Here is a 144,179-nt window from a genome sequence, read left to right as displayed (position 1 = left end):
GATAACTGGAAATGTTTGAGTTTTCGGACCACATACCTGATGATGAAACAAGCTCTATTCACAATTAACGATCCCTCCATTTTTGAGTCGGTTGCTCGTCATAACCTTTAGGGGTGATTTTCTCAAAAACGCGGAAGTGTTGACCAAAAGTATCTTAGATTCCTTCGTTTTAGGTTGTTCACAGGCGACCTGCCAGATCTGAGCCGAATCGGTAGGCCGTGTCTGAGGCCTTCCCCTTGTCACCTCTCGACACGCAGCGGAGACCTCCGAGGCGAGGGCCGCAAGTTCGGACGCCGGATAGCGGGCGCTTGTTCGTCACCGAGTTCTCAGCCATGCCAGCGAGGAGAGGCACGCAGCTGGCCGCCTGCAGCTCACTCCTGAAATCATTGGAACTCAGTGGGCCGACCAAGGCTGGCACGACAGAGCATTGTGTTGCCTCCTCAGTCTTGCGGGGCCTTGTGATGCAGACCGAGGTGGACGGAGCACTGTACTGGAAGCAAATAAATAATTTGGAAAGCTCTCGGCAAGTTCTAATATGGCACCTCCTGGCTCCACCCACTACATTTGGTGTCTTCCAGGCCACATTTGGCGTCTGATACCGCAACATTTGGTGCCAGAATAGCGGACATCGTCTGTCTAGTACGACGTTCGAGCCCACCGCCTGTAGTACAGTCACAAGACGTAGTGAATGCTGTCAAAATTGTTCTTTTGAGTGTTGGAAGTTTTCTTTCTTTTTTGTTTGTGTTTTGAGTATGAACTGTCAAAGGCCACATTGTATATGTTTTGCGTGGGCATAGTATTTTTTTTTTGGTCAGAGTAAGTGTTAGTACGTTTAGAGAGTAAGATTGTTTTTGTGGCAATTAATTACTTTTGTATTGGTTTAGGATGATATTGAGTGTGATGATGCAGAGCTGTAGGAAGTCAGAGTATTCTTGTACTTATACCCGAAACAAAACGACTAACTGGGAACGAAAGCAACACAATGACAGAGTCAAGGATGCAAGGTGTGTCGGAACCAGAAGCGGTGCGGCTTTTGATGGAAAGATAGCACAATTGATAGCGGACAGTACGCAGTTGAGAAATGAATTAACATCTAGAAGTAAGGGGGGAAACTGCATCTGATCAGTCGTTGTTGCCCAGGGTGCAGGAGACTATTCCGTTTTCTGGCAAGGCATCTAAGGATGTGCGTTCGTTTGTGGAGGACTTGGAGACTTCACCGGTGATGAATGGTTGGTCTGATGAGCAGTTATTACATATATCGAAGATTAGATTAACGGGTGAAGCGAAAACACATATAAGGTGTTCTGAGGCCTTAAGGAAGGCAGGACAGTTTAAGCAGTTAAGGGAAGTGCTTTTACAAAGGTACAAGAAACAGAGTAGCGTTTCTACTGTAGGGACAGGTTAAGTACAATGACAAAGAGACAGGGGGAGACGGTGGAGAGATTTGCGGACAGGATAAGGGAAATTAATGAGTATACTTACGAGTTGGCTCCGAACGATGAACCGAATTGTGATCTCTTGCAGGAGGCCGATCAAAGGGCACTTGATGTATTTTTGAGAGGGTTACCGGCGCATATGTCACGGAAAGTGCGTTAAGAGAATCTAAAAGATTTGTATTCGGCCATTCAGCTAGCAATTCAAAGTGAGGAAATAGACGTGGCAACAGGGGTACACGAGAGGCAAACAGTATTTGCAGCTGGTATAAAATGTTATAAGTGTGGTCGTACGGGACATCTCCAGCGGCAATGTACCCAGTCACTGAGGAATAGAGGAACGGGTAGAAATCAGCAGCGTGGAGGATGGAGAAGTGGAGATAGGAGAGGTGGACAAGCGTTAAACGGAAGAGGAGGCCCTAGACCTACCTAAGGGAGCTCCCGTCTAATTTCAGTGTTACGAATATGTATGCATAGATGGAATGTTCAGTGGTAGTGTCCATAGGAACTAAAAAGTTAAAGATTTTGTTGGACACACGGGCGCAAGTGCCAGTGGCTACTAAGAATATAATGGGACGAAAGAAGTTAGAACCACCATGTTACAGGTTGCGTGGAGTGGGGGATAAGGAGCCACTTTAGAGTTTTTGCAAAGGTGGAATATGACCTTGGTAAATCAAACTCCGGAGCCAGCTCTGTTGAGATCTGTAAACCAGTTCACTATAGAGCAAGAGGGGCGCATATCAGCCGAATGGCTTGTTCAACATGTTGCTCAGTACAGGGAGAGGCAACAGCAAATAGCGATCATTTTGAGCACCTCTGTGCCAAGTGTCATCGCACCGTTAACTTTGTTATGTGTTGTTTCCTTTCTGATCAGGTGGAGAGCCAATTCCCAGAGGGATCCGGGGGTAGTCCAAGTCCCAGCAGATCGGAAAACGAGGGCGTAGTTTAAGAGTTAGTTAAAGGACAACCCAGGGACTTGATCTTTCAGTGATGGGAATAATGTAGCGGCACCTCCGTTTAGGTTAGTGAAAGTTAGTTTTATGCGATATTCGGAGCACGAGTTCCAGCCAGGTGCAGGCCGGATTGCAGTAAGTTACGCATACCAGCAGTTTCAAAGGCAAATAGAGGGCACAGGGGCGTAGAACTGCTAGAGAAGGCGCAGTTTCCATGGCGCACGTCACAGGCAGAACGGGGCCACTGCCCAACATAAGTGTTATGCGTATGCGACGCGAACCGGCTTGCTTGGCAAAACAGAGGCACACAGTCGAGTACAAATAGGTGTCGTTTTCTAATGAGATTCCATTCAATGCGGCAGCCCTCCTGGATAGCACGGCGTGTCACACCGCCGTGCTAACAGATGGCGCCCCAGCGTCCCAGTCCATGGCGGGTCAGTGGTTCGACCCTATGAGGCCAACACAGCGACCGCAGCCAGCCAGATTGGGCCACTCCTCAGCTCGCTACCGGGGGCAGCCGTCTCCGCTCCCGACACACCCCACAGAATTCCGAGGCGAGAGCCACAAATTAGGACCCCGGATAGCGGGTGCTTGTTTGTCACCACATTCTTAGCCACGCCAGCGGGGAGAAGGATGCAGCTGTCTGCCCGTGACTCTCACACCGAGCAGCGCTGAGTCGGATGCTGGTTCAGCCATCCTGACATCATCAGAACTGAGCAGGCTAGCCAAGGCCAGCACGACAGAGCGTTGTGTTGCACAGGCAGCTGGGGTGCTTCCTCAGCATTGCGGGGCCTTGTGATGCAGACCGAGGTGAATGGAGCACTGTAGTGGAAGCCAATATATCATCTGGAAACCTCTCGCCGAGTTTTAATACGGCACCTCTCTAAACATTCATGGTGGTGTCTGTTTGTTCTATATCGTGTCTCCCTACCACTTTCGCGCAACGACGCTCTGAGCGTGTTTTTTAGGGAATTGACTAGTTTGTTTAAGTTTGTTATCGAAAGTGAGGAGTCTTTCATATCGATTTTCTTAGAAATATTGCTTTTATAAATGTAGTAATGAAGTAAAATCTATTCCTAACACATTTTCTAAATATCATGTGCAAGTAAAATGTTTTTGTTTCTAGACACTCATTTCAACATTGTTACACTAACAAATAAGAATTATTTCCAAGAATTGCTTTGACTAAGAAATATACATACAAGTATTGAGATATTATCCTACTAAATGGTACAAATGTTAAAAAAAAGGAAAACATCCAACAAGAACATTTTTATTCTTTCTTTTTATAAGGAGAAACTAAGTAAAATATAGTTATTCTTTCATGTTTATGAGGAGAAAATAAGTGGCATATTGTTCTTTATATACTGTCCATTTCAGAACTAATGACTTATATTAATCGATAGTCTATTTTTTATTTAAGTCCATAGTCAATGACCGTTATTTTTTTTAGTTTGTTAGCTGTCTGGTGTGCTTAACTTATTTAGTTTCTCAGACGTTTCTTTTGCACAATTCCTACATCACATAATTTGATTTCATACATTCACACAATCCTATGAATGTTTAAGCATGAGGTTGGCGAATGTTTTTGCACGAAGGTGATGGACTTGAGCGAGATGGATGTGGGCAAGTATTTGATGTACAGCTTCGTTCGCCGTTCCTTGGCTTTGCAAGTGTGTGTTGCTGTTGTGGAGGTCCCATAATGGAATGGCGCTGAGAGTCCAGAATCTCGTGTTTTACTGGCTTTGTATGCGTGAAAGTCATCGTTATGTGTCGCTGAATGCGGTCGTTTTTCGTTGTAATACTTCGCAGACGACTAGTTTACAATAGGATAGGGATTTGGGAAGGTATGTCGTCTATTCTTCACCCATCTTCTTTCTTGGTCTCAATCTTGCGAATCTTCAACTTCTGTTCTTCCCGCTTTTTCTCTGATTCTTACTTGCTTCTTGGTTCTTCTCTGGACAGGATATGGAAATATTTATTAATAACTAGTCGCTTTGAAGTTCTCCTCCTAGTAACAGTTTGATAAATTGTTTGGGCGCGTCATTTTTACTTTGTGGAAGTTCTTCTTCAGTTTCATGCATCATTGTGCTGTTTAATAGCAGTAGTGTGACTTTTACACATATTTTTTGCCAGTGGTGGCAAAATTTCCAAGAATTGCTTTGACTAAGAAATATACATACAAGTATTGAGATATTATCCTACTAAATGGTACAAATGTTAAAAAAAAGGAAAACATCCAACAAGAACATTTTTATTCTTTCTTTTTATAAGGAGAAACTAAGTAAAATATAGTTATTCTTTCATGTTTATGAGGAGAAAATAAGTGGCATATTGTTCTTTATATACTGTCCATTTCAGAACTAATGACTTATATTAATCGATAGTCTATTTTTTATTTAAGTCCATAGTCAATGACCGTTATTTTTTTTAGTTTGTTAGCTGTCTGGTGTGCTTAACTTATTTAGTTTCTCAGACGTTTCTTTTGCACAATTCCTACATCACATAATTTGATTTCATACATTCACACAATCCTATGAATGTTTAAGCATGAGGTTGGCGAATGTTTTTGCACGAAGGTGATGGACTTGAGCGAGATGGATGTGGGCAAGTATTTGATGTACAGCTTCGTTCGCCGTTCCTTGGCTTTGCAAGTGTGTGTTGCTGTTGTGGAGGTCCCATAATGGAATGGCGCTGAGAGTCCAGAATCTCGTGTTTTACTGGCTTTGTATGCGTGAAAGTCATCGTTATGTGTCGCTGAATGCGGTCGTTTTTCGTTGTAATACTTCGCAGACGACTAGTTTACAATAGGATAGGGATTTGGGAAGGTATGTCGTCTATTCTTCACCCATCTTCTTTCTTGGTCTCAATCTTGCGAATCTTCAACTTCTGTTCTTCCCGCTTTTTCTCTGATTCTTACTTGCTTCTTGGTTCTTCTCTGGACAGGATATGGAAATATTTATTAATAACTAGTCGCTTTGAAGTTCTCCTCCTAGTAACAGTTTGATAAATTGTTTGGGCGCGTCATTTTTACTTTGTGGAAGTTCTTCTTCAGTTTCATGCATCATTGTGCTGTTTAATAGCAGTAGTGTGACTTTTACACATATTTTTTGCCAGTGGTGGCTTGCCCAAGCCGTCTTCTCGTCGGGCCGTTTTTTGCTCGCTCCGCTGAGTGGGGGGCGCCCCGGGGTTTACGAGCGGCTAAAGTCGGGGGTCTGCTGGTCTGTCCGTGCAATATTTTGACTTTCGGCGTCCCGTCGTTCGGAGTCTCTGCAGGGCTCTGTCACTGTCCATCCCAGCAGGGATCCACCTAGTAGGCAAATTTATTGTCCACTTTCGCTACAAGGGCCTTCTGTTAGTTTCGCTGTCCATTCCCTTCTCTCGACGCTCCTGCTATGTAGGAATCGTGTCTTGCTAATTACGTCCTTTTCTTTCTTGATACATCTCGCATTGCAACTTGTGGGTCATTGCATCTCTTCCTTGCTGAAGTTTTTACAATGGTTCTTACAAAAGTTTTACTTATAATCATGTAACATATATCTAGTACCTACTTGTTATACACCTTCTTAAAAAGCTTTACAAATTTCGCGCCCTTTGCATGTTATAATTCTAAGATATTTGGAGTCTTAACGTCTACTCAAGAATCCTCAAATTGGTTTTTTATTTTTGTATAGTGTCGTGGTGTATGGCATTTTAGTATTTCATGCTGTTAGACTATCTATGCTTTATCCCTTCACCTTAATCTATGGTACTAATAGTGTTATTATTGAAACTACTTTCTTTTTCCCACCTTCCTCTCTCTTCATTCTACTTTCACCTGACGATCTTATCTGCAACATAATCTTGAAATATTGTGCTGATTATTCACCAATAATAAAATTAATCTTCAAACTTGTACTGAAAGTGTTTAATACTGCCAGTCTTAGGTAAATGTACCTCTGCTTTATCTCGTAAAATACCCTCTGATTCTCTTTTACTGTGTTCCGAAATACCTTGAACTTCTTGCAATTTTTCGTCGATTTCTTTATGGACTTCTAACATGAGTTGAGGCGATTCCCTCTTTTGTGCATACCATTCTAATTCTTCATACTCTTTATCTCGCGTCATTCTTAATTGTTTGTTTATAATTGGTATTTCTTCTAATTTTAGCTTTTGCTCAAAGAGAAGTTTGACAATCCCGAATGTTACGCTACCTTTCCCCATATCTACACTCCTAGAAATTGAAATAAGAACACCATGAATTCATTGTCCCAGGAAGGGGAAACTTTATTGACACATTCCTGGGGTCAGATACATCACATGATCACATTTACAGAACCACAGGCACATAGACACAGGCAACACAGCATGCACAATGTCGGCAATAGTACAGTGTATATCCACCTTTCGCAGCAATGCAGGCTGCTATTCTCCCATGGAGACGATAGTAGAGATGCTGGATGTAGTCCTGTGGAATGGCTTGCCATGCCATTTCCACCTGGCGCCTCAGTTGGACCAGCGTTCGTGCTGGATGTGCAGACCACGTGAGACGACGCTTCATCCAGTCCCAAACATGCTCAATGGGGGACAGATCCGGAGATCTTGCTGGCCAGGGTAGTTGACTTTCCCCTTTGGCACCAAGGCAGAAGCGACTCTCATCGCTGAAGACGACACGTCTCCATTCGTCCCTTCGTCACGCCTGTCGAGACACCACTGGAGGCGGGCTGCACGATGTTGGGGCGTGAGCGGAAGATGGCCTAATGGTGTGTGGGACCGTAGCCCAGCTTCATGGAGACGGTAGCGAATGGTCCTCGCCGATACCCCAGGAGCAACATGGTCCCTAATTTGCTGGGAAGTGGCGGTGCGGTCCCCTACGGCACTGCGTAGGATCCTACGGTCTTGGCGCGCATTCGTGCGTCGCTGCGGTCCGTTGCCAGGTCGACGGGCACGTGCACCTGCCGCCGACTACTGGCGACAACATCGATGTACTGTGGAGACCTCACGCCCCACGTGTTGAGCAATTCGGCGGTACGTCCACCCGGCCTCCCGGATGCCCACTATACGCCCTCGCCCAAAGTCCGTCAACTGCACATACGGTTCACGTCCACGCTATCGTGGCATGCTACCAGTGTTAAAGACTGCGATGGAGCTCCGTATGCCATGGCAAACTGGCTGACACTGACGGCGGCGGTGCGCAAATGCTGCGCAGCTAGCGCCGTTCGACGGCCAACACCGCGGTGGGTCTGACACACCGGTGTCAATGTGTTCTTTTTTCCATTTCCAGGAGTGTATTATCGATCGTCTCTCATTTAAAAAATCTGCACCTATAATCAAATCTACAGTTAGTTTAGGTATAATCACGAAGTTGGCTTCGGTCTTTTGACCTTGGCACGAAAGAGTTAACTTTGTTTGTCTCGTAACTTCCGCAGCATTGTTTCTAATAGGACCTCTTACTTTAATCTTACGTGTTTTCGGAACTGGCAATTCCTCATTGGCATTACACTGCATGAATAAATTTTTTGAGATCGCAGTCAGTTCACTTCCGCTATCAATTACAATATTGACTGGGATATGCTTTACCATGGCCTTCACAATTGGTTGAATTTGAAAGGGTTGGTTCTGTTCTTCTTCTTCTTGCATCAACGAATCCTCCACTGAATCAGACATGAGTCTTTTTAGGAATTTCCCTTGTGAATTCGAACTTTCTGTAGGATAAGCTTCGACTACTACTTCTCTCTCTTTTATTTGCTCTTCCCTATTTCTTCCTTCATTTACGCTTTCTTCTACATCCTCTACTTTTTCCTCATCCTCGTCTATCTTCTCCTTCTCCGTCGCTACTTCCACATAATCGCATCTAAATGCACCAATTATCGCTTCATAACTTCCTTCATTATATACGTTGGGTTGTGTGCCCACTTGTAACTTATTTTCAACTTCTGTCGACTGCGCATTATCCTCATTGAATTCGCTTTCCCTGGTTTCCATCTCTAATAGCTCTGCAATACTCATTACTTCGTCCTTTCCTCCTACATTCGTTGTGCATGCCTCTGGTAATTCATCTTTCTCGTCAGTATTCTCCCAATTAATTTCGTCCCAACACGATATTCTTATTTTCTTGTCTTCGTTTTCATCTGGTCCCTACGGATTTGTTTCTTCCTTCTTCTCTTCTCGTGATAAGATTTTTATTTCTCTGTTCAAGGTGTTGAAATTGTCCTGGGTCGGTGCGTCATTCTCTTTGCCATGGGCACTTAGCTGTTAATTCGAACGTTTATTGGGGTTTGTTGGGCTTACCTCCACCTCTTCTGTCTGTATTCGCTTTTCTTGTTCAGCTGGTTGATAGTGGTTTCTTGGTTGATAATTTGTCGGTCTGTTGGTTCTCCAGTACCCGTTCCGGTTGTCGTTATTCCCTCTGTAATAGTTGTTGCCGTTCCTGGGTGAATTATAGTTATTGCCATATTCACTTCTAAATCTATAACCGGTTCTTTGTTGAAATCTATTGTCGTTTCTTAGTGTGAAGTTGTCACGTGGTTCGTAATTATTGTTTCTTCGTACTGTGTCTTGTGGATTCCACTGCTTTTTGCTTTCGTTTTCACTTGCGCTTCATCTTTTTCTTGCGTCATCTTCCGAAAATATGAACTCTAGTTCCCTTAGAATACCTTTAAATGCTTCGACGTCATCGCCTCCGCGACCTAGAAATGATTGCTGGTATTTCAATGGTAGCTTCATCGCGCATAATTTAATCAACTCTCCGTCACTGTATGGTACATTTAAGCATTGATTTTTCTTTGCCATTACTTCGAAAAATTTCACGGGACTCTTCTCTCCTGAATTTTCAAAATATGGGTTCTGCAATAATTCATACTACACTCTGTTCTGTGCTTCGCTGGACCAATATCGTGAGAGAAACTTCTTTCTGAAATCTTCGTACGATCGGCACGTCGCTGCAACATTCTGCATGGTTTCTGCGACTGTTCCTGACATGTGTGCACATATAAAGTATAATTTGTGTGCTAGCGTCCAGTGTTCTGGTAATCCTACACGGAATTGATCAATAAAAGTTCGTGGATGTAATGAGTTTCCTTCTCGAAAGTGTTGAAATTTTCTGACTGTGAGGAAATGATCGTTGTCGTTCTTCGTCATAGTTCCATATGAAATTCGCGATTCTTCGCCACTTTTGTTTCTGATCATTTCTCTCGTCGTTCTTTCCTGTTGTGGTAGATCTATTGGACATTGTCCACTGTAACTTTCGCGTACCCACGGTGCAGGCTGTCTGATTTCACGTATGTTACTTTCCGCCTGTGATTGGAATCGCAAATGCGTAATATCTTCGTTAGTTGCTTGCTTTTCCGGTGCTGTTACAGACTCTGTGCTTGTTCGATCCTGTTCACTACGCTCTTCAATGGTTTGCAACAACTCTGTTCGCAATTTCTCAAATTGTCGCTTCCTTTGCGCTTCCATTTTGACTATGCGGTTATCATATCTTTTCAGCGCTGCTCTTGTGAAACGTTTTGTGCAACACACTTTTTTCAACAATTTCACGCGCTGTACCTGCTGCTTGTCTAGTAATTACGTTTATCTGTTTCTTTAGTTTCTTGACTTCTCACTGGGTGTTGTTACGTAATGTTTTGATCTCGTCCTCAGTGTCACTACGCAATGTTTGTACGTCCGCTTGTACCTTGTCAATGTCTGTTCTCAATTGATTGTGACCTATTATTAAGTTTCCTATCACTTCTCGAGATTCTTTTGCTTCGTCTTTAATGTGACTTAGGTGTAACTGAATTTTTCTGTTTTGTTCTTTAATCTCACGCATTTGTCTCGTGGTTTCTGCATTCTGAATTTGAATTTGGTTCGCTATGTCTTTATTTTGCCTTGTCATCGTTTCCGTAATTTGTTGTAATAATTTTGCCAGATTGGTGGGTCCTATTGCGTTTTCTTCCGACGTCCTACGCTCTTTGTTTTCGCCCAATTGTTGATTCGCAACCGATTGCAGTGGTCTCTGCTGTGACGCGTTTCTGCTCGCATTCCTTGTACTCTGTGGTGAGGGAGCTCTGATTACTTGTACTATGGGTTCTATGTATTCAAGACGCAAGTTAGAATCCTCACCGACTGTCTCACTACTTTGCTGCTCCTCTGTCGTATGCTGACCTAGGTTTTCTGTGCCTTGGCGTACATTATCCTATTTCTCGCGATACTGCATCGTCTGTTGTACTGTCCTCTATTCTCTGTCCATTTTCATGCTGGGTCTCTACCTCAATTCGGTCAAGGCCTCGATCTGCCATTGCTAATCTTTCTGAATCCCTTATATTCTGTTTTAAAAGCAATTCACGCGCCCTACTTCACGTCAACATGCGCTCATACGATCTCACGCGATTCATAAACTTTTTGTTCACACGACTTGACACTACCAAGACTGACAATCCATTCACTTACTTGTTGGGTCAGAACCAACTTGTCAACGATGTATCCGCCACCTGTGCGCTTGCATTGGAGAGAAAACTTAATTCTGACAATTTTCAAAATTCGTAACTTAATTATGCTATTGCCACTGTTACAATGTTTCACTATATGTTGAATACTTTATTACTATCTATCGCTGCAGCTACTGTTTTCGACTATGTATAAATTCAGAAAAAAATTTCTACTACGAAAATTTTTCAGCAGGTATTTTTTTTTTTGACCTAGTTAGGCATGTGGTCGACCTTCAATTATGGTATTTTACCATCCTGGCAGGGTCGCCATTTTCTAAACATTCATGGTGGCGTCTGTTTGTTCTATATCGTGTATCCGTACCACTTTCGCGAAACGACGCTCTGAGCGTGTTTTTTAGGCAATTGACTAGTTTGAACCTGGGACCTGTTGCTGGTAAGGAGACGCCAGACCACACATGACATGTAGAATTCAGAAGAGTTCAGTGAGACTAGCGATGATATAACCAAGTACTATATGATCTCAGCGTCAGCTCCACTGCACTCCCTGTAATAGAATCTTAATACTAACTAAATTTAGTGGAAAGGGTTTAACGCTTTCCTATTTTTAGTTGTTGTTGTTGTTGTCTTCAGTCCTGAGACTGGTTTGATGCAGCTCTCCATGCTACTCTATCCTGTGCAAGCTGCTTCATCTCCCAGTACCTACTGCAACCTACATCCTTCTGAATCTGCTTAGTGTACTCATCTCTCGGTCTCCCTCTACGATTTTTACCCTCCACGCTACCCTCCAATGCTAAATTTGTGATCCCTTGATGCCTCAAAACATGTCCTACCAACCGATCCCTTCTTCTAGTCAAGTTGTGCCACAAACTTCTCTTCTCCCCAATCCTATTCAATACCTCCTCATTAGTTACGTGCTCTATCCACCTTATCTTCAGTATTCTTCTGTAGCACCACATTTCGAAAGCTTCTATTCTCTTCTTGTCCAAACTAGTTATCGTCCATGTTTCACTTCCATACATGGCTACACTCCAAACAAATACTTTCAGAAACGACTTCCTGATACATAAATCTATATTCGATGTTAACAAATTTCTCTTCTTCAGAAACGCTTTCCTTGCCATTGCCAGTCTACATTTTATATCCTCTCTACTTCGACCATCATCAGTTATTTTACTTCCTAAATAGCAAAACTCCTTTACTACTTTAAGTGTCTCATTTCCTAGTCTAATTCCCTCAGCATCACCCGATTTAATTTGACTACATTCCATTATCCTCGTTTTGCTTTTGTTAATGTTCATCTTATATCCTCCTTTCAAGACACTGTCCATTCCGTTCAACTGCTCTTCCAAGTCCTTTGCCGTCTCTGACAGAATTACAATGTCATCGGCGAACCTCAAAGTTTTTACTTCGTCTCCATGAATTTTAATACCTACTCCAAATTTTTCTTTTGTTTCCTTTACTGCTTGCTCAATATACAGATTGAATAACATCGGGGAGAGGCTACAACCCTGTCTCACTCCTTTCCCAACCACTGCTTCCCTTTCATGCCCCTCGACTCTTATGACTGCCATCTGATTTCTGTACAAATTATAAATAGCCTTTCGCTCCCTGTATTTTACCCCTGCCACCTTTAGAATTTGAAAAAGAGCATTCCAGTCAACATTGTCAAAAGCTTTCTCTAAGTCTACAAATGCTAGAAACGTAGGTTTGCCTTTTCTTAATCTTTCTTCTAAGATAAGTCGTAAGGTCAGTATTGCCTCACGTGTTCCAACATTTCGACGGAACCCAAACTGATCCTCCCCGAGGTCTGCATCTACCAGTTTTTCCATTCGTCTGTAAAGAATTCGCGTTAGTATTTTGCAGCCGTGGCTTATTAAACTGATAGTTCGGTAATTTTCACATCTGTCAGCACCTGCTTTCTTTGGGATTGGAATTATTATATTCTTCTTGAAGTCTGAGGGTATTTCGCCTGTCTCATACATCTTGCTCACCAGCTGGTAGAGTTTTGTCAGGACTGGTTGTCCCAAGGCCGTCAGTAGTTCTAATGGAATGTTGTCTACTCCGGGGGCCTTGTTTCGACTCAGGTCTTTCAGTGCTCTGTCAAACTCTTCACGCAGTATCGTATCTCCCATTTCGTCTTCATCTACATCCTCTTCCATTTCCATAATATTGTCCTCAAGTACATCGCCCTTGTATAAACCTTCTATATACTCCTTCCACCTTTCTGCCTTCCCTTCTTTGCTTAGAACTGGGCTGCCATCTGAGCTCTTGATATTCATACACGTGGTTCTCCTTTCTCCAAAGGTCTCTTTAATTTTCCTGTAGGCAGTATCTATCTTACCCCTAGTGAGATAAGCTTCTACATCCTTACATTTGTCCTCTAGCCATCCCTGTTTAGCCATTTTGCACTTCCTGTCGATCTCATTTTTGAGACGTTTGTATTCCTTTTTGCCTGCTTCATTTACTGCATTTTTATATTTTCTCCTTTCATCAATTAAATTCAATATTTCTTCTGTTACCCAAGGATTTCTAGCAGCCCTCGTCTTTTTACCTACTTTATCCTCTGCTGCCTTCACTACTACATCCCTCAGAGCTACCCATTCTTCTTCTACTGTATTTCTTTCCCCTATTCCTGTCAATTGTTCCCTTATGCTCTCCCTGAAACTCTGTACAACCTCTGGTTCTTTCAGTTTATCCAGGTCCCATCTCCTTAATTTGCCACATTTTTGCAGTTTCTTCAGTTTTAATCTACAGGTCATAACCAATAGATTGTGGTCAGAGTCCACATCTGCCCCTGGAAATGTCTTACAATTTAAAACCTGGTTCCTAAATCTCTGTCTTACCATTATATAATCTATCTGATACCTTTTAGTATCTCCAGGGTTCTTCCACGTATACAACCTCCTTTCATGATTCTTAAACCAAGTGTTAGCTATGATTAAGTTGTGCTCTGTGCAAAATTCTACTAGGCGGCTTCCTCTTTCATTTCTTAGCCCCAATCCATATTCACCTACTATGTTTCCTTCTCTCCCTTTTCCTACACTCGAATTCCAGTCACCCATTACTATTAAATTTTCGTCTCCCTTCACTATCTGAATAATTTCTTTTATTTCATCGTACATTTCTTCAATTTCTTCATCATCTGCAGAGCTAGTTGGCATATAAACTTGTACTACTGTAGTAGGTGTGGGCTTCGTATCTATCTTGGCCACAATAATGCGTTCACTATGCTGTTTGTAGTAGCTTACCCGCATTCCTATTTTCCTATTCATTATTAAACCTACTCCTGCATTACCCCTATTTGATTTTGTGTTTATAACCCTGTAGTCACCTGACCAGAAGTCTTGTTCCTCCTGCCACCGAACTTCACTAATTCCCACTATATCTAACTTTAACCTATCCATTTCCCTTTTTAAATTTTCTAACCTACCTGCCCGATTAAGGGATCTGACATTCCACGCTCCGATCCGTAGAACGCCAGTTTTCTTTCTCCTGATAACGACATCCTCCTGAGTAGTCCCCGCCCGGAGATCCGAATGGGGGACTATTTTACCTCCGGAATATTTTACCCAAGAGGATGCCATCATCATTTAATCATACAGTAAAGCTGCATGTCCTCGGGAAAAATTACGGCTGTAGTTTCCCGTTGCTTTCAGCCGTTCGCAGTACCAGCACAGCAAGGCCGTTTTGGTTAATGTTGCAAGGCCAGATCAGTCAATCATCCAGACTGTTGCCCCTGCAACTACTGAAAAGGCTGCTGCCCCTCTTCAGGAACCACACGTTTGTCTGGCCTCTCAACAGATACCCCTCCGGTGTGGTTGCACCTACGGTACGGCCATCTGTATCGCTGAGGCACGCAAGCCTCCCCACCAACGGCAAGGTCCATGGTTCATGGGGGGAGGTATTTTTAGTTAGCTGGTAAAATAACGTCGAAAAAGCAGTTAAGTTTACCATTGGAAATTTTATTATACTCACAAAACATTGCTTATAAATTGCACTATTGATAAAAGGAGATGTTTTAATACAGGATGGTAAAAACCAACTGCGTTCAACAAAAATGTGAACGAATATTCCATGAATGGGTTTCCAAGTTTTACAATCGATCGAAGGATGACCTATGCCATATCACATCTATAATCTAGGTTTAGTTTAAGTTTCAAAAAAGAGAAAACTATCAAAATGGTCTACAGTGACCCTCAATTATCCTTAATTACTTATCTAACCTGTCGTAAATTACAGTGGCTGATGTGGCTTCTCAATAACTATATAACCGAAAAATCATTGCGTTTCAGATTTTTACTTCAAGTGGCAAATGTGAACACTATGATATTTAATTGACGATCGATACTAGTATTATGTAAAAAGAGGATGTAACAGATGAGACCTCTGCAGATCTGAGTGAAGCTTTATGCGCTGTTATGCGGCATCGCGTGCGTTCATTACATTGTCGATGTTCGTTAGGGGGGCGGCGACCGGCGCAGCTCCGCTCACCTCGCCGTTTCTCAAGCAAGTCTGTCCTAACTTCTCCTTACTACAATTTACCGAAGTTGGTTTAAAAAAACTATTTGGATGTGTTTTCATCTGACAAATCAGGGTCTCAATGTTAACCTTAAGCTCCGCCTACAAAAATTCTGTCTATCCAATGAGAAACGTTATACTTTTCGTGGTGGGGCAATGTTTTTAAAGTTTGCAACGTAACAGAGCCGCTAAAAAGTCTCACGCTAAAACCTGCAGCTGGTGTGGTCCTTTTAGCGTTATCGTAAGATCTATACTGTTCTTCTGGAGGGCTCTATCTTTTAAAATGGGCTGGGGGGTGGTCCGTGACGTACCTGAGACGCGAAAAAGTCTCACGCTAAAACGTGCTAGTGGTAGTCTTACAGGTAGGCTGCCGACGTGGGTGTTCAGTCCGTCCGTTATCGTAGGGCCTTCTAGCTAAACACGGTTCTGCTCTCGGTTTCTGTCCTCGTTTCTCCCCTCAGAACTGCGTCTGCCTCACAGTGGGAAGGTACGACATGCTTTTAGGCATTCTTGTGTAAGTCTGTGGCATTCCATTTGCTCACTCGTTACTTGTATTACTTTGGTTAATTTAATGTCACGATTTATTCGGAGCTATGTGACATACTACTGGATTTGCTTATCATGTCAGGGTTTTCATGGAAGGTGTTGTATTTGCCTGACACCTTACACCTCCTTGCTCCACCCCCTACATTTCGTGTCTTCCACGCCACATTTGGCATCTGGCGCCACAACAATGGCAATAGGGGACAGGCGTGAAACACAGCTGGAAGGAATGTGCAGGGGCACAACAGCAACAGGACCTCTCTGCCAGCAGTCACCGAAATGCCGAAACCCTACACAGATGAGGTATAGAATACAGAAACACAAATTACGTGAACAAAAAAGGCAATCTTCTTAAGAGAGCACAGCTGCAAGCCCAAAAATAAATCATTAAATAATCTAGCAAATATTACTCGCATAAAAAGTGCATACAGGAAATACATATTAGATCACTCTTAAGAGTGAGTAAAAACATAATAAATAATGTGTCCCCAAATAATTTAGGTAAACTCAACACTAAATTAATGGCAAAGTGCCTACTTGAATAAAAACAGACAGAAGAGATAAATGATTAAGCTTATCCCTCCATGAGTATCATCAGCAACTATTTATTACAGACGGTATTTCTCGAAGGAGCCCTCTGGCTCAACAACCAACTAGAACTTAATTTCAAAACATATTGTCAATACAGGGCATTCCTCCCAGAATAGTTAAAAGGTAAATTACAAATTTCACAAAATGTAAAAAAAAACCTTAAAGCCGGTGAACAGGAATTAGGCCACACGACCCATGACCAAGTTAATAAAACTGAGTAATCAACTTCATTACATATTTAAGTTCAAACAGCTAACTTCCATACACACGAGGTGAAAGTTAAGTTTCGCTAGTAATCCAGTGAATTTAAAAGTGCTGCACGGGTCGTGGCCTTCATGATCCACATCAAATAGACGCCTCAGTGGAAAACTTTATCGCCAGCGCAGGGATAGTCACTAATTTACATCCAAAATTTCCCACCAATGAAATAAATGCAAAGGTACAATATCGTTGCGGCTAAGAGTAATCGCTATAAATCAAAATATTCCAGTGAGGCATAAGGCATCAACTGCAGAGGCACAGGTATCAGAGTGCGAGCAATACTGATCTCCAAATTTTCCGTAATGGTCCTTGTATACATGGAAACAACGAGGGCAAAACTGCAAGCGTCCAGGTCTGTGCAGTGTGGGTAAACAGGTAAGTGCAAATCTACTAAGGGCACCACTGATACGGGCATGTGATGGCCAATACCCAGTGTAGTGACAAGTCGATCTCAGCACAAACAGAACTAGCCGACGGAGAAACCGCCGGGCGCGAAAACCCAGGGGCGATACCCTTACACTACCCTCCTCTTGCCCCTTCTCACTTCACAACCCACTGGGGCCTATTTCTCTCTCTGAGCCAGCTATCATCTGCCAACAATCGGACTGAGACTTCCTGGCCAACAATGCCATAGGAACATCTCATTTTGTTTTTCATACTGTAAGGTAAATTCGTGTCGCCTGTCGGGAGAGCAGTGAAAGAAGGCACCGGGAATACAGAGAAGAAAAGAGCTGGAGCCGTCACGGCTTAGGCAGGAAACACCATTATGAAGACACCACCGGTTTGCTCAGTGTCTTGTTGACAACATGGAGCCACGGATTCGTCGTGTCTGCGCCGTATTCGAACAGTAACAAATGAAATCGGGAGACGGTTTTCTAGGCACCTCGGCTCTAACCGATATTGTCACGAGTCCAGGAGAGGCGCTGCAGGCAATGTCACACTTAGCAAAGGCACTCACGTCGGTTGTCTGCTCCCACAACCCATTAACACCGTTTTCAGCCGCAGTTTCCTAACGGATACGTTAGTCGTTCATCTCAAACTGCTCGCTGTGGTTACTTCAATCAGTGTTGCTTGTCTGTTATCACTGACAACTCTACGCAAATGCCGCTACTATCGGTCGTGCTCTCGCACAGATTTGGTCCAGGATAGGCCGACTGCTTTCGCTTCTAAGTTAATGACCAAAATTCTCTGTAACTAATCCCAGGTCGAGAAGGAAGCGCTACCTGATATCTATGGCGTGATAAAGTTTCACCATTATCTGTTTGGTCAGATGTTTTACCTAGTGGCAGACAATACGCCACTTCACTCTTTGTTTCATCCGTCCAAACCTGTTCGGCCACGCACGACTCAGAAGCTGGAACGTTGAGCTTTGTCATTGTCGCAGTATCCGTACGACACATTGTATCGGTGTACGCCAAAGAACGCAAATAGTGACGCCTTTTCTCCCCTTTCGGTTGGTCCTGCTTCTGAATGCAATGATACTGCCGCACCTTGTTGTCAGATCGATGAGGAGGACACAGGTCACTGAAGCGGACAGTGACTTGAACCTTTTGTGGTACTATGACCGTACTGTTTGGCCTCGTTCAGTGAAAAATATTTTCAGAATTCTTTTTTGCGCTGATGATTTGTTCATCAGCGTACCCTCTCCGCCCAGCACGGTGTAATTCTATTGTAGAATGACTCTGGACAATCGCGTGTGCTTATTCGTAAAGTGTTGCAAGAAGATGTGTTACGATTGCTCCATAAAAAACAATGGAGAATTGCAAGCACAAAACAGTTAGCGCATGGGCTCTATACTCGGACGGGGCTGAACGCCCACATTGAACAGATGACGTTACAGTGCCGCGCTTGTGCTGACAATCTATCGATCCCGCCGCACACGTCTTCAGCTTGGCCAGAGTCTCAACTGCCGTGGCAAAGAGTGCACATTAACTTTACTGGTCCCTTAGCAACACTCTTTGGCTTATGGTTGTGGACTCTATTAGCAAATATCCGTTTGCAATGGCCACGAACTCGAGTACGTAGCGTAGTACCGTTCAGGCTTTGTCATCTATTTTTTGCTTGAAAGGTTTGTCAGAAATCTTGCTAACAGACAATGAACAATGTTAACGGCAGGCCTTTGAACAGTTTCGCACACCTAATGGCATCACTCACCCTACCAGCGCTTCTTTTCATCCTCAGTCGAACGGAGAAGCTGGACGATTTGCGCGTATGTTCAAATAACAACTGAGCACAGTACCTGCTTCCCACACACTGGAGCAAGCGCTGCTGCTCTTTCTTGCAACGCACCGCTTCGAGACCCACGACGGTCCGTCGCCGGCGGAGGTGCTATCTGACCAGCGGCACCACTCGCTGCTCCGGTTGCTGCATCCACCGCAGCGCACCGCGCCTCCCTGCAAGTATCTCTTTGTGCCTGCTCATGTTGATAACCACCAGTCGTCTCACAGAAAAGGCGTCTGGAGTTTAATAAACAACATTAAAATGTAGCCTCGAATATGAAATAAGTGAGAGAGTGACTTGTTCTCTCTCACTCCGGTTGATTTTCACACGGGCAGTGTCTCACTTCAAACTGGTGTAGTGTGATACCGAACAGAGGAAATTATCAGGCGTTATTTAGATTTCACAATTACGACATCTGTGATAGGTGCGACTTTGCCATGCAAGACTACACATGAGAAAAGCTTCCTAACTTGACCTCATTCAGTAGAGGGGGCACTCACTCCCTCATAGCTGCATGCCTGCAACAACACTAGAACATTGCTGCCTGTAGTGAGATTCATGTGGACTCTAGAGTCGTTGCTACACCATACCCTTCAGATGAGCAATTAATAAACGGTTAAAAAGGTCTTGAAGCAGTATTTTTTAATCGCTCAATCAATTTCTGAAGTCCGAGATGATTAATGTCCCTAATCAATATACAGTTTTGTGGAGGTCGAGCTATTCTCTGCCTCAGTTGTTTACCTCTGCTCACTCGTCCACAAGGTTTTAGTCATCCGCAATATATAAACAGACAATAATTATACTTTCAGAAACACAATTCTCAAAATCTAAGCCCGCAACCCGTGGTCGTGCGGTAGCGTTCTCGCTTCCCACGCCCGGGTTCCCGGGTTCGATTCCCGGCGGGGTCAGGGATTTTCTCTGCCTCGTGATGGCTGGGTGTTGTGTGATGTCCTTAGCTTAGTTATCTTTAAGTAGTTCTAAGTTCTAGGGGGCTGATGACCTAAGATGTTAAGTCCCATAGTCCTAAGAGCCATTTTCTTGAACCAAAATCTAAACAAATAAGTAACATGCGTCATGTGTTGTGGTTATTTCTTAGGGCAATGTAATATTGTTTCTTCTATCTACATTTGCATCTCACACTTTTCAAATAGAAGTTACATATACACTCCTGGAAATTGAAAAAAGAACACCGTGAATTCATTGTCCCAGGAAGGGGAAACTTTATTGACACATTCCTGGGGTCAGATACATCACATGATCACACTGACAGAACCACAGGCACATAGACACAGGCAACAGAGCATGCACAATGTAGGCACTAGTACAGTGTATATCCACCTTCCGCAGCAATGCAGGCTGCTATTCTCCCATGGAGACGATCGTAGAGATGCTGGATGTAGTCCTGTGGAACGGCTTGCCATGCCATTTCCACCTGGCGCCTCAGTTGGACCAGCGTTCGTGCTGGACGTGCAGACCGCGTGAGACGACGCTTCATCCAGTCCCAAACATGCTCAATGTGGGACAGATCCGGAGATCTTGCTGGCCAGGGTAGTTGACTTACACCTTCTAGAGCACGTTGGGTGGCACGGGATACATGCGGACGTGCATTGTCCTGTTGGAAAAGCAAGTTCCCTTGATGGTCTACGAATGGTAGAACGATGGGTTCTATGACGGTTTGGATGTACCGTGCACTATTCAGTGTCCCCTCGACGATCACCAGAGGTGTACGGCCAGTGTAGGAGATCGCTCCCCACCCCATGATGCCGGGTGTTGGCCCTGTGTGCCTCGGTCGTATGCAGTCCTGATTGTGGCGCTCACCTGCACGGCGCCAAACACGCATACGACCATCATTGGCACCAAGGCAGAAGCGACTCTCATCGCTGAAGACGACACGTCTCCATTCGTCCCTCCATTCACGCCTGTCGCGACACCACTGGGGCGTGAGCGGAAGACGGCCTAACGGTGTGCGGGACCGTAGCCCAGCTTCATGGAGACGGTTGCGAATGGTCCTCGCCGATACCCCAGGAGCAACATGGTCCCTAATTTGCTGGGAAGTAGCGGTGCGGTCCCCTACGGCACTGCGTAGGATCCTACGGTCTTGGCGTGCATCCGTCCGTCGCTGCGGTCCGGTCCCAGGTCGACGGGCACGTGCACCTTCCGCCGACCACTGGCGACAACATCGATGTACTGTGGAGACCTCACGCCCCACGTGTTGAGCAATTCGGCGGTACGTCCACCCGGCCTCCCGCATGCCCACTATACGCCCTCGCTCAAAGTCCGTCAACTGCACATACGGTTCACGTCCACGCTGTCATGGCATGCTACCAGTGTTAAAGACTGCGATGGAGCTCCGTATGCCACGACAAACTGGCTGACACTGACGGCGGCGGTGCACAAATGCTGCGCAGCTAGCGCCATTCGACGGCCAACACCGCGGTTCCTGGTGTGTCCGCTGTGCCGTGCGTGTGATCATTGCTTGTACAGCCCTGTCGCAGTGTCCGGGTCTGACACACCGGTGTCAATGTGTTCTTTTTTCCATTTCCAGGAGTGTATGTCTGACAAATTATCTTTACGACTATAGCTGCATAAAAAATTAAATCAGTTTCACAGGAAAATATACAGTATTACATGAAATCAAGAGTTACGTGAAACATCCTATCACTCCCTCTGAAAAGGTGCCTCAACTTACCTTTACAAAGTCACACAGATAAATTACAGCACTAGGCACATGCACAAATTGTCTGGGTTGTCTTGAGCATCTAATTGCGGCGAGGTTGCGCCAGAGTGTGGGCGTGCTTCACTCAGTGCCTATTGTAGGAGCAGCAGCAGATGGCTTTGGTATTCCAAGTTGTCCTGGCAGCATCAAGATGGCAACTGGGCAGTTGGCACCATCTAACCCGGCAGCAATCGGCAGCCTGAGACGCTGTCGCTTGTGATGACTTCTGGTAGAAGCAAATGAGACACTGATTCTGATGGACGGCGCCCTGCATCTCCACCTCAGGAAGTCATGTCTCTGCCCAATCTTTTCTTTCGACCCTGTAGCTGAAGGGGTGGAGTCTTCTCTCAGATTACATGGTGAGATAGCGTTGCACTTGGTGCACAACCCCTCTCTTGATGATGAGTTCTTGTCTCTCAATGTGCCTGTGGGTAGCATGTGATGTTTCCATAACCGCCAATGCTCGCCTGTGTTGTAGTGTATGACTTCAGAAACAACTCGTCCAGATCATGGCCATCAGACTCTGTACACCATCTATAGAGGTGTGTGCCTGTCTGGGGGATTCCTCTGGAATGTGTTGTGGCTCTGGTTAGTCTGCAGGTCCTTCAAGGGTGTGGCCTGACATCAGGGACGAGCCCTGTCTAGCGGGTCCCTTTCACAACTACCCCAGTGGGCGGTTGCTGCCAGTTGTCAGTTACTCGGCGTCACGCCAGTTGCAAGGCTCTTGGGGGAGTGGTGTGATGTCAATGGCAGGCTGTTGTCTGTAGTGTGGTGTCAATGGCAGGCCACCCTTGTCTGGAGGGTCGCCTCCATTGATTGCCACCAGGGGTGGGCTGGTTCATGCCAGTGACAGCACACTGCAAAGCTCATCCTCTGCCAGCACTCCCATTCGGCTGCCACCCCGCCCTACTCGACGGCGTTCTGGGCCATACGCGCGGCAGGTATCCTCCTTCAAGCTGCCTCGTGGTCATCACTGCCGGCCGCAGGATGTTGTCACATAGGATACGCTGATACTGGGTTTGACAGCTCCCAAGATCTGCACAGTCCTCACAGTATGCTTCAGTGCCATGTCTCTACATCGATTTTCTTACAAATAGTTTCTTATGAGTAGCACAGCCACAGAAAATGAGCTCTTTGAATAAATATAGTAAGAACCAATATATTATTATTTGATTGATTGTAATAAACTGAAAGGAAGAAATAAGTGTTATAATATTGATTAAACATGATATCCTTAACAGTTTGTCTTTAAATATGGTGTGAAGAGTCACTGTTCTATGTGTGAGAGTTGTGTTAGTACCATTTCTCTTCATGCATACCCTATGTTAGGATGGCATTGCATCTCCTCATCACTCAAACTGGCTTATTCCACACCACAGTTAGCATTAACTTAGTTTCTGTATCCAACATCTGTAAACTTTACCCTAAACCCCCTCCACTCTTAGATAATTCTACATATACTCATCTTGTTCTTATTAAACCACGCAGAGTTGCAGCGCGGTCTCAGGCTCCATGTGACGAATTTCGCGGCGCCTCCCACTGGAGATTCGAGTTCTCTCTGTCGGGCATGGGTGTGTGTGTTGTCCTTAGCTTAAGTTAATTTACGTAGTGTGTAAGTCTAGGGACGATGACCTCAGCAGTTTGGCCCCTTAGTAATTGATACACATTTGAGCATTTTGTTCTCAGTATTTCCAGTGGTATTGTCACCCAGTGCAGGGTGTTCTGAAACTGCGCATTAGTTACTCTGCAATAGATGCTCTGTCTTATGGCAACTGATCCTGGATTCGCACATCTGAAACTTATAAATCTCATTAGTTCCTGTGTATGTGTTTCTTCTTCCAAAATTCCTCCAGTCTTCCTCTTGTTGGATCGCCACTGTAATAAAATAGAAAAAGTTAAATTAGCTCTGCAATGCAGGCTGATCCTCATCCTCGCCACTGGTCCCCCTCTTACTACTGCCTACCTCTTCCTGGGCCTGAGGTGTGCCACATTACCGTGACTGTACGTGCACACCCATTATAACATTCATTTCGCTCACGGCGCTCTAATGCCGCTGGTAAAGTACAAAGACGTCGAGAAAAGCTTCATCTACGACCGGTCATGGCCCAGAATCCCAGAAGAACTGGCGTCTCCATACATTTAACACGTAGGCAGCTACACACAAGAAAACCGAGACAAACATGCGCAGTGGCATGGTCGTAATTTCGTCACTGCGAAACAGCTGAAAGCAACGTACACTTGCCTCTTGGGCTGTGTACAAGATACCGCGGTAAAGGACACAAATAATTTCACAGACCATTATAAAAGAGAATACTACGAGAATTAAACAACTTAATTAGGCGTTCATAATGCGGTCGTTTCTTGACCAACTTTCTGGTCTCCTTGGGGCATGATAACGGACAACGGAAGTGTGTCTGGTTGGACAAAGGGCTTAGTTCATCAACATGCATGGGTTGTCATACCACAAGCGTCAGTTTATAAGAGGAGCTGTATGAATGCATTGATACAATGATGTAACAACCACGCAACTAATTTGGCCACATTACAGGAGTCAAACGGTAAGCTAGTAAATGACAATTACGAATACTTCAAATACAGAAATTCATTAAACGGGTAATCTAGACTACGCTACACAATATCACCTAGAATTTGCTAATCCTATGGAGTTCCATGTACAAATTGATTCTTTACTCTGACCTAAATGAACTGCTACGAGTATATATACCTATTCTACAAATGGTTCCACAAGACAGGTATGGTGAATATCATGAGATCTGCTTGCTTTCAAGGTCGCGAGATCCAGTGTGTTCATGTGAGCAATGTTGTAGACTCGGACAGGTCCATTACAGATAGGGTAGACTTTGTGGCACAGCCGTATCTGTTTGTTAGACAGATGGGAACTTGTAACCAACACCTTTTGGCCAATGAGGAATTCTCTTAGGCGTGTCTGTCTATCGCAGATCTATTTCCGTTTCACCCCCACCTCGTACAATCTTCTGAGTGCCAGGTTAACAATTTGTTTGTGTTGCACTCTGGTTCGTGGAGGAAAGTGTATACCTTCACAGATGACATATAGAGGAAACTGTGGAATGCAGAGGTGTCTGCATTGTCAAGATAACATGCTTTGATTTTTGACAGGTTTTATACACCGCCGTCCGAGTTCAGCTGCCCATATCTTTAAAGTGGCACACTTTGCGTAATTTCAGCTGGCATTTCCTGTCTTAAAAATGAGAGTAGCTAACGTGAGTGTGCCAGATTATGTTGTTCACAACCTCATCTAGAATGCAAATATGCCAGAGCGCTCCTCCCCCTTCACTGGAATGAGCTAAATTCCCTTTCGCAATACGGAGAATTGCCTGAGCTTAGTTTCCGTCCTGTCCTTTAACCTCTTCTTTAAAGCAGGTAGGACTAGGTCCTTGTTCTCTGCTGATCTCCTCAACGCCATCTTTTTAATATAATACAAGCTGTAGTGCTCTTCTTCTAAAGGGTTTGCGCTACATGTTTCCAATTCCACGGGCGAATGTAACAGCACATCCGCCATTTTGTTCTCCTCCCTTGGTACGTGCATAATTGTCAAATCGTACTCCTGTAGCGTGAGTGCCGTTCTCATCAGTCTCTTATTGGGGAGCATTACCGTGAGTAAGAACTCCAAGGTTTTGTTATCGGTGAAGACTCATGTTCTTCTCCCATAGAAGAAAAATCGAAGTTTTTCGAAGCCAAATAGGGCTACAGAGCTTCCAACTCGGTTACAGAGTAGTTTCTCTCGCATTTACTGAGAACACGGCTGCTAAATGTTATGGTTTGTGCTCCATGTTCCCTCTTGCTGATATCTCTGAAAGATCACTTAGCAAAGCTCAGAGTATGAGTTGTCCATCGCCATGCAAAATTCTTTCTTCAGGTTCGCGGTTTTGAGGGTCTGGAATTCATTTTCCACCACTTCATCACAGTCCCATGGCATCTTCTTCCCTGTGAGATGGCATGACTGCGGTGTAACTAGTTTCTTCGTGTAAATGAATTTCTTGTAGCAGATTGACACGCTGAGAAAGCCACGTAACTGTTTCTTAATTGTTGCGCCGCAAATTTGGCTGTTGTCCCGATCTTGTCTGGGTTTGATGAGATTCCTTCCACGGTGATAATATGACCGTGGATCTCTACTCGTGAGGACTCAACGCATGACTTCGTAATGTTGGCAGTTACGTCACATTCACTGAATGTCTGTAGTATTTCCCTTCACGCTGTATGTTCTTCACGTCGGTTATACAAACAAGAGATTGTTTACGTAAGTGGTGACTCTTTGTTTTATGAAATCAGTTAAGATACGGTCGCGCCCCCAATGAAGGCAGCTGAAGGTCACGTTTAATCCAACTGGTAGCTGCTTGAATCGGTAACAACTACCGAAGGCGAGGAATGAGGTATATTTCCTGCAGTCTCGGTGGAGTTCAGTTTGCCAGAAACTGGACTGCAAGTCGACGGGCGAGAATACTGTTACACCATGAAAGTTTTCTACGAGTTCCTCCAGCTGCAAAGGACATCTGTTTCTAGTTATGTGATGGATTGAGCCGTCGGACGTTTCTACTACCGCGAGGAGCTCGCTGTACATGGAGGATGCAGGTTCAATGATGTCGTCGTCTAGCATCCTCTTGACCTCTGAGAAAATTTTGTGACCGTAGGTGAGCGCAATCTGGTAATGCAGCACGTAGTATTTTGTGCGCTCCCAAACTCGGAAAGCGTTCTCTAAATTTCGGCAGAAATACATCCGCGTTTCCAAGTAGTATTTCTTCCAGAGCCTCCTTGTCATGCGTTGGAATGATTTTTAGGTACCCGAACATGTTATCTATAGCATAGACCGCCTCCCGTCGAATTTGTTCATCTTCTTGAGGAGTGAGACTACACTCATGACGCCGCGATTGCCTTCTGTCTTTTTCCCGTTTTGTGATATAATTTAGTTTGAGGGATTCGGCAGGAATTTGAGCACGTATTTCGTGATCAGCAGATGTAATTTTTATGAGGTCATCTTTTCGCAGTGTGAGCCTCTCCTCGTCCCAAGTGCAGCATGGCCTGATGTTTGTTCAGGAAATTTATGCCGAATATTATTTCACTTGCTAGCGATGAGACGACCAGAAAGTTTGTTTTCAAGGTGTGCCCATGACAGCCGACCATTAACTAGGTTTGTAGCTGCACCTCCGTGTGCTTTCCTCTCAGTGAGCCAGTGATTTTGGTTTCCTTCACCGTGAGTGCTGGCCAGATTCGGAATATCTCTTGCATGTAGATTCAGATGTCGCAGTAACGCGGTTTCCACTGTCCATAATCCCGGTCAGATTAACGCTGCCCATGGTGACGGGAGTAATAGGATAAAGATCCGGTCGTAACATGACTTCTTTTTTCTCACGCAAAAGCTCTCTTGTGTCTTCATATTCTAACATGTTGACATTGCTCGTTCCGATAGTTCCTGCGGCCTTGTTTAAAGCTGTGTCCTTAGAAGGCGAGCGTCAGTTCTTTATTAGATTTCTGCTACGTTTTCCCTGTGACGTGTTAGGTCTTGTTGGTTATTTTGCTGAGATTGACTGTTTGTTTCCTAATTGATTCTTTGCTGCAGTGGTTCTTATCCCGCTGTATGTGGTTTGGATTTTATGATTCTCTTCATTTTCCGTTTTGTCGATAGTTGTAACTATTGTTGTAATATTCCCATCTACCTCCATTCTCCCACCACGGCTGGTTATTCCCTCTTTAGTTCGCGTTGCTGTTTCCCTGTGATCGATATTGTCTCCTATTTCGTGTGTCGTCGTTCCTTTCTGGCGAACTTTGCCAATTGCGGTCATTGTTTATTTTCCTGTCTCTTGCGATTTGTGTATCGCTCACATTAATTCGCGTAGCGCGCTCTTGCATGATGCAGTGGAATTGTTGCGACGGGCGATAAGGACTTTGTAGCGCAGAGGTAACGTGACGTAACAGTACCCCATAATTTTGTTGGGACTGTACGGCTCTGCCAAAATCGGTTCCTTCTTAACTAGCGACTCAAAGAACTTCACCTGAATTCAGAATCCTGACGCTTCCAGGTCTTTTCCCCGCATTATCTCCTGCTCGACTTATTCTTGCGTGTCCAGTGATCAACATGTGTTAAGGAACGCCTCCTTGAGCTCTTGATTTGAGTGACAACACTCTGCAACGGTCCGCGTATGTTCACGGTATCGACTCCTCTAAAAACTGCGGATAAATTTCAGTTTGCATTCTAATGGTTACAATTCTGGTAGTACTTCATCATACCGAGCTATCCTACTTTTTGCATGTAATGCATTGTTGTTCTCTTTGTACACTTGCAAATTTTGAACGGAAGAGAAATGCATGTGGTCAAATGGTTCAACATTTCCTGAGAACAAATCTTCCCCCGTTTCTGCAGCACGCGTCTGATAAATCGGCGTCCAAACGATCCTTGTGCACTGTTAAGGCCTCCTTTTGCGTCGTCAGATTCACTGAGTAAGGTTTCCGGCCGCCGAAGACCTACACAATTGTGTTTTGGTTCGGTTTCTGTCATACCGTGTATCACCGACGCGGCGTATGTCCGCAGCTCCTGGTCGTGCGGTAGCACTCTCGCGTCCCACGCCCGGGTTCCCGAGTTCGATTCCCGGCGGAGTCAGGGATTTTCTCTGCCTCGTGATAACTGGGTGTTGTGTGATGTCCTTAGGTTAGTTAGGTTTAAGTAGTTCTAAGTTCTAGAGGACTGATGACCATAGATGTTAAGTCCCATAGTGCTCAGAGCCATTTGAACCGACGCGGCGCGCTCTGTGGTGTGCCCTACGGCGACTCGTGTGTTCTCCTGCGGCATTCGCCTTTGTGCGGGTGATGTAGCCTCATATTGCGTATCGAAATGTCGTAACACCTGCTCTTCTCCCTTAACATGAACACAAGGGCGTGCGGGACGTCTTTTGCTAGCTCGTTTTGATGCAATGTTATCCAGGTCTGTTCGTTTTTGATCTTTGATAATTCTACCTTTTTGTTTTCGATCTCTTCGACACGCTTTAAGTTCTCTTTGATTTTTTCCTGCGTTTTCTGGGTGACCTTTCTTCCCCATTTTTGAAGCGAGGCAAGAACCTTTTTGGTTTGGCACATTACGGTTATGACCTATTTTACTTTTTCTTTGTCTACCTTGAGTGCATCTTGGGCTTCTAGCCTTGCCGCAAATGGCAACGCGTTTTGCCTCGTCCGCGACGTCTCTCGTCTCTGTTGTTGTTTCTTGACGTTTTCTTACTCTACCTCAACAGTCGCGACTTGTTTCTTAATCTGCTATATAGTTTCAACAAGCTGTTCAGCTACCATTCATACCTCATTCTTCTCCTTAGTAACTAATTCCTTCATCTACTTTGAGGTTAATTTATTCATCTTCTCTGTCTCTCCTGCAACTTCCTCTCTTCTTCCTCTCTCTTCCTCTCCGCTTCCTTCATGAATCATATGAAGACCTCAAATTGAGATCCTCTGCTAATACCTCCAGGACCAGACAAAAGTCATTAATTCGTTCTGTTATGTTTCGTTCGCGAGTCTGTTCCGCTACTTCCACTAACTGTACGTCTTGCCATGCCAGCAAATTTTACATGGCGCTCCGCTGCGGTTTTACCTTTGCGCTCGCTGTCTGTCTGAATTTCCTCGTCGTAATCAGAGAATTCCGCATTCGACATAACCGCAAGGTAAGCTACTACATACGACTGAAAATTCTCCGCAACTTTCTCATGATCAATGCTACCGGTCTGACGTCGACCTATTAGTGACGAGTTTCGAATACTCTCACTACGTTGGAGCAAACATGCCCTGGTTTTAGTAAGCATGCAATCAGATTCATACTCCCAAGAGGTTTCAATTGCTACTCAAGGCAAAGTCACACAATTGTACCGTGAAATTTGCTCTAGCGAGTAAGTAATTCTGAATCCCTGGGAACGCGTATCAAATAAAAAGAATCCTCGAATAATCTACCACCCCACAAGTTAACACAACGCCGTTCTCCGTAACAAATAATTAGCAATTGACACAGAAGTCACAATAAGAAATGAATGAAAATGCAGACAAACAACATACAAAACTTTACAAATCAACAACGTATTTAGCACCAGAAATTCTCATGGTTACTAGAATCTAATTTACCTCAGTGCACCAAATGAATTTCAACATGGTAATAATGGTACCTTGTAATGGGAATCACACCTGGCGGCCATATAAGATGTCATCAATCCAGGAACCTAGTCAGCATTCGCCAGATCTTGCGGTATGACGTAAAAGACTACAGGTGACTACAAGTTTACAGCCTGACAGCAACCAGTTTAACCTGTAAGCATTCCACTTCTCTCTCTGGCAATGCATCTGGTACATTAAATCTGCCCTCTTACAGCGGTCACTATTGCTAGCCTGCATTATAAGTTGTCACTTTATCAAAATCTTGACTAAAAATGGAATACTGAGAAAAATTAAAAATTGGTGGCCCAGTTATTATTGTAGGATGGGTGCTTAATATACCAGCATCGGTTTAATATTTTATAAAAATGGCAAGCGCTTATTAATCATAAAATAGAATAAACGACACAAGTCAAGCGATATGTCAAACCAATCATGAACTGTTGGCAACACAAATAGAAGCAGCAAATAATTAGCACTCCACCGAGTGGCGTTTGGTTGGCGAAGACTAAGATTTACCTGTGTAACCTATTTACCCTGGTTCAAAACCTGAATAACGCAGTCTGAAATTATCTAACGTCGAGTAGTCCTTGATGGATTTTTTCTACACAGAAGTTACACCACGTGGCTTTACCTAAGGCTGAATAGACTTTCACAGATTTATTCTGCGTTGATGCTGCTGAGAACAAGTGGCGACACTGTGATTCTGTTCCCCCTGCCGAGCTGGAGGAGCAGTACTATACCACTTTTTCGCAATGAACCGCTGTCTTAGCTGACGGCCGTGGTGCAAGCGTTGGCAGAGTAGCGGTGTGTGGCGTCTGTAATTTGTTACCAAGGGCGAAAAATATGCAAAGTCGCTGGCGGGCGATCTGTCTGACAGGTTGGAACTACTCTCTAATGGAGCCCAGAAGTCTCGGCAGATTCCAGAAGTGTGAAGTCATGCTCAGTGCGAGTGACCAAGTGCCACCCATCCATAATAAGAATTAAGACCAGAATTCCCTCTCCAGACTTGTGTCTGAACTAAAAGACCCGTTTCTCTACTCATAACCTTTCACACGTCCCCTTAGAAAAGTTACTGTGCTCATGAACCTCTTATATTATTTGATTTTCGAACAGCTTAGCAGAACTGAACGTACTCAGACATTTCGCTCTTTACCTATTCTGGTCAACACTAAACTGACACACAATATTTTTAGCACAACGGAATCTGGCTATGAAAAATCCCTACAAAGGAATGGCCCTGACTAACAATAACCTATACTTTTCATAAATCACTTACCTCACAAAAATCTTCGTTAATCGAACTACTGCAATACAGCGAGCGCCACTACTGCCAGCTAAATAAAAGATTCTAACTACTGAAGTCACTAACTACTGATAGGCATAGTTAGCAAATGAAAGATTTTGATAGAGAACAATCAATGTATTTACCTTACTAGTGTTCAAATGTCATTATATATATATATATATATATATATATATATATATATATATATATATATATATATATATATATCTGATGGACACACGTCCAGATCATTCGCTCTCAAAAATGCGCCATCTCACTTCCCCACATCCACCACTGCTGGCGGCTCACCTCCAACTGCGCAACGCTACGCGCTGTTAACAGCCAACTGCCAAAGCTACAAATCGACTATTGCAACAATGCCGACCACCTCAGACTGCACTCAGCACAGCCAGTGATTTTCATACAGAGCGCTATGTGCCGTTACCAAGATAAAAACCTAAGCAGCCTACTTACACCTTTCCCTCAATACTCGGCAAATTCTAAAAGCAACCATCCCCAAATCAGTTTCAAGCCAATCACAAGACTTCACGAGCACCATGTCTCCTCTAGCCCATCTGCTCAACCTCCTAACCAATACAAACCAAAGTTAACGCTTTACGCAGCGTGTTTTGAGGGTTTTCGTTGAGCCCCAAAGTAAACAACACCTTTACCTCAAAGATCATTATCTTTATGGGCCCAACATTTCAATACGTTCAGCCAGCGGCCTTGGCTCAACCAAGATAAGTGCTTTTGTGTCCCAAAATAGACCGCTTCAGAGACATCATAATGTTGTGCTCCATCCCAAAACTTTTCCGAAGGTCCAAGACTTCCCAAAGAAGTCGGTGGGCAGAGGGACGATACCACGTGATGCCTCCATCTATAGCGTCTGGTCCATGGCAATCATGGAAACCTGCGGATTTTTTAGACGGTAGCTCTATATGCAATGGGCATTTATGACACTGTCGCAACACCTTGGCTGGGAGATCTTCCTGCTCTTCACCCCAGTAACTGCTGTGGCTAGAAACACCCAATAGGTAAATCCCGAGAAGCTGTTTACCGCCTCTTTGAGTAACGGCATTGTCTCCACACTGGTGACTAGCATTCTTTCTCCAGTAAGTGCTTCGAGATGTTCTTTTCCCTAGCACCTGCATGTGACTTTCTAGCCCCAAATATCCACTTCAAGATTTGCTGCTAAATAACCGCCTGCTTCTTGACAACTCCAGAATACTATTCGAAGGAGTGCTGCCATAAAGATCCAACGTGCATTAACAATGTACATGCTCTCCTCGCTTCTTCTCAAATTGATAACTTCCTGTCATCTCACAGAAACGATGTCTGGAGTGTAATAACGACATTAAGGACTAGCCTTGAATATGAAAATACGTCAGAGAGTGACTTGTCCTCTCTCAATATTTATCACAAGGACAGTTTAGTCACCAATGGTGGTGGCGTATTTCTTGCAGTAAGAAATTTGGTAATGTCTAGCGAGGTTATCACGAATTCCGAATGATAATTAATCTGGATAAAGTTTAGCATCGAAGCTCGATCAAATGGTAATCAGATGTTTTAATAGGCCGAATGGGTCAGCGGTTGCAGTGGTACAGCACTTCAGAGAGTAGTAGTAGAATATTGTTAATGACCTTCCTGATTATATAGCTGTAATAGGGAGTGACTTCAATTTGCCACTTAGAGACTGGGAGTGTCATGCTACCAAAACTGCTGTCAGAGACAGGGATTCATATGTCAACAATGTGAATGTGTTGTCCGATATTTCTTTGAGCAGATAACTACGGAAACGCCTTCAGAATGAAACATCTTAGACCTCCTAGTTACAAACAGACCTGAACTTACCGGATCGGTTAACGCAAAGGAAGGTGTCGCTCATCATAAGGCTGTGATAGCAACTATGAGTATGAGGATTACAAGGAATGTTAAGAAAGGTAGCAAAATATTTTTGCTTAGCAAGAGTGAGAGGACACAAACTGCTGATTATCTGAGTAGTCAACAACCAATATTCAATGCTAAGGACGAAGATGTGGAGGACAAATGAAAAAATATTCGAAAGCATTGTTGCGTATTCCTTAGAAAAATAAGTTTCAAGCAAGGTCTTAAAGGAAGGGAAAGACTCATTGTGGTTTAATATCCCCTTCAGAAATCTGCAAAGAGAGTTTCGTCACAGACTCAGCAGAAGTCAAAACCTAACAGATAAACAGAAGCCGAAAGAGGCAAAAAGGGCGTAGGAATTCAATGAGAGAAACATTCAGTGACTTTGAAAGTTAAATTATGTCAACAGATCTGGATTAAAACGCAAAGAGGTTTTGTTGTTACTTTAAACCATTAAGCGGGCGGAAATTATCTATTCATTCACTGACACTGAAACGAAAACTAACAGACAGAAAGCCGAAATACTGAATTCGGTCATCCGAAATACTTTCACAGCAGAAAAACCTTCTCTCCTTTCAATCATCGCCCTCATCTCGTGGTCGTGCGATAGCGTTCTCGCTTCCCACGCCCAGGTTCCCGGGTTCGATTCCCGGCGGGGTCAGGGATTTTCTCTGCCTCGTGATGGCTGGGTGTTGTGTGATGTCCTTAGGTTAGTTAGGTTTAAGTAGTTCTAAGCTCTAGGGGACTGATGACCATAGCTGTTAAGTCCCATAGTGCTCAGAGCCATTTTTTTTCAATCATCGTACAAACTTCTAAATGGCAGATTTAGAAATAACCGACTGCGGAATAGAAAGGCAATCGCGTAGTTTTGGGAAGGTATCAGGACCAGATGATGTACCTGTAAGATTCTTCAAACATTATACGAAAGAACTTTCTCCCTTTGCAGGAGCAATGTATTGAAGTTCAATGGAGCAACAAAGGGTACCTGGCGATTGGAAGAAAAGTATAGGTTGTTTCCGTTTTCAAGAAGAGTCGTAAGTCAGATGCCCATAATTATAGACCTACATTGTTGAGGAGGAGGAGGAGGAGGAGGAGGAAATTAGTGTTTAACGTCCCGTCGACAACTAGGTCATTAGAGACGGAGCACAAGCTCGGGTGAGGGAAGGATGGGGAAGGAAATCGGCCGTGCCCTTTCAAAGGAACCATCCCGGCATTTGCCTGAAGCGATTTAGGGAAATCACGGAAAACCTAAATCAGGATGGCCGGGACGGGATTGAACCGTCGTCCTCCCGAATGCGAGTCCAGTGTGCTAACCACTGCGCCACCTCGCTCGGTCAATTATAGACCTACATTGTTGACATTAATCTGTTGTAGAATTATGTTGTAGGGTTATATTGGTTGCCGAAAAGGGAAATCCCTCCTTGAACAGTGATCTTCCAAACTAGCTTCGGTCTGCTGTTCCATGAGATCCATAATGCTACAGACAACGGCACTCAGGTTGAATGTGTGTTCTATGACTTTGCTATGCTTCGCGGAAAGGTTTACTATTGGAATTTTGAGAAAGTACTTCCCAGGAAATCTGGAAAACATATTAATTCCACCCATATACATCTCGCCCAAATGACCACGGCGAGAAAATTTCAGAAATTGTAGGTAATACAGAGTCTTACCGACAATCATTGTTAGTGGTACCAGAAGCACCCTCCGCCACACACTGTCAGTTGGCTAGCGGAGTACTGATGGAGACAAAGATATGGAGGTGGATTTGGAGAGAGGATAGGGAGGATGTTCATAAACGCTCATGACGCAGACACAGACGGGAAAAAACTGTGTTACTGTGGTAACGTGCTCCACAAATGTTACTGTCTCCGGCCGCCGCGCTACGAGCTGGCGCTCGCTAACTATCGTCAGAGTTAGCAAACATAGGCAAGCAGATCTGACCTGAAGATGAAACGTATATCTGTTTCGTTCGCGCTCGACACTTTAAAAAAGAAAATAAAGGAACAAATAAATAAAACGGGAAAATTGAAATTATTCCGTATCGATGGCTACCCCTTTTGTGCACACACATTTATTCACAATCCCCACTCGTTGATGTGAGCTGTAATTAGTACTAACTGCGTACTGAATCAACTAATGTACTGAATCTCAAGCGTATTTTTCTGTGTGAGCCCTGTCCTCCTCCGATAATCAACTAAAGCTTTAAGCGTGAACAATGTGTGAGATTACTACTTGAATTGGATAAATATAACGTTGTATAACTGTAACTAAAACAGTGGAATAAACCCTCAACAATGGAAACAAACAAAAATAAATAGGTTAAAAAATTAAATATATACTCCATTAATGAATTTATCACATACATATTATAAAATAACGAATATTGCAAGCTGATGGAGACCCTCATCTGCCGGTAGCTAAACGTTGCCCATAGTACAAGTATTAGAGTGATAAAACTCAACAACAAAAAAATTTAAACTTTTAACATTACACGTGGCTGCGACTGTACAAAAAATACGAAAAACTGTAATTAATGGGTGTAATACCCAGCGAGGAGTACTTTTCTTCGTCATTTATGGCGTAAAACTCTACATATTAATAGTGCTGTCAAAAGCGGAGGATCAGATTAGAAATTACGAAAAACATTTTTGCACGTATCATTAGGCGACTCGGAATCCAAAGAGTTTGACAAATCCCTGCATTGTTCTGCATCTATAGTAACCAACTGCACTTTTTTAGTTAGTTAGTGAGTTACGTAAGCCATGGATTATTTAAACTATTCTTTCGTCGCATTGATGTGAAACGGGTCAGTTTACAGGATATGTATAGTGAAAAAGGTAATATTTTAGTTCTACTTATTAAACTACACATTTTATTTCAACTGGTTATCAGTTTTAAGTTGAATGGAATAGATTGAGTTATCCAGGAGAAACTATTCTTAGTTTTAGAACTAGCTTTGCTACCTGTCAGATATTTTATATTAGTAGCCAAACGATCAACCACTTTTGTTACTGAAAACTGTATTCCTTTCTGAGCCACTGACAGCTTTAATAATTGGCAATAAATGTAATTTCCCATCCAGTTTTGTAGTTATGAACACCACTGTTCTTCTCGAATTGTGGTGCGTTGTTTACGACGTATTTCGTTATCGAACATATGTATTGTGATGGAGCAGTTAAAATGTCTAGCTCCTTGAAAAGGTATCTACATGACGTCCGTGGGTGAACCCCACATATTATTCTTACTGCTCGCTTTTGTGAAATCAGTACTTTCTTTCTAAGTGATGAGTTACCGCAGAAAATTATTTCATAAGACATTACTGAGTGGAAATATGCAAAATGTCAGGCGATTGATAAGTTTGATTCCAAGGTAAACAATTGTATGAAGAGCAAAAGTAGCTGAACTTAATTGTTTGAGAAGCTCAGTAATATGCTTCTTCGAATTCATATTTTCATCAATATGTACACTCAAAATTTGGGAGCCTTCTACCATGTTTGTGGAAGTGAATACAGTGTCTTCTTTTAAAATTTAAGAAAAAATTATTTTCTAAGAACCACTTTTTAATTTTCCCGAAAAATACATTTACAATTTCTTCTGCTGCTTTCTCTCTAACGGAATTTAGGAATTTACTGTAATGCTAGTATCACCTGTAAAATGCACCAGCACTGCTTGTTGAATGGTAACTGGAAGGTCGGTCACCTATATAGGGAACAGCGGTCGACCTAAAGTTGAGCTGTGTGAGACTCCATTTGTAACTTCTCTCTGCTCACAAAATTTTTCTATCCTTCCGACAATGAATTATGCAGCATAACCTTTGGCATCCTGTTAAGTATGATTCAAGCCGACTGCGCGTTAAGCCGTCAGTTCCATAAAACTTGAGATTTTCTACGAGGTTAACATGACATACACAGTGAAACGGCTTCGAAAGGTCAGAGAAATATGAAATGGCAATATTTCGAGGCTTATTCTAGGCTTGTGCTATTTAGTGATTAAAAGTATAAATAGCATTTTCAGTCGAGCAACTCTTCTGGTGTCCAAACGGTGACACGCTAAGTAAATTGTTTCCACTTTCTTGAGTACATTAATTTTTGGAATTTGTTGAAAAAAGATGTCAGTAAGGAAACTGGACAGTAATTGCTTCAGTCTCACTTGTCATCTGTCTTTTGAAGAGGTTTAACAGCTGCATATCTTCTCCTGTTTGGAAAAATTCCTTAAGACTATTATTCACCGCGTATAACACTAAGGACCTTACTTATTAATCAGGAAAATTTTCAGAATTCTGTTCGAAATTCCATCAACATACATTATGATACAGAATTCAACACACTTCCATATTTTCTATGCAGCAAGCACACAAATTAGTTGTTCGTACATTCTCGTTTACTGTACCATTGTGATCAATATTACACGTTTTTTCCTCAGAATTTCCAGGAACAGATCACTTTGCTGATGATCTGTATCTTGAATGTTATATATTTCTGCACCCCCATTAGGTCATGGTTTAGCGTGACAGTTCGACTGCCTGTAATATTAAAGACGACATGAAGGCAGAATCAGCCTGCTTGATGGCCTCAAACTTATTTCCTTTTTAAACTTATGGTTTTCGGGCTCAAGGAAGCCTCTGTAGTAGACATAAATTTAATGGTTTGCATGTAAAGAGCCTTAACATAACTATTTAGGTGGCTGTGGTGAATGCATACACATACATGTTGTTCACGCATTGTTAATCATTAAAGAGAGCTGGAAGCAGGTGTAGCCTGATGCCAGCGTGGGAATCGCCGGTCTTACAGGTTCTCATTTATTGCCTAAAACTGTGAGAAAACTTGGTATCTCGAAAGTTACAGAAAAAGCACACTCCTTTTTTGCTGTGGATTTTTCTGTGTACTAATGCAGCTGTTATTTTCAGTATGTTGGCAACAACAAATGCCACTGAAGAGTAAATAAGCTGCGACATAGTGTAAAAAATCCCCAGATTCTAAATAAACAGCCAGCTTGAAGTCATTATTTAACACCATGTACTTACCGGAAGGTACGCATTTCGTCCAGAAATACTCCTTACATTTTAAAAATACTAAAAATATCGTACGACGCGGAATTATGTGAACTAGATCAACCGTAAGAGAATTATCTGATGATGCAGAAAGTGTACAGTGCTCTGATCTTAACGGAAGGAGCATGCAGATTTTCAGAGTGTTATTAATGTTAATATGTTTAGCAAATTGTATTTTATTATCTCACTCGTCGATTATTGTAAAACACATTGCTTGTTTCTTCACTTTATCGCCGTAAATAGATGAAGTAATAATCAAAAAACTTGTTTTCTGTGAATATTTATACCATGTATAAGTATTCAGAAAAGATATTTATCTTGAATATTCATATCATATCGGCCGATAAATTTTCGTTCCGACACTGGTAATCTACTTATTTTATAATAATGAGCGATACTGACCAGATAATGTTTTTTTAAGACGAAGGTTGATTGCATGAACTTCAAGAGATGTTACGTCCATTCTTACCACTCTTATTATCTATCAAGCTTCTTTCTTCAAAGGACATGTTTACCTGCACCAAAATACTCTTCGTTAAGAATTATTATTGAGTGTGGAACAGTAGTTATGAAGGTCTGACCTTTGCTCCCTTAATGCTTCCAGAAGTAGCTCGTTTACTGTATCATAATTTTCATAACTGAGCGTTATCGATAGGAACGCGTGTAATACGAACTTCCAATTTCATTATCCGAAACAGTTCGCGTTTATTGGTTTTGAAACGATGATTAGAGCTGTTATTAGTTTGCTTGTTTGTGGCAGTTCATTACTACGTTGCGCCATATTAAACCTCCCTTTCAACCACATATCAACTTCATGAACCCAAACTGTACTGTGGTGTGTGCAGAGCACTACCACGCTCACATGAACATCAAGAAGCGATTACCACACAAAAAATAAAAATATCATCGACAGGAAAATCATTCAACAATCTTTTTTAATCTCTTAAATGTCTGCTGTGTTACATTTAATTGCGTGTGGAGTACAAAAATAACTTACGCTATATTACCGCATGTTACAGTTGCTATGCTTTCAGGGGTCCCGCATTGCACTTCCTGTTTTTTCGCTTTTGAATTGAAAATAATAACAATATTCAGAATTATGTTCGCAAGAGCAATAGCATATTTTGTTAAAAAAACTGGAAATAACAGGTCACGGACGTAGAACTCTTTATATTTTCGAACGATTACGTGTTACAAACTGGCACAAGCGTATTTAGTTACATGTTCCGTTCCACACTGGTCTACTCCATGTCATTACGAAAGTACAGAACAAGATCGTCGATAGACATTGTTTGATTTACACTGTTAACGAAATTCGCTTAAACTCGCACCAAAAGATGAAGGTCGTTAGGCTTAGTAGTCATACATACAGAGTACTTCAAGTATCTGAATTAAGGTCAGAGATAAAGTGATTTACTTCCCTTTGCACTAATTATGAATTTAGATAGGCATGTCTTTACGGCGTATTTGTCTATCACGTTCAAAGGATTTACGTAAATTTCCTGCGGCAATATTCATCCTATTCAGATGTGTCAGTGTTCTCATTCTTTCTCGCCGAAAGACGCACTCTTAGGTTTCCTGTTCCCAGTGATCAGCTCAACACAGAATATGCTTTCCTAAGCAGTGTCTCGTGACTGACATAGAATCATAGAATCAGTCACGAGATTTTCTTTTTTTTGTCCAGAGTTCTAAAATTCGTGAGATTTTTAAAGTGAGGTGTAATGGTTTCCCACAGTAATTTATTACCAACTTGCAAATTGCTCTACCTAGCTATGACACCAGCTGTCATTCCTAACTACTGTTGTGGTGACCTTACGAGAGTACACATACGGAAAACAATGTTGCGAAGTAGTGACGAAACACTTTATTCCTGCAACACACAAAATGATTTCCAAACAATGTCCTTAGGGACCAAAGTAATTAAATCTTATAACACACTAGATAACAGTCTTCTTGATTTTAATTGTAGACAAGGGATAATAGCCTCCCATATGATTAGTTTGTTGGTGTCTGACAACAACACTTGGAATGAAATTAGAATGAGAGCCAGACCACAAGCCGCGTAGAGGCGTTTCAGCGGGGTTTCTTAAAATTGCGTGCCCCGACGGGAACTCGAACCCGGCATCTCCTGCTGAAATGGCATTCCCGCGATCTCCTGCTTAAATGGCAGACGCTCTATCCCACTGAGTCACCGGTGACGCGGAGGATACTGCGACTGCAGTGACGTGCCTGTGGCACATTTCCATTTGACCCACATTCTCATTACTAACTACAGTCATCTGCCGATTCGCATTAGAGTTTGGGCAATATGACTTGCAACCAAAACGTGTCACTGGAGTTCCAGCAATCCCGACGGATGATAAAATCCGTTATACAACAAGTGACTGCGAATTTTCTCCGAAGAGAATATATCAGTTTTTGGCCTGTAATTCTGATGTTGCAAAAATCACGTGGAACATGTCCGAAAGAACAGATACCATCTTCGTACAGATAAGACTTACCGGCCAACAATCTTTTTCATTGCGGATGCACTCAGATTGCCCGAACTCTTACGGGAATCGGTAGATTGACTGCCGCGAGTAATGAGTGTAGTGGGCAGGGGCACTACAAATGTAGTGTGCGGACAGTAAGTTGGAGATGTGGGTCTCACGGGGAGCGTGCCAGAGCCGCACTATCCTCCGTCTCCTCGGTGGCTTAGTCGGATAGAGCGTCTGCCAAGTAAGCAGCAGATCCCAGGTTCGAATCCCAGTCGGGAAACACATTTTCAACTGTCCCCGTTAACGTTTATCAACGCCTGTAAGCAGCTAATGGTCTGGATTTCATTGTAATTTCATTCTTCGAGGGCTGAGAGATTACATTTCCGGAAGGACAGACACCATGTTCATACGTATAACAACACTTGGAGTTTCACACGAGTCACATCAGTCACCGCTAATAACTAACTGGTACAATTCCAAGTCCTCATGGATGTCTTAACAGTGACGATAGTTAATCCGCAAGAGCACAATATGCAAGTCCACATGCGTATATTGACCCAGAAGCGCAGAGTCTGACCGATGCTGAGGTCAGAGGAGTGAAAGGGTCTGGTTGCTCGTCGCTGGTAAAGCAGTACTGCAAATGTGGTGCTACCTCGTAGATGCAAGCGCAGCAGTTGGGAACTGAGGCGATGCTCCATAGCACAGATCACACCGCAAGCTACCTAGTAGTATGAGCCCCCAACCCTGTTGCACTCATTCCACTGTGGAAGGAATGATGGTCGGTAAGCCTCTGTATCGCCTCTAACTTCTCGAATGTTCTCCTCGTGGTTATTATGCGAGACGTACCGTGAGGAGGGGGGGGGGAGGTAATGTGTTGTCCGACTCTTCCGAGATAGTGCTGGCTTAAAATTCCAGTCGTAAATATCTCCGTGATGAACAGCGCCTCTCTTGTAACGTCTGCCAATGGAGTTTGTTGAGTATCTCCGTAACACTCTCGCGCCAGCTAAACGATCCCTTTCTTGTCTGTTGGCCGGTGGTTTTGTTTTGAACTCGGCGGTAGGCGCTTGCAAGAACGCCAACCGGTCCACCATCACTTTATTGTTGAGTGACTACCACCTCATTTGAAGTCGTGGAGTAATGCATTGCTCACCCATTCAGGGAGCTGTTCAGCTGTGTGTGAATTCCTAAGGGACCAAACTGCTTAGGTCATCGGTCCCTAGACTTACACACTACTTTAACTAACTTACGCTAAGAACAACACCCATACATCCACGCCCGAGGGGGGACACGAACCTACGGCGGGAGGGGCAGTGCAGTCCATCAAATGACGCCTCAAAAGGGCTGAGTGCACACCGCTTGGCAACAATACTCGGCAGACTGAAGAAACTCCCAAAAGGTGGGAATTTAAGGATATGGGACCCGGATAAACTGAAAGAACCACAGGTTGCAGAGGGTTTCAGGGAGAGCTAGGGAACGATTGCCAAGAATGGGGGGGGGGGGGGAATACAGTAAAAGAAGAATGGATAGCTTTAAGAGATGAAATAGTGAAGGCAGCAGAAGATCAAGTAGACAAAAAGACGAGGGCTAGTAGAAACAGGAGATATATTGAATTTAATTCAAAGTATTAAATACAAAAATCCGAAAAATGAAGCAGGCAAAAAGGAATACAGACTTCTCAAAAATGAGATCGACAGGAAGTGCAAAATGGTTAAGGAGGGATGGCTAGAGGACAAATGTAAGGATTTAAAGCCATATATCACTAGGGGTATGATAGATGCTGCCTACAAGTAAATTAAAGAAACCTTTAGAGAAAAGAGAACCACTTGTATGAATATCAAGAACTCAGGTGGAAACCAAGTTCTTAGCAAAGAAGGGAAAGTCGAAAGGTGGAACGAGTATATAGAGGGCGATGTACTTGAGTACAATATTATTGTAATGGAAGAGGAAGTAGATGAAGATGGTTCAAAAATGGTTCAAACGGCTCTGAGCACTACGCGACTTAACTTCTGAGGTCATCAGTCGCCTAGAACTTATAACTAATTAAACCTAACTAACCAAAAGACATCACGCACATCTATGTCCGAGGCAGGATTCGAACCTGCGAGCGTAGCGGTCGCTCGGTTCCACACTGTTGTGCCTAGAACCGATGGCCGCTTCGTCCGACGATGAAGATCAAATAGGAGATATGATACTGTGTGACGAGTTTGACAGAGCACTGAAACGCCTAATTCGAAACAAGGCCCCGGGAGTAGACAACATTCAATTAGAACAGTTGATAGCCTTGGGCGAGCCAGCCATGATCTAATATATAAGAATATAATAATTCCAATCCCAAAGAAAGCAGGTGTTGGCAGATGTGAAAATTACCGAACTGCCAGTTTAATAAGTAACGGCTGTAAAATACTAACATGAATTCTTTACAGGCGTATGGAAAAAATGATAGAAGCCGACCTCGGGGAAGATCAGTTTGGATTCCGTAGAAATTTTGGAGCACGTGAGGCAATACTGACCTAACGACTTATCTCAGAAGATAGATTAAGGAAAGGCAAGCCTACGTTTCTAGCATATTTAGACTTAGAGAAAGCTTTTGACAATTCTGACTAGAATACTCTCTTTCAAATTCTGAAGGTGGCAGTGGTCGAATACAGGGAGCGAAAGGCTATTTACAATTTTGTACAGAAACCAAATGGCAGTTATAAGATTCGAGGAGCATGAAAGGGAAGCAGTGGTTGGGAAGGGAGTGTGACAGGGTTGTAGCCTCTCCCCGATGTTATTCAATCTGTATATTATGCAAGCAGTAAAGGAAACAAACAAAAATTGGAGTAAGAATTAAAATCCATGGAGAACAAATAAAAACTTAGAGGTTGACCGATTACATTGTAATTCTGTCAGAGACAGCAAAGGATTTGGAAGAGCAGCTGAACGGAATGGACAGTGTCTTGAAAGGAGGATATAAGATGAACATGAACAAAAGCAAAACGAGAATAATGGAATGTTCTCGAATTAAATCAGGTGATGCTGAGGGAATTACATTAGGAAATGAGGCCCTTAAAGTAGTAGACGTGTTTTGCTATTTGGGAAGCAAAATAACTGATGATGGTTGAAGTAGAGAGGATATAAAATGTAGACTGGCTATACCAAGAAAAGTGTTTCTGAAGAAGAGAAATTTGTTAACATTGAGTATAGATTTAAATGCCAGGAAGTCGTTTCGTATTTGTATGGATTGTAGTCATCCATGTATGGAAGTGAAACATGGACGATAAATAGTTAGAGCAAGAAGAGAATAGAAGTTTTCGAAATCAGGTGCTACAGAAGAATGCTGAAGATTAGATGGGTATATCACATAACTAATGAGGGAATACTGAATGGAATTGGGGGGGGGGGGGGGGAAGAGAAATTTGTGGGACAACTTGACTAGAAGAAGGTATCGATTGGCAGAAAGTGTTCTGAGGCATCAAGGATCACTAGTTTGGTATTGGAGGGCAGAGTGGAGGGTAAAAATCGTAGAGGGAGACCAAGAGATGAATATACTAAGCAGATTCAGAAGGATGTAGGCTGCAGTATGTACTGGAAGATGACGAAGCATGCACAGGATAAAGTAGCATGGATAGCTGTTTCAAACCAGTCTCTGGACTGAAGACAACAACAACAACAACAACAAATACAATTATTACGTTTACAATCATCGGCAAGTAAACGATCAAACGCATAAGGGTTTCCTGAATAAGTATGCCTGTCGCGATTTCAAAAAATTCCTTATACTTGCAGTCGGGTAAGGAATCAATAATTGCTTTGCACCAGGACGCTTCGATCTGAAGACGCAGGTTTCAAGGACGACGGACAGACTTGGAAAGCCCCAGCCAAACATTTATAAATGAGGGTGTAAATAACTTTATTCAGTAATGTAATGAGTTACAATATGCTAGAATATAAGGGTAATGTACGATTAATCGTCGTATGTGCCTTCGACATCGCAAGTTGCAGGATATTTTTCATACGGACACAGAAAACACAAATAAAAACGGCGTTCTCTCTTTCTTCCGACAATCTGGGCGAAAACCATGCGTAATGCAACATTTTCGTAAATATCGGTGTCAAAAATTGGCGATGTACGATTGAATGAATTTTAACAGCATCTTCACAACACGCGATTTCTTGTTAGTTGTCAATCAAATATGAACAAGTATGAAGACATAGCATTGGAATTGCAGTAAAAATTGTAAACGTACGTATCATTTCATCATATTACCTTTCGAATGTAATATGCACGAAATGATATGACTAATGCTGAAGAACGTATGAACTTTTAAAAAAAACGACGGGACTCGATCCAGCGATCCATCTATTACGGAGTTTGAACGCTAACTACATGATTCCTGTCGCCTCGTGCTCAGTGTAGCAATGCAGCTATATATCAGTGACATATAGAACCTCTCTTGCGATTTTCTCGAATGACCTAAGTAGTATGCCTTACTTCTTAGACTTTTGGTGTCCAAATGGACTACTAAATGTGTGCAAAGTTTGAAGTAAATCCGTGATCCGAACGTCGTGGCATTCCCTTATGAGTTGGTGTTCTCAGCCTGCTTTTCAAGTCTGGATCTTGGTTATATTACGGACAGCACTTTAAAACGTTGGAACAACATAAACAGAGATGCCTGAAGAGGATCCTGTATATAACATTGCAAGGCAGACTCACAAATGTCAGCACACTTCAAGAGCCACATGCAACCAGTGTCGAAGCTGTGGTTTGCGAGTTACAGTAGACAAGGCACGTAGTCCTCATGCCCATTAACACATTCCGAAACAACGTTTTTACTCTGAGTTCAATTTAGTCAAACGTTTTGTTCTAGATCAAAGGAAATTATTTAAGGATGTAATTAAGGCTAAAAAGAAGATATGTCATATTAATGTAAACAACTATGAGACCTTGGTGCTTCACCGTCCATCCTGGAGATTAGTAGTCCATCGCAGAATAATAACTTCTGAAGAAAAAAAAAGAAAAAAAACAGCCGAAAATCAATTGATAAGAAGAAGCAGAGTAGAAAATAAAAGAATCTGGAGAGATGAAGACGAAGGAGAGAGGCTGTTCGACGTGTTACCATCTGCCATCAGTGCGGCAAACGATGTACCTCAGCTTCACAGATAATCCGAAGACAAATGCAGTCGACTAAGAATGTTTGCTGTGATGATGAATAATTTATAATAGATTTTGAGAGAGTCCATACAAGTCAGCTCCTAAACTCCGTCCGAAACAGCCTTGGAAGGCCTAACGGTACCTATCAACCACCATGTCATCCTCAGCCCACAGGCGTCACAGATTGCGGATATTGAGGGGCATATGGTCAGCACACCGCTCTCCCTGCCGTTTGTCAGTCTACGAGACTGGAGCCGCTACTTCTCAATCACGTAGCTCCTCAGTTTACCTCACAAGGGTTGAGTACACCCCACTTGCCCTCAGCGCTCGGCAGACCCATCCAAGTAGTAGCCCAGCCCGACAGCGCTTAACTTCGGTGATCACTTCTAATGGTGAATAACTGTCACTTCTGCTCGGTGGTAATTAGAGCAATGGTAAAATCCTGAAACACTCTTTACCTTGCCCTACCCAGTTCGTGAAAACAAGACTGAGATCACCCTGGCCACTTGGTCTGTAGCCGTGTGAACCCGACCTAAGTAAGGTAGTGGCTCGAAAAATTATCTCGGCTGTGTGATGGAATGACTACTAACAGTAGTGTACTTATATGGATATGGTGTCTGTTCTTTCGGACATGTCCGAAAGAACAGACACCATTGACTTCCTGCAGCCATCTAGAACGAACTTACAATTATATTAATACCTTCAGCTTCTGACGGGAGTTGATATATATCAACGGCGACAGGAGAAAATGTATGCCCCGACCGGGACTCGAACCCGGGATCTCCTTTTTACATGGTAAACGATCTATCCATCTTTTCCTTTTTTTTTCTTTGACATAGTTCGTTGCGCTTGGTCTGGGCGGACGTCATAAGACATTCGTTCAAGTTTATCGTTGATTCTTTGACTCAGTTTTTTATTACACAGAGCACGCAGCGTTCTGACCGAACACGCTGAGCTACCGCGCCGGCATCCATCTGACTCACCGAGGACAGCGAGACAGCAGAGACTATTGCGCTTTCGCCTCCCACAAGACCCACATTCTCACCGTATATGTCCACACACTACTTTCGTAGTGTACCTACCCAACACACTCATTACTCGCGGAAGACATTCTTACCAAGTCCCATAAGAGTCCGAAAGAACAGACACCATAACCATATAAGTGCATAGTTCTAGCAACACCGGCCATGACCTTCTTCTTCTGTTCGGATGCACACATATTCCCAGAACTCTACAAGACTTAGTAAGAATGTCTTCCACGAGTAATGACTATGTTGGAGTGGGACATTACGAATGTAGCGTGTGGACATATAAGATGAGAATGTGGGTCTCGCGGGAGGCGTGCGCGAGATAGTCCATGCAGGCATCTTATACTCTGTGCCCTTGGTGGCACAGCTGGATGGAGCGTCTGCATGTAAACAGGAGATCTTGGGTTCGAGTCCCAGTCGGGACATATGTTTTCACCTGTCCCCCTTGACATATATTAACGCCCGTCAGCAGCTGAAGGTATTAATATAATTCTAATTTCGGATATAGTTGGGCCGACTACCTGTCTCTCCTAAGCGAACGTTATTATTTCAAGTGCAGACCAACCCCCAGAAACTTCTGAGCGCCGCAGGCTGTACTACCTTTCTTATTGGTGTTTGATTGTGTATTTTAATGGCTCATAGCCGATAGTTTCAATTCGTATGCTTTCAGTTGGTTTTAAATAATGGGCCCTCAGCCGTTTTAAAGTTGAAAGTTCTTTTCTTTTTAAGTCTTGCATTGTTTGGGCCTTCAGCCTCATTTAAAATATTTTTGGATAAGGCTTTTGGCCTTCTGCCTTTTAAAATTTATTATGGTTGTGTTTTTCAATCATGGGCCTTCAGCCGTCTTAAAATTAAAATTCCTTTCTTGCTAAGTCTTAATTTGTTTGGGCCTTCACCCTCATTTAAAAAATTTTCTGGATAAAGCTTTGGGCCTTCTACCTTTTTGGTAATTTGTAGTAGTCGTGTTTTTTAATCATGGGCCTTCAGCCGTCTTAAAATTTGTATTCCTTACTTGTTATATCTTAGATTGTTTGGGCCTTCAGCCTCCTTTTTTAAAATTATTTAAGGATAAGGCTTTGGACCTTCTGCCTTTGAAAATTTATTGTAGTAGTGTTTTTAAATCATGGGCCTTCAGTCGTTTTAAAAATTAAAGAGGTTGTGCCCTTAAGTCATACGATTGTGTGACATATTCAGTCGATAGTTAAGCTCGGAAATTTGCGTTGTAATGCTTGGGCTACTAAATAAAGTTATATGTGTTCGATTGTAACTGACAGCCGCTCATTTTTGGCCCCTTTCCACAATTCCAACTACCTGTCAGGTCCTGCGGATTTAGCAGGGCGTTTTGGTGGTTTTGCCTTGCTATGTCAGGGACGCAAAAACGACTCAACAGACTCGGATACAATTAGCGACTCACAGGGAGTGCAAAAACCACACACACGACACATTACCATGCCTAGAACAGTGTAGGAAAATCGGTGGCATCCGAGACGGGTTCCTGCCGTCTCAGAATGGATAAGTACAAGTCCAGTACGGTTTTCAAGATAATCATACCATTCTTTCCGCAAATTAATGGCACGTTCAGTTAACAATGATAGAGGTGGATAGCGTTCACACACCCTGGTCTCCAAAGTAGACCACAAATATTCTATACTATTGAGATCTCGTGTTAGTTCCTGCAACTGCTTTATTCTAGATGCATCAACGACATTTCTTTTTCTCTTCGGAGAGTTTTCTTTGGAGAAAGTAGACCTTGAACATTAACCTGCACCTTATATTGAAATTAAACAGGTTTTTACGTTTGCAGAACTTCGATAGCTGAAACACAACTTACAATTCTCGTGCACAGTACATCGACATTTTGCAAAATTTAACAAAGAAATCTGACCTCGCATCAGAAGTGTTTTGTGTTCACTTCAAATGAAGGAAATGACGATGTTGTAAACTAAATTTGAAATATTACGTACACAGAATACGAGCAACAATTCGTGGCAAAGCTTGCGCTGCTGAAATATACATACAGCAGCTCTTCGGCGGATTAGGTGCTCCAAGACCGCGAATTTACATATTCCATTTCTAGCCCAGCCGGAAGCGTTTACATTATTGATAAAATCGAGGCAATTGAATTCTCTCGCAAAGCGATGCGTAGCGTACATCAACGAACGGTTATATGGCAGCTCGGAACAAACTAATATCCTCGCGAAATAATTTCCAATTGCGAGAAAGGGGGGGGGGGGAGGGGAGCGGCAACTACGTTATAAATGCTGCTAGCAAAATAACTCTTTTTTCTTATTTCTAGCACTACTTTTATTCCGTAAATATCACATTCGAATCCTTTAACTGAACATTTTTCATTTAGTTATGCCATAAAAGCCTCAAGATACAGGAGATACAACGAGGGCGGTTGCACGTCTGAGATCATTGTTAGTGTCCCACTATTTAAGACAGCCCAATTAAGGAACTTTATTATGTTCACGCAACCGTAAGTTTGTGGATAAATTACGTCATTACAATTTCTGTTAGTTCGCTCGTTAAAGCTGTCGCCTAAAAATGAGAGATTCCAGCATCATATCCATCCAAGCGTATTACTAATCCTATTCGGAAGATATTTTTAACGACATCGTAAAGTCAACAGTCGGCATTACAGCTGCCCGTTGCATATCCGGAATAGTGAAATTAAATTGAGCCATTAAAAGTTAGAGTTCTAGTCTTATACAGTAGATCAGTGCGTCGTTGAAGTTCGCCTCTTTTTCCCAAAAAGTCGTAAAGACACGTTCGCCATTTTCGACGACACGGACCAGGTGACGTAAATCTAGAGCGACTTCCCAGCCCAATATGTTTCGGCCGTGTTAAGCAAAGGAAACGCACTGAACTCCTACACTGGCCTACTGTACCTATAAAATTGTTTTTGTAAGGATCGGCCACCGAGCCTCACTCAGTAGACGTTATAACTACTGCAAAGGAGCACAACCACAAAATGTACACTGGAATTAAGCTACAGTTAACTTGCCTCGCAATGTTTTCAGAATCTCAGGAAAGTCTCTGGACGGCAGGTAAAAATACCGATATTTAAACCCCCCCAAAACAAATATTTTAGTTCCAATAAACAAATATGTTTATTTTGAATTTTACAGATCCCACAAAGACCGTTTCATCGACAAAATCCTGTTTCAAACTTTGTATTTACTCAATCACTCAGCATTGGGCTGCCGTAAAAAAGGCCAATCAAGTTATGATGATAAACACCACAGGCGCAGTTCCAATAAAAGATTCCCATGAAACCGAAAATAACTGTGGAAACTGTGGAAAATCCACACCTTAAATCCCGAGTCCAGTGTACATGACAAAAATTGTTAGATTATTCTCTTATACTCCCAATCGCTGCTGTGGTTATAAATAATCTAGAACAAACAATCCTGTTGAAAGAACATCCGCAACTGAGCATTACAGCAGAGTTAGGAAATACCACTTCCGTTGTAAGTTACGTTATTTTCACACCACCGGTTTCGGACTGTTATAAGCCCATCCTCAGGTGTCGTAGCTGTTCTGTGGTCCCCGAGAACCGCGTGTACCAGGCGCGGTGTGCTGCCTATGAGCAAAACAAGGACTCCCACAAAAAATTCCTCATTTTTTCAACAAAAAATTGGCCCAGGAGGGATATATGTAGCATAACGTACTGAACACTTCTCGTGTAACAAGGGTCGCAAGACCAATGCGCTGAACTGTAAGTCTTTCTTACAGACGGTAGTGATACAGAAGCTGCTTAGGATCACAGAAAAGAAAATGGTTGGTTCAAATGGCTCTGAGCACTATGGGACTTAACATGTGAGGTCATCAGTTCCCTAGAAAGAACTACTTAAACCTAACTAACCAAAGGACATCACACACATCCATGCCCGAGGCAGGATTCGAACCTACGATCGTAGCAGTCGAGCGATTGCAGACCGTAGTGCCTAGAACCGCTTGGTCACCCTGGCCGGCCACAGAAAAGAGTGGGGAACAATATGGTGCATCGTAATCCTGAATAAAACCGAACTGCTTTCAGCAAAAAAAAGTGTTGCACTACTGATTGAACACCTCTCGTAGACTGGAATCACTTGCAACTTTTACCTGTCTTCGTGTTACTCTGAATTGATCCGGCGACTTTCGTTAATACGAGACGCTAGAAAGGAGGCATAAACCTTCACACATTCAGTACAGAATTTAACAGGCACCCCATCAGATCCTGTGTTCGTTGCTCTATCGAAAAATTTCAACTGTTTCTCCGTGCTGTACCTACTTATTCCCAAGTTCTGCTATGTTATAATATTCCTGAAGATACAGCTTTGAATAATAATTTTGGCTTTCATTTCATCATCTTTCACATCGGTGTCCTCGTCATCAACGTGCATTTGGATAGCCGATTTTGCTCCATTGACTCATTTTACGCAAAAAAATTATTTTAGTAGTTTTTGAAGTTCAACAAGTTACATAATTAACTGAACAACTGACGATAAACTGTCTTTATGGTTGTTTAGAAATCGTTTAGCTTTAGTTTGTCACTAACACTCTGGATTCCTACATATCAGCTACACATCCCTGATTTCGTAATAGCTTCCTGATATTTTTATTGAATCAGTGTCCGTGTCCGTGATTCCGCTCTAAACGACTGCAAATTCCTATCAGTAGATGGCTGATGGAAATGTCGCTCTCGCACTCACTACGCTGAATAATTTGCAGGATTTTTCTGAAGCGTGACACTTCTTCCATATTTGATCTGAGTGGAATACATAATAAGGAGTTGCCAAAGGGAAAGGAGATTACAGTTATATGTAAAGAAATTACACCAACAGTATTAGAATTCTTGTAGAACAGTACACTGACGCTGATACACCGATCACAGCGCGAAGGAAGCATAGAAACTCCTGGGTCGCCGACGAATCGAGTTTCCCAAAGTGCCCCGAACTTCGTTCTCACAGGTGAACATGTAATGTTTTAGAGATTCCTTTAAGGTGTCCAAGATATGCGAGTCACAGAGGGTCTGTCAGGGGTCTAAGGAAGATGTCCCAGGGCTTCCGTTAGAAATTTCTGAAGGCGTTCGAGGATCGTCTTGGGCACACATCGCAGCTCAAAACGCTGACACGATCGGAATATCGTGTATTGTACGAGACACTGCCCTCCGTAGACCCATTTCATCTCGCAATAATTGAGTGGTGAAGCAGTGGTTGGGAAGGGAGTGAGACAGGGTTGTAGCCTCTGCACGATGTTATTCAATCTGTATATTGAGCAAGCAGTGAAGGAAACAAAAGAAAAATTCGGAGTAGATATTAAAATCCATGGAGAAGAAATAAAAATTTTGAGGTTCGCCGATGACATTGTAATTCTGTCACAGCGAGCAAAGGACTTGGAAGAGCAGTTGAACGGAATGGATAGTGTCTTGAAAGGAGGATATAAGATGAACACGAACAAAAGCAAAACGAGGATAATAGAATGTAGTCGAATTAAGTTGGGTGATGCCGAGGGAATTAGATTAGGAAATGAGACACTTATAGTAGTAAAGGAGTTTTGCTATTTGGGGAGCAAAATAACTGATGTTGGTCGAATTAGAGAGGATAGAAAATGTAGATTAGCAATGGCAAGAAAAGCGTTTCTGAAGAAGAGCAATTTGTTAATATCGAGTATAGATTTAAGTGTCAGGGAGCCGTTTCTGAAAGTATTTATAGCCATGTATGGAAATGAAACATCGACGATAAATAGTTTGGACAAGAAGAAAATAGAAGCTTTCGAAATGTGGTGCTACAGAAGAATGCTCAAGATTAGATGGGTAGATTGTGTAACTAATGAAGATGTATTGAATAGGACTGGGGAGAAGAGAAGTTTGTGGCACAACTTGACCAGAAGTAGGGATCAGGTAGTGAGACATGTTCTGAGGCATCACGGGATCACCAATTCAGTATTGGTGGGCAGCGTGGAGGGTAAAAATCGTAGATTAATACACTAAACAGCTACAGAAGGATGTAGGTAGAAGTAGGTACTGGATAATGAAGATGCGTGCACAGGATAGAGTAGCATGGAGAGCTGCATCAAACAAGTCTCAGGACTGAAGACCACAACAACAACAACATAATTGAGTGAACCATGCTCACCTTCTGGACGAATAAATTGCATAACCGCTCTTTGTGCCGAGCGGTGGGAATCCATCATGCAAGGAACTGTGGAAATAATTCTCCAAGGGTGTGAAAGTTGTTACGAAGGCGTTAATTCCCCTTGTTTGACTAGGAATAAAACGACACCATCTCGTACAGCCAATTAGGATTACATAGAACGCTGCGGCAGCGAAGGCCTCATTTTTACGTGCGCATTCCTTATAATATACGGTTATTATGTGAGGGAAGAAAGCATAAGAAATAAATAAGCAAAATACGTCTGATTAAGAGATCCTGTACTCGATATTAGTCGGACGAGATAACTGCAGCTTACGAGGGTAGTTTGATAAGTCTGCTAAATTTCTATGAAAGAATGGGACATTTTTCTTGTGCCTTCCTAGTTGGCAAGCTTGTTTATTCCAAGGATCGTATAAGGAACTTCAGCAATGTACATCATACAGTTCATTTTTGACAGGCATCTGAACTAGTCAGTGTGTCGACTGCGACTGAAAATCGAGAAATCCGAGTTTGTGCTGTTATTAAACATTTTTATTTGAAGTGTGGGACTGTCGCATAAATCAAGACAGAACTGAATGAAATTCACGCGGACTCATAACTATCACTGAAATCAACTTACTTTTGGATTAATGAATTTAATTGCGATCAGAGAAGCACAGAAGACGAACTTAATCCGGACGTCCAACTGAGTGATGACTAAGGAAACTATTGACAATGTCCATGATATGGTAATGGAAACCGCCGAACAAAAATTAGTGAGATTTCTGAGATTGTAGACATCTCAACTGAGCGAGTGCGTAATATCCTGCAAGGAGAACACGCTGTGTGCAAGATGGGTGTCGCGATTGCTCACAGTAGATAAAAAGCGCGTCCGGCGCAGCATTTTAACACAATGTCTGGCTATGTTTCATTGCTATCCGCAACATGTTTTGCGCTGATTTGTGACTGTTGATTAAACATGGAGCCATCATTACACACCAGAGTCAAAACAATTGACAAAGGCATGTAAAAGTACACCCAAGAAGGCACAGATCATTTTGTCAGCTAGTACAGTGATGTCTATTCATTTTTGGAATTTTCGAGGAATAACTTTCATACATTACTTAGGCAGAATCGTAATTGGACCCCATTATGCTTCATTTTTGAGTCGCTAGAAGCTTGCGTTGGCTGAAGAAAGACCACGTTCGACACGCGAAAAAGTGCTCTGTCACCAGGATAATGCACCATCTCAAACTTCAGATACAACAATTCCTTAAGTGGAAGTAATTATCCACCCTGTTTCACCAGACTCAGCAGCAAGTGTCTTGTTCCTGTTCCCAAATTTGAAACTTGGGCTAGCTGGGAGGAAACTGTCAACAAATTAGTAATTGATACTTGCTGTCAAAGAGTTTTGCGGAATCTGACAGAACAAATTTTTCCGTTGGGATTAAAAAGCTGGTGGAGCAAATGTGCATCCCTCAGAGGAGACTAAGTCGAGAAGTACGGTGACTTGTTTACGAAAGAAACATTTTTCTTGATTTTTTTCTTTTACCAGACTTATCAATCCAACCTCGTATAATTAAGTCGCTGTTACACGCTGCACAGGTATACATTGATGGCCTATGTAGCGCAACAATTTATCATTGACTGATACTGTTGTTTGACAGTTACACCATACTAATATTTTGACATCATGAGAAATAACGATTAGTTCCAACTAAATCCATTTCGCTTACATTCAAAATGAAGGTGTGAAAAAAAGATAATAAAGGAAATACGTATCTGAGGCGAGTAACGGTAGAGGACGAAAAAGTAGCTGCTGAAATTCAATACGTAGCTCTTCGTCGCGCAAATGAAGGAGTACCGTCGCGTCATCTTTTCGAGATCCCACACTGCAAAGTGGAATCCAGACAGACACGGGCTCAGCACACGAACTTTATGCTGGCGGAGTAATGGTTGCAGAAGCCCTGATGTGAAAGTGCAGAGACGGTTGCTGAAAAATGTATGAGAAAGAACAAACAGTAGTTGGGCATGCGCTCGCTCTTCGCCCGCCTGCAGGAAGGAGCGGCGCGGCCTACGTAAACAGCAGAGCGGACGGCGCCGGCGGAAGCCGCCAGCTCTCCGCCCCACGCCCCCGGCGCCGTAAGCGGCATGCGAGATGCCCACGCCTTCCGCCCCTGCTTACCGACAGCGCCGACGCGCGCTTAGCCCCTAACGAATAAAAATCGTGGATATTTTTCCTTCTTAAACTGGACGTTTCCCCAATTTTAAAATTCTCCACAGACGCATCCACTCTTACAAGGTTTTCCCCCTAACGCATAACTCGTGTAAGATGTGACTCGTTCGTTGTTAGACTGGTATGATATAGGAGAAAATTTTTTTAGTAGGTGGAACGTCCTTCATGGTACTAGTCCATGCTGTTATTAGACAAGTGAGGGTGAGACTGTATTCTCTATTATAGTGGATTGTGGAGTGTAAAAAATTTCTAGTAAAAGATGTTCTCATAACGGTGCCGTAATCTCAACTCTAGGCTTATCACATATTTTATGCCCAACGGGAAAATTCCTTTTCTTTTGACATGCTTGTTTGTGATACCCTCGTGTATGCTTTTGTCTCTGTCCGATTAAATATTCTTTTTAGTGAACAACAGTATTGGTAGCGACTTATTATTTTCTTAACAACTCGTTTCGCCTTAATGGGGCACCTAGTGGTTATCTTAAAACTTCTGTCTTCCAGCAGAAACCAAAAATCAGCACTGTGTCTGACTGAAACATACGATATATCAGATGAACCCGCAGAGGCAGTTTCCTTTTCCAATACATTTTTTGTTTCTTCCGAATCATGTGAAGCATGCCCTTGAAAAATTAAAAGTTTATGGAAAAATTAAAAATTTCTGGAAAACTCTTACGTTATTTGATTTTCAAACAGCTGAGCAAACCTCAACGTACTCCAACAGTTTTCTCTTTACTTATTCTGATCATCACTAAACTGACACACAATATTATATATATATATATATATATATATATATATATATATATATATATATATATATATATATATATATATATAACATGTAATTGATGAAAGGAGAAAATATAAAAACGCAGTAAATGAAGCAGGCAAAAAGGAATACAGACGTCTCAAAAATGAGATCGACAGGAAGTGCAAAATGGCTAAGCAGGGATGGCTAGAGGACAAATGTAAGGATGTAGAGGCTTATCTCACTAGGGGTAAGAAAGACACTGCCTACAGGAAAATTAAAGAGACCTTTGGAGATAAGAGAACCACTTGTGTGAACATCAAGAGCTCAGATGGAAACCCAGTTCTAAGCAAAGAAGGGAAAGCAGAAAGGTGGAAGGAGGGTCTATACAAGGGCGATGTACTTGAGGACAATATTATGGAAATGGAGGACTATGTGGATGAGGATGAGATGGGAGATGCAATGTTGCGTGAAGAGTTTGACAGAGCATTGAAAGACCTGAGTCGAAACAAGGCCCTCGAAGTAGACAACATTCCATTGGAACTACTGACGGCCTTGGGAGAGCCAGTCCTGACAAAACTCTACCATCTAGTGAGCAAGATGTATGAAACAGGCGAAATACCCTCAGACTTTAAGAAGAACATAATAATTCCAATCCCAAAGAAAGCAGGTGTTGACAGATGTGAAAATTAACGAACAATCAGTCTAATAAGCCACAGCTGCAAAATACTAACACGAGTTCTTTAGAGGCGAATGGAAAACTAGTAGAAGCCGACCTCGGGGAAGATCAATTTGGATTCCGTAGAAATACTGGAACACGAGAGACAATACTGACCTTACGACTTATCTTAGAACAAAGATTAAGGAAAGGCAAACCTACGTTTCTAGCATTTGTAGACTTAGAGAAAGCTTTTGACAATGTTGACTGGAATACTGTCTTTCAAATTCTAAAGGTCGCAGGGGTAAAATACAGGGAGCGAAAGGCTATTTACAATTTGTACAGAAACCAGATGGCAGTTATAAGAGTCGAGGGACATGAAAGGGAAGTAGTTGTTGGGAAGGGCGTAAGACACGGTTGTAGCCTCTCCCCGATGTTATTCGATCTGTATATTGAGCAAGCAGTAAAGGAAACAAAAGAAAAATTCGGAGTAGGTATTAAAATCCAGGGAGAATAAATAAAAACTTTGAGGTTCGCCGATGACATTGTAATTCTGTCAGAGACAGCAAAGGACTTGGAACAGCAGTTGAACGGAATGGACAGTGTCTTGAAAGGAGGATATAAGATGAACATCAACAAAAGCAAAACGAGGATAACGGAATGTTCTCGAAATAAGTCGGGTGATGCTGAGGGAATTAGATTAGGAAATGAGACACTTAAAGTAGTAAAAGAGTTTTGGTATTTAGGGAGCAAAATAACTGATAATGGTCGAAGTAGAGAGGATATAAAATGTAGACTGGCAATGGCAAGGAAAGCGTTTCTGAAGAAGAGAAATTTGTTAACATCGAGTATAGGCTTAAGTGTCAGGAAGTCATTTCTGAAAGTATTTGTATGGAGTGTAGCCATGTATGGATGGGAGTTGGGTATCAATAATCCGCTTCAACTGTATTTAATTAGACCTTTATTATTGGATCACTACCGGTTTCGTGACACTGGTGCCACATCTTCAGGTGAATACATAACTAAAACATTAGAGAGGTAAAGCTCGGAACCTTTCGTCACAATATCCGTTGTCCGTCAGAACACGAACCCGCTAAAAGGCAATATGTCACAGATTAAAACAGCAGGATTCCAATATAGTGGAATCCTACTATTTTCTTCTGTGACACACTACCTATTAGCGGTGTTTCGTTCTGACTGACAATGAATGTTGGGAAGAATGCTTCCGACCTTTGACGCTCTCATGTTTTAGTTAAATGTTCACCTGAAGATGTGGCTTCTAGTGACATCAAACCAGTAGAATTAAAGAACTAAATACAGCTGAAGCTGTTTAGTGATACCCAAGATCTTCCAAGAACGTTCGCTTTTGGAACTCGAAAAGTAAACCACACCGAAACGCAGAAGGCCTCTCTTGCAGCGTCTGCCATTGGGACGGGCTTTCGCGCTTGCTAAATGAATCTGTAACGAAACGTGTAGCTTTCCTTTAGGTCTTCTCTATTTCCTCTAGCAGTCTTATCTGGTACGTATCAAAGACTGAAGAACAACATTCAAATACTGGGCGGGCAAGATACCTACAGCTTACACCCAGTAGTCTTATAACTGGGCCGCTGTCAACGAAACATATGAAAACGTCTATGGCTCACACAGCAAAACAGTTAAACGTTGACTGGCGCTTTTGTTTGACAGTACTGCCACACTATCACAGTGACAAGATTTATTTGCAGCGTAGTGTCTGTGGATGCATGTTTTTTCAGGCTTCTTTCGTTATGAAGCTTAACGTTTCTCATCAAAATGTAACGTCGTGGTAGTTCAGCTGTTTGCGATCAAAGATAGGGTTTACTCTATGAATGAAAACATACAGGACACGAGTTTAATATTTTAAAATTTTATTGTTTATTTCAGAAACCGGTTTTTGACTGTTACTCTATCATCGGGTACAAAAATGAATATAAATACGAGAAGCAGTGAAACCTTCGTCAGCTAAAAGATTTTAAACTAGCGCATCTACAGAGTATCTCCGTTTCCAAAGGTGAAAGTTGTTACTGTTAGATTTACGAATGAAGAATTATTTCAGTGAAAATGCGATGCCAGATTATTTAACTAAGATAAAGTAAGTGACACAGGAACTAGTAAACCGTATAACAAATTACAACAGTAGTTCTTAGAAGAAAATAATTTTAACAATGAACTTTCGTGACATGTTCCACAGGAGAGACCAAACGAAATAATCATGCCTTTAACAGGTCCTAAAATACGAATGGATAAGAAATACCAGTCAGATCAAGCAAGTAAGTAAAGAAGCTGTGATTACACAAAGAAAATCTTTTTTTTAACAGGGCACGCGAAATTATAGTGACTGAAATAAAGGGAAAACTGGGTCACGTGAATAAGAGAGGTGTTTTACAGCATGGAAGAGTAACTGCAGTTAGAAGCGGCGACTAAAGGAACCGTGTCTAGCCATTTAGTACTACGTTTGGGCAAATGGACATATGTCTGTTGAGCCACTCCCTTGGAACATTTCACCAAAGTTTATTTTGAAATTTATTTCCCACGAAGAAAAATTGTTGTAATTTGTTGTATAGTGTATTAATTAACGTGAGAAATCTTACATCTTAATTAAATAATTTTATATCGCATTTTCGCTGATGTAATTCCTCTAATTCTATAGCTAAACCTAACATTAACAATTTTCATCTTTGTAAACATACTGTTAGAAGCATTACATTAAAATCTTTGATCCTACAAAAATTATATTGCAACACATATCTTTGTACCCGATGATGGTGTCACAGTCGAAAACAGGTTTCTTAAATAGCCGTGAGCGTTAAAGCGTCGCTTCCTGGAAGGGGAGATACGCTGGCCCTGGAAAGAATCCACTCAGCTGATCAACGACGAGGGTCTGTGTGCCGGCCACCATGTATATGGTTTTTCGGCAGTTTTCCACAACCCAAAAGGTACGGCCAAAGTTTCAGGAAACATTCCTCACACACAAAGAAAGAAAATATGTTATGTGGACATGTGTCCGGAAACGCTTACTTTCCATTTTAGAGCTCATTTTATTACTTCTCTTCAAATCACATTAATCATGGAATGGAAACACACACCAACACCAGAGTGGCTTCAAACACTTTGTTACAGGAAATGTTCAAAATGTCCTCCGTTAGCGAGGATACATGCATCCATCCTCCGTCGCATGGAATCCCTGATGCGCTGATGAAGCCCCGGCGTATTGTATCACAGCCGTCCACAATACGAGCACGAAGAGTCTCTACATTTGGTACAGGGGATGCGTAGAGAAGAGCTTTCAAATGCCCCCATAAATGAAAGTCAAGAGGGTTGAGGTCAGGAGAGCATGGAGGCCATGGAATTGGTCCGCCTCTACCAATCCATCGGGCACCGAATCTGTTGTTGACAAGCGTACGAACACTTCGACTGAAATGTGGAGCAGCTCCATCGTGCATGAACCACATGTTTTGTCGTACTTGTAAAGGCACATGTTCTAGCAGCACAGGTAGAATATCCCGTATGAAATCATGATAACATGCTCCATTGAGCGTAGTTGGAAGAACATGGGGTCCAATCAAGACATCACCGACAATGCCTGCCCAAACGTTCACGGAAAATCTGTGTTGATGATGTGATTGCACAATTGCGTGCGGATTCTCGTCAGCCCACACATGTTGATTGTGAAAATTTAGAATTTGATCACGTTGGAATGAAGCCTCATCCGTAAAGAGAACATTTGCACTGAAATGAGGATTGACACATTGTTGGATGAACCATTCGCAGGCGTGTCCCCTTGGAGGCCAATCAGCTGCTGGTAGTGCCTGCACACGCTTTACATGGTACGGAAACAACTGGCTCTCCCGTAGCACTCTCCATACAGAGACGTGGTCAATGTTACCTTGTACAGTAGCAACTTCTCTGACGCTGACATTAGGGTTATCGTCAACTGTGAAATGATTTGGGTGAAGGTCACGGTTAAAGCAGGCTCAGACATGGTAATTGGATGTCTCTATAGGCCCCCGGGCTCAGCAGCTGTTGTGGCTCAGCACCTGAAGAATAATTTGGAAAATATTTCGAGTAGATTTCCCCACCGTGTTATAGTTCTGGGTGGAGATTTTAATTTGCCGGATATAGACTGGGAGACTCAAACGTTCATAACGGGTGGCAGGGACAAAGAATCCAGTGAAATATTTTTAAGTGCTTCATCTGAAAACTACCTTGAGCAATTAAACAGAGAACCGACTCGTGGCGATAACATATTAGACCTTCTGGTGACAAACAGACCCGAACTATTTGAATCAGTTAATGCAGAACAGGGAATCAGCGATCATAAAGCGGTTACTGCATCGATGATTTCACCCGTAAATGGAAATACTAAAAAAGGTAGGAAGATTTTTCTGTTTAGCAAAAGTGACAAAAAGCAGATTTCAGAGTACTTGATGGCTCAACACAGAAGTTTTGTCTCAAGTACAGATAGTGTTGAGGACCAGTGGACAAAGTTAAAAACCATCGTACAATATGCGTTAGTTGAGTATGTGCCAAGCAAGATCGTAGGAGATGGAAAAGAGCCGCCGTGGTACAACAACCGAGTTAGAAAACTTATGCGGAAGCTGGTGGAACTTCACAGCAAACATAAACATAGCCAGAGCCTTGCACACAAACAAAAATTACGCGAAGCGAAATGTAGTGTGAGGAGGGCTATGCGAGAGGCTTTCAATGAATTCGAAAGTAAAGTTCTATGTACTGAAAATCGTAAGAAATTTTGGTCCTATGTCAAAGCGGTAGGTGTGCCGCAGGGGAGTGTCATAGGACCGTTGCTATTCACAATATACATAAATGACCTGGTGGCTGACATCGGAAGTTCACTGAGGCTTTTTGCAGATGATGCTGTGGTGTATCGAGAGGTTGCAACAATGGAAAATTGTACTGAAATGCAGGAGGATCTGCAGCAAATTGACGCATGGTGCACGGAATGGCAATTGAATCTCAGTGTAGACAAGTGTAATGTGATGCGAATACATAGAAAGATAGGTCCCTTATCATTTAGCTACAAAATAGCAGGTCAGCAACTGGAAGCAGTTAATTCCATAAATTACCTGGGAGTACGCATTAGGAGTGATTTAAAATGGAATGATCATATAAAGTTGATCGTCGGTAAAGCAGATGCCAGACTCAGATTCATTGGAAGAATCCTAAGGAAATGCAATCCGATAACAAAGGAAGTAGGTTACAGTACGCTTGTTCTCCCACTGCTTGAATACTGCTCAGCAGTGTGGGATCCGCACCAGATAGGGTTGATAGAAGAGATAGAGAAGATCCAACGGAGAGCAGCGCACTTCGTTACTGGATCATTTAGTAATCGCGAAAGCCTTACGGAGATGATAGATAAATTCCTGTGGAAGACTCTGCAGGAGAGACGCTCAGTAGCTCGGTACGGGCTTTTGTTAAAGCTCCGAGAACATACCTTCACCGAAGAGTCAAGCAGTATATTGCTCCCTCCTACGTATATCTCGCGAAGAGACCATGAGGATAAAATCAGAGAGATTAGAGCCCACACAGAAGCATACCGACAATCCTTCTTTCCACGCAGAATACGACACTGGAATAGAAGGGAGAACCGATAGAGGTACTCATGGTACCCTCCGCAACACAGCGTCAGGTGGCTTGCGGAGTATGGATGTAGATGTAGATGTAGATGTAGGACTGCACGAAGAGTTGCCTCGTCCATTGCAGGTGTCCTCGTCGTTCCATGTCTTCCCCAGTCGCGAGTCACAGGCTGGAATATTCCGTGCTCCCTAAGACGCCGATCAATTGCTTCGAACGTCTTCCTGCCGGGACACCTTCGTTCTGGAAATCTGTCTCGATACAAACGTTCCGCGCCACGGCTATTGCCCCCTGCTAATCCATGCATCAAATGGGCATCTGCCAACTCCGCATTTGTAAACATTGTACAGATTGCAAAACCACGTTCGTGATGAACACCAACCTGTTCATGCTAGTACTGTAGAGCAATGAGTATCATGTCAACACAAGCACCGAAGTCAACATTACCTTCCTTCAATTGGGCCAACTGGCGGTGAATCGAGGAAGTACAGTACATGCTGACGAAACTAAAATGAGCTCTAACATGGAAATTAAGCGTTTCCGGACACATGTCCACATAACATCTTTTCTTTATTTGTGTGTGAGGAATTTTTCCTGAAAGTTTGGCCGTACCTTTTTGTAACATCCTTTATAAGGGACTATTATCCAAGCCCAGAGCCAGTTGCACAATTCACAGACAGTTAATAAGCTTTCGATCACTTTTACACGAACAACACACATACTCCATTCCATGTGGTAACGCGATGGCCTCAGGAAGGGCAATACTAGAATTACCACGTCGTCATTTTTCACGCACGAGGGCCCTGCTCCCCTCCATAATCATCGCAGGACCAAACGCTCCCGTGACTTTTCATTAATTATGGGGTTGTAGAACTCACGAAAATTTCATCTCTCTAGCACCCCTAGAAATATGAAAAATTTACCAGTTGCACCAAAAGTACATGCAGATCATTTTTGACCCATGTGCATTTTAACGCAGCTTAGTATCAGTAACATCAGTTTCAGCCAATAAATTGTTTCTGGGCGTGCCACGACGCTATACAAGAGATCTTGGAGACACCTTTGGCGAAAAATAGAGTGAAATACGAAGAATTCAGAGGTCGGGCGATTATACCAGCGCACCTTTCCGTTTTCTAGGGACTGGCGATATGCAGACCTACGGAGTGACACTGGGAATGTAAAGAGTGACATGGGGAAACCCGCCCTCCACCGCACCCCGCTATCGCTCTTACACTACTGTCTGGGGCACAGCTAATAACTCTCTGACACGACAGCAGATGACAGGCGCGTCACACTTACAGAACGTAAGGACTGACAACTTTATCACCTACGTAAGACTGGCAGATGAGCTGAAACAAAGAGGAACACGTTTAGTTGGCACTCTCCGGAGATCACTCAGAGAGGTCCCTCCGGCAGCGCGAAGTCGAGACGACGCTTACACCGAGCGAGGTGGCGCAGTGGTTAGCACACTGGACTCGCATTCGGGAGGACGACGGTTCAATCCCGTCTCCAGCCATCCTGATTTAGGTTTGCCGTGATTTCCCTAAATCGTTTCAGGCAAATGCCGGGATGGTTCCTTTGAAAGGGCACGGCCGATTTCCTTTCCAATCCTTCCCTACCCCGAGCTTGCGCTCCGTCTCTAATGACCTCGTTGTCGACGAGACGTTAAACACTAACCACCACCACCAACACACTTACAAGTCAGGCAACAATCTTCTCACAGCATGCCAAGGGAAAAAGAAAAATTAATCCTCATTCTGAGTAACATGCTGGATGTCAGGTGAATGATAATACTGAGAAGACACTTCCAGGAAGAGTGAAGTTTTATAATGAAACTAAGGGCGGAGTCGATATAGTTGACCAACTGCCTAGACACTACAGTGTCCGAGCTGGCACCCATCGATGGCCTGTGCAAGTCTTTTACAATTTTCTTGATCTTGTCATGATCAGCGCACACACAACTTTTAATTTACTTACGTCGAAGAGGATTTCACGTCGAGACTTGGCCCTCAGAGTAGCATATGAGCTTGTTGCCCCCTACTAAGTGCAAGGAGGAGCCAGTCGCCCCCTGTATTATCGGCACGTGGAATTCAGGTTTCTTACGAACAACAAAGCAACAGAGAGAAATAAAATTACCAAATATGCAGCAATCAGTCGCAAAATCATGTTTTATTGATTCACTTTTCCAAATCGATTTCAAGTGATTAACATGATTTTGCGACTGGCTGCTGCATATTTGGTAATTTTATGGTTTACGGTCGCTGCACGACTTGGGAACCACATGGAGCCCACCATTCATAAGAGAGAAATAAAACATCAAACGTAGCTTCAAGTGTAATAAGTATGTATGCAAAAGCTGCCAGGTAAAAACTCTTGTCGAATGTCTGAACTATGAGCCCATACCAGCTTTGTCAATTCCGTCAAGTCTTTGTTCTTAAATATTTCCAAATATTTAAAATTATAGACTGAAATTCTTTGTTCTTGTGTTTTAGTTCCTTGATAGCAATAAGCCACAAAATACGCAGAGCATTTTTGCCACCTGCTGCGTTTTAGAATTTTTCAGAAATATTTGGTTATTGCTTTATTTGTCTGTAAAAGTAAAAATACTATTAGTACTCATATAACTAATATGTTTTGATTCTGATTTAATCTTTTTATAAAGAAAGACTTTGCAACTTTGTTTTACTTGCTTGTTTTAACGATGATTGATTAAAGATTGTAGAATTTCTTCTGTAAAATTTAAAATCAAAAAATTATTTCTGAAAATTTATGTTAGACGGTGTACTATTCATTTTTGAGACCAAATTATCCTTTGTTTACACTTTAGGATCTTTCTGAACTTATTGTCAACATAGCGACTCTAAAAATTATACTTTTACAGACAAATAAAGTAATAACCAATTATTTCTGAAGAACTCTAAAGCGCAGCAGGTGGCAAAAGTGCTGTGTTTTTTTCTGGCTTATTGCTATCAAGGAACTAAAACATCAGAACAAACAAAATACGAATAAAACGGTGGTTTCTAACTAGGCGTACGTCCAAGTCCGGTACTTCTAGTGTTAAATTAATGATGCCAAACCTGTTTCAAAAACATGCCGACCGTGCATCTACGCGAAACAAAGGCACAAGAGAAAGAAGAAGAATCAGTTGACTTGGAACACTTTAAAAGCATGAGGAGCTATGTGTCTCTTTATTTGTATTGTTCAATGGATCAACATCATCGGAATGAGTATTGCAGAGAGCCAATAATTTTACCAGGATGCTTCGGGGACAAATATCATGCAACACGAACAATACCACAGATACATTTCACTTCCTCTCTACACTCGCATGGTATAAAACATCGAAAAATAACAGTTTCCAGCTACAGTCCTGTTTTCTCGAAACGACCGTTACTGGCTGAATTACAAGTTTCCTCAGAATTCAAATCAAACTTCAGGGACGTTATAAATCTTTAAACTTGGCTTTACACTTACGTAAGGCGTAATGAGTGTATTAGAGTAACTTGCTTAATATAAGTTTAGCAGATGTCAGTATCTTCTTCACACGAGCGTAATAGCATGATACGCCCAAATATGTACATATTGTATGTGATTATTTTAAACACAGAACACACACTGGCAGATTGATAATTTGCAGTAAATGAATCAGATGTCTAATTGTTGTGCCAACAGCAAGGAACGCATATAATAGCACATAAAAAGTATAACTAAGGTATGTAAGGAAGTTATATACAGCGTGAAGAAAAAATAGCCATCCGATTCCTCAACCAGATTCAAGACGAAAGTTTACCTAGCAAAACCACATCGTGTGTATTTTGAAGGCACATGTAGGAAAACGAGGTGCTGTAATTGCTTTCACATTATGCAGAACATCAGAATGTACAAAGTAACGCGTGTAATCCCGCAGTAGCACACCAGACTAGGGTGCTGGTACAACAAACTCACACCCGCCACGGATCTTTGGATCGAATCCTGCTTCGCTCCTGCTCTTGCTTTTTTTTATTTTAGGTACGTTCCCTAGTTCTCGTCAATTATAGGACAGACAAAACCTTGTCACATGACAATAGCTTATCACATGAAAATGGGATTCATTAAACTGCGGGCATTGGGTCTACTAACGGCGCAGTACACAACCATGTAGGGCGGCTTCCCGATAGAATATACAGACGTTGAATACGACGATATGCTTTTGGTGATGAGAGTGTCGGGAAACTAACCTGCTGCTACTGGTTGTCTGTATGCTTCTCGATACGGTCGAAGGCGCCATCGCCATAAGAATGTTTTTCGTCGTATAGTTGGATTCCGTAGAAATGTTGGAACACGTGAGGCAATACTGACCTTGCGACTTATCTTAGAACAAAGATTAAGGAAAGGCAAACGTACGTTTCTAGCATTTGTAGACTTAGAGAAACCTTTCGACAATGTTGACTGGAATACTGTCTTTCAAATTCTGAAGGTGGCAGGGGTAAAATACAGGGAGCGAAAGGCTATTTACAATTTGTACAGAAACCAGATGGCAGTCATAAGAGTCGAGGGGCATGAAAGGGAAGCAGTGGTTGGGAAAGGAGTGAGACAGGGCTGTAGCCTCTCCCCGATGTTATTCAATCTGTATATTGAGCAAGCAGTAAAGGAAACAAAATAACAATTTGGAGTAGGTATTAAAAATCATGGAGAAGAAGTAAAAACTTTGAGGTTCGCCGATGACATTGTAATTCTGTCAGAGACGGCAAAGGACTTAGAAGAGCAGTTGAACGGAATGGACAGTGTCTTGAAAGGAGGATATAAGATGAACATCAACAAAAGCAAAACGAGGATAATGGAATGTAGTCAAATTAAATCGGGTGAGGCTGAGGGAATTAGATTAGGAAATGAGACACGTAAGTAGTAAAGGAGTTTTGCTATTTGGGGAGCAAAATAACTGATGATGGTCGAAGTAGAGTGGATATAAAATGTAGACTGGCAATGGCAAGAAAAGCGTTTATGAAGAAGAGAAATTTGTTAACATCGAATATAGATTTATGTACCAGGAAGTCGTTTCTGAAAGTATTTGTATGAAGTGTAGCCATGTATGGAAGTGAAACATGGACGACAACTAGAAGAGAATAGAAGCTTTCGAAATGTGGTGCTACAGAAGAATGCTGAACATTAGATGTGTAGATCACATAACTAACGAGGAGGTATTGAATAGGATTGGGGAGAAGAGAAGTTTGTGGCACAACTTGACTATAAGAAGGGATCGGTTGGTAGTACATGTTCTGAGGCATCAAGGGATCACAAATTTAGCATTGGAGGGCAGCGTGGAGTGTAAAAATCGTAGAGGGAGACCAAGAGATGAATACACTAAGCAGATTCAGAGGGATGTAGGTTGCAGTAGGTACTGGGAGATGAAGAGGCTTGCACAGGATAGAGTGGCATGGACAGCTGCATCAAACCAGTCTCAGGACTGAAGACAACAACAACAACAACAGGGCAACGCCTTCAGGAAACCGGTGAGCTTCGTCCACAAGTAACGGAACCAAAGACCAGACGTATTCCACAAAAAGAGGACGCCGTTCTTGAAACGGTCCACCTTGGTGAATACCTATGATGTTATAAGTCACTTACAGATAACTCGGTGAATAGTTGTTGAAGTGTTATACGATGAAGACCTGCATCATTACACATTAACTCAACACCAGCAAAAAATGGACTGAGAACTATGGGACTTAACATCTGAGGTCATCAGTCCCCTAGAACGCAGAACTACTTAAACCTAACTAACCTAAGGACATCACACACATCCATGCCCGAGGCAGGATTCGATCCCGTGACCGTGGCAGTTGCGCGGTTCCATACTGAAGCGCCTAGAACCGCTTGGCAACACCGGCCGGCTCAACATCAGCAGCCAGAAGACCGCGTTCGTCGAGCTCATTTTTTGTGAATGATTCTTGTAACAAGTGGAACATAACGAACTGACGAACCTGGTTACACTTGAGAAGGTATTTTCAATCTCCACAACAGCCATAATTGGTCGGAGCACAACCCACATGTCACGAATGAACGTGGTTTGAGGCACGCCTTAGCATAAACTTATGTGCTGAAATGGTGGGAGGACTGCTTTTCTGCACTCACTTATTATCGAACAAGTTTAACGCGTCCCAATATCGTGCCTATCTTTGCAGTACTGGCCTGACGCATTAGAAAACGCTCTACTTGGCGTTTGGTGACATCGATCGTTCGGCATGATGGTGGACTACTACACTTTCGAATTATTTAAATGAACCTTATTCAGGGAAATGTGTTGGCGGTGGAGGTCGAATGTTCTGGCCTACACGTTTCCCGGACCGTAATTCGTTAAATTTTTGTTTGTGGAGACACTTAAAAGAACAAGTTTACAGCACTCCATCCGTTGACAACCTTGCTCGAGTGAATGCCGCTTCTGCAGTGGTGGATGCAGGTGTAGTGAGTCACAATCTAATAGCTCTCGTGCATGCCGCTTCGGCAATGTTGGACACAAGAGTATCGCGTATGGTCCTGCAAAGTATGTTCCAGATAGTGGCGAACTGTTTGAAAATGCAAGATGGTCGCTTTGAACATCTTCTCTGAACTTAAGGTCGCTCGTACATATACATACCGCCTCTGCGAAGATAAACCTGGACGTCAAAGGTACAGAATGGAATTATTGTGCGCAGCATAAGGCGCAGTCTTGAACAGCCTACCATTATGTTTTTTATAAGTCATTGGAGACAGAGGATTCTACTGTATCAACTATTATTTTCTGTGGACCTTATTTGTGTCGTGTCGGCCGGTGTGACCGTGCGGCTGTAGGCGCTTCAGTCTGGAACCGCGTGACCGCTACGGTCGCAAAATGGCTCTGAGCACTATGGGACTCAACTGCTGTGGTCATTAGTCCCCTAGAACTTAGAACTACTCAAACCTAACTAACCTAAGAACATCACACACATCCATGCCCGAGGCAGGATTCGAACCTGCGACCGTAGAAGTGCATGGTTCCGGACTGCGCGCCTAGAACCGCGAGACCACCGCGACTGGCGCTACGGTCGCAGGTTCGAATCCTGCCTCGGGCGTGGATGTGTGTGATGTCCTTAGGTTAGTTAGGTTTAAGTAGTTCTAAGTTCTAGGGGACTGATGACCAGAGATGTTAAGTCCCATAGTGCTCAGAGCCATTTGAACCGTTTTATTTGTGTCGTGGATGAAACAAAGCGGTCGTTTACGTGTGTAAGAAGTTCATGTTATGTCTTAATTTTTAAATAAAGGTAACATTAAAACATAGAAATACACAAGATAACGCATTGTAGAGTTGTAAATTGGATACGTATTGATGGTTTGCTTGAAAAAGAAAGGTTTGGCACTTACGCGACTCGGAACATCGGCGAGTCTGCATATCCATTCCCAACGGCATTGCCCGACTCACTGAGCTAATGGGACAGCACTGTCAGAACGCAAAACTAATGATATCTGTCCTTGGCCATGCTGCACCACCGGGCGGGATGGCCGAGCGTTTCTAGGCGCTACAGTCTGGAACCGCGCGACCGCTACGGTCGTAGGTTGGAATCCTGCCTCGGCCATGGAAGCGTGTGATGTCCTTAGGTTAGTTACGTTTAAGTAGTTCTACGTTCTAGGGGACTAATTACCTCAGAAGTTAAGTGCCATAGTGCTCAGGGCCATTTGGACCATTTTTTGAACCATGCTGCACCCAGTTACGTTGCCACGGCCTTGTTTTCTTTTAAATCGTATTTCTGTTAAATCTATTGGCAACCTTAGGTTTCGCTAAATCCACTTTCATCTTCAGTTGAAATGAGAAGTACGAGCCGACAGCTAAATGAAGGATTTTTTATTCATCCAGTATAATTTATTAAAAAAAACCTGGCATTTAGTTTCCGTATGTAAAAACAATGTGCTGCTTTTCACATTTGATTAATGAGTTTATACAATCTATTTCTGTTTTTAAATCCTAGTTGATCATTCAACAAATCTTTTGAATGTGGGTGAGAATGTTTATATATTTCAAAGTCTTGTAAAAGGTTCATTTTGCAGCTCTTGACAACATATGCAACATTTCCATTTTAACCAAGGATGGGGGAGGAAGAGTGTGTTTCATGATTTCGAGATGTTCTACAAAAGTTGACTTAATAATTTTGCCCCTATTCGAACTGACTGTAAAGCATAAATTATGAAATGTGAAAATTAGCCCACTCGTTTTATATATTCTAACAATGTGTCATTTTCTCAACTGTATTATTTTTAATTTCTTTAAAAGTCTTACTATTTGTCACTTGCTGCTGGCACAACAGCTTGACAGTCACATAAGTGTAATTCGTCTACTGTAAATTGTCAATCTATGTTTACATACTATATGTACGTTTTTGGACAGCGCATAACATTACGCTTTTGTGTAGAAGATATTGAGTTATGAAAAACCAGTACCATGTAACTTTCTTTAATACGCTTGTATACGTTACATACAAGTGTAACCAAGCTCTAAAGATTTATAATTTTTCTAGCTTTATAAGCTTGTGAAGATGACAAATTAATTTTTCAAAACCGGTCAAGTGAAATAAAAATATCTATGCAAGCCGCTATGAGTGAAATAATAAATCATCCACCTAGTTATTTTCCTTTATTTGTTTGGAGAATTTATTGAGAAACGTCCGCATAATTGCATTAAAAAAATATGCGTTTAGGTCAACCTGAATTGCTGCTAGAACAGGCTACCCAAAACATCCACTAATAGCAAATACAGCGTGGAGTTGGTTTTGTTAATTAATAGAGGACAATGCGATTAATCTTCTGACGTACGCGAATAATTTTTAACGGCTCTTACAGCGACGTTTTTTTAGAACTATATCCTTTCTCCTTTGTTATTCGAAAGAGCCTTCAAAGAGGACTCAACGGCCGCAATATGTGTATAACTTGAACTGGTAGTAGCCTAACCACACCACAAAGCCTTGTCCTGTCTGTAGGAGGAGACGTCCAACGAATGTCTGCCCTATTGCACCAAATGTAAGCATACTCTCAGGAGAGGTATGGTCCATGTGTTTATTCTGTGAAATGTGCTCAAAATGTTCACACTGAGCATTGACATATAATTTCATCTGTAATTACTGCAGCACAGATCCGTATCAAACGGTATTTCATGTCTTTTAGGTGACTCAGTATTTCTTTGCTAACCTTTTGTTTTAATTTCCCCCTCAGATGAATTTCCAGAAGTAATAATTCTGGTGAACATGCAGGCCATTTTGTGTTTCGCGAAAGACCCATCCATCAATCTCCTAACGTTGTGTTCACGAGATCTCTCAGTATTTGTGCGGAACATTTGTCATGTTTGTACCACATGGATGGCCTTAGGTCTTCCAATACGAGCGGCTGCATGTCTGCTAGGAACGTAGATACTGGTGACAATGTTATCCCACAAAAAAGAAACAGGGAACAATGACGCTACTCTGGAAAAGGGCGCACCATACACTGATACACCGGGATTATCATTTATGCATATCTCCCAGCTAGCGTGCGTTTTCAACTGACGAGTAACGTATATTGCGAAAATTCATTTGTCCATTGTTTGCAAACGATGTTTCATCCATAAACAAAGGCTTACACAGAAACACTGCACCGTACTGCATTTTTCTTAAACGCCAGCAGTCGACTTTGAAAATCACTTCCATGAAGCTCTTGATGGAGCGACGTATGGAAACAGTGAAATCCGTTGGAGCAGATCACTTGTTTGGTTTATTCCACTCGCTCCAACCTAGCGATTAGTGATATATGAATTATGTCACCATTGCTACAATGTTAGTCAAACATTTCACATCAGCAGGTTTTTTTCATTTCCATAGTTTATTCATTACATTTTCAGTTTACAGATTTTTTTATAACGTTTGCAGAGTCAGACCGTGAATGCTTGGCATCATTTCGATACCTTCCAGCACACACTAACACCACTGTTCTAATAGTTTGGTGACGTCTGCCATAAATGACACCCATATTTCCTTTTGGAATGTCATATACGTTGTGAAATGTATGGAAGGATAGATCTGAAATTATTGAGCGCTAAACAGCTCCTCAACACAATCTTTTGTCTAGATCGCAGCACTGGTGTATGAGTAGTTACTCATATTGAAACGATAATCAAACACATATTACTCCAGCCACACTCACAAATCATGTACAATCAGCAGTATATCTATGCATAAAGTTAGAGTACGTTAATACTGTTAATAAAACGGTGAATGACATTAATGTGACTGGTTGATCGCGGAACTAATAGGTACGCGAACAACCCGAAACGCAGTAAAACCGTCGTCCAGTCAAAACGGGCAGGACTCCTGAGGCCACACAAAATGTTAGCAGTTTCCTAATTACAGTATCGTCGCTGCCTATAATTGAGGGTACGTCGCTCAGTAGACTAGAAACTTTCTTCCTATGGGCATACAAAACATACGACGTTAAACTAAGGTGCAAGTACTGCATTCCGGTGGAGCTTCAAGCTCCAAGAGATGAGCATGAGTCATTGGGCAGTATCCGATTCAAAGCCACGTGAGGATCATTTCGTTCCTCCTCGGAGTTCGGACGAAAGTGTGCCATTGTGAACAGCTGGTCTGATTGATCGCAGCTAGGTATTGGTCAGTTCCAGTCACTGTTTTTCCAACTCAGCCAACACTCTTTGACACCCATGGCAATGCAGCCTGGGGGAGGACATTAAGGTTTGGTACTCTGTCAGTATTCTCGTTCCCCCTCGACTCCCGTGTTACGAAAGACCTAGCAGAAGCTCATCTCTTCCTTCTGCCTGTGCAGGAGATGCACAGTGTCGTGGGCCATCTGAACTATGCTATGTGCTGGGGAACATTCACTGAACAGCCTACATACCATTATAACTGTCCGTGCAGACGAGAAACTTCCCTCCACCGAGAAGTTTAAAGTGTTCCATTGCCTTTTTGATCGCACAGAACTCTGCATATTACACAAAGATGTGGCTTGGTACACAAATTTTCAAGATACAGTGACAGGAGATAACAAGCGACAGTGTCCCCTTGCTTTGGTCCATCTATAAAAACCATCATGTCCTCGCGAAACTGTGATAAACTGCTGTTAAAAACACTTATTAAAGCCACAGGTGGAGTGCTGATCTTGTTGTATTCCGACACGCCCTAGTTAAGAGTGGGCCTTTCAACTGTTTAGGAAGGGTATATCCTCCATCCCTGTTTAAGAATTTACACTACTGGCAATTAAAATTGCTACACCATGAAGATGACTTGCTACAGACGCGAAATTTAACCGACAGGAAGAAGATGCTGTGATATGCAAATGCTTAGCTTTTCAGAGCATTCACACAAGGTGGGCGCCACTAGCAAAACCTACAACGTGCTGACATGGGGAAAGTTTCCAACCGATTTCTCATACACAAACAGTGGTTGACCGGCGTTGCCTGTTTGAAAGGTTGTTGTGATGACTCGTGTAAGGACGAGAAATGCGTACCATCACGTTTCCGACTCGGATAAAGGTCGGATTGCCTTTCGCGATCCCTGAGTCAACAGATGGGGACGTATGCAAGACAACAACCATCTGCACGAACAGTTCGACGACGTTTGTAGCAGCATGGACTATCAGCCCGGAGACCATGGCTGCGGTTATCCTTGACACTGCATTACAGACAGGAGCGCCTGCGATGGTGTACTCAACGACAAACATGGGTGCAAGATTGGCAAAACGTCATTTTTTCTGATGAATCCAGATTCTGTTTACAGCATCATGATGGTCGCATCCGTGTTTGGCGACATCGCGGTGAACGCACATTCGAAGCGTATATTCGTCATCGCGATACTAGCCTATCACCGGCGTGATGGTATGAGGTGCCATTGGTTACACTGTCTTGTTCTCATTGACAGCACTTTTAACAGTGGACGCTGTATTTCAGATGTGTTACGACCCGTGGCTCTACCCTTCATTCGATCCCTGCGAAACCCTACATTTCAGCAAGATAATGCACGACCGCATGTTGCAGGTCCTGTACGGGCTTTTCTGGATACAGAAAATTTTCGACTACTGCCCTGGTCAGCACATTCCCTCAGATCTCTCACGAACTGAAAACGTCTGGTCAACGGTGGCCGAGCAACTGGCTCGTCTCAATACGCCAGTCACTACTCTTGATGAACTGTGGTATCGTGTTGAAGCTGCATGGGCAGCTGTACCTGTACACGCCACCCAAACTCTATGTGACTCAATGCCCAGGCGTATCAAGGCCGTTATTACGGCCTGAGGTGGTTGTTCTGGGTACTGATTTCTCAGTATCTATGCACCCAAATTGCGAGAAAATGTAATCATGTCAGTTCTAGTATATTTGTCCAATGAATACCCATTTATCATCTGCAATTCTTCTTGGTATAGCAATTTCAATGGCGAGTAGTGTATAAATCTGCTGCACCAGTCCTTTCGCACGAAGAGAAAAAGGTTTTCTTGCCCTGCGACCGATAAACTTTCGTGGAATGGTTCAGTCCCAGCAGCGCCGACGAATAGTTCAGAGATGGACCTCACTTTCTCTACAAGTCGCACCATGAGGAGCTCTCGCCGGATAGTAGGTCTGAATATCTACTACAGCCGACCACAGCCCGATGGGCTGCCAGAGCAGACGAAATCTACTTGAGCTACGTGCTTTCTTGCATGTATTACGGTAGCGCAGACGTTTATGAAACCTCTTCCTCCGACGGCGTGACAGTGGTTTGGGCCGATGTTACTTGATCACAGTTTGATGAAGTTCCATCCATGTTGAGTGATCGAAGTCCTCTTCAAAATCTTTTTCCAGTGCCACAGAAAAAAGATGGTAGTTTCTGGTGTTGCAATCTTGTTTGCCGTCAGGTTTCGTCGCAGTGAGGTGGAGTTCGGCGGGCTAGTGAAATAGGAATGGATGCGAACTCTCACCGTCCCGTTCGCCATCTTGATTAGGGGTGGTCACTATTTATTTTTCCATAATCCTTCGGCGGGCTGTATTTGTGACCCATGGTCCTCACTCGTCATCACAGGTTGTTCTTAGGCTATCCTAGATTAAGCTAAATGACTTCATGTGGGTCAATGTCCTGGTGCAAGTCTTTCAGTCGGACGCCACTTCCATGATTTGCGTGTCCCTAATACAGCCCAGTTATCAAACAGGGCCAAAGGGAATGCGAACCACGTCTCGTTCCTGGTGACTTACCATCGTTAAGAAGTGATTGCCAGATTGAAGGCAGCCAGAAGATACAGTATGATTTTACATACAACTTGCGAACTGCCAACAAATCCTTATTGAGACTGAAAGTGGATTAAGTGCTCAATACGTTGCCCAGAGGTTAAAAACGATATTGGTATTATCCGTTGATTAAACGAAATGTTAATTCGAGTCGCTATCTGTTCAAAAAAACGTAGTTATTAAGTACTCACTTATTCGTTAGTTCAACCCATCTACCCTTACTTCCTCTTTTATGTTAACCTCACATAGCAAACAATCCAGTAAGTTCTGCATGTACGTCATGCCATGTTCATTTCCTAATTTCACAACCGCTTCCAATCGTTTTCCAATACATAAGTTGTATCTTCACATTTTTTCGTGCATCTTTGTTAAATAAATAGGTAAAAATGAGTATCCTGGTCTAAGCATTTCATATCCTTCCTTAAACCTGATTTAATCGCTGCAAAATTATTTCACCGTTGATGCAATTATGTAAAATCAATTAACCAGAAATGTTCATTAACAGTGCCCAACATTTTTATCTGATAAATGCTTAAATTGTTAAACACTTCTTTTGCACGATGTACATAATAATACTGTTGAGAATTAACTTCATTTACACTCTTCAAAAGTGATCACACACAATTTCTAAATCTCTACGCCATCATTAAATGTGTGAGTTTCAATGCTGTTAATAGAGCCGCAGATAAAGCCAGACTTTACAGATCAGCAGCTGAACGCACACTAAATGATTACAATTACTCAAAATAATTAATCTCTTAACACAATACAGTTATTTTAATAATGTACAGTAATTAAATATCAGCGATGCAGGCGTGTCCAGTGGCATGTTCCTCTGTGGGCTGTCATTCCGCTAGTAGGTTTCCCGCGACCTACGTTAATCGGACCTGTTGCAAATGGCGTATACGACGCTCGTTTCCTCTGCTCTCGCTCGGTGACACAGCAGACAAAATAAACACAATTGAGTCAGTTTCATTTGCGACTTCGACGTTAATACGTTAAAGATATCACTTAAAAGAATAGAAACGCATCCAGCGTGCAGTTTTCCAAAAATGTAGTGCGCCGAAAACTTTGGCATGATACAAAATGCATTAAAAAGAAACAAAGCTAATGTCATAATTCGCCAGCTACAATTGTAACAGAGATGTCACATACGTCAGAAAATTCGCCACACTGTTAGCTATAACTAAGCGAAAAGTGCACTTTGATATGCTTATTCTTTCTGGATATATATGTAGGAAGGCCTGCCTTAGCTACCTCATCCTATATAAGGAGCAAATTACTCGTCCTATCTTTAAAAGTTTAGTTGACCGTATTCTGTGAAAAAGTGATATCACTAAAGTGATATCACTAAATTTCTCTGAGCGAGGAAGTGTAATGCCAACGGCCTTGCCGCAGTCGTAACACCGGTTCCCATCGGATCAACGAAATTAAGCACCGTCGGGCTGGGCTAGCACTTGGATGTCTCACCATCCAGTCTGCCGAGCGCTCTAGGCAATCGGGGTGCAGTCAGCCCTTGTGAGGGAAAACAGGAGCTACTTGATTGAGAAGTACGGCTCCGGTCTCGTAAAATGACACACGGCAGGGAGAATGGTGTCCTGACCACATACCCTCCATATCCGCATCCAGTGACGCCTGTTGTCTGAGGATGATACGGCGGCCGGTCGGTACCGTTGGGCGTTCCAAGGTCTGTTCGGACGGAGTTTAGTTTTTAATCAAATGTAATACACTTTACAAACGAGTAACCTCAAGAAGTACACTGGACGGAATGAATGAAGGAGAAGAGTGTGAAACAAAGTAAAATTTTTAAAAGTCGTGAAACAGTAACATTTCATTTAGAATGAGCATCACTATCAATCTTTTCTTAGTAATTTCTGTCGTCATTTTTTGTTTGGTAATTTGAGTGCTACAAATAATGAACCAACCTGTGTATTAAGTTTTCTGTTGCCTAAATACGTCTACACCTCTTTTACATTCTATTTTTATAACAACAAGAAGAATTCCCATTCTCATACAGACGCTATTGGTATTTCCAACTGCCCGACCTTAAAATTGAACATGTGTGCAACGAAGCTTATGGCTACCACCTGGTAAGCTATTCCACACGTTCTGAGAACTTCTGCTCTTGCTTTGTGCGTGTTAACAGCGGAGTATATCTCACCTCTGTGAAATACTCTTGCTCACAGCAAGCAGGTTGAAACCGCAGTCAATGCGATTGTTCGAACCTCAGCGCTGTTGTTGGAATAGCTCACCCCACCATGAGGACCACTGTAGCTGATTCGGAGAGGGTGAAGCAGATCATTGATCCCTGTCACCCACTGCGTGGTCATCCAGATCTTATCTACCGACGGAAATCCAGCAAGATCTTCATCGCTAATACTCAACCATTGCAGGCAACAGCGATACCAGATGGAAGAGTAAGCTGCTGCGTAAATTCCTGCAAAGGGAGAACTAGCCGCATGACACGATTTGCCCCACCCTTTATGGGGATCATTCAGTCATCTTAGGGCGAGTATCTCCAATGACAAGGCCATAACATAAAAATGAGGCATCTTCGAGATAATGGAAACATGTCTCGCGAGTGAGGGACAACGATCTCAGCCAATGCTCCTATATTCTGGACTAGAACAACATTGCACAACACAGGACTTGGTCGAGCTAAATAATAGGGCCATCGAAGTTGGTGCGCTCTGTAAATGAGGGGTGGACACAGAAATTAAATGAATTGAATAATATTCGATTCCGGTAATTGTTGAGAACGAACCGATTATCACTCACACCCAATTCCTGGATTGTTTTATGACGGCTTCTCATACAGAGCGACTAACCATTAAATAAGAGTGCTCTCCACACTCCAGAGAGAAGAGATTGCAAGGAAAAAGTATGAATTGGAGCTTTTTCATTACTTAGGACACGAAAAGTTATAATTCCCAGTGAAATCGCTTTTGCCGACAATAAAAGGAACTAAAATGATCGGTGTTAAGAAGTTATGTCGATGACGACATCATTAGAGACAGAGCAAACGCTCGGATAGGGCAAAGACGGGAATGGTTCTTTTTAAAGAAACTATCCAAATCGGAGAAACTAAGATTGGGACTGCGATACATTGTTTCGAAATCCTCTCCTCCAAACTGCGAGTACAGTGTACTGACGATTACGCCAGCTTGGGGGCGATAATTGACTCCAGTGGTTACTTAAACAACTGCAGTTAATCACAAAACAGTGGTCATAATCTAAAACGTTAAACTGCGAAGTAGTTCAAATGGTTCAAATGGCTCTGAGCACTATGGGACTTAACTTCTAAGGTCACCAGTCCCCTAGAACTTAGAACTACTTAAATCTAACTAACCTAAGGACATCACACACATCTATGCCCGAGGCAGGATTCGAACCTGCGACCGTAGCGGTCGCGCGGTCCCAGACTGTAGCGTCTAGAACCGCTCGGCCACCCCTGCCGGCTTACGAAGTAGGGCAAGATGCTGTTATTTCTCACTCTTTTATAAGGTTGTCAGTGGCGTAATCTCAACGCATGAACTCACACTTTCGACTTCCCATTTTTAATTATAAAGCTCAGCCACCATCGTAGATGGCATCAACACGAGAACTGATTTTGGTAACCTGATATGACCCATACAAAACTACTCTGACCAGTCACATTAACGAAACCATCTGTTGTAGGTCAGACTGCTGCGAGAATTGCAGGGAGGAAGACAGTGAGTTCCTGAAAGTATAAGGCAGGGACGAGGCCAGCTGCCATGACAGATGATACGAACAGCTCGGTGAAGGTGGTCTCGATTGAGTTTAAATCCCCAAAGTCTGGTGGCAGGGGAGTACGGTGAATTCATCCTGGTGTTCTCTGAGCAACACACATACGCAGCAAGTTGTGTGACATTTCGCATAGTTCTGGTAGTAAGTTTTATCGTACCCATGAAAAATAAACGCATAAAGTGAACATAGCATTTAAGGATAGATGCATACTTGTGCTGATGCCTCGTGCCTTCCAGGATGCCGATATCACCCAGGGAATGCCACGAAAACATTTCCCTGACCATGACGTTCTCTCCTCAGGCCTGGGCCCTTTCGATGATGGTTGCATTGTGTTTCCTATAAGACATTCACGCTTTACACATCAACGGTCATCTGTCTGCGGGAGTATAAAGCACGTTTGTTCTGGAAAGGCCACCTGGAACCTCTCAGTGGAAGCGCAGTTGTGTTCATCGTCGATCAACAACAGTGAGCATAGGTGTATGAACCGGCGCCTGATGTGGAGCCCTATAAGCAGCAATGTTCGCTGAACGGTCGTGGAGAAGACACTTTTGATAGCTTCTTGGTTCACATGCGTGGTCGGATGCTCAACAGCTGCACGTCTGTTCGCCCCCACACACATATCCACAGCCGTCCTTCACTCCTGTCAGCTATTGCCCCTTGTGCACAACAGTTTTCTCCACGCCCATTTTGGAGAGCGCCATTTTTTCGTGCACGGTATACTTGAACCACAGCGCCACGAGAACAGTGAAACTTTGCCGTTTCGGAAATCCTTCCAATCTTCACCCGAAAGCCAATGATCATGCCCTTTTGAACGTCATAAAACTCTCTCCGTCTCCCTATCACGACCACGAACCACACCTGCACTGTTTTCTGTTCTCCGTATAATGTTTCTTTATTTATGTGACCATTACGGCACTCCAACCCCTGATATCGATACCAGTAATAACGTACTACTTTTCTGCGAAGTAACAGACATATTTTTGTGACAATATTCACATGTGGTTTTATTAATGTATAGGTCTTCCGATATATCGATATATTACAGTGATATGGTTCTTGTGTGTATTCATTTCTCTGAGACTGTCATAATCTTTTACTTTCTTGTAACCGTTTTGGCGCCAATGCGCACAGAGCAGTCTTTCTTTCACTTTGCAGAAGTTAAGTTGTTATTTCGCTTTATAAAAGAACAGTCAAGTCTTGTGTTTGGTTAAAGTGGAAATTAAATACATGAAGATTGATACAAAACTGTTTTCTTGATGTTGTGACAATTAAGAAGAAGTATATGTGAATTTACAAGAAGTTTAATAAAAATGTGGATCGTGAACACCAAGTCAAAAATCATTTCTACCATCCCATTGTTCTTCTCTGGGATTGTATGATCATTAAGAATATCCTGAAAAACGCATTTGTTAGGTCTTCAAATATTGCTAAAATACAGATCTGTACCTGGACCTAGAATCAACAAGATGAGGCATAACAACTTCGACGAAATCTATGTGGGAATCCATTCCAGAAGAGTGCCAAAATTAATGACTTTTTTACAGTGACTTCATTATTTCCATTCTGACGATACCATCCACAGTCAATAACTTTGTTGTTGCCTGATAAAGCGAACATATGCTGCGTGAACAACATTATTAATCTGGTTTCTAGCCAACTTTGCAAGTGATGGTATTGTTAGACCCCCCTCCCCACACACTTTACATGCCCTCCAGTGACAGTGTTGCCAACTGCCGTGTGTGTGTGTCATTGTGTGGTCTGGTAGGGTGGCGTCGAACATAGGCGGTGGTCATATTAATGTAACTGAGCTGTGTATTATTTAGCACTTGGTAGTCGTTAATCCGACATACGTGCGGTTTATAATTAATTGTCTGAATTTCTAAAGGGTTCAAGAAGATAAAAAGAAAATCATTTTCTCATTTGATATATTTCAATACCAAATGGATTTAACTGCTGTCGCAACACTTAACGATATAATGTTCTCAATATTTTCCGCTACTGTAAATAATTCACCTTTACTGTACTGGGATAAAGGTGAGTAAGAGCACTGCGTGAGTATTGAATAAGTTCCTTGACTCTGTGTTTAGTTTCATCTGTGTAAAACGCTGGGGCATTCTTATTTGAGGCTTCCTAGCGAGCAGTTGAGTTTTTCAGAGAATGGGATCTGCATTTTTACAGAGTTGAAAACTCCGTGCTATTATACTGAGCATTTGAGCAAAAGAATTACGAATAGGAGTGACAATCAGAATTTCATGCATTTTCTTACATTTAAAAGTGGATAGGGGATCCATTATACGTTTTTGATATAGCGATTGGATAACGATGCCTCCCAGAGCTGGGTGTTTTTTCCGGTTTCTTTGTACACTCCTCTCCTTCTATTATCCCTTTTTAGTCGACAGGTGCAAGGAGTTTTCTTCTACTATCCTAACATAAATATGACGAAACTAATTTTAGTGACCAATGAGGTATGATAAGATTGCGTCGTATTGGCGACAGAGTGTATTCCTATTCTGACAAACTGAAAACTTCGATTACACACATTTCGTAACAGTAACAAAATTTGAGCCCATTAAAAATGGTAAAACAAAAAATTGCTAGCATTTTATGGATTGTCTTGTCCCGTTAGGAAAAGAGGCAGAGAGGACCAAGCACCATTTCACTGTAGTTCGACGGTAGTGCATACATAACAACACGTGACACGAATGCCCTAAGAACAGTGTCTTGCAGTTCCACCAGTAAACAGAGACTCACATCACACAGAATATACTTTAACCTGCCCAACTCTCACACAAATAGGAAATGTAGTTTCGGTGAACTATTTATCTCAGTACCAATTTTTGGAAAATCGGCGAAACATTATACAGCTTTGAACGCCATAATTTTTACATACTGCATCAGTAGTCATGAGTTATAAAATAAAAGATTCAGTACCAGTCCTGATGAGATGCACAGATTATTGAGATTATAATTATACTGTCCAATTCGATAATCAGTTTTCCAAATAGTAGCATATTGGTGAACTGCAAGTATGTGAAGTGTTTTCTACCAGTTCAAGGAATAGTCACCGTTTATTAAACGTAAGATCGTGTCGTAGTAAGGAAATTGTCACTGTCTGTGGTAATATGTATTTCTGTGGAGATTTACTTTTCGTTATCAGTCGTGGAGTAATGAAGGTCTGTTTGCTTAGTAAAGTTATTTATAAAGTGTGACTGTGGAGAACTTCTCGTGTAAGGACTAATTGATGAAAGAGAGCAGGGAGCATTATTTACGACATACGAGGACATTAGGAGCTGTGAATTTATTATAATGATGACACAGTGGAGATAAGTTTGTTCAAGGTATTGGTGATTATTGATGATGATGATTATGATGATAATATGATAGGAACATACAATGGTTAGAAATTATCGTGTACTATGAGGAATGGGAAGGTAATGGTTAGGGAATACATTAGGGACCATGATTTTGTTGAAACTGATTTTTCTTTGCATTGATATATTTCATCAGATTGCATGTCTTTGATGTGTTTAGTAGCATATCAGCAATCTGAAATGGTGAATAACACCAATCTAGTAAAAAGTAACATAACTTTTTTATGGGAAGTTTTATGGGTCATCAGGTACAACTGGTACAGCATATATTTCTAACATATTATGTTCTTTGTGATGTTTTGATAACATTTTCTTTATTTGCTGCATAAGGCATACAAGAGCATGACCCTGTTGAAGCACATGCGGTTTTATTTGGTGACTAACTACACACCGTTTAGTCTTCAGGTCAGGTTATGACAGACATAATAATATAGATGTTTGTTAAAACGGATTTTTCTACTGTGAATATTTTCCAGATGTATAAGGCACAGTTGCACCTAGCATACACTGTTGAATGATAAATTTTTATGACGACGCTAGGCCGAGACAGAAAACATAAATGAGAAGACAATTGATTGAAATATAGATGTATCCTGTGGTAAGATGAATACTGTAATGAACAATTTGATACTGATTCATAACTTTTTTCCCTTTTAGCATTTTACCTCTTAATGATTAATTTTCTTGCCATCGATGACATTAGTGTTGTGAAATGTGTATGATCTTGTTGCATAATATGACTGTTGCTTAACATAGCTTTTGCCTCTTGTGAACTCACTCACTACACAATTACTGTTGCACCATCCTGCCTTTTTACACTGATTTCGTACTGACATTTTGTGCGGACAGCGGTATTTTGCATGTTTTGTGATAGTTGGGTTTACTTACTGCATTGCTTTTATGATAAAATGTTTGTGTGTGATTTGTCTTAGCCTAAGATGGGTTCTTCTTTTGGTTCACTGATTTAAAATAATGATTTTTGCTGCATGTGCATAGGATATTTTGGTGTATTGGCTTTCTGATGAAATGTCTGTCATGTTTGTATGTGTATTATAATGAATCTGACTACATTACTTTTCTTATGAATTATTTTTATGAGAATTTGTATATTGTGACACCCATACTTGTATGAGATTTCATTTAGGATAAACATTTAGTGTTATACCCTATACATGAATTAAACATCATGACACAACAGATTTATGAAAAATGGGCTAGGAAGAGTGTAAGTTGAAAACGTAGGAGATGTACCTTAACATGAGAATGAAATGTGTACTAAAATGGATGTAATAAAATGTGTGAGAAAGCAGCTCATATAAAATTGCATATGTGTTATAGCTGATGAAAATGTTGAAAGTAATTTGGAAAGATAAATGAGTATAGGTAGGTTGAATAATGATTGTATTATGTGGCTATGAAGATGTGATAATGAAATGCAGGCAAACTGACTTGATGCTTCTGGAAGGTAAAATGAGATAAAAAGTATTATTAGAAGAGTATGAGATTTCAGTGGAAGTGTAGTATACATACATTACAGATGTTAGATAGCTTAGGGTACGTTAGAGTAGTACATGACACCAGGATAAAATATCACACCGATTGACTGCGACCGTGACTTTGAAATGCACACAATTCGTTTTCCTTTTCTTTTACATGAACCATTACACATTCCTTCATTTTTCCTTTATTCCCAATCTGTATACACCTTCTTCCTCTGATATTGTATATGTTTTTCATGCATGCATTTTTATTGCTACTGTTCCTATGTTTCATATGTTAGTTGTTAGTTCTGAGTAACTAAACATTTACTGTAACATAAGAGCTGCTACTGTGCGCACACAAGAATTTGTTGTACATTTTCATAAACGTTTGTCGCCATTAGAAGATAATGATGTTTTATCGGTTGTTCCTTTTGTCAAATTTATTTAGTATGTGGCGCAGACTGGTGCATAATTCTTTCTGTATGTAGATGTTTTCTGATCACACTGTTACTGTAATCTGCTATTATTCATGTTCTGTACATAGGCTTCATTTTGATGCAATACTCTTGTACTACTTCACATATTTCCTAGGAATATGGTCATTTCTTACAGAGACAATGCTGTGTGTGTGCAGTTCAGACTTGTTTAATGTACTGTAAAAAAAACCACAAATTCAAAGAAGTTGGCAGGGATTTAACTAGCTTCTGCACAAAGTTAAAGGAAACAATAGATATGTGTGAGGTCATCCCTGAGACTTCAACAGGACATATGAGTTGTCAGTGGGAAATTACTTCCCTGAGTCTACTCATATTTGATTCTACATTTGCTACCAATCTTTACAGTGATCAATTAGTTACTGAGACTGCCTCTGATAAAACTTCAACAGTGCTTCAAGAAATGTGTCAGTATTGTGTTAGTTGCATTCTTTTCTTAGTCACATGATTAATGTGAAGAGACATTAACAGTATGTTCGTTGCTGCTTAGTGATGCAACATTTTACCTTCAATTGTATTCACGTACTAGCCTCAGGATTAATGATATGAGACATTAAAGCTAATCCTCGATGGTTAGGAATGATGCAGTATTTCACTACAGTCTACAGCACTCAGCAAACTGTGTGTGTGTGCTTCCTTCTTGTGCAAAGACAACCTTCATATGTAAAGCACCATCCAGAAATTTCTTTCGTAGATATTGTACCCTAAATCGTAACAGTTACGATATTATTCATAATTGTAATTTATTGTACTCACTCCTCTGAATTTTTTTAAAAGTTTTCGCTCTCCTGGCCATATTACAGCTGAGACATTCCGGACGAAATTTTTTCAGAGGGGCAGGGTATAATGTAAGGTTCTCATGTATTTTCTGCTATTGTGAATAATTCACCTTTACTGCACTGGGACAGCATGAGTTGTGAATTAGATCCCTGACCGCTCCTATAGCTTTATCTGTGATTCACTTGCTAGGCAGCTTGTTGTACAGCGCTGGAGCATTCTTATTTGACGCCCCGTAGCGAGGAGTTTCTCAGAGAATGAGAGCTACTTTTTGTGAATCTGTGAGAAGGTATCTGGAATACTTTATTATGGAGATGAAAACTCATTTATAATACTTTTTTGTTCCTTATGTTGATGCAGAAGATTTTGGACTAATTTTAAAGGTAACAAAGGCATGTGCAAGAATGAAATGTTTGTTTTAACTATCAATTGTTGGAAATCTTTGTCCTACAGGTAGTCGATAACTTTCATCATTAGTGCTAATTTGATCTGTCTGTTTTTCCCCACCTCACAAATAACTCAATTGGTAGAAGTGTTTGTACTTTTATATGATGAGGGAATTTTGTAATTGTTAGAATCTTCTTATGTTGTGCAGGCTTCTGGTCAATATCGGAGTTTGATTTTTCCAGAACGATTTTTCGTTAAAGTAAAACGCACCTCCACGATTCGTACTAGAGTTTTGAATACTCTGCCGTGTGTCCATTGCACTTTACGCTACACGAAGTCAAAAATTGTTTCTGACAAGCGAAAAGAAAGGAAATAGTACTGAATAGTTTGTTTTGCATTAGTTGCTGCATCTGCTGATTTGTATTTGCTTTCGAGAAAGTCAGTACTCCAGACACGAAGACAGCATGCTGAGCAAGAGTAAGTCACTTTAATTTCAGGGCGGATCTCACCGTGCAGTCTTGAGCAAAAAGTGTGTAGTAGGTAGGGATTGTCAGGAATCGTGCTAGCAAGCAGTTTAATTTTCAGTGGAAAGTGTTGGTAATTTTCAAACAGTTATTTTCTTCCGAATGAAGCAGTAACTTGTTTTTGTGGAATTTCCAAGTCATTGCACTTCATGTCACGCAACGTTCATAATGTCCTTCGCTAATGAGTTTTAGTTACTTGGTTTTATTGAGCGCACTGTTAGTTTCTTTTGGCATTTAATTAGATTAGATTTCTTTATTTCAAATTATACATTTCATTAAGTTTAAAGATTTATTTCACGACACATGTGCAATACAGGGCCAGTCCACAGACAGTCTGAAGACGATATTTAAAGCATACGTTACAGGAGGACAAAGTTTTTGAAATCGGTATCTTCAATAATCACACATACAGACAATTTTATAGCAAGCTTACAATAAGTCCGTTGGAAATATATAATACGTTTTGGTGAAGAATTAACTAATTTACACGTTAATGCAAATTTTCAATAAAACTTTTTAGGTTACGCAACCACGTCGCCATTGTATGAGACATCAATTGCGAATTCCTAAGCTCCCACGTACATAAATGTGCTTAGATAACTTTTGTAACAATATATAATAATATTTTAAAGCAAAATAGCAAAGCTGTCACCCAATTTAACGATTCTCGTCCTAATTATATATCATCTCTTATATGTGAGATACGCCAGCGAAGTTTGTTAATTGTCAAGTGGTCCAGTTTTACAGCCCATTTTCTCCTCATATTTCACCTTTGCAGACGCTTTCATATGCTGCTTATAAAATATGGTGTGTTATTTCGCCCTTTCGTCGGTCATGACTCGACCATACCTCTAATTTATTTGACTACATTTTTGCGCGCCATTACAGCTTTTATTGCCATTCACAGAACTTTGTAATAAAATGCTCTTTGCACATCCACGAATTATTTAAATTCGTTATTCAGCCTTCGTGCCAACTCGGTAAGAAGGATATATCCAAAGCGTGATTGTTGATCCTCTCATTTACACTGAATAACGTTGTCAACGATAGTTTTCTCCTCTGTCCTGTTACCATATAACCCAGTAATTGCTACTCACCAGTCGCGCATGCCTCCTCATAAATCTTACCAGAATATTTTTCGATCCGCAACTCATGCAAATATCATTCTCCGTGTAAGAGAACTTCACAGTCTAAACTATACTCGTTCGTTTCATCAGTGCTCCTCAAAAACAAGCTGATCCCAAATGCTATTGTTTAAAGAGGTATTACTCGAATGAGCCCAAATGTGAACCAGGGCAATTCTCTTCAAAACCGAAGTAGATCAAGACAGACCGATATACGAGGTGTTGTTAAAAGGGGAGCGCTACAACGTGCTATGCATGTCTAATTATCTTGACCCTGAATAAGAAAAAGTGTCACGTAATTCACATGAGAAGTAAAAGAAATCCGCTAAATTTCGATTATGCGATAAGTCACACAAATCTGAAGACTGTAAATTCAACTAAATACTTAGGAATTACAATTACAAATAACCTAAATTTGAATGATCACATAGAAAACATTGTGGGCAGCGGAAACCAAAAACCGTGATTCATTGGCAGAACACTTAGAAGGTGCAACAGGTCTACTAAAGAAACTTTTTACACTAGGCTTAGTGAATTGGAGTAGCAATCATTTTTAAACAAAGTCATTTTTCGTTGCGACAAGAACTTGAAATTTCAATCTCCAGTTCTCTCCTCCTATTGTGAAAACGTTCTGTTCACACGCACCTAGATTGGAAGAAATGATCATCACAATAAAGTAAGAGAAATCAGGGCTCGCACAGCAAAATTTAATTTCTCGTTTCTACCGAGCGCCTTTCGAGAGTGGAACGGTAGAGACATAGCCTAAAGGTGGTTCGTTGAACCCTCTGCCAGGCACTTGATTCTGAATAGCAGAGTAATCATTTAGTTGTAGACACAGATTCAATAGAGAACAATGGTGACTCCTTTCCGGTTCCTATGCATGTTGTTTAATGCACTGTTGTTTCAGTTTCATTGTCCATCAAACGTTGTGTCTTACAGTAAATGATTCATGATAACAGTTTTTTGACACTAAAGTCATCAGCTGTAAGCTTTGCTATACTTCCGTACGAATGACAAAGCGTTAACGAAATTGCGAAAACTACAAGGTGCTAATCCTGGAATACACAAAACTAAGACGTATAGCTATAAAACTCTTAGTCTCTATTCCTAAGCGAAAACCCGAAGTTACACTTACAGAATCGTACACCAGCAACGAATCCGTGTCGGTATCTGAACGTACAGAAATTAAACGCTGACAAGCATTCTTAGCCGGTCGGAGTGGCCGAGTGGTTCTAGGCGCTACAGTCTGAAACCGCGCGACCGCTACGGTCGCAGGTTCGAATCCTGCCTCGGCATGGATGTGTGTGCTGTCCTTGGGATAGTTACGTTTAAATGGTTCTTAGTTCTAGGGGACTGATAACCTCAGCAGTTAAGTCCCATAGTGCTCAGAGCCATTTGAACCAAGCATTCTTTCCTGGCCGTAACACCACTCACAGTCGCTTTGCCTACAGTGACACATGTATACTCATGCCTCGTAACAGTAGTTTTGCCTGCAGTAACACGTGTATATTCATGCCTCAGCAAAACACACGAATATGTTTGGCTGTTTTGAACAAAAAAATTCTTTTCGCAGCTGTGTCCTTTTCTCTGTGCCTGGCCTGAACTTAATTGAATTTCATTTTAAAACTAATTGTCACATACATAAAACTGTTTCAGAAATGAAAGGAAATGAGCGTATGGCATCGATGGCCAGAAAGCCCCATCCAAGGAATTACGGCCGCTAAGTGCAAATCTTATTTCACTGGAATCCTCATACGGCAACTTGCGTGCCGGTGATGAGGATGAAATGATGATGACCCAGACCTCGAACGGAGAAAATCTCCAACCCGGCCGGGAATCGAACCCGGGCCCGCTTGCATGGGAGGCGAGCACGTTACCACCCATCTAAGTAGGCGGACACTGTTTCAGAGTATTCCCGAAAAATAAACCGCAAATAGCAGTTCTATGATCTTTTTAATAATACTATGAAATCGATCATACAACAGCAGTTTGCGATTTACTTCTCAAGAATGCATACGTTCAACTGCGCTTGCACACATTATGAAGTTTGCTGTTTCAGAGTATTCCATCATTATCCTAAAATCCAGTATTACGAGACGGAAGCTGTGAAGTATCGATATTTACTACTACATTGAACTGTCCCTACATTGACGGGAAAAAATCACAACTCCAGGAAGGAGCGGTGCGACATAAACGGAAGTTGGCAGGCGTGTCTCTAGAGGTACATCTAAAACTTAATGTCTATTGAAATTTCGCGCCAGTCGCATAAAAGTGGCAGTAGTAGTGGTACTAAGAGAAGTCAGATCAGGTTTGTTTTAAATGTATACTGTAATGGTCGTTGGCGTTAGTTATGTTTGAGATTGGATGAGGTGAGTTGTTGCTGGTCAAAAATACAAGTATGGCAAACAGCTTACTGAGTTTGAACGAGAAAGTTCCTTCTACGATATTGCAGAAAACATTGGCAGGATTGTAGCCACTGTGCAACATTGCTGGCAGCGGTAGTCGGCAGGAAAACGTACGGTCGCAAGAGGACCGGGCTCCACACGGCCACATGTTCGGTGTATGGCTGTGGCACATCGTATTGCATCTGCAGCAGCAGTTCAGCGGCAGTTGGCTCCATGGTCATACAACGAACTGTTACAACTCGAATACTTCAAGGAAAGCTCCGAGTCAGACGCCCTGTAGCATGCATTCTACTGATCCCAAACCACAGCCATTTGCGGCTTCATTGGAGTCAAGCAAGAGCTCATTGGAGGTTGGCGTGGAGGTCTGTTGTGTTTTTGGATGAAAGCTGATTCTGCCTCAGTGACACTGATGGCCGTGTTTATTAAAAGGAGGCCAGCCTGCAACCAAAGTGTCTGAGTGCTAGACACACTGGAACTACATTTGGAGTTATGCTCTGGAGTTCGATTTCGTATGACAGCAGGTGTACTCTCGTGTTTATCTCAGCACGCTGACTCCAAATTTGTAAGTGAATCTGGTATTTCGACCTGTTGTGCTGTTATTCACGAACACCATTCCTGGAGATCGACGTTTCCCGAAATTTCTCTACTGTACATTAATGGTTTTTTGGTGATGTGATTTCTTTTCGTCAGTGTACTTCGACAGGGTGATTTCATCAACCTAAGATGATTTCAATACCACATCGTAATCCTCTCGTTGTAATTTACATACTGTCGTCATACAACTTTTCAACCGTATCTAAGGAGATTCGTCACATTTCCCATCGTCAGTCATTCTCTTCATTTGTTACGCCAGCGCTACGACGACGTTTTTCTGTGTTTGCAGCGAAATAACGGTACGCACAGTTTAGAAAAAGAAACGCGATCGTACCATTGTTACATGACAAACCCGTTTTTTAATCTTATGGGACTTAACTGCTAAGGTCATCAGTCCCTTAACCTAAATTATCCTACGGACGAACACACACACCCATGCGCGAGGGAGGACTCGAACCTCCGCCGGGACCAGCAACACAGTCCATGGCTGCAGCGCCTTAGACCGCTCAGGACCAAGCATAGTTGTTTGTAATGAGCGAACTCACAGTTGGCTTTACCGAAGTGTTATGACCACGTGATCTGTTTTGGAACCTTGAGTGCGGCTGAAGTTCGGATATAGAACTTCTGAGAGCCGTTCGCTGCCATTCTTATACTTCGGCTGCGCACTGTACTGCACAGAATTGCCCTTCCAGCACGGAATTCAGTGATAAACGCACTATGGCTAGCCAGACAGAGAATTTTCAACAGTTTTTTTATCATCAGTCTTCTGACTGGTTTGACGCGGCCGCCACGAATTCCTCTTTTGCGCCAACCTCTTCATCTCAGTGCAACATTTACAGCCTACGTGCTCAATTGTTTTCTGAATGTATCCCCATCTCTGCCTTCTACAATTTTTTTAAATCTCTACAAATCCCTTTAGTTCCTTGGAAATTATTCTATGATGCCATAACAGATGTCCTATCATCTTGCCCCTTATTGTTGACTGTTTTCCATGTATTACTTTCCTCGCCGATTCCACAGAGCACCTTCTCCTTCCTTACTGTACCAGTCCACCTAATTTTCAGCATCATTTTGCAGCACCGCATCTGAAATGCTTCGATTCTCTTCTGTTCCAGTTTTCCCTTTTTCCATGTTTCACCAAAGTACAATGCTGTGCTCCAAAAGTAAATTCGCAGAAATTTCTTCCTGATATAAAGGCCTGTGTTTGTTACTAGTAGACTTCTCTTGGCCAGGAACGCTCTTTTCTTCAGTACTAGTCTGCTCTGTTGTCCTCCTTACTCAGTCAGGCATGGGTTATTTTTGCTGCCTAGGTAGCAGCGTCCCTTACCTTCAGCTACTTCGTGATCATCAACCCTGATGTTAATTTCCTCGCTTTTCTCATGTCTGCTACTTATCATTACTTTCTTCTTCTATTTACTCTCAATCCATATTCTGGACCCATTAAACTGTTCATTCTATTCAGCACATCCTATAATTCATCTTTAGTGTCATCAGCGAATCCTATCATTGATATCCTTTCATCTTGAACTTTAATTCCACTATTCAAATTTTCTTCCATTTTGGTCATAGCTTTTTTTTGTGTATAGACTGAACATTAGGGTCGAACGACTACATCTCTGTCTTAAACACTTTTCAATCAGAGCGTTTCATTCTTGGTCTTTCACTCTTCTTCTTCCCTCCTGGCTCTTGTACGTACGTATATAACCGTCATTCCCTACGCCTTAATCGAACTTTTCTCACAATTTCAACATTTTGCGTCATTTTACTGTATGGAACACTTTTTTTAGGTCGACAAATCCTGCGAAAGATCCTGCGAAACTCAGCTCGCTTTGTTCCTCCATAAGATCCACAGCGCAATGGACAACGGCGCTCAGGTTGACGCCGTGTTCCTTGATTGCAGTAACGCATTTGACACAGTCCCGCATTGCCGTTTATTCAAAAAAAAAAAAAAACGAGCTTACGGAGTATCGAAGCAGACCTGCTATTGGATTCAAGACTTTCTGACACATAGAACTCAACACGTCGATTTAACGGAACTAAATCGATAGATGTAAACGTAATATGCGCACAACCACAGGGAAGTGTAACAGGACCGTTGCTGTTTACAGTATGTATAAACGATCTAGTAGAAAGCGTCAGATGCTCTTTAAGCCTATTCGCAGATGATACAGTTGTCTATACCAAAGGAACAACGCCAGACGATAGTAAGAATTTGAGGAAAAACCTGCAGAGAATTGATGAATTGTGCAGACTCTGGCAGTTGAATGTAAACAAATGTAACATATTGTTCATATATAGGAAAAGAAATTCACTACTGTACAGCTACACTATTGATGACAAGCAGCTGGAGACAGCGTCTGCCGTAAAATATCTAGGCATAACTATCAAGAGAGACCTTAAGTGGAATGACCATTTGAAGCAGATAGTGGGAAAAGCAGACACCATACTCAGATTCATCGGAAGAATGTTAAGGAAATGTAACTCATCCACAAAAGAAGTGGCTTTTAAGGAGCTTGTTCTCCCGATTCTTGAGTATGGTTCGTCTATATGGGATCTCTGTCAGGTAGGACTGATAGAGCAGATGGAAAAGATCCAACGAAGAGCGGAGCGTTTCGTCACAGGACCGTTTAGTTGACGAGAGAGCGTTACGCAGATGGTAAACAAACCCCACTGGCAGACTATACAAGAGAAGTATCACGGAGAGATTTACTATTGAAATTTCGGGACAGAACTTTTGAGGAGGAGTCGGACAACATATTACTTCCACCCACATACATCTCGCATATCGATGAGGAGGAGAAAATTCGAGGAATAAGAGCCAAAACATAGACTTACGGACAATCATTCTTACCACGCACGATTCGCGAGTGGAACAGGGTTGTAGCGACCAGATTGTGATACCGAAAGTACCCTCCGCCACTCACCATTAGGTGGCTGGCTGAGTATGATGTAGATGCAGGTCAGGAATCCGGTAGAACATCAAATCTCTGACATTGCTGCAGCCGGAAAAGCATCCTGCCAGAACAGGTCCAACAATGACTGAAGACAATAATTCAACATGAAAGAACTGCAATCTTTCGGCAGATATCAATGCTGAGCCATCTACAAGTGTCGTCGTGCGAACCATGCAACGAAACATCACCGATATGGACTTCCTGAGCCGAAGCCCCACTCGTGTACCCTTGATGAGTGCACGACACAAAGCTCTACGCCTCGTCTGGACCAGTCAACACTGACTGAGTACAGTTGATGACTAGAAATATGTTGCCTGCTCGAACGAGTCTCGTTTAAAATTGTAACGAGCGGATGGACGCGTATGGGGTTGGAGACAAACTCATGAATCCATGGGCCCTGCATGTCAGCAGGGGACTGTTGAATCCGGTAGAGAGTCTGTAATGGTGTTGGGTGTGTGCAGTTGGAACGATATGGGACGCTTGATACATCTAGGTACGACTCTGACAGATGACACGTATATAATGATCTTAACTGATCACCCTCATCCATTCATGTCCACTATGCATTCCGACAGACTTGGGCAATTACAGGAGGACAATGCGAGTCCCCACACGCCGAGAAATGGTACAAAGTGGTTCCAGAAACACTCTTCTGAGTTTAAACACTTCCGCTAACAAACTCCCCAGAAATGAACATTACTGAGTATATCTGGTATCCCTTGCAACATGCTGTTGAGAGATCTCCACATCCCCGTACTATTACGGATTCATGGTGTCAGTTCCCTTCAGCACTACTTCAGACATGAGACAAGTCCACGCCACGTCGTGTTATTGCACCTCTGCGCTCTCGAGGGGACCCTACACGGTATTTGGCAGGTGCACCAGTTTCTTTGTGAGTTGTGGAAAATAATTGTTTTTTTGAAGAGTGCGCCGCAGCGCATTGTGTGAAACAGTCGCCCTCCGTTTCTGGCGGTGGCGCCGCTGTTGCAATCGCAGCTTTAGTGTCTCCCTTTGGTGGAAAAGGGGAATGGCTACCTGTTCACGTGCATTTAAGAGGCGCGATAAGCTCGCCAGGGGGTCAGTTGGAGTGAATCTGGGTCTGTCACTTATCTCCAGTTGATGGTCTATCTTTCGTTCGCATTTGTGGCGCAGTTAGTGTCTGTCTGTCGTTCGGAGTGCTAGTATGTCTGTCGTTTGGATCTAACTTTAAAGCCGGCAAAATGTGAGTCTTGCCACTTCGCCAGTAACAGAACTCAGCTAGTAGTCGCCCGGTCGGGGCTGGGTTCCTGCATCTGAGTCTGCGCGTTAGGCCGCCAATCTGCTCGAGGTGCTCGGGCAACAGTCATTGGTGGCTGGATCGATCGGTTGGTCGATAGCGCACTGAGACACGAGATGACTTGTCCGCCTTGAGTGTCGGCACTTGTGAGGTCGCCACGTGAGTCCAGTGGGGCTGCGCCGTATAGCGAGGGGTAGTGGCTTCGCGGCCGACACGAGAGCAACGAGAGTCAACTCACGACATCGGTCTGGGTGCGAGCGGCGACGCCGTGAGACGGGAGATCGGCGCGCCTTCCTGCTTCCGTTGAAGCGGCTGGTAGCGGACGGCTCGGGAGAGAGTTGGGGGTGCTGCGCCAGGTCTTCGCCAGAAATCGCAGTTTATTAGAAGTTAAGTGATTGGTGATATGTTGCTTCATTTACTTGTTAAATTCTGCTTGTTTTCTTGCTGAGGTCACCAGCCACTTTGTTTTGGGGTAGTCCCACCATTCTTTTGTCTTATTTTGTCTATCATCTTGAGTGGCGGTATTGTGGTATTGTGTAATGTAGATCATGTTTGGCCATCCTTGTATATTTTATGTAAGGCTGCATTTCAAGGGTTTTTATTTAAATGGTCATTTTAGTATATCAAGTTGCCACCCTTCTACCGTAATAGTTTTTTTTTTTTTTTAATGATGGTGCCTTTTCGGTGGCAAGTCAATCTTTTAATGTTAGTGTTTTGTACCATTCCCATCCCTCCTACGGGGTGCATAGTTTATGTGCTTGTGTGAGCTGTTAAAGTTTTTTGTTTAAAGTAAACTGGTGTGTTGCAGATTTGCACCAGTGCAGTGGTTCAGAGGTTGTTGTGAGCGGCCGTGACTACGGCCGTGTCAAAAGGGAGCGCAAGGTTCTCAGCCCGAAAGCTCATACACTCAAAAATTTGTTCTTTCTGCCTCTGAATAAATTGTAACTTGATATTTAGAGGGTGCTTTCTGATTATAATTTTAAATCTGTTTCTAAAATAAAGGGCTTTTAGGAATAAAATTTCCGTTTGTTGAAAGAAATTTGATTTGTTTTCATCAGTTACCCACTGGCAACTACTTCCACGCTCACATAGTGTGATTAAATGTGTTAATGTTCTTGAAGAACCGCTAGTAAATAAAGTAAGTTCTTAAGAAAAGGTTTTGAAAGTAAATTCACGGTTCACTTTGACTCTTCAGTGTATATCAAATGGTTCAAATGGCTCTGAGCACTATGGAACTTAACTTCTGAGGTCATCAGTCGCCTAGAACTTAGAACTAATTAAACCTGACTATCCTAAGGACATCACACACGTCCATGCCCGAGGCAGGATTCGAACCTGCGGCCGTAGCGGTCGCTCGGTTCCAGACTGTAGCGCCTAGGACCGCACGACCACTCCTGCTTTTTCTTCTACCGCGCTTCTGCCGCTCATACCATAAACAGTTATTTTCGTAATTGTGTCACTGTTACTTTTCTAGTCTCACTTTGAGCTCATTGGTTTGTCAAGAGTCTATATTCTAGTACGTTATACGTGGGTCGTTCACAGGTTGTGTGCTAATTATCCGAAATCGGCCTAGTATTTGCTTACCTCAATGTTATATAGGGGTGAAATGTCACCGTAACTTTCCCCAAAGCTCCTATCGACCCGGATGATTTGAGGATTTGACACTAACATCAATTAATATTTACTTTTTTTAAATGTCTCTCCCTACCCTAACCTACATAGACATACACTCAGAGGTGAAGTGTTGTCGGAATTGCCAATAAGTGGCCTAGCAAAATCGAATATTATGGGTTCTACGTGAACACTGTCCGAGTACGACTATTTTTACATAAAACACCGAACCCAACCCATAATGGTGCGACTAGTGTCTTACCACAATAGCATTTGTTTTTCCAGAGGTTAAGTTGTAACATTACGTGCATCAAAATGCACGCTATTCTGACATGATGAGTGTTGTCTGGATACGATGGGCAGAGCGTTCTACGTGACATCAGGTCCTATCGCCTATCAGGTGACAGATGATCTGGTGGGAGACGGGGTGTGAGAGATACTTGGTGACTGTCAGAACTCTGGAGGTTTAGGGGATAGCGAAAAACCACAAAACAAAAGCTGTGAATTGCACACAGGTCATACTCTGTGAGTTACTTATACTCGAAATCAGAGCCGAAAAAATATGAATAACCGCATACGCGGGCGATCCCAACCATTAGGACCACTGAGCAGTGCGAGACTGGTGCCACTGCGAGTCGTGACGCAGTGACTGTCTACGATTCATTAGTTTTAAAAGTTCTACATTTTCCAAAATATTGCATTTACAAATATGATTTATGTATGAATGGAACAGCAAAAACATCAAGTTTGCATTTGTCAACCTACAAATGTTCCATAAGTACCCCTCTGGGCAAAAGACACACATCCAAGAGGAAATCAGTTTCTTTCCACGTGTTATGTAGCTTGTGCCTTAAGTTGCTTATACAACGCTCGGTTATGTACCTATGGCTTAGGGGTAGAATCTTTGACTAACACTCGATACGTCATCGTACCCGAGTTCTAACCTCAGGGCACACTCTTGCTCGTGAGAAGGGAAACTGCCCCTAAAAGGCGGAGGAATCAGTAATGATCAATGGCATTAAGATGTAGAAGGCTGTGGAAACCACTGCATAAAGACACACGAAATGTAACTACAGGACTTGTGGATTGTAATTGAAAAAGTGTCCTGACGATCTTTCCACTGCTACAGATTCCAGACTAGCCCCCATTCGGATCTCCAGGAGGGGACTACCAAAGGGAGCCTGATCATAAGAAAAAGATTGAATAACCGACGAAAAGGTAACGTTTACGAATATCAGAAGATGGAAGTTAGAAAATCTGAAAAGGGACATGCTAAGGTTGAATGTAGATACAGTAGTGTTCAGTGAAGTGAAATAGAAAGAAGGTAACGATTTCTGGTCCGACCAGTATAGAGTAATGCCAACAGCAGCGGAGAATGATGTAACAAGAGTAGGATCCGTTGTGAACAGGAAGGCACGGCAGAGAATGACCCTTTCAGTGATATGGTTATTCTCGTCAGAATCGACAGCAAACCAACACCGACAACGATAGTTCATGTATACATACCAACGTCATAAACAGAAGATGAAGAGATAGAGGACGTTTATGAGGATATTGAACAGGTAATTCAGAACGTAAAGAGAGATGAAAATCTAACAGTCATGGGCGATTGGAATGCCGTTGTAGCGAAAGTACTGAGGATTGCGGGAGAATATGGGCTTGATAGTAGGAATGAGAGAGGAAACAGAGTATTTGAGTTCTGCAGCAAATATCAGGGAATAGTTGTGAATACTCTGTTCAAGAATCACAAAAGGAGAACGTATACTTGTGAAGGTCAAGAGGTACGAGATCACATCATGATCAAGCAGAAATATCGAAATCAAATATTGAACTGTAAGGCGTACCCAATAGCAGAGATAGACACAGATCACAGTTCAGTAATGACGAAGAGTAGACTGACGTTTTAAACACTAGTCAAGGAAGAATCACTACGCAGTGAAGTGGGATACAGAAGTACTAAAGAAGTTCTCTGACCCTATAGAATCTCCGAAAAATAACACCTTAGTAGACAATTCACAAGAAGGGAAATAGACATCTCTAAAAAGGCTGACACAAAGTTGGAAAGAAAAACATAGGTACAAGAAAGATAACTGCAAAGAAACCATGGGTAACAGAAGAAATACTTCATCTGACTGATGAAATTCAGGAATACAGAAATAATAATCACTTTGCAATTAAATAAATAGAAAGTATCTGGAAGGTAACACGAAATGGCTGCATGAAAAATGTAAAGAAATTAACGTTGGGAGGACTGACTCAGCATCAGATTAGTCAAAACGACCATCGGTGAAACTGAAAGCAAGAGTGGTAACATTAAGAGTGCAGTGGGAATTCCACTACTAAGAGGAGACAGCGGACAGATGGAAAGTGTACACTGGAGGTGTTTACGAGGTGTAAGACTTGTCTGTTGACGTGATTAAAGAAGAAACAGGAGTCGACATAGAAGAAATAGGGAATCCAGTATTAGAATCAGAATTTCAAAGAGCTTTGGAAGACTTAACATCAGATAAGGCAGAGGATACAGATAACATTCTATAATCATCGCGGAATTGTCAAGTAACGAAACGTTCACGTTGGTGTCTAAAAGGTAAGAGACTTGCGATATACCTTCATATTTTCGGAGTAACATAAATCACAAATTTCCGAGAATAGCAAGAGCCGACAAATGCGAGAATTAACGCACAATCAGCTTAACAGTCCATGCATCTAGGTTGCTGATAAGAATAATACGCACAATGATAGAAAATAAATTGGAAGATTTGTTACATTATGATCAATTTGGGATTAGGATAGAGAAAGGCACCAGAGACGCAGTTCTAACGTTGCGGTTCATACTGAAAGCAAGACTAAGGAAAAATCAAGACATGTTCAAAGGAACTGTCGATCTGGAAAAAGCGTTCGACAATGTAAATGGGACAAGAGCTCGAAACTCTGAGAAAAATAGGGGTTAGCTATAGGGAAAGTCAAGTGATATAGTGTGTGCGCAAAAACCAAGAGGGAAGAATGAGACTGTAAGAACAAGATCGAAGTGCTCGGATTAGAAAGGGTGGAAGATAGTGATGTAGTCTTTCGTTTCTACTGTTCTTGCTATCCTTAATAAAAGTGAAAGAGAATTACAGGATCTGTGGAACGAAATGAACAATCTAATGAGTACAGAATATGGACTGAGAGTAAACACAAGAATGACGAAGATAGTGAGAAGTAGCAGAATTGAAAACAGCTAGGAAGTTACCAGCAGAATTGGGAATGACGAAGTAGACGAATTCTGCTTCCTATGCACTAAAATAAGCCATTAAGACAGAGAAAAGAGGACATCAAACGAAAACGCAGACGCAGAAAGGGCATTGCAGCCTAAAGTCTAGCAGAGGCATTAATTTGAGGAAGAAATTTCTGAGAATGTACGTTTGGAGCACACCATGGCGGTGAAACATGGACTATAGGAAAACTGGAAGAAAAGAGAGTCGAAGCTTCTGAGATCTAGCAATACAGTTGAATGTTGAAAATTAGGTGGACTAGTAAAGAAGCAATGAGGAGGTTATCCGCAGAACTGTGAGGGAAGGAATATATGGAAAACAATGACAAGAAGAAGGGGCAGGATGATAGTGCATCTGTTAAAACATCACAGACTAGCTTCCATGGTACTAGAGGAGCTGTAGAGGGTAAAAACCAAAGTGAGTAGAAATTGTAGAGGAAGACAGAGATTCGAATACATCCAGCAAATGATTGAGAACGTAGGTTGAAATTGCTTCTCTGAGATGAAAAGGCTGCACGGGAGAGGAATTTAGTGTAGGCTGCATGAAACTAGTCGGAAGAAAAAATGGAAAAAAATAGTCACACTTTGTGGACCGGTTCTTTTATTATTATAGAGACAACCAGGTCCCTAAGTTCTCGATATCAACGCACAATGCTTTGTTTATATCGCGATTCTTTTGCATGCTTGCTTCTGAAAGAACGCTGCACTGTCGTAACTGTTTAACATCTCGCATATTGCATATTCCAACACACGAAAATTATTTTCTTGCTATGTCGCCAACTGTTGGGCAAAATGCGAACTCGCTGACTTTATGGTTCTACTCATACATCAGTCCTATTTGTACATGTAATACTTTGGAAAATACGGAACTTCGAAAATGAACGACTCGTTTATAGTAGCCCTATATGTAAGCGGAGCAGATACGAATGAGGAATCATTACAGCGACGGTCGAGGCCACAACGTTTTGCGCTGGCATAAGCGACTTCGACAAAGGGCAGATTGTTCGGACCTGGCACCCGGGAATGTAAAATAATAATAATGGTCGGTGGATGAGAGTTACAATCCAGCTCGTAGTCGTGCGTGCGTGTTTGAGGTTTACGGGCGCTAAACAGTGTGGTCATCAGCGCCCAAACGCATAAAAACAGGAACACATGCAGTGAAGGGACTAAGACGAACAGCGAACAAGGAGAACAGCTAAGAGACACAGACCTGACATAGTTCAAATGGTTCAAATGACTCTGAGCACTATGGGACTTAACATCTGTGGTCATCAGTCCCCTAGAACTTAGAACTACTTAAACCTAACTAACCTAAGGACATCACACACATCCATGCCCGAGGCAGGATTCGAACCTGCGACCGTAGCAGTCGCGCGGTTCCGGACTGAGCGCGTAGAACCGCTAGACCACCGCGGCCGGCGCTGACACAGTTCCAAATCCCCACATACAGAGGCAAAACAATAGGAGAAGGAACACACTAAAAAAGGAAAGGAAGCACAAGGAGAAGAGAACAGAAACCGAAGGGAAACAAGGAGGTAATCGTGACTGGCGGACCTCTTACCTAAAACCTGGGTGAGCCAGTCACCCAGCAGCACATTAAAACCTTCTCCCTAAAATCCGAGCAACAAATTGGTCAGGACCAAAACCATAAGACCTTAACCACAGTCGTTGCGTCGTCTTCCAAAATAGAGGGCAAATCCGGTGACAAAGAAACCACCGCCCTCTGGTCAGAGAATAAAAGACTGTCAAGTAAAATGTGGCGGACAGTAATCTGGACGCCATAAACACTGCAGATTGGGGGGTCCTCCCGCCGGAGTAAAAAACCATGCGTGAAGGGACTGTGCCCGATGCGGAGGCGAGTGTGGAGAACCTCATCCCGCCTGCATGACTGGTAGGACGTACGCCATGGTCGCGTAGTGGCCTTTACCAGACGCAGCTTACTGTCACCAACTGCCAGCCACTCCTCTTCCCATTGACGCAAAACACGAAAACGCTAAAGGGAGGTAACAGCATGGAGGGGGACGGCACATTCAACAACGTGAGGGAGGGAACATGCATCTTTGGCAGCCACATCCGCCAGTTCGTTTCCCCTAATACCCACGTACCCCGGCACCCAGCAGAAACAAACCTCCTTCCCCTGCCGTTGCAGGTGGAGTAGGGCATCATGGATGTTCTGGACGACCGTATCCGCTGGGTACAAATGTTGCATTGTCTGGGGGGCACTCAGGGAGTCAGAACAGATGAGGAACTTAAGACTGGGAACACATCTCATCTGCTCCAATGCCCGCAAGATTGCAAACAATTCGGCATCAAACATGGAAAACGCCGCAGGAAGCCGTAACTTGACGACTCGATCAGGGAAAACAACAGCACAACCAACAGAGTCCCCCTGTTTAGAGCCATCCGTGAATACAGGTACATGGTCCGGTTGCTGGTTTAAAATATCGTAAAATAAGGAGGTAAAAACAAACGCTGGAGTGCACTCCTCCGGTTCTCAGACACGTCTAGAAGGATGCTGGGCCTCTGGAGCAACCAAGGAGGCAGGCGAGTAAAACCTTGTCGTTGGGGGCCACGCTCTCCACACCAAGGGACTCAAGCAAATGCTTGGCACGAATCCCAAATGGTCTCGTTGCCCTGGGACGACTGGAAAAGAGACGTTCCATAGGCGATCGGGCAACGGTAGGGTACGCAGGGGAGGTAGGACAGGCAAGGAAATGCACACCCGTCGCACCATGAGGAGTTTCCGCCGGATGGCGAGCGGCGGTTCCCCTGCCTCAGCACACAGGCTGGGGATGGGACTGGTACGGAAGGCACCAGTGGCCAGCCTGATACCCTCATGGTGTACTGCGTCAAGGATTTTCAGATACGAAGGCCTTGCTGACCCATACACGGTGCAAGCATAGTCAAGACGCGATTGGACGAAAGCCGTATAAAAATTGCAGCAGACGCGCCCGATCTGCTCCCCAGGACCGATGGCTCAGACACTTCAAAATATTCAGTACCTTCAGGGCCCGCACCTTGAGGTCTTTAAGGTGAGGCAACCACGACAATTTGGAATCAAAAGTGAGCCCAGGAACCTCACAGTGTCTCTAAAAGGAAGAACGGCGTCCCACAGACGCAATTCAGGGAAGGAAAAAGGACGTCGAGAACGATTAAAATGAACACACACAGATTTGTCTGCAGAAAAGGTAAAACCCGTCTTTGCAGTCCATGCCTCTAAGCGCTTTTCGTAAGCTGCAATTGCCGACTAGCAGTGACAAGACTGGAGGAAGAACAGAAAACAGCAAAATCGTCCACAAACAAGGAGCATTGGGCAGGACTCCGGACAGTGGACGTGATACTGTTAATAGCGACGGCAAAGAGGGTGACACTTAAAACGCTGCCCTGAGGAACAACATTCTCCTGCACGTACAAATCAGATAGCACATTACCAACCCGATACCGAAAGAGGCGGTGAGAAAGGAAGGACCGAATGAAGATGGGGAGACGGCCACTCAAGGAGTTGATTGTGGATAAGGCGGCGCCAAGTAGTGTCATACGCCTTATTAATGTCAAAGAAGACACCTAGACAATGATGGTTACGTAGGAAGGCCTACTGGATGGCGGCCTCAAGCAGGGTCAAGTTGTCTATAGTGGAACGACATCTCCGAAAGCCACACTGAGAGGGGCTAAGGAGCTGCCTGGTCTCGAGCAGCCAAGCTCGTAGTCCTAACATTACTTCGACATAAGCGCTCTTTATCTATCTCTGACAGTGACCTTCACCCTGCAAATGGTGCGTTGTTTGTACCGAAACTGCAGTCCGTGTCGGGATCGTTGTTGCATCTTACAGCGTCGTAATAGATTGCGACGTTCTGTAATTGGTGCTGCACTGATTTGTTTGCTCCAGGTAGTTATCCCAGCGCATCGAAATATGAACATCGCGTCTTTATCAGGTACTCCTGATCGAAATGGCCTGTTACTGTATTCAGAAACGGTGGAGCTGGTCTGCTGTCCGCGTTTTACTACGTGAGTACCTACGGAAAGTGATTGAAGGACGGTGATACCACCAGTACATTACAAGGTGAGGCATGTCCACTCCTCGTGGAGGTATGAGGCTTACACGCTCTGTAAAGCATGGTTGGCACCGATCTTCGGATATATGAGACAGAATGCTCAAATGTTTTGGACTTCACGTTGACGCAACTACAGCGTCCATTTCGATTGCAGTGGTTACGAGATTTTAGGGAATGGACAATGGAGCAATGAAAACGCGTCGCCTGAATGACGTTTCTTGCTACTTCAGGTAGATGTTCGCGTCTGGAAACACCTCCATCCAGGCGAACGGCTGTCCGAAACATGCACTGCGCCATGGACGTGGGTCGGTCGGAGCTGTGTTGCGCTACAGCAGCTATTCAACAGGGCTTCCCTCGGAACTAATTAAACAGCGTGTATGACATGTGAAGTTGACACAATAGATGTTTTTCCGCTGCGAAGATGACCAGTGATCCTCTCCGTCCTCAGTCCACAGGCGTCACTGGATGCGTATATGGAGGGGCATGTAGCCAGCACACCGCTCTCCCACCAGTATGTCAGTTTACGAGACCATAGCCGCTACTTGTCAATCAAGTAGCTCCTCAGTTTGCCTCACAAGGGCTGAGTGCACCCCGCAGCGCTCGGCAGACCGGATGGTCACCTATCCAAGTGCTAGCCCAGCCCGACAGTGCTTAAATTCGGTGATCTGACGGGAACCGGTTTTACCACTGCGGCAAGGCCGTTCGGTAATGATCGAAGCCGGTCGTGAATCAATATATTGTAAGACAGCACGGTATGTACCACGCATTTTACCAAGTCATCATAATTGCGGACCACCTGCTTCCTTTCATTTCAAGTCTTGCCCTATGGCGATGGCATATTCCAGACGATAACTGTGTCCCAAGCCCACAACGGTGCTACAAGTTTTTAAGCAGCAGGATAGAGAACTCACGTTGATGTCTTGTCCACCAAATTCGCTTGATCTGAATTCGATGGAACACATGTGGGGCACTATCAAGGGCCAACTACTCACCCATCAACCAACCGCTCACAAAACCCTCCTCCTCTGCCATCTGTTACTAAGATTTATGCGAAGAACTGGAACAGAACGTTGTTCTTTCTTTGCGGTACTCATCGTTTAACTTTCTGTGCCCTTACCCAATAAAAAAGCTTTCCGTTATCAGTTTTCAGATTACTCACTCAGTGGCTTCCTTTCTTTAATTTATAATGGTTACTTTGCAGAAAAATTAAAAGTTTGGATTGAGTCTCTCGCTTTCTCATTCAGCACTACACTCTTTTCCTCTCCCCGCACGTGTTCCTCAGACTTGTTTTGAGACTTCATCACTAGGTTTTACTGATATATAGGAAGATTTCCCTGTCATTTCAGGAACACCCAGCATGATCCACGTGACTGGCTAGGTGAATTATCTGGGTCATGTTGGGTGTACTCGACATTCGGCTGCCAGAGCCCTTATATGGCCCTATTTACCTCTGGTCTCACCGTCTGACCCCACGTTTTTCATGCCCCGCCAGCACACGCTTTCTTATATTACTGGATAAATTTGTTAAGGTGATAAAATTATAAATGTTTCCAATTGCCTTGTACGATTTTGTCGTACACAGTTACGTAGCACCTGAAGAAGTCCTGAAAATTGGATAGTAAACACGCCTTGCTCGAAATAAAGAAACTCTGAAATTACGACTGCAGGGGTTTTTAGTCATAACGAAGAATCTAAGTAACAATTCAAGATGTACCACTAAGGGTAAATTATTCCAGAATTGGCAGATTGCGTGACAATAGGTTTATCCTCACTGTGAGTCCAAAGTTTTGTTCAGATTCAGTACGTGATAATGTAGCAAACACTTTGCCGTATAGACACCTTACTTTGAATGTTAATTTTTTAAATGTTGGTTTTAAGGCGTAAGGTAAGCAAAAGAAAGGAAGTGCGATTATAATGATGAGAGAATGAATTAAAATCGGCGAAGCATGTACTGTCGGCCACCTTTAAGACGCTGAGGCATGTCCATGCAAAGTTGACTAAAAGTTTGTGCTTCAGAATTGACCTTGTAACAAAATGACATCCAAAAAATGAAATCAGACTTCGTATTCTAGCTCTTGAATGAAGATCGATTCGTTTTTGAAACATGCAGTGAACACTTAAATTTGCAATAATGGCGGCCGATCGGTTTCATCATCGTATTAAAACGACCGACAACGAATATTTGCTGAAAGCCGTTAAAAATATCAGATGAGGATAAGAAATAGGCTAAATAATAAGAAGCGATTAAAGTAAGTATCCAGAACGCAGGCAGTGTATTAGTACAAGACACGACCTTTTAGTCCATCTGTTCAGGTGGAATGCTAGGAAACAAGAGACTGAAAGACGATGCTGAGACAACACCATTTAATCTTTTATTTAAAAAAAAACAAGAACGGAATATAGTATGAGAATGCAATTTACTATACAATTGATATAGGAAAGCTGTGGACATAAAGTTAAATATCTTATTCTAGCAAGCCACCGCTGGCAAAGAGCTTGTGTAGTGAATGAGGCGCTGGAACGTTGCCAAAAGTCGGAAATGCTGTTTGACGAAACATTTAAACTCGTTTTGCTACGGCAATGCCGATGAAAGGACACTGTTCATTATTTACCTGCACCTCACGTTTCCTGTGGCACGTACTGGTCGCTTTTCGCGGCAGTGCTGCATTTCCGAAAACGATTGATACGTGGGGCTGTTTTCGTAGGTGACACCGGATCTGCCGCAACGATTACGTCACGCATACGCATCCGAGGCCGGGAGGGCCGCCCCTCCGGCGGATTTTAAGCGGAATAACGCGTTTATTTTGTACAAGGGTAATTAAATTTTGTGAGAGGTAGCGCTTTCAGAAAGTTTTCGGCTGGGGCCGTTCCAATAGGGGAGAGCGCAATTCCGTTGGGAAAGTGGGAGGAAGGGGGGGGGGGGGGGGGGAGGAGGAGCGACCCAGCGAAAGGGCGAGCAGACGCCGAGTTCGGGGAGTCGGCGCGCGCGGACTCGCCCGAATTACTTTTGTTATTTAAAACGCGGTCGAGATTAAAGGTTTAATCCGTGTGCCACTGTAAACGTTAAAAGTAAACACGATAATAAACAAAGCCTGCACAAAAAGGAGGTGCTCCCTGCGTGAGTTGAATTTAACGAGACTGATGGAATTAGAGCACGGCAGGGGAAGAGCAGGAATGAACTGCGACATAGTGGGGGACAGGGAAGGAACAAAGAGGGAAGGCAAAGAGAGAGTGTCTCGGCGAGCGTTAGCCGGCGGAGGCGCGACTCGACGCCAGCGCCGCGCTGTTGCTGTTTCGGGAACAATTGTATTGGGGGTGTGGTTGGTGCGGAGCGAGAACACGCGCGAGTTAACCGAAATTTTTCTTTCTCTGTCTGCCCGAAGATGTGTCTTGGAAGCTCCGGTGAGTGCGGTAATTCTTCTCACTGCTCCACAGCTGCAGTAGATTATTCACGAGAGGTGGTAAGGGACCCATCCAGGCGTTCTACACAGACGTTATTCTTTTTTGTGATGTCTGCCCCGTGTGTCTGGCGACACACTGCGCATATTCGCGTGCTCTGCAGAGTACTGTTTCAGTTCATGGGGGAAATTGATTACCCCCCGGCAGAGCTTACCAGAAATTGCCACTGTTTATGAAATTGGGAAACAGTGTGCTGTATGGTACTGTAGTCATACTTCGTCAGTTTCCATACCCTCGGGAAATGTCACTGTCTTCAGAAGTAGGTACAATTCCCGTGCCGTTCATGACCATGGTTTCAGATGAGTCTTAACGCATTATAACACACTGCACTTGAACTCAAAATCCTATGCCCCCGAAATACGTTACGATAGAACGGAAGTTTATGTTATAGCATCCTCTTGAGACTTGTAGTCATGATTCCTTTATTATGCGTCAGACTATGGTCTGTGCTGCAGCTGGTAGCTGATGTGCAAAGTGCTGGTCCGTGGATACGACACGAAACTCTTCAAAATGGTTCAAATGGCTCTGAGCACTATGGGACTTATCTGAGGCCCACTAATCTACAACATCACAGCCCTCATCCTGTGACGACTGATTCAAAAACTAACATGTTTACGGAGGTAACAGAACCGTAGCGGTCGCGCGATTCCAGACTGAAGCGCACAGAACCGTTCGGCCATAGCAGCCGGCCACGAAAATCTACACGCGTCTTTTGTACATGGCACGACAGTCTGGTTGACGAATTTATTTAGCTGCTGTCACACCTGCGGAGCTATCCTAAGCTCTGCTGCACTGCTGAGATGCTACATACACGCCAAACCTTATTACGTAATTAGTTATTTAATTACAAATGCGTCAGAACCATTTGCGTAAATGTAAAGACCATGTGATCAACTTGTTCATTAAAAACTACTAATGGTAACAATCTCACAGCGACATTTAAAAGATGAGAAAATTTATAAACAACGTATATAACTTCGTGCGTTGTAGTTTAGTTACAAACGGTGCCCCAATGGAGAGATCCCTGCTGGTGGTTATAGAGTCCTAGTCTCGCTGGTAGTGAAATGCTGCTGGGATGTTTGACCGTTGAACTGTAGAGATATACACTTGCGGAAACCATTGCAATACAAAGAAGGAGCTGTGCAACATAAACGAAAGTTGGTAGTGGAGTTTCTACACCTGTAAGATGGTGCCATTCAAATTTCACGCCAGTCGCATAACAGTGGGGCTAGTAGCATCCGGCCGCTCTGGCCGGGCGGTTCTAGGCGCTTCAGTCCGGAACACCACGCTGTTGCTACGGTCGCAGGTTCAAATCCTGCCTCGGGCATGTATATGTGTGATGTCCTTAGGTTAGTTGGGTTTAAGTAGTTCTAAGTCAAAGGTACTGATGACGTCAGACGTTAAGTCCCACAGTGCTCAGTGCCATTTGAGGTAGTAGCGCCACTATGAAGCTGCAAATCAGATTTCTTTAAATACAAGCTGCAGAGGTCGTGTATGTTATTTACCTTCTATTGGACGTAGCAAGTTAATGTTAGTCAAGAACACCTTTGAGGCGGCAAAAACACCATTATCAGCACCTCGCTAAGTATGAACGAGGTTGTGTAATAGGGCTATGAGAAGTGGGATGTTCCTTCTGCGATACAGCAGAAAGACTTGGTAGGAATGTAACAACTGTATGAATGGAACAGCGGTGGCCTCAAGAATATACGGTCGGAAGAAGACCGGACTTTCGAAGGTCACTTGACACTATCCAGAAAGGAGACAGTGTGGGGAGTATGACCTTGGCGCATTGTAACCCATCTGCAGCAGCAATTTGAGCAGAAGTTGCTGCCACAGTGATACAACGAACTGTTACAAATCGGTTACCTCAAGGACAGCTCTGAGCCATACATCGTGTAATGCGCATTCCACTGATACGAAACAACCCCTTTTGGAGACTTCAGTGATGTCAAGCACGAGACTTCATTGGGTTGTGGTAGGGGCGGGTGGCGGGGGGGGGGGGGGGGGGGGGGGGCGGTAGACGGGCTGTGTGGATGTCTGTTGTGTTTTCTGGTGGAAGTTAGTTCTACCTCGGTGCCAGTGATGACCTTGTGTTGGTTAGAAGAAGGCCAGTTGAGGCCTACAACCAACCTGACTACGTGCTAGTTACACTGGAACTGCAGCCGGATTTATCGTTTGGGTTGCGATTTTGTATGACAGCAGGAGCATCCACGTGGTTATACGAAGCACCCTGTCTAGAAATTTGTACTTCAATGCTGTGCTCCCATTTATAAAAAGCATTCCATGACGCGTTTTCCAACACGATAACACTCGCCCAAACCGCTGTTGTCACTCGACATACCCTACAGAGTGTCGATATGTTGCCTCTGCCTGCTCCATCATCAGATCTATCTCCAGTCGATCACATGTGGGAGGACATCAGATTACTCCAGCGTCGTCGATAAACAGCCGTAACCGTCCTTATATTGACAGACCAAGTGCAACAGGCACTGAACTCCATCCCACAAACTAACACCAGGCACCTGTCCGGCACATTTGTATGCATACATTCAACAATGCCCGTTACATAGGTTATTAATGTACAGCATTTCACATTTGCAATAGCTTATCTCGCGCTTACATTAACCTGTGTTCCTGCAATGTTAATCACTTAAATATGTTACCTACACAAATGCATTGCCAAAGTTTCATTACTCTACATTAATCAGTTTTCGGTGCTGCGATGTTTTTCCATCACCGTATTTTACACAGCGAGTCTGCATGAAATTAGCCAGTTACATGCTAGGAAAGTTTATACATACTATTAATCAGAGTATGCGAAGCGTATTAATTTTATGTGTGCATTATTTCGCTGGACTAGCAGATCACCGAACGGCATGAATACACGACTTTGTATGGGCTGCCAGCCAGTTTTAAGTAAGTAAATAAACTGGAAACCGTTTTCAAATCTTGTATGCGTCACTTCATAGTCTTCGTGAGAACACGAGTTACATGTAGCAGCAATCCATTTCGGCAAGTAGTAGCTGGCAAAGATTCGATGTCTTGCTTGCCGTTACACTGGGATAACTAATTGGGGTGAACAAGCCAGTTCAGTAGAAATTACAAAAATTTGCGATCTGTTCCGACGCTTTAAGATCCAACTAAGATCACGAAACGGAGTGCAGTTTCTTTACAAATCAGGAAACATTTGCAGGAGTTAGAGCGAGACCGCTCGTATCAGAATTCGTGTTAGAACCATTAGCTTCATTTTTACTCTCACTCGGCAACTATTACGCTTGATGGCTTTCTCTAAAAGTATCAGAATCACTATTCTCGTGATCGTTTACTAATACGTTGCCTCTGGTGAGGCGGTTCTGGGCGTGGTGGCCGGTTTGGTATGGAGATGAGCTGAAGAACGGAACTGTAACGGGCTTTCCGTGGGATCTCTTCACCATGGTGTTAGACATTGGCGAGCAACCAATATTGGTGTCATGTTACCCCGTATAAGTTACTGAGTACCGACGTAGCGTGTGCCGTGATTTATCAGAAGTTCGCCGAGCTGTCAGGGCAGTGTTCACTATCATTTTGGTCTGTCTCTCTTCTGTTTGCTGGGTGCGGACGCCCATGTCTCCAAGGTATTCGAAGGGCGATGTGATTCCAAGCTCTGGTAGACATTTTATACTAATTCATATACTGATATAATATAAGTTGTTTTGTGTGTTAACCTTATGTAACCGTGGTGTTTGTGAATCTTTAGATGTGTAAAGCGCCGTGATACGGAAGAAAGCGTATTTGGAAGACTGGCGGTGTGCATTAGTATATGCGTTACTTGTTCTTGTTCGCCTCCCATTAAGTCTTCTCATTTTAAAGTAAATGATGGGTCATGTTGTTTTAAATTGGAGGCGCAGTGAAATGTTTAGTAATACCAGTTACCAGGAACGTTTAATTGCTCATGCCAGATTGTGTCGATTTTGCTATTTTACTGGCCTATATATGACTTGCATTGGTTGTTGTGGTTTCCTCGAAGCTAATGCTAAAGATCTACGCTGTTCTATTTAAGTGGCTCAGGTGAATTTGAGTCTGTTCCAGGATGCATTTGTTCTATTCAAACCGCTATGGACTAATGCGTATAGGGATGAGCTCTGAATGTCATGCAAGTGTCGCTGTGGCTGTTCAAATAGTTTGCTAAGAAGAAAAAAATATTCTGATATTATTATTTTCTTGCTGAAATTATTTTTAAACTATTTGTAGCTGGTTCTCAAATGTTATTGTTGGACGTGTTTAGTTGATGCGTGGCTGCGAATTGGAATTCTAATTAAAATTATTTGCGCTGCAGGGAACTGTCATTAATAATCTTTGTAATACCATCACTGGTATGTGTTACGTAGGGTCAGGCCCCACTTAGGTCCCCTCGGTTTGCTTAGCAGCTCGTTACATCTTGGAGGGCATACACTCGGCAGCTCTCGCCTCTGTATGTCTTTCGCGCTGTTTCCTCCAAATACAGCTACTCTACTTAACTTTCCTGTTCAGACTAAGTTTATACATGGAATAATTCTGAATTTGTATCAGTTAGACTCACCGTAAGCAAAGTTTGATGTGCGTTGGGATCCCAAAACATACCTTAATCTGTTGTAACTTAATTATTCCAGTGTTATTGGAAAATGTGTTAAATTTTCGACTTGAGTGTGTTTCTGGGATCAAAATTACCTTGTCTAGATATTGGTATTAAACAGTTTCTCACCGTTTTAAATATGGTTTGAGTTTTTTTATCAGTCAAGATTAAATCGTGTTTTACATCTGCCTTTATTACAACTATACCATTATTTCATTGTGTGTCTTACACGGGGCTTGTTTCACCTTAAAGAATATTAAGTCATCTTGGGTCAAAGTTAACTTGAAATTTTCTGTAAATTATTTAAATTGGTTTTGATTTTTAAATGAGTCTCATTATCCATTAATATAAAAAAGTCTTAATTGGCTACTATGTGATTGAAACAGTTAAATAAATGTGTGTTCTACCAATGAATGAAGTGTCTAAAAAGTGTCTAAAATCCCAGTTTTCCTACCTGGCTGAGATAACAGGCTGTAATTATCACATTTCAACTGGCAACAGAGCGTGATTGTGCTCTAGTCGTGCAAAATTTTCTTGCCTAACCACCTTCACTCATTGTTTCTTTTCTTTTCTCAGAATGTTTATTAATTAGTGTACTGTTTCGGGTATATGTTATTACACTATGGAGGCTCGTACGTGTCCTGCAATAGCTCTGCTTTGCCGCGAGCAACTTGGGTATGAGTTAAAAATATGTGGCCAGATAATTGGTCGGAATATAAACGAATTATCAGCACTTTTACGTCTTGTTGCTGAACACACGGTGAACGTCGCTCCTGACAGTATCGATGGAGTAGGCAGGGTTATTATTTTTTACTCTTTACTCTTCTTAATGACAGTCCACCTTCCCATAGACAGTGGTGTCGGAGTAATCGAGTGCCTGACAAAGCAATTAGAGCTAACAGCCGAGCAGGGTAATTCGGTGAAACAAACGCTAAGCCAAATTAAAGAGTTACAAGTTACGGTTAGTCTTCTTGGATTAGAAGAGGGAGTAATTGCTATACAGGACATGGGTAGAATTATTAGACAGAGTTCGTGGAATACCGACGATGTGGCGCAATTACCAACAAGAGGGTCTGTTGGTAAAGAGTATGCTAAATTACCGAATTCTCTGGTTCAGCTGTTGAGAGAGATCACTGATCTTTCGGTAGAGCAACATACCCACCTTGTGAATTTTTTGTGATTAACAGTCCGATGTGAACATCATGAAAATTCGTTAGGTGTTTCACCAAAAATTACTATTTAGTTATTACATCCATTAACTCGAGGGTGTAGTGCAACGACGTAAGTTTTGTACGAATGATTTTCTTTTGACATATGACCATGTGCAGACTTCGTCACCAACGTCAGTTACAAAACACTTCAGAATTATTTAAACTCGTTTTATAAGTGGTCGCTGAATGGTTCTTGAACGAAACTGTAATTAAAACATCATCATTTTAGTCATATGCGCAGAATTTCGTCACTCAGTCCAATTGGTTTGCGCAACGTTTTTTTTAATTTAGATGTCATTTGTTTTTTCTCAGACATTATATTAAGGCAGGAATCTGCTTTAATAAATATTAAAACCACAATGAATAAACTTTTAAGACTCAAACTCGCGATGAACGTTGTCAAAATTAATAAGCTTGTCAAATAAATCAATAATTCTTCATAAACAAATTCTCGGAACACGTATTTAAACTTTTGTAGTATACACTAATTTATTATCTTCCTATATACCATATATATACGTGAACCTGAGCCTTGACAAGATAGGGATGAACATTTACAACATGTTTAAACTTTCTATGACGTCATTGTTGTAGAACCATTACAAATTCTTGTTTTTTCAGTTTTTAGAAGCACGACGCAACAACTCGGTTTCAGGATCTTCTGTTGCTGTTTGGCTGTCGACCCGCGAGGTATAGTGGCCAGCAATTTTCTGTCTGGTCCGGCAGAGAAGATGCTGTCTCCGTTCGTTGCGCCGCCCGTCCGTACATGAAACATAAAAATAAATACAAAACTTTAGATAATTCACAACAATTATAAATATTACAAAACACATAAAAAAACACTAAATTAAACTTGTATTCACCTGCAAACTGGGCTGACACTGGTGGATGGGTGACGCTTCAGTTTCGAGTCCCACTACAAGGGCTGTCAACTAGAATTTTTTCTGAGGTACTCTCAGATCAAACTTCATTAAGTGCACTCAGGAAAAGAATAATACAGCTTAAATTACCTCCTCGAATTAAAAGAGAAGTTGAGAACAAATATTTTTGGAGTGTGCAATCTATTGATGAGAACTTAGGTGAATAGTTTCAGAGAGTCCGCCCAGCACTGACCACCGTAGACTTTCCGTTCCCAGATTTAGACATTCTTCGTAATGTTCGCGGAGGGGGGGGGAGTGATATCGGGGATCATGCACAAGTTACCTTTAACACTAAACCCGCCTCTCTATCTGAACGTGATCTTTTGCTTATCTCTTTTGAAGAAATGTTGTGTACATGGAAGAACGCTGGAGATACTAAAAGATATCAGATAGATTATATAATGGTAAGACAGAGATTTAGGAATCAGGTTTTAAGTTGTAAGACATTTCCAGGGGCATATGCGGGCTCTGAGCACGATCTATTGGTTGTGAACTGCAGATTAAAACTGAAAGAACCAGAGGTTGCACAGAGTTTCAAGGAGAGTATAAGGGAACAATTGACAGGAATGGAGGAAAGAAATTCAGTAGAAGAAGAATGGGCAGCTTCGAGCGATGAAATAGTGAAGGCAGCAGAGGATCAAATACAATCCTGGAAATGGAAAAAAGAACACATTGACACCGGTGTGTCAGACCCACCATACTTGCTACGGACACTGCGAGAGGGCTGTACAAGCAATGATCACACGCACGGCACAGCGGACACACCAGGAACCGCGGTGTTGGCCGTCGAATGGCGCTAGCTGCGCAGCATTTGTGCACCGCCGCCGCCAGTGTCAGCCAGTTTGCCGTGGCATACGGAGCTTAATCGTAGTCTTTAACACTGGTAGCATGCCGCGACAGCGTGGACGTGAACCGTATGTGCAGTTGACGGACTTTGAGCGAGGGCGTATAGTGGGCATGCGGGAGGCCGGGTGGACGTACCGCCGAATTGCTCAACACGTGGGGCGTGAGGTCTCCACAGTACATCGATGTTGTCGCCAGTGGTCGGCGGAAGGTGCACGTGCCCGTCGACCTGGGACCGGACCGCAGCGACGCACGGATGCACGCCAAGACCGTAGGATCCTACGCAGTGCCGTAGGGGACCGCACCGCCACTTCCCAGCAAATTAGGGACGCTGTTGCTCCTGGGGTATCGGCGAGGACCATTCGCAACCGTCTCAATGAAGCTGGGCTACGGTCCCGCACACCGTTAGGCCGTCTTCCGCTCACGCCCCAACATCGTGCAGCCCGCCTCCAGTGGTGTCGCGACAGGCGTGAATGGAGAGACGAATGGAGACGTGTCGTCTTCAGCGATGAGACTCGCTTCTGCCTTGGTGCCAATGATGGTCGTATGCGTGTTTGGCGCCGTGCAGGTGAGCGCCACAATCAGGACTGCATACGACCGAGGCACACAGGGCCAACACTCGGCATCATGGTGTGGGGAGCGATCTCCTACACTGGCCGTACACCTCTGCTGATCGTCGATGGGACACTGAATAGTGCACGGTACATCCAAACCGTCATCGAACCCATCGTTCTACCATTCCTAGACCGGCAAGGGAACTTGCTGTTCCAACAGGACAATGCACGTCCGCATGTATCCCGTGCCACCCAACGTGCTCTAGAAGGTGTAAGTCAACTACCCTCGCCAGCAAGATCTCCGGATCTGTCCCCCATTGAGCATGTTTGGGACTGGATGAAGCGTCGTCTCACGCGGTCTGCACGTCCAGCACGAACGCTGGTCCAACTGAGGCGCCAGGTGGAAATGGCATGGCAAGCCGTTCCACAGGACTACATCCAGCATCTCTACGATCGTCTCCATGGGAGAATAGCAGCCTGCATTGCTGCGAAAGGTGGACATACACTGTACTAGTGCCGACATTGCGCATGCTCTGTTGCCTGTGTCTATGTGCCTGTGGTTCTGTCAGTGTGATCATGTGATGTATCTGACCCCAGGAATGTGTCAATAAAGTTTCCCCTTCCTGGGACAATGAATTCATGGTGTTCTTATTTCAATTTCCAGGAGTGTATGTAAAAATACAAGGGCTAGTAGAAACCATTGGGTAATAGAAGAAATATTAAATTTAATTGATGAAAGGAGAAAATATAAAAATTCTGTAAATGAAGCAGGCAAATGGGATACAAACGTCCAAAAATGAGATCGACACGAAGAGCAAAATGGCTAAGCATGGATGGCTAGAGCATAAATCTAAGGATGTAGAGGCTTATCTCACTAGGGGTAAGATAGATACTGCCTACCTTTGGAGAAAGGAGAACCATTTGCATGAATATCAAGAGCTTTGATGCAAACCCAGTTCTAAGCAAAGAAGGGAAAGCAGAAAGGTGGAAGAAATATATAGAGGGTCTATACAATTGCTATGTACTTGAGGACAATATTATCGAAATAGAAGAGGATGTAGATGAAGATGAAATGGGAGATACAATACTGCGTGAAGAGTTTGACAGAGCACTGAAAAACCTGAATCGAAACAAGGCCCCCGGAGTAGACAATATTCCATTAGAACTACTGACAGCCTTGGGGGAGCCAGTCCTGGCAAAACTCTACCATCCGGTGAGCAAGATGTATGAGACAGGCGAAATACCCTCAGACTTCAAGTAGAATATAATAATTCCACTCCCAAAGAAAGCAGGTGTTGACAGATATGAAAATTACCGAAATATCAGTTTAATGAGTCACGGCTGCAAAATACTAACACGAGTTCTTTACAGGCGAATGGAAAAATTAGTAGAAGCCGACCTCGGGGAATATCAGTTTGGATTCCGTAGAGATATTGGAGCACGTGAGACAATACTGACCCTATGACTTATCTTAGAAAATAGATTAAGGAATGGCAAACCTACGTTTCTAGCATTTGTAGACTTAGAGAAAGCTTTTGACAATGTTGACTGTATTTCTCTCTTTCAAATTCTGAAGGTGGCAGGGCTAAAATACAGGGAGCGAAAGGCTATTTACAGTTTGTACCGAAAGCAGATGGCAGTTATACGAGTCGAGGGGTGTGAAAGGGAAGCAGTGGTTGGGAAGGGAGTGAGACAGGGTTGTAGCCTCACCACGATGTTATTCAATCTGTATATTGAACAAGCAATATAGGAAACAAAAGAAAAATTCGGAGTAGGTATTAAAATCCAGGGAGAAGAAATAAAAACTTTGAGGTTCGCCGATGACATTGTAATTCTGTCAGAGACAGCAAAGGACTTGGAAGAGCAGTTGAACGGAATGGACAGTGTCTTGAAAGGAGGATACAAGATGAACATCAACAAAAGCAAAACGACGATAGTGGACTGTAGTCGAATTAAGTCGGGTGATGCTGAGGGAATTAGATTAGGAAATGAGACGCTTAAAGTAGTGAAGGAGTTTTGCTATTTGGGGACCAAAATAACTGATAATGGTCGAAGAAGAGAGGATATAAAATGTAGACTGGCAATGGCAAGGAAAGCGTTTCTGAAGAAGAGAAATTTGTTAACATCGAGTATTGATTTAAGTGTTAGGAAGTCGTTTCTGAAAGTGTTTGTATGGAGTGTAGCCATGTATGGATGGGAAACGTGGACGATAAATAGATTAGACAAGAAGAGAATAGAAGCTTTCGAAATGTGGTGCTACAGAAGAATTCTGAAGATTAGATGGGTAGATCACATAACTAATGAGGAGGTATTGAATAGAATTGGGGAGAAGAGGAGTTTGTGGCATAACTTGATTAGAAGAAGGGATCGGTTGGTAGGACACGTTCTGAGACATCGAGGGATCACCAATTTAGTATTGGAAGGCAGCGTGGAGGGTAAGAATCATAGAGGGAAACCAAGAGATGAATACACTAAGGAAATTCAGAAGGATGTAGGCTGCAGCAGGTACTGGAGATGAAGCTTGCACAGGATAGAGTAACATGGAGAGCTGCATCAAACCAGTCTCAGGACTGAAGATCACAACAACAACATTGAAGAAATGCAGTTGGCTGATAAATGCCGCGACAAAACCGAGAATGACCGTTCTAGTGTTTGCCAGAATATTGAGCAGAAAGAGTTCCTTATGTCCACCTTAAAGCTACGAGCTGTTATCTGTGTCGTAGTGCAGGGCACTGGGTGCAAAATTTCACCACCAAGCGAGATCAATGCCCAAGCCGCTGACAGCAGAGAACACGCTTCTGTGTAACGCACCTAAACCACCGAATATGTATCTACAGAGATTTCACCATTCAGAGTACGTCCAGTTGCGGTTAGGACATGCAAATTCCAGCCTTCATCGCCGATGAACAGCAGTCAGCATGGGTGGATGAACCAGGCGCCTGCTGCGGACGCCATTATGCTAGAACGTTCCTTGAACAGTTACTGAGGAGGCGCTGTTGGTGGCCCTTCGTTTATCTGGACGATTAGTAGCTCAGCAGTTGGACGTGTATTGGTCTGTAAACGTTTCCGCAGCAATCGTTCACCTCTGACATTCACCTCTACACTGTTTTCATACAACATATGTCTCGGCCCCCAATTTTATAGCTCCATTTTGCTGTGCACGGTATACATATACGACGGCGACAGGTGAGCAGTTTACAAACTTAACCTTTTGGAAACGCTTCCACCGTTGGCCCGAAAGCCAATGATGATGACGTTTTGTTTGTGGGGCGCTCAACTGCGCGGTCATCAGCGCCCGTACACCTTCCCAATCTGTAGACAGTCCAATAAAGCCACTTCCATACATAATGATGGAATGATGAGGACAACACGAACACGCAGTGCAGAAAAAATCCGTAACGCTGCCGGAAAATGAACCTGAGACCCCAGAGGTAGCAACGCTAGCCACTACACCACGTGCTGTGTAGCCGAAATCCGAAGATCATACTCGTTTATACGTCTCATACATCGCTCCAATTCCGTATTACGAGAACGACTGCACTGTCTTCCGCGTCTCCCCGACGGGCTTTATATACTTCCAAGGCTAGTGCTCCCATCTCTCGTCTCTGAGTGGTTATTGCATGCTGACATCGAACACAGACAGCGATCACATTAATGTGACCTGATTGTGTATATTACATTCATTACCTTGTGCAGGCTCTGCGTGTTACCTTGATTTATAAGTGTTCTCCCCTATACATATTCGTTATCAACTCCCTTTCACAGTGACTTTTTCTGCTAGGTTTATTTCAGTCATTAAAATCTGGATAGTAATCATTATTTGACTAAATTTATCTGAATAATTCACATTGTGAATATTTCCTTATTTATCACAGTTCCAATATTTGTTACTTCTTTAACAGTTGACTCTACATCTACGTGATTACTCTGCTATTCACAGTTAAGTAACTGGCAGAGGACTCAATGAACCACCTTCAAGCTTTCTTTTAACCGTTCCACTCTCGAACGGCGCGCGGGGAAAACGAGCACTTAAATTTTTCTGTGCGATCCCTGATTTCTCTTATTTTATCGTGATGATCATTTCTATGGAGGTGGGAGCCAACAGATGTTTTCGCAATCGGAGGAGAAAACAGGTGATTGAAATTTCATGAGAAGTTCCCATTGCAACGAAAAACGGCTTTGCTTTAATGATTGCCACACCAATTCACGTATCATGCCGATCGCACTATCTCCCGCACGATGCGATAATACAAAACGAGCTGTCCTTTTTTGAACTTTTTCGGTATCATCCGTCGGTTCCACCTGATGCGGATCCCACACCGCGTTGCAATACTCCAGAACAGAGCGGACAAACGTGATGTAAACATTCTCTTTAGTAGACCTGTCGTACCTTCTAAGTGTCCTGCCAAAGAATCACAGTCTATAGTTTGCTCTACCCACAACATTACCTATGTGATCGTTCCAATTTAGGATATTTGTAATTGTAATCCCTAAGTATTTAGTTGAATTTACGGTCTTCAGTTTTGTGTGATTTATTCCGTAATCGAAATTTAGTGTATTTCTTTTAGTACTCATGTGAATATCTTCTCACTTTTTTTTATTCAAGGTCAATTGCCACTTTTCGCACCATACAGATATCGTACCTATATTATTCTGCAATTCGTTTTGGTCATCTGATGACTTTACAAGACGGTAAATGACAGCATCATCTGCAAACAGTCTAAGAGAGCTACTCAGATTGTCTCCTATTTCGTTCACATAGATCAGGAACAATAGAGGACCTATAGCGCTTCCTTCGGAAACGCTGGATAGTACTTCTGTTTTGCTCGACGACTTTCCATCTATTGCTACAAACTATGGCCTTTCTGACAGGAATCATGAATCCAGTCGCACAACTGAGGCGATATTCCATAGGCGCGCAGTTTGCTTATAACAAAATTATGGGGAACGGTGTCTAAAGCCTTATGGAAATCTAAAAATATGGAATCAATTTGACATCCCTTGTCGATAGCACTCATTACTTCATGAGTATAAAGAGCCATTTGTGTTCCACAATAACGATATTTTCTGAATTCGTTCTGACTATGTGTCCGTAGACCGTTTTCTTCGACGTAAATCATAATGTTCGAACACAGTATATGTTCCAAATCCCTACTGCAAATCGACGTTAGTGATATGGGCCTGTAATTCATCAGATTACTCCTATTTCCCTTTTTGGGTATTGGTGTGACTTGTGCAACTTTCAGGTCTTTAGGTACGGATCTTTCTGTGAGCGAGCGGTTGTATATAACTGCTAAATATGGAGCTATTGTACCAACATACTCTTAAAGGAACCTGACTGGTATACAGTCTGGACCGGAGGTCGTGCCTAATTAAGTGATTTAAGCTGATTTGTTAAACCGAGGGTATCTACTTCATGTTTCTCATCTTGGCAGTTGTTCTTGATTATAATTCAGTAATATTTACTTCATCAACTTTGGAGAGGGAGTTTTGGAAAATCCTGTTTAATGACTCTGCTTCAGTGGCACTGTCATCGGTAACTTCATCGTTGTTATCGCGCAATGAAGGTATTCATTGCGTCCTGACACCGGTGTATGATCTGAATCTCCTTGGGTTTTCCGCCAGATTCTTTACGGTGTTACCACGGATCTTCTTCTTCGTTCCATGTCACAGACTTTGGTTTGCTCTACCCACAACCTTATCTATGTGATCGTTCCAATTTAGGTTCTTTGTAATTGTAATGCCTAAGTATTTGGTTGAATTTACAGTCTTCAGATATGTGTGATTTATCGCGTTTCTTTTTCACCCTCATTTGTTTCCTCGTTTTCTATTTGGTGAACAGGAAAGGACTTCTCACAGAAATGAAGTAGTGAAAATGGATCGTGAGTCGTGCCTGCATAGCTCAGTCAGTAAAAGCACCACCTGTGAATCTTGGCAAACTGTTTAAATCTCTTAGCAACTTTCAGAGCCGCACATGGTCTCCTCCAGGGTAACAGATTCAGTCGATGGAAGTTCCTTACGTTGTGCATAAAGTACTTGGCAATAATAGAAGGAAAAGTTTCGTTAGGATTGACAAAACAGAACAAAGAACATTCATAGCATTTCACAGTGTTAATTTTGAAACGAATACTGGCAAACGATTCAAAAGTAAGTAGAGCTCACATCACCCAAATGATCTACTGCAGTTCTTTCTCTCTCTCTCTCTCTCTTTCTCTCTCTCTATCTATCTATCTCTCTCTCTCTCTCTCTTTCTCTCTGTCCTTCTCCGACACTCATGAGCAGGCACAAACACACACACACACACACACACACACACACACACACACACACACACTGTGGCACAAAATATTCTAACAGATATTTCGGCGTAAAACGTTATACGTAAAGTTCCAATAGTTCGCATAGTTAGATTTCAAACGGGGGTTTAAAGTTTGTTGTTGGAACTGCTCGTGAAAAAATCCACTAAGATCGTCTTCTGGTCTCTCATCGCTCATAATCACTCTAGTTACTGAATGGAGAGCCAGATGAATTTTGCACCTGTTCAGAACAATATTTCACACAATTTTATTTAGTTAAGCCAGTTACCACTTGCTATGAAGGTGTTAATTGTTAGCTACTGCCTGATTGAAAATAATTACAGCTACACACTTACGGGCTGGGGAATATATGTATCCATATTCTCCCATTAAGGAAGCCTAATGCTGAAAATACCTGACGTGTTAATGCAAATTGATCACATAACTGTAACATAAACAGCACAAGATAATTCGTCAATATCCCTGGAGTGCTACAATATTGAGCAGAAGTCCACAACGAGGTACTGTCTCATTAATCATTCTGCTGCAATGTTCCTTCATATTTCGACATTTCCCGTCGTTAATCATAACATTACGATATTTACACGGGTCGTACACAACGTATGTTCGGTCACGTTTGAATTCAGTCACTTAAAAGCAGCGAGATAGTCTGCGTGGCAACATGAGAGACAAAATTCATTGTTCATCAATTATTTACGGCGTGGCTTCGCCATGTCGGCACTAAGCCTCCAGTTGCAGTATGAAGTATTAACTGCAGCGCATCTGCAATGATAAGGCCTAATGTGGTAGCTTACAACAAAAGCACATTAATATTTCAGCTCGGGGTCGTAACTACGCATACTGTGCCACTAGATGCAACGGCGAGGCTTCACCTAATCCTAGCGGCTGAGCTGAAAACTGCCACGGCATGAGTGTACTTAGGTCTATCTTCAGTAATTGCGATGTTTAAATTCTGCTCACCGCTGCAGTAATACGTTGCTTCTGGTGTTATACCTACACACAAAGATGTAGTTCCCAACTAATACAGTTCACAATTTCTAATAAACTAAGTTCCACACCGTTGTCTTAGCGGCTCTAAAGGGACAGAAAAGGCACACGTTTTCAGTCACGTGTGTAAGAGTCAAATTATGTCATTTAAATGCTAAAAGTTTGACGTTCATTTCTCGTTTTGTAAAGTTGGCTACTGATTCTGCTGTTGTGTGCATTCTCTAAACTATGAGCCTGAGATATTATTATCGCGAGTAGCAGCGAGCGAACAGTTGTTGAGAGCAGTCAGACGCAACCTGGCATGGAGAGAAGCTGCCCGTCAGGAGATGTCACGGCTTGCCCTGACCTTGCTAGTGGCAGCAGAGGAAATGTTTGTATTAAGCGAGGAGTTTTGGTAATTTGCCTTCTTGGTGCAGGTAGTTTTTACTTGCTTGCTCATTGCAGGGATTTTGTCAGATTTGTGTGTGCATACATTGAAAGTATGCACACTTTCGTCTCTTCGTTGTAATTATTGATTAAAGACATTTTGGAATAATTAAAGTTTTTGCTAATCAAACTGTCCAAGGGAAAGAAACGTCTCAGTAAAGTTTGTCGATGTATGATTCCTCAATTTTCAGAATAAAGTAAATCAAACGTTTTTACTGATTCATTTCATTTTTACACCGTTTATGGCATGTTGATTAAACCCCTACGATCATTTAATTTCTATAAAAAAAGAAAAAGGTGAGTAGTTGCGTCAGTAGTCGTGACCGTGCATGGATCGCAATACTTCTTTTGAATTACTTTTAGCATTTTGCTGGATGCAGACTATTCATGTCGTTGCAGCGCAAGACGAGGCAAGTTGCCTGTTGCGTGCAGGAGCATTACAGTATTAATTGCTAGGGGATGTTAGATAATATTTTAAAATTAACAGTCACATAAAAAAACTTTATTTTTCATGATTTATAGAAAGAGTACTATACTTCTGCTTCTTTTCTTCTCTATCAGAACATTGACATGTCCGATAGTAGAAACTTCGAGAAAATCTTTGAATACTTATATGTCGGATTACGGGTTTCCATAATACAAGTTCTGCGGCTACATATCAGATTTTATGATAATGATGATAAATTTTCACTAGACAGCCTAGCAATTTGCAGAGACAAAGTATAGGTAATGATGATATTGTGAGACAAAGCGCTTTAGGCACTTCTGGAAGTTTCTTGCCACAAGAATATTTTTGATAATAAAACTTTCAACAGGCTAGTAATAAGAGAAATTTTAGAGAGGTTCAGTTTATTTAAGTACTCATCATTCAAATTTTTGTTTTTATGATTTTAATAATTATGCTTTTAGTTCATTTGCTAGATTAAATAAAACCTACATCTGGCCACTTGTGTGCCAGGAAATAGTTACGTTGGGTGTTTGCGGAGTTACAGATGGTTCGTTTTGCTACTGCATTTGAAAACTTCTATGGAGTAGTTTTCGGTCAATACTGGTCGAATAGCTTTTTTGTTGCTTGCGAGCTGCTCCGCATTAATTAGAAATTTTTATTTGAGCTGTTTTTTGTTCAGAAGTTGTTTATTTATTTCGTAATAGTGAGGTTAACAGTTTTCTGCTAATATATTTTTCTTGCATTTTTGTGTCACTTTCTTTATTACAACAGTGACAATGGAAACTACAGCACAGGCAGGAATTGACAAGACTGTAGAAGTAGCTCCAAACGAAGTTCTGGAAAATCGCAGACAAAATGTAGAAAATCCTAGTCAGAACGATGAAGTCAGGAAACTTTAGAACAATACGGCGAATAATTATAGCTTACGCTATTATTTGCCAATCATGCTTGATGAACTGCGAGGCACTACACGCATTTTTGGGTGGCAAAATACCTTGACACAAACTCCTACAGAGCAAAGTAATTTTGTCTTCCCCCCTTTCATTAATAATGTTATACAATTAATAACAGCCCAACTTGGCGAGATTAAAAAATCCAATGACAAACTTGGTAGAGAGATCAAAGAATCTAGTAGCAAACAGGAACAAAATTTCACGCTGGAGGAGCAGTGTTTAAATTTTTTCGGGATGAGATTAATGACAATTTAAACCGTAAATTCGAAGAAATCTCAGAACGGTTGAAAACTCAGGTAAGCGTGAAACTCAGGTCTGGTACTAATAATCTTGAGTGCAGATTTGATCATGTGCAATCTGTTGACATTGTTGAGCTGAGGCAACAGACGTCACAGCTACAGGTACAAATATGGGAATTAGCACAAAAGTTCGTGTCATTAAATTTACAGACTCACGCCGAAGTTTTAAATGATCAAAGTTGAAAACGAGTCGAAGAATTATCCGAGAGAGTGGTGCAAACGAACAATGAATCAGATAAAAGGTCGGACGACACTCAGCCAGTTCCGTTCGCTGATACCGAAACATTTCAGTCTCTTCAGCGTTTTGAAGAACAGCAGATGACGACTAATCAGAATAATAAACGTAAAGTTAGAATGATACAAGAACACTTTGCTAGTATCGAAGAAAAGATCGGTCGCGACAACGACACCAGTAGTTCAGCAATTATCGTAATGTAAATGAGAATGAACGCTCTAATTTTGGAAATCCTAATCACTACTCTCTTGAACGTGGTATGTTTGTAGGACACAGCGACTGAAGTGAGAGTTACGGTATGAAAAAAAAACTCATGCTTTCAGAAAAACGATGGTTTTGATTGCAAACACTTTCTCACATTCAGGAAATTAAAATTTTTCGTAATACCAGCAATATATATCACCCAGGCGAATTGTTACAAGAATTTAACTGCATTTTGCCACCAACGGATCAATTGGCCCCAAACTACATTTCATTTGCAGTTACCTCGAAAGAGGACCTGTAACAAGAATGAGATCGATAGTACGTGAACGTCACACCTACACTGATTTTTATCAAGGTTTCTTATCCGATTACTGGTCTGAAACAACTCAAAATCGCGTGAAACATAACATTATTATGATGCAAAATTAGAGGTCTATTTGGGTTTTGTGCATACCAGATGAACTCGTCAACAAACTCATTTGGTACACACATCTGAGTTATGCACATTTTTATGTAAAGAAATGTTTTCACAAATTATGGAATACACGTTACTTCAACAATATCGGAAAGCGACTTCGTACAGTCTTGGCAAAATGCAAACTGTGCCAAAAGGCAAAACCACCTACCGTTATGCACAGAACGCCACATTTCCGAGCATTCCTGTGAAACTAAGAGAATTAGCTGCTGTTGACATTTTCGGTCGTTACGATATCTAAACATGGTCATTCATTTGTTTTTGTGGCTGTTGAGCTTGCCCCTAAATCTGTGCCATTCACACCTTTTTCAGAAGGCAATTGCAAAATCTGTTTCGACAGTATTTTACGGAGTTTTCTGAAAGAAGCAGGGCCTGTTGGAAAAGTAATTCCAGATAATGGCCAACAATTTCGTTCTAATACATGACTAAAAACTTGGATACTTAGAAAAACTAAACCAATATTTATTTCACGTTTAATGTCATCCTGTAACCCTTCTGAACGCATTACGGAAGAGTTAGATAAACTTGTGCAAAATGTACCGATGTCGTCAACACAGAAACTGGGATTTGCATTTGTCAGATTTTCAAAAATATCTAACGAACTACCAAATGATTCTACAACTTAGCCTCCACTCCGTGTATTGAAGAGCAAACCATCACCAGAGCGTATAAAAGAATTAATAGTCTCCCTACACAAAGACCTTTAAGACACCGTGAAGTAATCAATTTAGCATTCTAAAACATCACAAAAGCCGAAGAGGAAAGAAAGAAACTTCAGAACACGTGAGTGAACATCAAGAGCTTACAGGTAGGTCAAAAAGTGTTGCTTAAATCATAGCATTTGTCACACAAGGGAAAATCTTTACGTAGCAAATTTTTCTTGGTGTATGAAGATGCTTTTCGCTTACGCCGAATCGCACATGCAAATACTGTGGAACTTGAAACCATACACACACATAAATCACGAGGTCTTCATCGTATATCAAACATCAGAGTATACAAAGAATGATAACCTAAGGGATTATTATTCAGTTGTAAAAATATGCAGTGGCGAGCGCAAATGCCCCAGCTGTTGCAACACATTTTCTTACGTAAACTTTCAGCACTGCTGCACACTCTTCAACTAAACCGTGTACCTATTAATATATATTTTACTGTTGATCTACTTGGTGGGAAGTATCAGTAGATAGTTACTATCTACGATTTGTGTTGTCTGATGAAAAGTACTCTGAATTTGCTAAGCATAGTCTGACAAGATGAGAATACAGTGGATGTAGATAATTTTTTTCTGTGCGTCTATATTTGCACTACGACAATACGGAATCGAAAGCTATCTGTGAACAGTATGTATTCAGCTGATGAAATTCTGAGTTTACTAGTGAAGAATCTGATTGAAATGTAATACTGTTATCTTATTTCTAGAGCTTGGAATTCTTCTTTTGAGATATTGTAAAAGCAGAGTAGAATTGGTTTGCGACTCTAAGATAATCATTTTTTGCTTCAGGAAAATAGTTTGCACAAATAATGACGTTTCTAGTGACTTGTGGCAATTTGTAATGTGGATTTTGCTTTACCTTTTCCAAACGGAACACTGTGTTATTTTTGAGGAAAGTGCCTGAAATGACGTTTTTGGTAGGTACATTTTTTGTTAAGTAATTCTTGAATTCTAGAGATATAGACAGCTGCTGACATTATTTTGGATAAGAGTTTGGTTCTGAATTGAGAAAGGTATTTCACATGGGCGGTGCTTTAATTAGGAATATTGCTGACTGATGCTTGTTCTGCTATTAAGGAAGTATCATGAAGAGTGAAAATTTCAGACGCATTTGCATACACATGATGAATCTAGGGGATATTGTGCGATGTAGATATGGAATATAAGGAATTTTGCTTAAGGATTTCCTTGTAAGGCTTATGATGCTATTATGGTTTATTGTGGTCGACATATGGTCTATTATGGTGCATTTATGGTAGGTTACATGAAGTGGATTATGATTTGTAGGACATTATACTGAAGATTAATCATCCAGTATGTTGTTCTGAGGACGACACGTAACGCATTATGTATGATATAATGACGATGCGTTTTCTTTTTGCAGCTATTTGTGAAACAAGACTACGTAAGGAATGTACACTCTTTGAACAAAGCATTCCATAGTTGGACTAGATACATGGACGCTCATGCACACTTTGTTCGAATGTAGTGTCACAGTGATATTTTCAAAAGAGGTTTATTTCGGTCATGATAGGATTTCAGTGGAGACAGTATTACTGAAGTTCTGTGGCTACTGACAAGATGTATAGTGACATGTATGAGCCCTCGATAATGGAATGGAGGCGAATTAGAGTTTGAGATACCAATCACACTTGCTACATACATCGTAAACTCCAGAAAACGGGAAACTTTTATCTGTGTGAAACACCAGCGCATGCTGAGAATGAATGGTTTTAAAAAGATTTTTTGTCTATTGACGAATTATGTGATGTACGTGGAAGACGAATTTTCTAGCTTTACGAAGTTGTGGAACAACACTGTCTTAATAAAAAAGATTTGTTTCTCTACGTATTACCGTTTATACTAACTATACTTTATTTTTATTGTGTGACATAATCATAATTGAATTTTCTCTAATGCAGAAGTAATAAAAAACACAGAACTTTACGCGTGTACATGAACTAAACAATATTTTCAGATCGATTTGTAACATATATAGAGAGCGATTTACATTCAACAATGCAAATGTTGTCGTGGAATGTTACAAAGAACTGAGCATTCCAGAATTACCCGGCCATATCAAAAACAATGATCCATGACTTGTGCATAAGTATGTTACACGTTTTCACTGTTTTTTTCTTTCCAGCTTGAAGTGCTTTTACGCCTTGATGTAAGTTGATCTGCTACATTGCCGATGCATGTGCCTTTCTATATAAATAACTCTTATTTCAGAATTTTTCTCATGCTCATGAATGAAGATGTTAGGTTCTGCTACAGCAGTGATGCAATGCCGATTCTAGCACGTTAAGGTAATCACTGTAAGGTGATTGTTTCTTCTCACTAAGCAATACTAAGGCTCAAGGGAAGTAATTTGTTTATTTTCGGTTAATAAACCACTTCTTTCGGCTACTACTGGACAGTCCAAGAATGATTTTCTTGTGTTGCATCATAGAGTAAGTTATATCATTATTAGTTGCTTTACAAGATATGTCTTTTGAATGTTGTATTTATTTTGCTGCTCTGGCTACTAACGTATGACCATTATATTCTGATTCCACACATAGAAAAGTTGACATTTGGCATCTGATGATACTTACTTAGAGATGCTTCTTGCTACTTTCTGTTCGATAATCATCATATAAACATTACTATGATGTTTTAAATATGAAATATTTGTGCTGTAATAATAATGGATTTACTTGTATTGTCACTGACCCATACTCAATAGTTAAATTTGTAAAAAAGGTTTACGAAATTTGGACTGACTATATGAACTTGCACTCAAGTCTCTTATACTGTAAACGAAGGAATTGCATATAGACATACACATATTTTTTCTTAATTATCTACCACAGAAACTTTTGCCGGTAATTCTTAGTGTTTGGTGAATGTATTTTCGAGAAACGCTAGTTTTCTATTTGCAAGATTATCTGAATCACATGTAATTTCTGTGTACATATTGGCACTGGGATTTACGATTAACTGTAATATCAGTATGCCAATCAATGATTTGTACGTAACATATTTTGTGTGCTCTGAATCGAAACATGTACGTCATTGTATGCTGTATACTGTACCATCATCAAATTTATGCGTATACAACAAGTTTCACACCAAGTGTTTGGACTGTACTTATAATTCACAACTGTACTATCACGATTATGTAATCGTCTGTGGCCAGACATTATGTCATATATATGACTTCTAAACTTGTATTTGAAATATGAGAACCTGTTTTCTCAAAGTGATAGAACTTCAATGCTTTAACAACCTTATCATGAATTTTTTGGTATTTAACAGGATATACTTGTGCTTTATACAGTTAGCACTGATTCTGTACAGTATCTGTATCTGAATATGAAAAGGAGTTACACACTGAAACATTTGAGAATGGTTGTCAGTGGACATAGTCTGTGTAGCTGGTCCTCGAGTCTATTTACACCTCAAACCTCAATGTCCTCACCTGAATATTTTAACTTTTCTATGTTGTTGTCAGTGGACATCATGTATGTAACTAGTTGCTGACTCTGCTTACACTTAAAACTTGTGTGTCCTCACCTCCATATGTTAACTGCTTGGTGGACATACTGTGAGCTGTCCTTGAGTCTGCTGCACCTACATGGAAGAGCCAAGGAACTGTTACACCTGCCCAACATCATGTACAGCCCCGTGAACACGCAGAAATGACAGAACAGGAAGTGCTGCAACATGGCATGGCATGGACTTGACTAATGTCTGAAGTAGTGCTGGACAGAACTAACACCATGAAATGCGCAGGGCTGTCCATAAATCCATAAGAGATCGAGGGGGTGGAGATCTCTTCTGAATAGCACTTTGCAAGACATCCCAGATATGCTCAATAATGTTCATGTCTGGGGAGTTTGGTGGCCAGCGGAAGTGTTTAAACTCAAATGAGTGTTTCTGAAGCCACTATGCTGGAATTGTCTAAGTCTGTCGGAATACACAATGGACATGAATGGATTGCATGTGATCAGACAGGATGCTTACGAATGTGTCACCTGTCACAGTCCTACCAAGACATCAATTCAACTGGACACACCCCACATCATTACACGGCCTCCACCAGCTTGAACAGTCCCCTGCTGAAAAGCAAGGTCTACAGATTCATGAGGTTGTATCCACAATCATACACGCCTGTCTGCTTGATAAAATTTGAAACGAGACTCGTCCGATGAGGCAACATGTTTCCAGTCATCAGCTGTCCAATGTCAGTGTTGACAGGCTGGCGAGGCATAAAGCTTTGTGTCATGTAGTCATCAAGGGTACATGAGTGGGCCTACGGCTGCGAAAGGCCATATCAATGATGTTTTGTTTAATGATTCTAATGCTAACACTTGCTGAGAGCTTAGCATTGAAATATGGAGCACTTGCACTACTGTCATATTGAACAATTATCTTCAGTCGTCGTTGATCCTGTTCTTGCAGGATCCTTTTCTGGCCATAGCAATCTCAGAGATTTGATGTTTTACCAGAGTCTAGATATTCACAATACACTTGTGGAATAGTCATATGGGAAAATCCCCACTCCATTGCTACCTCGGAGATGAAGTGCCCCATTGCTCACGTGCCGACTATAACACCACATTCAATCTCACTTAAAACTTGATAACCTACCATTGTAGCAGCAGTAACTGATCTAACAACTGTGCCAAACACTTGTCTTATAAAGGCGTTACCGACCACAGGGCTGTATTCTGCCTGTTTAGAGATCTCTTTAAAGGAATAGTGATGCCTACGGCAGTTTCTTTAATGCTACAGTGTAAAGCTTTACTTTACTCTACCTAACATTAATACGTGTTCCATAAATCATGAGTATGACATTTCAAAATGATGTGTGGAATCTGTTAGTTTCCCATGTATTCAATAAACACACACACACACACACACACTGAGTAGGAGGAGTTTTCATTCGTAAATTCTTTTAATTTGTTTTTAAATGTTGGTCAGACTTTTAATTTTTTTGGCAAATGACCAAAGATTTTTACGACAGCATAATTCAGCTCTTTCTGGCCCAAAGTCAGACTTAACCCATAGTAGTGAAGATCACCCTCTCTTCTAGTACTATTTTTAATTGGTATGGCTTATTAAAAATATAATTCGTAAGTGAATACATGTATTGGGAAGGTATTGTGAATATCCTGAGTTCCTTAAAACATGTCTGCAAGGTGCTTTTGGGTGGGCTCTAGCTATTATTCTGATTACCCGCTTTTTTCAAATGCATACTTTCTCTCTCAATGATGAATTACCCCAAAATATGACGCCTTGTGAAAGCAGTCAATGAAAATAGGCACAATAGTCTAATTTACTAATATGCTTATGGTCAGAATTTCCAATAACCGTAATAGCATAAGTAGCTAAACCTAACAGTTACAGCAGATGATGAATGCGTTTCTTCCAACGCAATTTCTCATCAGTGTACACACCCAGAAATTTTCAATATTCTGCCCTAGCAACAGACTTCTGTTGAAGGTCTATGTTTGTCAGTGGTGTTATGCCATTTACTATACAGAAATGTATATACTGTAATATCTCAAGGTTTAGTGAGAATCCATTTGCATAAAAACACTTCATAATTTTCTGGCTGACATATACATTTCCCATCGCTAATTCTTGCTCTTTGGACGTGATTAATATACTTGTGTCATCAGCAAAATGAACTAGCTTTCCATCTTCATGAATATAGAGTGACACAACATTAACATAAACTAAGAACAATAGGGGACCCAAGACTGAACCCTATGGGGCACCATTCTTGATACTTCCCCAGTTAGAGGACTTTGCTGATTTTTGCAGACTATCTGTAGTGTTAATTTGAACCTTTTGCATTTTTCCAATTAAATATGAATCAAAACATTTTTTCCATTTTCCCATTCACATCACAAAACTTAAGCTTATCTAGTAGAATTTCGTAATTCACACATTCGAAAGAGTTTGAGAGATCACAAAATATCCCAATGGGTGATGCTCAGTTATTCAGCGCATTTGATATGATCAGTGATAGCTTACATAGCATTTTCTGTTGCAAAGCCTTTCTGAAAACCAAACTGACATTTTGTTAGTACTTCACTTTTACAAATATGTGAACTACTCTTGAATATATTAATTTTTCAAGAATTTTCGAGAAAGTTGCCAGAAGTGAGATTGGGCAGTAGTTGTTAGCATCAGACCTGTCCCCATTTCTTATGCAATGGTTTAACAACAGTGTGGTTTAGTCTATCTGTAAAAATGCTCTGTTTCTGTGAGTTAGTAAATATTTAGCTGATAATCCTACAAGCTTTTAGTACTCTACTCGAATTGCCATCAATTCCATGTCAAACTTTACTTTTGAGTGGATTTATTATTTTTATAATTTCAGTAGGAGGGGTTGACTGAATTTCAGTTGTACCAAATTGCATAGGTGTTGCCTCTTCCATGTACAGCCTTGCATTTATAATGAATAGCTGAATCCTACTTTCCCTACAACTCTTAAAAATGTTTATTAAATATTTTCTACTTCTGACTTTTTCTTAACAAACTTTTTCCTGGTTTTCAATGGCCAGATGATTTTTACACTCTTAAAAACTGTAATTAACATTTTTTTTTATCTAGCTATTCTCATTTGGACATGAGCGCTTGCCTGTACAACGATATTTGTACATGTTTTCTCTGTGCACTGTTTACAGCTGTATGTATTGTTTGCATCTACACAACTGAAGGGCACTTTTACACACTTTAAGAACTATACATAACATTTTGTTATCCTGCCAAAAAAAATGCCTGTCAAATAAAGTACTATCAATGTCATGTGGATATGAGTGCTTACATACACATGATGATAGTTCTACATTATTTTCCTTGGGTTCATTGTGCAGCTTATCAGTTTCACATTCTTCACATAACTTACGTAATCTTATGCTTATGCTTATGTATTGTATCAATTTTTTAAGACGTTTGATGATGTTTTGGCAGCTTTGTCATCGAAGAATTTTGCATTTGCTCCTTGCCAACATGTTAGGTAAGAATTACTCCTAATAAATTCTTAAAAGTGAGGGTGGAGGTTATGATAAATTGACGGTCATTTTTTTTTTTTTGGAAAGTTGGCTGTTGAGTCTGCTAGTGCTTGCATTTACAAAACTCTGAGTCTGAGATATTATTATCGCAGTTGCTAAAGAGCGAACAGTTACTGAGAGTAGCCAGTCGCAACTTGGCATGGAAAGAAGCCAGGCATCAGGAGAGGTAGCAGCCTACCCTGATACTGCTAGTGGCGCCAGAGGAAATTTTTGTATTAATCGTGGAATTTTGGTTATTTGTTTTTTTGCTGCAGGTATTTGTTGCTTCCTTGCCCACAGGAGGAATTTTGCTAGATTTGCGTATCCACATATTGAAAGTAATATTCGTAAACATGATTGTTCATTAAAGACTTACGGACTGATTACAGTTTTTGCTAATCAAAGTGTCCAAGGACAAGAAATGTCTGATTAAAGTTTTTCAGCGCGTGAGACGCCAGTTTTCGGAATATAGTAAATTAAAAGTTGTTATTGATTCTTGATTAAACTCATCCTGATCGATTAACTTGCATAAAAAAAGAAAAAGGGGAATATTTGAGTCAATAGATGTGACAATGCACTTCACTCTGCATGAATCGCAGTACTTTTATTAATTAATTTGTTTTTGGAATTTTGGTGAATGTAGCGACAAGACGAGTAAGTTGTCTGTTGCGTGCACGAGCATTACAGTTTTGTTTGTTAGGAGATGTTAGAGAATATTTTAAAAATCGCAGTCCTTACAAGAGAATTTATTTTTCGTGACTTATCGGAAGAGTATTAATTTCTTTTTTTTTTGTGTAAGGAAGTCAAGGAGTTTATCAATACCACGTGACCAGATGACGGACGTGTCGTCCACGTAACGGAAAAAGCAAGTAGGTTTCCATTCGGATGACGACAGGGCTTCCTCCTCGAAGTTCTTCATGGTATGGATAAACTCCTTGACTTCCTTACACATCTAAACTCCATACACCCCAACATCAAATTCACTATGGAGACTGAATCGTAGGGTAAATTACCTTTCCTTGTCGTCTTGGTCTAGAGAAGGGCTGGCGGCACCCTAGGTCATGGGGTTTATCAGAAGACAACGCACACTGATCTGTATTTGCACACAGACAGCTGCCACCACCCGTCACAGACGAATGGGGTACTTAAAACTCTAGTACATATGGCGCGCATTATCTCTGACGCAGAGAGTCTACCCCAGGAACTGGAACATCTGAGAACTGTATTTCGAAAAACTGTGTACTTAGAATGGCAGATTAAACGTGCTCTCTGCGCAACTACTACAACACAACCTGTGGAGATGGATGAAATCACGAGGGAAGAGGTAGGCACTGCGTTTATTTCATATACAGGTGCACTCTCGGGGAAAATCGCCCGCATTTTGAAGAAACGCCGGGTCGAAACTGTGTTTTGTCCTCCGAATAAAACTCGTGCACTGGTGGGGAGCGCCAAAGATGACCTCGGTTTGAAGAAGGCCGGGGTATACCAGATTCCGTGTCAATGTAGTAAGTCGTATATTGGTCAGACGATGCGTACCGTCGAGGATCGATGCCGTGAACGCCAGAGGCGCACTCGACTGATGTATCCGAGTAAGTCGGCGGTCGCTGAACATTGTTTTTCGGAAAATCACGCTATAGAGTATGAACGCACGAGGATCCTGGTACAGACGTCGAGATACTGCGACAGCGTTGTTAGAGAGGACATCGAAATTCACACCAATGACGACCTCAAAATCCGTGACCGTGGCTATAATTTTAGCAAGGCTTGGGAACCAGCGATTGGGTTAATCAAGAGTAAATCGAGCAAACGTATAGTTGTGACGACCACGGCGGACAGAGCCATCACACCGACATCGTCTTAGACGCCGTCGCAATCTGTTCCACCGCGTGACTGTGGCGCGGGGCGCGGACGGCGGAGGGAGCGCGCCGCGGCCGGAGGGTATTTAAATCTGCCGCCGCCGCGACCGAACCCAGTTCCCCTGAGCAGCCATAGCGTACGGATCTCCTTACGGGCACGTTCACAGAAGCTCAGTCCGTCAGTTCACCTGATTATGGCGATATGTATGACCGCCGAAATATTGTGCCCGTTCGACAAAGTAGATCGGCAGTACACCCGTGGATATTTTGAATAATAATTCTGTAGTTGATGGTGTTTAACTAGGAACTATTTTTGTGGGGTATTAACACAGCCATTATTTTTTCTTACATATATAAATCGGTTTTATTTACAAAATAATGACGATTAGGTATGTAACACAAACATTTCTTTCTATACATACAGTATTCACATTTTAATCGAATCTTTCTGATCACATATACAATTTATAAAAGGGATACTAGGATTAGCAGCATCGGATGAAGAGAAGCACATATGTACATGTTCAAATATATGCATACACATAGTGTGCAGTAATTTACAACATATATACAATATACATAATCATACTGTGCATACAGGCAAGCATGCTCATATACACAACTATGACAAGAGGTTCATGCAACTAGTGCACACACTCGCACATACATCCACTATATACAAATAAATAAATACACAACCACACACTCAGCACTCGATGAATAGTGTGAGTAAGGCACAATGCCAATCCCATCCCCTCAAGTGAACAATTTGTCGACATGATGCGGCAGTCCTATCTTCAGCTGCTGTGCAGTATGTACCTTATTGCCTCATGATTGAAGGGTTACCCGCTGCAGCATATGTGGAGCAATGCCCTCTAGCAGGCACCTCTTGTTCTCGACTGTGAGAGCCTTTGAGGTCACATTGATCCTCACTCATAGCCTACCTCTGAGTCTATAGGATATGTACACATTTTCGAGCTGAGTCCTGTAAATTCCACAGTCTGCAAACCATTCACCTAGTCTTTCATCGCGCCAATAAACTTCGTGTTTTGTAGTGTTATTCCAAACGAATTGTCAGTTGCATATCCACACACATTGAATACATTGTGATTGTACCTAATTACTTCAGATGGATTGCAGCCTTGGGGTCGGTGAAGTTTGGCCTCCCAATCTCACAGTGGAATCCTTACATATGAAATTAGAAGAGATGCTGAAGACATAAACAGGTGTAAACAGGCTTTGAGATCTACACTGAAATCTTAGCCATCTCCAGAGTGACCAGTCCTTCATTAAAGATGGTAGCGCACATGAAATATGGCCTGGCGATGTAATGTCTGGTGCCATAGCCCCATCCGATAAGTAAACTAAATTAATTTATCAGTATTCTCTAACATTTTCCATCTGAAAGCTGAGTTATTCATTAATTTGTAAAAATTGGGAGTCTTTAGTGTGGTGTTTATATCAGTGAACTTGAAGGATATTCTGCAGGTGATGCTATTAAGTTACAGCCCCAACTTGAGACACTGCTGGAGGCTTTTGTATTGCAGAATACATCACTGCTTATTCCTCAGTGGTCTTAACAGCTTTGGGGTGGAGACGAGGTGTTCCAAACACAGTGGCAAGTTGCCATGCATGTCACACAAATGGATAGGATATACCAGTTCTACTTCCACAATATATTCCTCATCACTATCTGCAGCCACATCACACATCATACAAATGGATGGGATGTACCCATTCTACCTCCACAACATATCCATCACCAGCATCCGCAGCCACATCACGGATCTTATCCTACAGTGGGACGATTTCGTCCTCAGGTAGCCACTAGAGCCCTCCAAATAGTAGACTTGGTTGCATTGCGTATCTGCAGAGCGTGTTTACATCCAGATAAAGTATGTAACTCAAATAGTCATAAGCTCTGTGCTCCTACTCAATCATTCATGTGTCATTTACCTTGGCATACCTTTGCATGCACAGCAAAGCCCTTATGAATCCCACATTTGAAGAAGAGCACCATGTCAACACCAGTCAGCAGTTCAATGCTGACACGTCTTCCTTACACTACATCCCATGAAACCCCTGGCACAGTGAAATAGGAAGTAGGATCCATATAGTATGTGCCCAGGCATACACTCCAGCATTTCTCGAAAGTGTCCATGTATAAGCTTTCATGTCCTAGTAAATCAGGAATCTTAAACTCCTGCCAAATATTCACCACATGATCATATCTAGCATCCATTATGATAATGCCTATTATTTTAGTGTTGAATTTGGTTATGTCAGACATCGTGGTTTCGTGGAGTCTCTCCATCAACTCCAGGTATTTGTTTGGAAAGGATCCCTTCATCCACACAAGCTGGAAGACTCACATAGCATTCTCGCTGTCTTAGGGTAAAATTAAAGGGTGACCCTCCTCACTCTGTCATTGGCCAAACCGCCCTGCATCACCATCACCACTACATTCCACGTCTCATGAATGAATGGAGCTTGCCAAGTCCTCATCCATCCAAGTGCACTGGATTTCTCGAGATGCACCCATGACGAGGAGGTTAACACTCCTTGTCGTTGTAGAGTATCATATTTCAAAGTGGCATGATGTAATAAGAAGACCAAGAAATGGTTTATTTTTATGGACGATGGAACTCCAGACGGATGAGTCCCATGCATTTTACGTAAATCAACCAGCCTCAAGGTATTGGTAAGAGAGAACATAAACACATGCACTCCTAAGGCTACAATGTTCTGCACTTAAAATGAGATCACTTGCATTTCCGACCTATCAGTAATATGGAATGTGGCGTTGTTAATATTCCAATGTAAGAAATATGTTTCAAGTCGATGACATACATAATTCTTCCAATTTTCTCTACAATAAACTACGTTATCGAATGGTAAAAAGAAAAACTACTTCCTTAAATCACTGGGTCTGTGTGATACAAGTACAATGTAGCGTTCCAGAGATGTATAGCACCCACTGCACACATCCGATCACAGTTCAGAAATTATACTATGCCTGCATAAGCCCTATATTAAATGATCGTTAGTAATCGCGAACATCTCTTACAAGAAAACAGATAGAGGAATACCAGCAGCCTCCGACATGTGAAAACTACAAATCATTCTAACTCTGAAAACAGCACATCTGTCAGGCAAATGTATACACGAGGATTGCAGTGCGTCACAATCATCTATCGCTAACTTAGTTATGAAGCTGAAATTTCCATTATGGTGTGTGTGTCTAGCAGGTGAAAGACATGTCTGCTGGTTTTCTAGACATGAGAAATACGTTATTTGACTTTGTAAATTATAGGGATGATTTGGAATCTGTTACACCACCAACATCGGTAATAGTGAGTCGAAATATCAGTTTCCTCTATTTTTCATTTGTCGAGTTTTTTTCACGTAAAGGTCCTCACACATGAGGTAAGTTCTAGTTACTCAGTGGTCTATAGCACTCTCCACCTTGCTAAAGTTTGGGGTTTGTAGACACATAATTTCCAGTCTATATCTTGGGAATTATGTTGCGCTAGCTATCGGATGCTGCTGTGTGCTTGATATCGAGAAGTACCGCGAAAATGGAGTCAGGTCCGGACCAGAAACAATAACGCATTTGTGCAGAGGGGAGCAAGCCCGAATTTGTAGAACTGTTCTGAGAGTGACTTCGGTCCGCTGAGGGCGTTCTAGTCTGGATGACCGCCGATCTCGAAGGGAAATATCTAGTGCAGCGAAGGGTATATACGGCGCTGTCTGTCTTTGTGGTATATGTACAAGTGGTGTAAAAGAGGTGATTTTGTATGGTGCAGAATACGAATTCTATGTTTACTATATCGAGATGGTAGGTGGTGATATATTGCTGGGTTGGAGATTGGTTTCACGTTCTGATATTCAAGCTGCTGTTCTCAGTGGGAGAGCTGTGTAATTGAGTAAGAGTCTTCCTGTATTTGACAATATGTAGGGGAACTTTTCTGGGTTGAATTGTCGATGCGATATGGCAACCTGTGTAAAATATTTTCTTGCCTCTGAATGTCCCATCTGCAAAACGAAACAAAAGGTGGACTGTGCTTCCACACCGTCAGCATCAGTAATTCGGAGGGTAAGTTCGATATGAGCCAATCATTATGCTTGATTCATTCACATCCTTTGTGCTGGGATATAGGAATCTCAACATAGCGGCGAGAATGTTTGTGTATGTTGAGAGCAGGAAGGGTAATACATAATGGATGGGGAGCAATGTTAGGACCACAAGGAAGAATTCATTCGACGTTATTATGCGCTATTTTCATAAACAGGTTCTGTTACGACACGAATTTCCATGCAGACAAACTGAGACATCAAGAAAGTGGACGTTAAATTCAGGGGCACCATACAATTTCCGAGAGTTTGACTTGGTTCTTATTTTAGATCGCGATGTGGTTTGAGTATAACATTGAGAATGTTGCTAGATGTGCTTGCTATGGTTTGTAGCTACACGCGCGCTCTTTGCGGCATTGCGTCAGTCATTTCGGGAGGTTAATCATGGTCAGACGCATCTTGCATGTCACACTAGGAACAATGCACCTTGTGCTATTCGGTAACGTCATTATCCCCAGGTATCGCATCAACAATGTTAAAAGACACGTGCTGCCCAGAGGTGACCAGTGTGAGCACGTGTGATGTCAGTATAATATTCTAAGAACTCTTAACTGTATACCCAAAAATAGAAGCAACTTTCACCTGTTCGCTGCAGGCATCAGCGGCATGACAGCAATGACTTGTGCTGGCCTGTGTCCAGCGTCTACGCGCTCTGCAAATAGGTCTTCGCTCCCGTCCATCTGCTCAGCAGCGTGCCTAGGTGATCAGTTTTTTTTTTTTTTTTTTTTTTTTTTTTGAGTGGAATTTCTCAGGTGCAAGTATGAATTGGATGTCGTCCCCTCACGCTTGGGGGCACCTGTGCATGGTTTGACAGTAGCGTCACTTTGCAGGGGCTGCCGGCAGCCTCCTGTGCGGTCTAGTGGACAGGCGGTGGCGGGCGGTGCCTGTGCACATTGATTGTGTGACTGTTGCATTATTTTGCTGGCAGGTCTGTAGGCTGTGTTATACATTATTTGGACAGTTCACGAGTTGATTTCGTCTCTGCACATCAGTGTACTGTATTATTTAGGAGGAGTTTGCATGTCTGTACTGAAATTATTTAGCTGAATAAGGAGTTGTTCGTGTGTCTGCAGAGCGTTATGTAGTATTAGTTTACAGGTCTGTGGGCTGAATGGTGTGGGCCCATGCACATCAGAGCGAGTGTCCCTAAATAAATTGTTCGCAATTCATTACTCTCGCCAGCAGCCCAGCGCAAGCTGAGTCATTTTTGCTCCATTTTGCCCCTAGGATTATGTCATAGGAGGGATGATAGCACTCTTTCGTGGCAGTACTGTGTACTAGGTCAATTGGACTCTACATCTCTTGGTGGAGACACTGTCTGCTGCCATTTTCTCCCACCATCTTGGATTACATCATGGAATGGACATCAGTGCCCTCTAGTGGCGTTACTGTGTACTAGGTATAGACCTCGTGGTGAAGACACGGTTTCCCACCATCTTGGGTAAAGGTACTTACATCATTATCTGATATCGCAGTGGCCATCTTGGATTATGTCACAGATGAGAGTGCCCTCTGGAGGCAGTACTATGTACTAGGTCAGTTGCCGACCAGACCTCGTGGTGAACACCTTGGATGGTGGTACTGCCTCTAATTCTTTAAATAAATACTGGTGCATACAAAATAATAAAGACTTATGTCCAGCACAGGTCGAGTGCTCCCCCACGTCATTTCCTAGAACAAGGTGGCGGTTGGGTGACTTAGGTTAGCGGAGGTAGCCCAAGTGAACTATCTTCCCGCCATTTTCTTAGGTTAGTACAGGTTGCATTGTCCTGATGGAATATGAACTTCCTGCCATTTTCGGGGGGAGGGGGTTAGGTTAGTGGAGGTAGTGCAACTGACCGATCGTCCTGTCAAAATTCAAACTTCCCACCAAAATCCGCCATATTGAATGACGTCATCGCAGCTATCTTGGATAACGTCATGTGCTGTTGCCAGGTCTACATGCCGCCATCTTGGATATATCTTACAACAATGCAGAGTGTGCGCATACTGCCGTAGTCCCAATACTGTCAGTATAGCTGTGCAGAATGGATATATGTCCAAGTTCCTTTCCAGAACGAATGCTGCAATACAGTTCTCCTGAAACCATTCCAGGACCAGTGTAGCCTAAATACAGCATGGAGGTGGCTAGATTAGCATCATTCAATGAATGGCCTCTTTCTACTTATCAGCGACCAGATGAGCTAAGTGAAGTGGAGTACTTTTACGGCAATAATGATCATGAAACAGTCTCTTTCCTTTGTGATGGTGGTTCGAAGCATTGGCATGATATGGATGACCCATGGAAGCATACACACTGCGATTTTCCAAATGTGTGTTTCTGATTGGTGTAAAGGACATTTGTGGACACTATCTATTGAACAAAAAATGCTATAATTACAGCAAACAACGTATTAAATATTAAACTTGGAGCAAATATTCTGAGAAAAGTAGTGTCATCTGAACAGCATGTTGTTCAAGGTGCTCATCTGTGTAAAATTTTCTGTCAGGACGAGATAAGTGTATTGTTCCATTCATGTGGACACCTTACTTGTTGTGTTAAATGTGCACTCTTCATTCCCTCATGTACTGTGTGTTGGGAGTGTATCTACAGTTAGAATGTTCATTCAATTTAATTAAGACAATATCAGCTAATACAGAATTTCTTGCCTTTGTACCATGATGGACTCTACAGCTCACAAGTTAATTGGTACATGTTATAAAGCACAGTAAATGTCTTTTTTGTAAGCAAGTTTACATATGCACAATCTCTATTAAAAAGGTCTATTTTTGAGTGTCTGAATCATCTGCAGCAACGTTCAGACTTTGAGGTGGACACCTGAGCTGGAAATTCGCATTAGCAAACACTAGTTACATCGCCACGGTATAATGCTAGTGTTGTAACGTAAGCTGGTGGGCTTTCTTAAGAGCTGTATATATACAGCCATCCACATGAACTTCATGATGTATTACACCTAGAATGACATGTTTTGAGAGTACTATGTCAGCAGTATCGGCTTGTGGTGGATAACTAACACCGCTGCAGTTCCAGCTTCCTGTTACAGTTAAATCGCTTACTGCACATGAGAATTGGGTAACAGAAGACAGTTTACTATTACTCAATTATAGTGGGTTCCTCTCATTATACTGGAGCATCCAATCTGGCAATATGTCTCCTACAGTCTATGCTGTGACTGTCAGTTCTGCTAGTACCGGATAGGAAGTCTCTTGTGCTATGGTGTTTCAGGCAACAGTATGTTGCGATTTGATAGCGGCGATTGCTGAGTAAGATTACCACTACCATGTGCCAGTAGCTGCATATGGTGTCAATTAAAAATAGCTTGAACATTAGCTATATGATTTTAACAACGTTTCTGCTTTTTGTCTTCTGGTGTACAGGTAGACCATTAACCATATACTATCTGAAAATAACAAAAATACGGCAATCTGACTTCAACAGAAGAGCTGTATTTGAAAGTGCTCTATTATAATAGGGGAAGCGTTTTCTCCCCAATACCATCAGTGATACAGTCTGTTCTTCGCAAACTGGTATTCTGTCACACACGTATCGCGGAAGTAACCATTAAATTACCCCATTACGTTCTTAATCGTCACTATTTTTTGCAGAATATGATAGGATGCCATTAATTATACACAGAGCATATGTAATTCACATACTCTTCCACCTAACGTAGCTACATTATATATCTACATTAACGGAACCGGCGTCCTTCAGTATTTCGCTTGGAGGAGATCTCGCATACACAACAACATCTAGGGTTATACTTTGTTAGGAGTGTTAGGGACGACTGTTTAACACGGGTGATCTCTAATTGTAGAGCAAAACTTACCTATTATACAGAGGACACTTTCAATTATATATTGTACAAAAACTAAACATTGTACAGATGTCATATACATTGCATCTTGAAGAGAAATTCTAAAAGTTTTTTTTTTTTTTTTTTTTTTTTCAAGCATTCGATATGCGAACCGTGAGCGACCCGGCAGACGTCAATACGGTAATCGAATTCTTGCCATACCCGTCCCAGCATGACATCGTCGACTGTGGCAGTCGCTTCCCGTATTCTCCCCCGGAGCTCTGCTACATCAAGTGGCACAGGCGGTACATACACCTGATCTGTGTGCCCCCCACAGAAAAAAGTCACCCTGAGTGAGATCTGGTGATCGCGGAAGCCATTTCATGAAACAGCTGTCCCCTTCTGTAGAACGCGCGATCCATCGATGTGGCAGCTCCGTATTTTCAAGTACCCACGAACTTCACGATGAAAATGAGGTGGAGTCCCATCCTGTTCAGAGGTGAACGGAAAGTCCGATTACACTGAGGCATCAGCCATTGCTGCAACATTTACAAGTAGGAATATCAAGTGACAGTGCTCTCGGCGAAGAAGAATGGTCCATACGTTTTTCAACGTGACAAGGCACAAAAAACATTTATCTTTGGGGAATCACACTCAGATTCAGTGCATTCCTGTGGATGCTTTGTACCCTCGATTCCAGAGTTATTCCTGTTCACTTTTCCATTAGTGTGAAAAGTGGCTTCGTTGCTAAAAATTTAGCGGTCAACAATGCCATCCCCATCCTTATTCAATTGTTGCAACTGCGAACAAAACTCGAAACGCTTGTCTTTGTCGTCGTCATTGAGCTCCAGCATCAGCTCCCATTTGAATGGTCTCATAGACAGCTTCTGTCGCAGGACTTTCCACACTGTCACTGGAGCCATTTCGAGTTCACGGGATGCACGATGCACCGATTTCTTTGCACTCCTTATGAATGTCTCTCGTACGCGCTCCGCATTCACTTCACTCACACTGGGATGGCCGCTTCTCTTTGCCGGGTACACGCAACCCGTCGTAGCGAATTTGTTGTGCCTGTGGTAAATGGCTTTTCTTGTTGGTGGCTTCTTGCCGTATTTGGATCCAAACATCCGTTGAACAGCTGTAGCACACTTGTTTGGTCGAACTCCGACACACAGGAAGCACGCTCAGCACCTGAACTCGCCATGTTTGCGACTAGCGCTGACTATCGGCAAATTACCAAACTACACTGTGGTGCTACACGTGAAAAAAAAAACTTTCAGATTTTCTCTTCAAATGACATCTGTATGAAGTCTGTACAATATTTGGTTCTTGTGCAATAAATAATTGAAAGTGTTCCCGAACTTAATGTACACCCAGCATGTGTC

The sequence above is a fragment of the Schistocerca gregaria genome, chromosome 4 (assembly GCF_023897955.1).
Source record: "Schistocerca gregaria isolate iqSchGreg1 chromosome 4, iqSchGreg1.2, whole genome shotgun sequence".
Lineage (NCBI taxonomy): Eukaryota > Metazoa > Arthropoda > Insecta > Orthoptera > Acrididae > Schistocerca > Schistocerca gregaria.
The sequence above is the reverse complement of the archived record's forward strand: the minus strand, read 5'-3'. Positions refer to the sequence as shown.